Raw genomic sequence first — 144,179 nt, forward strand, 5'->3', positions numbered from 1 at the left:
GGTTTCATGATTTTCGGTTTGGTTAATGGATTTCTTTGCTTCAACTTCAGGTGCGTGCATGATAATTTCAAAGAGTGGGGAGATGGACAAATGCTATTTGATTTATCCATCTTTTCAAAGGCGTTATGAAGTTCATCTCAGGTTTGGTTAAGCTTATTTTTCACACTCTTGGTTGAAGGTGGCTGTGATCGTTCCCCTCCCCCACCCTTGAGAAAAATGGGGTGATTTTTCACTGACAAATTCTTCCACCTCAGAGGTTTTCTAGAAGGGTTAGAAATGAGGATGGAGGCAGGAGACAAGCCCTAATTGCCACATGGAAGAGTCACTGGTTTAGAATTTTGGTCTTAACCGTGGATTATTTAAGCTAACTCCTGGATGTGTTACAAACATTAAGATAATGGTTGCAGAGGGCTTGGAAGTGTCTATTCAGTGTTAGCTACTGTTGTTCTCAGTGTGTCACATGAGCTTTTCGGGCATATTTGAGGACAGGTGCCAAGGCTTATGGGAGAGTATATGTGTGGTTGACATTTTGGCCCAGTCAACTTTTCAGGATGTCAACTGAGGAAGGTGTGGAGGGCCCTAGGGCTGGCTGGCTTGGTGGAAGGTCTTGTACTGGGGACCTGAGAGCCCTCCCCCTGCCACAGTAGGGAATCACCTTGTCACAGAAGCTGGGGAACACCACTACCACTTAGGTCTCTGGGATAACTAGCTGGAAACTCAGACTCTGTCAATGGAGGTTTTTGTTTTTAAGATTCTATTCATTTAGTTGATGGAGAAAGAGAACACAAGCAGGGGGAGTGGCAGGCAGAGGGAGAGGGAGAAACAGTCTCCCCACTGAGCAGGGAGCCCAATGTGGGACTTGATCCCATGACCCTAGGATCATGACCTGACCCGAAGGCTGATGCTTAACCAACTGAGCCACCCAGGCGTCCCTCAATGGAGGTATTTTTATAGTGTTGTGTCTACCTGGCTTTTCACATGACTTACATTCTGCTTTTGCAGCTTTGATGACTCATGAAGCATTTTGTTCTTCCTTCAAGCATGTAGAAGTACAATCACAGAGCATTTCAAATCTGATTGCCATAATTAACTTTTTGAGTTGCATTTGATATAAAAAATTATAACCTCTTAGTTCGCAATAGTGTAAGAAGCACAAGATATTCTATACACCCATCACCCATCTTCCCCCAGGGATATCTACAGAACCCTATTACGTTGTTGAACCCAGGAGACTGATGTCGGCACGATGCTATTCCAGTTGATTTATAAGCTTCATTCACTTATTAAATCCTTAATTGATTTAATTGGGGGCATTATCTAGAAGCACCTACCACAAAGTTTGGAAATCCTGGCCCAAGAAGTTATCATTTGTTTCTATGAAAACAACCAGAAATACTTTAGAAATTTCCATGATGACATCACTTTGTTGTGAGGGCACCATCGTGTTTCCTCATCATGGCTATGCTTTCTTGAGAACCATCTGTATGGGCAAGAAGCATGTCCACAATACCTTTTTGGAGGGCATTTTATTCTCTATCTGTTGGAGCAAAGGCACTCACACCCCTGTTGGAGCCCAGGAAAACCATGTCGTGCTGACTCTGTTGCCATGCAAAATAATAAAAGCTGTGGGGTTGTTAGTGGACCCTCATACCTAAAGGACCTGTGGATAGTGAAAGAAATTCCAACTCCTTGCTTAGCGTTCCAGAAGAAATTGCTGTGGACATGAATATTGATGACAATAATTTATGGACTGAGGAGGAGTGACCTTAGTTTTGCCCAAAAGGAAGAGAAAGGAAGTTTAGATGGAGGTGCGTGGGTGGATGAAGAGAGGACAAAATCTGGTCCGCTCAAAGAAGAGCAGCATCACCAAGGACAGAGATGAAGGTATGGGACACAAAGGGGGTAATCATAAAAGGGCCATTTTGAACATGGCCCGTTGGTACTTCCCATGCGTTGACCTTCAGCTGGCACAACCACCTGAGAAGGTAAGTAGCAGTGCTCCTGTTTCCTACAGGAGGACATTGAGTCCTGGATATGACATGGGAGATGGTCAGAGAAGACGGGGTTTTGAATAGGGGGTATGGCTAGTTGTTCTACAGACATCTTGCCACTGTCCCTCTCTCCCTCTGCTCTGAACAGTCACTCCCTTTCCAAGTGTTGTCTGTTTCACCTTCAAAACAGGCCTCCCATTCATCCACGTCTTTCCATCCCCTTGTCATCACTCCAGGCTACCATCCTGTCTCCACTGTACCCTCTCACTTCTTCTTTGCCTCCTGCCTTGTCCATTCTTTCAACAAAAGCCAGAGAAACCTCAAAGAAGCACATGCTCACTGAAGCAAAGTTTTACTACACTCAAGTTTCAGTACACCCTCCAAAGGCTTCCTTAAGGTTATCATTGTGGCTCACCTCCCCAGTGCAGTCTAGTCCCCATCACCCTCTCCAGGAGTATCTCTTTGACCCTCCGTAGTCATGGTGCCTCCGCCACGTTGACCTTCCTTCATTTCCTCGACTACACCCTGTCTTTCCTCCCCAGGGTTCACTTGTGTTGTTTCCTCTGCTCAAAACACTTTCCCTTCCACTTTGCACCTGTGAAATTACTTCCGTCATGAGCTGAATGTGTCCCTCCCCCAAACCCATATGTTAAAACCCTACCCTCCAAGGTGATGGTATTTGATGAGAATTTGATGAGGTCACGAGGAGAGAACATGCTTGCTCTCCTGCTCTTTGCCTCGTGACGACACAACTGGAAGTTGGCAGCCTCTAACCCAGAAGAAGATCTTCACCAGGATATGACCCTGCTGGCACCCTGATCTTGGACTTCCAGCTTCCAGAACTGTGAGGAATAAATTTCAGTTGCTTATAAACCACCCAGCATATGCTGTTCTGTTACAGCAGGTCAAACAGACCAAGACAAGGTCTCGCTTTAAGTGTCCCTTCTCTACCTCTCCAAATTAAAGTAGGTCTCCTGGATTCATTTAGAGCAGTCTATTTTTCTTCAGGATACTTTTCACAATATATAATTATGTGTTCGTTTGATGATTTATCTCACATCTCTGTCTCCTATTAGATCGTAAACTCTGTATTGTCAGGAACTTGTTCTTATGGTTCCCTCCTGTATTTCCAGGGCCCCACACAGTCCTTAACATGGAAATCAGTGCTCAGTAAATACTTACTGAATGAGTAAATGAATAAATGAATGAGTGAATGAATAAACAAGCACATATAAGATTGCTAACAATTCTGACTTTGGGGATTTTCATGTCAGTGTTCATTTACGTTCTCTTTTTCAAAATTTTATTTATTTATTTATGTATTTGAGGGAGGAAGACAGAATTTGAGCAGAGGGAGGGGCAGAGGGAGAGCAAATCTCAAGCAGACTCCCCACTGAGCGCAGTCCATATACACAATGGAATATTACTCAGCCATCAGCAAGGATAATACCCAACTTTTGCATCAGCATGGATGGGACTGGAGGAGATTATACTGAGTGAAATAAGTCAAGCAGGGAGAGTCAATTATCATATGGTTTCACTTACTTGTGGACATAAGGAATAATATGGAGGACATTAGCAGAAGGAAAGGAAAAGTGAATTGAGACAAATCAGAGCGGGAGACAAACCATGAGGTACTGTGGACTCTGAGAAACAAACTGAGGGTTTTAGAGGGGAGGCGTGTAGGGGGATGGGTGAGCCTGGTGCTGGGTATTAAAGAGGGCATGTATTGCGTGGAGCACTGGGTGTGGTGCCTTGACAGTGAACCTTGGAACACTGGATCAGGAACTAGGGATGTATTTTATGGTGATGAGCACAATGCAATGATAATAAAAGAAGAAATACAATCAGTGAGGGAGGCAGGGTGAGAGTAGTGCACACGAAGCTACGTTATCGGAAAGGGAGAGCTTGAATTATTCTTTATTCTCATTTACTTTCTTAAAGAGCAGTAAGTTTAAAGATATACTTCCAACTAGAAGGTTTAAGAGTTTGAAGCAATAGTTTGAAATCTGTGACATGTACCACATAGTGAATGGATCCCATGCAACCCAGAAGTCCCTGAGCCCTGAGAAGGCATTGCTTCTGAGTTTGCCACAGTGCACTTGACCACAAAGACACTGCCTGATCTACCAGCCACAACTAGCAATCGAGTAGTGAGCCGCGGTGTCAATCTTAAAAGCATAGGATATTCTTAGATGCTTATTTTTGTAATTGGTTTTATTATGGAGTTGCTAAAACGGGCTCAACCATATGTCTCTCCGTCGAGAAAAATCTGAGCACTGATTGCATGTAACAAAACACTTGCAGAGGCATTGGAAGACCACTCGTGTGACTTTGGAAGCAAAGCGCTGGTGTATTTTGCAACTTGAAAGAGAAGTCTTGGCTTGGAGCAATACATGAGAAGTACAATCAAGCAAACAGATAAAAAATTGTTTGTCCTTTCATCCAAGGTCAGCTTAGAATCACCGTGAAAGGTGCAGGTAATAATAGAAAACCTGGTGCAGCCTGGAGCTGTAGAAATGGTTGAAATTATTTTGGGTCAAGAAGAGGCAGCCAAGTTGAAAAAGGTGCCCTTACTGAGTGACACCATCAAATGGGTTCAAACGATGTGCTGGAGCAGTCGGTGGAGAGACCCGAAGGCAGCCGGCCCTTTACATTTTGATGAAAGCGGAAACGTCAGTGACTTGGCCATTTTACTATTTTAAAATAATGAAGTCTACGGAGCTGGGCTAATTTGCCCAATGTTGCATGGCATAGCAGCCGAGAAAGGAATTTTCAGTAAGATATCATTGTTCTCCATTTTCAGCAAGTATCAATATTCACCATGTGGTTCCAGAAATTCACTGCGTCTGTGTTCCTGAAGTACGCTGCCCTGGAGAGAGACAGGACAGAAGAACCCGAAAATGTGATGTCCGTGCACCTTGACCGAGGCTGAATTTCCATAAAGATCGGTACCGCGATGTCTGCCCTAATCTGGTAGAGGATTTTTCGTTTGTCTTCCCCGATGGCAAGAAATTCATTCATCGTACCGATTTTTTTTTTTTTTAAGATTTTATGTAGTTATTTTGAAAAGACTTTATGTCGTTTATTTAAAAAGCGACAGACGGCACAAGGGTGAGGGACGGAGACAGAGAATCGCGAGCAGACTCCTTAGTGAGCGTGGAGCCTGACGCAGGGTTTGACCCCAGGGCTCTGGGATTGTGACCTGAGCTGAAACCAAGAGTCAGATGCTTAACCAACTGCACCACCCAGGCACCCTTCATCAGACCAATTAAACAACATCATTGATGATGTTCACATACAGGCAGTAAACATTTCAGCGGTACCCAGAGTGTTCAGTGGAAATAAAATCACTGTCCTCAGGGTCAGCCACAGCCCTGGTGTTTTGTGGCTCCTTCCAGCGATTTTCCACTCTTTCTGTGCTTGCGTGCCTGCGCAGAAACACATTTCCTTGTTTATTAACACGATGGTAACCCATTGTGTTCTCTCTTTAAAAAGCTGAGGTGAGGGGGCACCTGGATGGCTCAGTGGGTTAAGCCTCTGCCTTCGGCTCAGGTCATGATCCCAGGGTCCTGGGATGGAGCCCCTCATTGATGGGGCTCTCTGCTTGATAGGGAGCCTGCTTCCTCCTCTCTCTCTGCCTTCCTCTTTGCCTTCCTCTTTGATCTCTGCCTGTCAAATAAATAAATCTTAAAAAAAAAAACTGAGGTGAAATTCACATAACAAAGTTAACCATTTGGAAATGGACATTTCAGGGGCTCGTGGGTGGCTCACTCGGTTAGGGGCCTGACTCCTGGTTTTGCTCAGGCTGTGATCTCAGGGTCCTGGTATCGAGCCCTACAGTCGTCCCTGTGCTCAGTGCAGAGTCTGTTTGGGATTCCCCACCTTGGTCTCTCCCCCTGCCCCTCCCACTGCCCGCCCTTTCATGCACATTCTCTCTCTAAAATAAAAATCTTTTAAAAAATATTTAATATGTAAAATTCATTGGCATTTAGTACCTTTGCATTGTTGGGCAACCGTTACCTCTATCTAGTACCAAACACTGTGCTCTTTTTTGTACTGTGTTTTTTTATTTGACATATGAGGACTGTTCCATGCTGAGAAATATAGGCTTATTTCTTTCATCTTTATTGTATGGGTGACTCTTACATCACACCCAGGAATGAGTTGCTTAGATGCTCCTTTAAAAGGGGGCTCGTGGGGGCACTGAGCTGGCTTAGTCAGTGAAGCCTGTGATTCTTGATCTCGGGGTTGTGAATTCAAGCCTCATGTTGGGTGTAGAGGCTACTTTAAAAAAAATTTTTTTTAAAGATTTTATTTATTTATTTGACAGACAGAAATCACAAGTAGGCAGAGAGGCAGGCAGAGAGAGAATTGGGGGGAGCAGGCTCCCTGCTGAGCAGAGAGCCCGATGTGGGGCTCCATCCCAGGACCTTGGGATCATGACCTGAGCCGAAGGCAGAGGCTTAACCCACTGAGCCACCCAGGCGCCCCTAAAAAAAAAAAAAAATCTTTAAAAAATATAAAAGGGCTTGCTGTGAGCGAGTGGAAGGCGAGCAGCTTTCTTAGGGTTCCCTCTCACCTGGTGAGTTGGGGTCATGTTCTTTGCAAGGCAGACCCCAGCCCGTGGCTGGGCAAGAGATGGTGGTACTAGGGATACCAAAATGGGCCTGGCTATTTCCCTAACAACTGTTCTTTGCTTCACTCTGGGTCAGTGGAGACTTCATTAGCCCTAAATTGTGCTCTCATGGCACCCCCCAATTTTTTTTCATCTTTTTTTTTTTCTTCACAGATGTTACTCCCCAATAATACAATTTGCACTCTGTCTCGACATCTGCTTTTCAGAGAACCCAGCCAACATCCCCACATACTGCATCTCACGGATCCAGTCTTCTCTTGAATGATGCTCAGGTTGCCCTCAGTCTTGCTGTGGGAGGTGGGCTGGGCACACGTCTTGGCACAGATGTCTTTCCATGCGGGTGCAAGAACATTCTGAGAGGAGCTTCGCAGAGGTTGAATGGTGGATCAGTTTAAATTTTGCATTTACACTTTATTTGCTTGTCTTCTAGGTTTAAAAAATTTTTTTTTTTTTTACTTGAGAGAGAGAGAGAGAGAGAGAGAGAAGGAGCAGGAGAATTGTCAGAGGGAGAAGGAGAAGCAGACTCCCTGCTGAGTGGGGAGTCCAACTCGGGGCTCGGCTCGGTCCTGGGACTCTGGGATCATGACCTGAGCCCAAGGCAGATGCTTAACTGACTGAGCCACCCAGGTTCCCCTCTTGTTTTGTAGTTTTACCTTGCTTTTCTTTTTATTATGATGAGGTCGAACATATCTTCAACTACTTAAAAACTATGGCACGAGACACCTGGGTGGCTCAGTGGGTTAAGCCTCTGCCTTCGGCTCAGGTCATGATCCCAGGGTCCTGGGATTGAGCCCCACAGTGGGCTCTCTGCTCAGCAGGGAGCCTGCTTCCCCAACCTTCTCTCTGCCTGCCTCTCTTCCTCCTTGGGATCTAGGTTAAGTGCCTGACTCCTGGTTTTGGCTCAGATAAATAAATAAATAAATAAAATCTTAAAAAAAGAAAAAAAAAACCCCAATGGCAAGCAAATGAATACATTGTTTCCTGTTAGAAGAAGGGGAGCGTTGGGGCCCCTGTGTGGCTCGGTCACTAGAGCATGTGACTCTTGATCTCTGGGTTGTGAGTTTGAGTCCCATGTTGGATGTAGAGATTACTAAAAAATACACTTAAAAAAATAAAATAAGTAGACTGTAAACAATTTGCATTGCAATTTAAAGATAAAATATAATACTTCAAAGAAAATCCCCTGCTTGTGGGAAGGCTACTTTATGCTAAATCCAGACATTCTTGGCTACAAATTCTCTTTCCTGTGTAGTTCAGGAAACTCTGATAGGAGTGAAAAGTCCCACATGTCGGTGTAAGGGAGATTTTCTTAAAGTGTCCATCTCGACACTTCCACTCCACATCCCAAATATATGAAATTTCCAGAATATTGAATCTATTTAGGTTAAGACATTATGTTTTAATTTAAAATGTATACTGAGTTCAAGAATTCTGTTGTGTGAGTTGCCGTGAGTTGATTAGAATATTTCTGTTCCTACCATTCGTTAAAGAGTCAGCCTCGGCGACACAAGGTGCTATGCTTGCCATGACTGTGTGTCCTGCTTTCCTGGATGAGTCTTAGGAGGACTCAGTGCTGAAAGCTAAGCTCTCCTTTCTAATGTGAAAGCTATGAGGGATAAGGAAGGACAAGTGGGAATTCTCTGAGTCGGCGGACAGATGCTAGGTCGGGGGACACGGAGGAACACTGTAAGATTCCGAACTCTGCTCACAGACCAAGGCTGGTGCGGTTGACGTTCCAAATCCATTTTCCTGTCCCGATTCCCCGAGGACAGGGAGACTTGGTGAGGTATGTTGGTTAGACTATAGGCTGGCTGCTTTAACAAAGAAATCCTAAAATACAGTGCCTCAGAAACATGATAAAATCTTCTTGCTTTCCTGTGTTCCAGTCCGAGTTTGGCCCAAGGTTCGGTAGGCAGCTTGGTTCCGTGAACTCAACCCGAGTCTTGGGTTCCTTCTGTCTTATTGGTTTGTTATCCCATAGAATTTCACCTTTATTCTTGTGGCTGGAGTTTACTTACCAGCTTGTGCCAGCTGGTAGGGAGGGGGAAAGTGAGTTGAGGACCAACAATTTCCATTAAAAAAAAAAAAAGACTTTATTTATGTATTTGATAGAGAGAGAGAGAGAGAGACATCGCCCCAGAGAGAGCATGGGTGGGGGGCGGGGCAGAGGAAGAGGGAGAAGCAGACTCCGCACTGAGCAGGGAGCCTGACATGAGGCTCAGTCCCGGGATCATGACCTGAGCCGAAGGCAGATGATGCTTACTTAGTCAACTGAGACACCCAGGCATCCCAGACCAGCAATTTCCTTGTCAGAGAAGTGGTGAGGATACGGATGCACTCCCACTTCCTTGGTGAGAATTTAGTCCCATGGCCCCGTCTACTTGCTGAGAAGTGAGAGTCCAGTAGGACGGCCATATGCCCTGTTAAAACCCCGAGGAGAGGACGAAAGAAGGAGGCGGGGATAGGGGCTGAAGGATCATTAACTGCGTCTGCTCCATGGGTTCGGAGCCTGGAAGAATCATGGTCCAGGAAAGGCAGTAATAATTCCGCATCTGGAATCAGTCGCGTCTGTTCCAAGCATTCAGAACCGGTGTCAGGAAGAACCAAAACAGTGGAGGAGAGGGAGGCGTCACTTTCTTCTTTGAGCCTTCAAACAGTCTTCTTTCCTTTAAGAATCTGGTATCCAGGGGCACGCGGCGGGCCAAGCATTGCCTGGGTGCTGGGTAGGGAGAGGTCCTCCCCGAGCTTCCAGGAGGCTGGAGGAAGTAGGTATTAACCAAAGACCTTACAGTTAGATATAGAATTGCAAATTCTGATACATTCCTTGAAGGAAAAGGCATGCTATGAGAAAGTATGAGATAGGCATCGAATTTATGTTACAGATTGAGTGAGGTCTTGGAGGAAGTCTTGTTTAAACTGAGACTAAAGGCGCCTGGGTGGCTCAGTGGGTTAAGCCTCTGCCTTCTCCTCGGGTCATGGTCTCAGGGTCCTGGGATCGAGTCCCACATCGGGCTCTCTGCTCAGCAAGGAGCCTGCCTCCCCCCCCTCTCTCTGCCTGCCTCTCTGCCTACTTGTGATCTCTGTCTGTCCAATAAATAAATAGAATCTTTAAAAAAAAATAAACTGAGACTAACAAATGGGTGTGTTTTCCAATCTCTCTCTTGATGTCTGGCCCCTCTCCTCCCTGGGAGAGTGAATAAAGTCTGTCCTGTTTATTGTTCTAAAAAATAAAAAAGGATGTGTTGGGTGGAGTGGGCTGGCAGGGGAGGGAGGGAAAGAGTGGTGTAGGTCGGGGGGTTAGAATGACGAATGAGAGGGAGAGAAATGAAATATGTGGCTGGAGAGAGCTCTCTCTCTCTAGGAAAGTTCTCTTGTAGCCTCATGGGCCACGGGTAGCAGTTAGCTCCTGCTGCCTATCAAACTCCTTTAAAATGGCAGTTAATTTATTGGTTCACGATCCAGCAGGTTGTGGCGGTTTAGGCTGGACTCAGCTGGGTGGTTCTGGGATCTAGGCTGAGCTCTCTCGCATCTGTAGTCAGCTATGCAGCGGCAGGTGCCTCTGCTTCTGGCGGGAGGTTGGCTGCTGGCTGGGGAGCCTTGGCTGTCCTCCACTCGGTCTCTCCCCTCCATCACGCAAGCTCGGGCAGGCCTTTGTCACCTGATGACAAGGTTCCAAGGGAAAGTGGAAGCCTGCATGACCTCTTGGCTTATTCAGAACTGGCACCCCAGCATTTCTGCCACGTCTTACTGGTCAAAGAAAGTCGTTCGAGTCAGCCCACGGGGTGAGGAAATGGACCCCAGCTCACGCTAGGAGAAGCTACAAAGTCATATTGCAAAGACTGAAGGATAAGGTGTGGGGGGAGGGTGAACCACGGAGGGCATTTTTGCCACCAAGTAAGGAATTTGTGGGATTGGAAGGCACAGGAGAATTTTAAGCAGCAACCAGCAATAATAGGGCCCATGACCATGGTGATTCGTGTTGTCCTGTGCTGCAAACTTTGGAGAGTTTCTGCCTTAACATCTTGCTTGTGATCCCTTTGGTTGCAAGGTCTGCGGTATCCTTTCCCGGGGCTGGGTAGAGCCCATCTGCCAGCTCAGCTCCTAGGGCTGGAAACAAGTACTGAAAGCTTTATGTTTTCAGCACCTCCAGGCTTCTGAGCGAGGTGCTGTGGAGGGTGTTTGTACGGATGGCTTAGCTTGTTTGGAGCTGTGAAACTAATACCCTCCCCACAAGCTGAGCTGCGAAGAATCCCAGACTCGTCTAAATTCTAATTTGTTTGTTGGGCCTCGAGGGGGTCTGGAAAGCCTGTTCCAGCTTCTCTCTCTTACAACACACAAGCATGTTTGCCCAAACAGGCATCTCTCTTCTGAGCATCTTTTATGGAAATACAGTAGTCCCCTCTTCTGTGGGGGGTTCATGTTCCAAGACCCCCCCCCCAGTGGATGTCTGAACCCGCAGATCGTACCAAACACCATATAGACGACGTTTCTTCCTATTGTTACATACCAATGATAAAGTTTAACTTATAAATCGGGCACAGTAAGAGATTGGCAAAAATATATAATGATAAATAGAACAATTATAACAAAACACTGTAATACAAGTTATGTGAATGTGTTCTCTCTTAAAATACCTTACTGTACTATACCCACCCTTCTTCTTGTGGTAATGCAAGATGACAAAATGCCTGTGTGATGGGATGAAGTGAGGTGGAAGAAGTGGGCGTTGCAGGGGTGCCGGGGTGGCTCCGTCGGTTAAGCGTCTGCCTTCAGCTCAGGTCGTGATCCCAGGGTCCTGGGATGGAGCCCCACATCGGGTTCCCTGCTTCTCCCTCTCTTCCTCTGCCTGCTCCTCCCCCTACTTGGGCTCTCTCTTTCTGTCAAATAAAAAATCTTTAAAACAAAGAGAAATAGGCACCATGACCTAGGGTTAGGCTGTATTCACCAGAAGATTCATCAGAAGGAAGATCGTCTGCTTCTGGACCACGGGTACCTGAAACCACAGGTAAGGGGAGACGAAGACATTCTGCCAAGTGAGGTGTGCCGGCGGTCAGGATATTGTCTCTCAACTAACCCAGACTTCTAGACTCTGTGATGCCGGGGTCGGAGAGCTGCGAACCACATTTCTCCTTTACCAGCTGGATGCTCCCTGAATAGGGAGGCTGGAAGGAAGGAGGAGGAAGAAGCGATGCCTTCCTCTTACCTGCGTGCTCTTCTGGGTACCATCTCTCCAGCAGTACCGGGGCAGGGGCAGATGGTTACGCCAGCAGTGCTCTTCTAGGTTCCAATAAGCCCGTACTGTTCCCTCTGTTCCTTCAGTAACTGCTTCATACAGTTACTATTTCTGCGTTAACTCAAGTGTTCCCTTTTTGCATTTTTAGTTCTCCCATACTGACTAAAACATTCCAAGATAAACTTGTGCAGTTTCTGTTGTCCTGCCCCGAATCTTGACTGTTACATATGGTATGTCAGATTATTTTAAATGGTACCAAGTTGAACGTCTGAAAAATACTTGAATGGGGATTTAGCATAATGTATATTATGAAAAGAGATACATAACTAACACACCAAACTCATTAGCTCTTTGATGTTATTGCTTAAGATTAAAAAAAAAAATAATAAGGGGCGCCTGGGTGGCTCAGTGGGTTAAAGCCTTTGCCTTCGGTCCTGAGATGGAGCATCGGGCTCTCAGCTCGGCAAGGAGCCTGCTTCCTCCTCTCTCTCTGCCTGCCTCTCTGCCTACTTGTGATCTCTCTCTGTCAAATAAATAAATAAAATCTTTAAACAAAAATAAATTAAGAATGAGCTGACTTAAAGAACAATGTTAAGGGATTCCTGGGTGGCTCAGTCGGTTAAGCCGCTGCCTTGGGCTCAGATCATGATCCCAGGGTCATGGGATCGAGTTCTGCATCGGGCTCCTTGCTCAGCGGGGAGCCCGCTTCTCTCCCCACCTCTGCCTGCCACTCTGCTCTCTTGTGTGCGCTCTCTCTCTTCCTGACAAATAAATAAATAAATAAAATCTTTAAAGAAAAAAAAAAAGAACAATGTCAAGCAAATCATAGAACAAACGGTACATAGCCAAGATGGTTAAAGTGGTTGTGAAAGTTTGAAAGCATGAAGTAAGGCATGTTCATCTTGCCCATTACTCTAATAAAATAGTTCTTTAAGCAGAAAAATTACCTTGATTTCCAAAGACGAATCAAGAACCAAAGCCGTGAAGTCAGATTTCCTGCATTTCCTTACATTCCCAAGTCTAAGTGTGATGTTACCAGGATTGAGGGTTCCAAAGGCAGCAGCCAAACCTGGCCTTTCCACAGCACCAGAAGTCTAGCCAAAGGTAGACTTTTTGTTGGATTTGGAGGATGAGGCTTACATGTTCAGATCAACCAACAACTAAGAACGTGGACCGCCATTTTGAAAGAGTTTCCTTTGGTTACACAGAAGCAGAGCTGCACAAAAAAGATCAGTAGAGTTGCTAAACTTTGGGGCTCAGATCCCTGTGTTTTATAATCATTGAGTTGCTGGACTCCAAATCCCTTTTCTGGTGGCATTCTGAAGGTCAGCTGCCAGACATGAGAAGACTGTGTAGCAAGGTCAGCAGAGGGAGGACCACTCAAATATCTTACCTGTAGCTAACAAGGAAAACCTGTAATGACATCCTGTTCTGAGAAATCTAATGCCACCTTCTCTTGCTTTAGTGACAAGGACTTGAGGTAGTTATTTTTGTTCCAAGCAACCCCAGATGGGGAGAGATTCAACCCACACAGTCGGGAGAGGGGGACTAATCATTCAAGTAAGAGACTTCTCCAAGAGTTACAGAGATGGCCAGGCCTAATGAGGTTAGCCCAGTGGGAACTGTGCATCTGAAATACGACTTTTGGATTATGTGAAAATGAGTAGAGAAGAAGTACAGTAGAGACTTGGTGTGAGACAGGTGTCTCTGGAAACACTTTAGCAGAGGCAAACTTGGGGACACGTTCCTCCATGACTGACATTTAGTGCCATGGGCTTTAATTTTATTTCACATCTGAGAGAAAAGTTGACACAGGTGAACTACGGACAGAAAGGAAGGGGATATGAAGAACTATTTCATTTATACCTGAATGTGACAGCAAAAACTTTTCAATTTAGACATTCAGTCCTACACAGACTTCTTAATCTTCAGAGAGATTCTGATGTGCTAAAATTTTCTGGTTGAATGTTTTCCTTTAGGAAACAATCCTTTAGGAACAGAGGTCCAGAGTTGGAGGCAAAAGCAATTCAGAACCACAATTTTTCTGAGATATCTAACAGTTCCACTTGGAATGATCAATATGATACACAAAAAATGGTTCCTTGGTTTCTGCCCTGATTTTAATCTTTTTGGAATTATTTCTACACAGTGTCTTAAAAAGGACCAGGCTTGCTATTTATTGATAGATTTTCCTGAGTATCTCAGTGCCAAAACTTTTTCTAAAAGCATTATTTTCTTAATCACTAAAGTTTTCCAAGTGCCCCTGGATAAAACACATCAGGGCAACTTTCTTGTTCTGCATTACCTTTGACTTGTTCCTTTCCTCTTCCTTATATCTAATTAGCTCTCAAATCCCATATACTAGGTCCATTCACTCAAAAAATGTTTCATTTGCTCAAAACCTGTTTATTGAATCTCCAGTGTGTGCCACTTTCTCTCTCAATCAGGGAGGATTTATCCTCTGTGTTTTCATTCAGTGTTCTTGATTAACAGTTCTTAGCATCCTGTGACATGAGAGATCTGCCAGTGGCCCAAAAGGTTTCTGACGTTTTTAGCATCAAGGATATTACTTAGATGAACACATTGTCTCTCTTATATCCAAGCATAAATCTGAGAGCTGTCAGGTCTACATATATCCATCAATTAAAATAGGGAAATAAAACCCACACTAATTTCCATCTATTAAACACATAATATGCCAGGTACTATTGTGGTCACATAGCAAAGATGACATGGACACTCCCCCTTCCCCAGTTTAGTCCAGATGTCAAGAATGATGATGCCACACACATACGAAGAGGGTAGGAAGAGTTTTAATTCTTACATAATGAGGTTTTCTAGGGAGATCAGGGAAGACTCTTAAGCAGGTCCAAAAATGGCTTGACAGGGCAGGGAGAGGAGACTGGCTGAGCATTTATGGGGTAGGGTTGGGGCGAGGGGTGTTATGTGAGGGCTAGGCTTGCAACCTCCAGCTGGCTCCAAAGAGAGAGCATCTAGATTCCTTATCAGCTTGCTTAGATGTGGGGCAGAAGGGGAAGAGGGAGGGGCAGGTTTGTACGATGTCAGCAGTCAAACATCAGAAATGAAGGCAGACTTTTTATTATAATTCACCCTTGATGTTTGACTAATGACTGAAATGTGCTATGTTTCATTTAATTGACTTTGAGCTTATTTAATTAAACACTAATAGTTCTCTATGAGCCTGTATCTTGAGATCAGTAGGGGAGATGAAACTTTCACTGAATGAATCATGAAAGAGCCCAGCATTGTGTATTTTGAGAATTGAAATGAGTGCTTCGGTCAAAACTTCAAAGGAGATAACACATGTCTTTGTGAGGCCTTGTACTGTGGCTTTAGTTTGTATGGAGACATGTGTGACCTTGATTTCTATTTTGGGGATCTGTGAGGCAAGAGATTTATGGAGTTCTTTACCCCAAAGGGGGCAACCTTGGATGAGGTTGGCAAGACCAATGGCCAGACCATTGACGATGGTCTATGAGTCTATAAAAGTATACGGATGGGGCTCATTGTGAGTCAGGGCATTCAGTGCTAAGATAACTTTCTGAAATTCAGTGAATTGTGCTGACCCTTGGGTTCCATCCTTTTTTAGGGATGTCCTCATTAGGGGTGAAAAGTGCCATCACATTGGTTGTGGTTATGATCTTACTTGCCGTGGTTATGTGCGATAGCAGGGCTGTTGCGGTACCCCATGGATAGCCAGGTAAAGCTGTGTTGTGTCCCTTTGATGGTGAAGACAAATTGTGAATGAGAAGCTGTTAAAATAAGCACTGAATAGGAGAGATTTAGCAAAATCTATGACTGCAAAGTATTTACCAGTTGCTAATTAGATGAAGTCAGTAATTTACATAATACTGGATATGGGGGGGGGGCTCAGTGGGTGGGACGGTGACACTTAAGATTCCAGTATCCATGGTGAGGTACCATTCATTCCTTCCAAGATTTAGGAACTGGCCAACCTGTGCTATCAAATGGAGCAAAAATGGGGATCATCTTTCCCTTCTTTAAATACATCTTGGATAACATGTTTCCATCTAAAATGCCCTGTTTTGATTTATACTGGGTCTTATTAAATATTTTAACCAGGGGCAGGAAGGTCTACGGGGCTCCATTTTTTTTTTTTTTTAAAGCTGATTGTAAGTGGCGGCAGGGGTTTAAATGAATTTTAATTTATTACACTTTGAATCAGAGTGTCCATGCCCACTCTGGGATATTTTAGGGCAATGGGCACTTTGACTGTGGGAGATTTAGGCAAGGCGATATTTCTGACAGTGAAGCAGAAGCACATGTTTTTGTTCTTGTATTTTATGTTCAGTGACTCCCATAAGATTATAGGGAGGATGGGGCGCCTGGGTGGCTCGTGGGTTAAAGCCTCTGCCTTCAGGTCAGGTCGTGATCCCAGAGTGCTGGGATGGAGTCCCGCATCGGGCTCTCTGCTCACTGGGGAGCCTGCTTCCTCCTCTCTCTCTGCCTACCTCTCTGCCTACTTGTGATCTCTGTCTGTCAAATAAATAAATAAAATCTCAAAAAAAAAAAAAAAGATTATAGGGAGGAGGACCATGTTTAAGTTTAGTGGGTTCCTCTGAGTCTCAGTATTGACTAAGGCCTCCAATTGGTGTATCTCAGTAGATATTAAAGTTAATTCAGAACCTCTGCTGTAAGGTTGCAAAAGCCAATCTACTTCCTTTTACCTTTTTATTCTAGAAATTCTTTTAGTAAATTTGGATTTCCAATTGGGTCAAATCTCTGTTTCAGTTTTGTTCCCTTCTCTTTCTAAGTGGTACTACAACAATCATCATCATCATCATCATCATCATCATCATCAACATCCCCTGGGGTGGTTTCTATACTTTGGGGAGTGAGTCATCTCTGTCCTGCTCATGTTTAGCAACTTCTTCCTCCAGAGACCCTCAAATTAGTATCATCAGGATTCAGGGCCTCCCTCCATAGTGATAATTGCTTTTTGGAGTTTTAGGACCCATAGCTTAAGTAGTATTTAAATAAACCCTTTGTGCCATAGGGCCGCTATGAGTGTTTTTTCTGTAACCGTGAGGACAAAACTTGTTATGATAGGGGCATAGGCAGCAGCAAATGCATTTTGAGGATCCAAGCACTTTTAAGGGCATAAAATCAGGATATTCTTCCACACGAGTGACACCCCCCCGCCCCCCCACGGACATGTGTAGTGTGTAGAGTATCAGTTTATCCCCTGTGCCCTCCAGGGGACTAAAGCCTGGTGCTTTACACACAATGGTCACAGGGTTAAGAGTCATTCCCCCAAACCTAGAGGCAGTCATGGCTGATGCTGGAATGGAGACATAATTCAGTCTGTAATATCCACATGTTGGTCAGGATAAGACACGTATCCCAGGGCTACTTTCAGGAGGGCCCCAATCCCATACTTCTGTTCCTAAATGCCAATATTACTGACTTAGGTTGGTTATGTATAACAGAGCCTTGAAGAACTCAGCAGATGTGGCACAAAGCTATTCAGCTCGAAGTGCAAGCTAGCCAGCAGGCAGCAGCAAGTCGAAGAAGATCCTGGCCGGCAGCAGCTCATAATGCATGCTTTCCAGGGGGCAGCTAAGCCCACTTTGCAAGCCAAAGCAAGAGAAGAAAGACCCTCGCTGGTGGGGGGCATTGCCTAGACATCCTGCTAACAGTGCCACTTCTTGTGGTCACCCAAAGCAGTGGGATGGACTCCATCAATCAGAATTTGGTTCACACACACACAAGAGGGTATGACAAGGTTTATTTCTCAAATCACAAGGCTTTCCAGGGTTAAGAGGGCAAGTTTCCCAGGTAGGTTCAAACTGTCTGGAGAGAGCAAACCATGGAGGCTGTCTTGGCTTTTATGGTGGTTAGGGGGTAGGGCTGGGGTGAGGGCTCCCACACCCCCACTCACCCACCAGGCTTCTGTGGTGTGACATCTCGCTGTCACCAAAAGAAGGAACACCCAGGCTTGCTTATCAGCTCGCTGAGATGTGAGTCCAAAGCAGAAGTGGTGGTGGGGGGTGCTGGGGGGGGAGGGTGGAGCTTGAAATCTGTCAAGGTCAAAATGAAGAATGGAATCAGGCTCTTTAGTGCAGATATGTTATCTCCTTTAATTTCCATTTTACAGATGAGGTAAGGGCTTTATACAGTTAAATAGGCCACGTAGCTATTAAAGAATTAAAATAGACAGTGGGTCTGGAAGTCAAACCCAGGCCCATCTGACTTCCCAAACTGTTCACTTGGCCACTGTGCTACACTCCCTCCCCAGAGGAGCGTGAAGCGCCCTACCACTCACAATCAGAGCATCTCAAATGTCACAAAGGGAGTATCAGTCGTCGCTGGAGGGCTCTATCTGTAAATAAGGAGTTGGACAATGTTAGAGTATAAAAATAGTGGTAAGGGTGGGAAATACAGGCCACTTGGGGCTTGAAATATATGTTAACTCCGTCCTTTGGTGTGGTTGCTCAGGACAGCTCACGACAGGGGTGCCTGGGTGGCTCAGTTGGTTAAGCATCTGCCTCTGGTTCAAGTCCTGATCCCAGGACCCTGGGGTCGAGCCCCACACCACCAGGCTCCCTGCTCAGCGTGGAGCCTGCTTCTCCATCTGCCCCTCCTTCCACTCGTGCTCTCTCTTTCAAATACATAAGATCTTTTAAAAAAAATTTAAAAAAAGAACAGCTCACAACAATTCCATTCGATTATCTGTACAAGCAGCGAGAGGCCAGTCAGTACTAACTGTTGAGTTTCTTAACCTCAGAAGGGGAGAGGGGAGAGACAGATTCAGGGCCTTTGAAGAGTGGCAACTGCTCTGTGAATCAGGTACACACATACATGCACGCATGACGCTTTTCTTCCATTTTTCTTTCTGTTATTTGAAATAGAAGTCATCTTGGGGAAAAAAAAAATAAAAGTTGTGGTCAAATGAAGGTGTTGTTTCAAGATTTTATTTATTTATTTGTCAGAGAGAGAGGGAGAGAGAGCGAGCACAGGCGGACAGAATGGCAGGCAGAGGCAGAGGGAGAAGGAGGCTCCCCGCCGAGCAAGGAGCTGGATGTGGGACTCGATCCCAGGATGCTGGGATCATGACCTGAGCTGAAGGCAGCTGCCCAACCAACTGAGCCACCCAGGCGTCCCAGAAGGTGTTGTTTCATTCCAAACAATTGCACTGTGGAATGTGATGGTGGCCCAGTAAGGTAATACACTAAGTTTACGGTTGTCAATGTCAATACCTAGATTAATTTCTCTGATAGAAATGAAAGAGGGTTGGGGCGCCTGGGTGGCTCAGTGGGTTAAAGACTCTGCCTTCAGCATGGGTCATGGGATTGAGGCCCGCATTGGGCTCCCTGCTCAGCGGGGAGCCTGCTTCCCCCTCTCTCTCTGCCTACTTGTGTTCTCTTGTCTGTCAAATAAACAAATAAAATCTTAAAAAAAAAAAAAAAGTTCACATTGCCATAATGCTTAAGGAATCGTAAGCTTAGCCCATCTGGGATGTATCACTTAATAAAAGCATGAAGCAAGTTTTGTATCCCTTGACTTTAGCTTCATTACTGAACCTAATGGGTCACTAAAGCCATAATGGTTCTTGGAATGAGAATTACTTGTCAGTGGGTGCATGGAACAAAGCCAAAAGAGCACCTTCCTTTTCAGCATTCCCATAAAGTATCTTACAGTGTAGGTATGTTTCCTGAGAAGAAGGTTAGATTTGAAAAGGAGGAAACTTCCCCTGAACTTGCCTTTGTCCCCGCCCCCCAAAGCCAGATGTGGGACTTTTCTCTAACTCTGCCTCTCACATTGCCAAACAACAGAATAGCTGTGCAATAGGGCATGTTTTGGGAAAAACCTGTGCCCTCGCAGTAATCAAGCTGGTTTATGATTTGGAGCAGAGACACCAATAAAACAGTGTCTCTATCAAAGAACCTCATCTGCTCTAAGAGACAGACATTTCTTCCTGATATTTGAAAGCAGGAATGCAGCTACTGCTTTGCCTCAGCCTGCAATGGCACAAAAATGCTTTACACTCTTCAGTGTGGAGCTACTTCCCTTCATCCTTTATGTGCCCTTTGGTGTCATCAGAAGAAACATCCTCTTTTGGTGGGTCCCTTTGGAGACATTAATGGCTGAAAAGTTGGTTTGTTTTTTTTTTTTCCAGGCATAACTTTAACGGGAAAAAAACCCTGGGCATGGAAGGGAGCATCTGTGATTCTCGACAACACATGGCTTCCTTCCTTTGGTGGAGACGTTGCATGCTTCATTACTATCTACGTTGGCATCAAAGCCTCGGCCAAAATCTTGAAAGGAGTCTTGTCTAGTGTCGGAAAAGCTGGTCTTTTCAGGAGTTTTTGTCCCAAGGTGCACGCATAGTATTACGTTTATCTTGTTTAAACACAAGTGTGTTGCCTTTCCAGAAAACAATTCCCCACCTCTTGTTTGAGTATTGAACAGAATTTTCACCTTTTTTAGGGAATAAAAAGCCCTCTTGCAGAACAGTGTGGCAGCAAATTCTTTCACTGCTGGACTTAACCTGGAGGGCCTTGCCAAGTGAATGAAGCAGATATTTCCACTCAAGTTCCTTCAGTTTCTGTTAGGGATGCTGCAGAAAAACTGTGAGCTCTTTCAGCCTCTCCAAAGTGTACAAGATGGAAAAGAAGGTGCTTCTGCAGACTGGAGTTGAGAATGATAAGCCTTATTCATTTCTTGGTGTGTTAAATTCTGAACACACTTAGGAATGCTGAGGAACTAAATACGTTCCGGTACCAATTCCAGTGTGGGCGGGGTATTCTCATACCAGCAAGCAATTCTCTGACACAGCTGGGTGTCCTATAATCCAACTGAATTCAGACATCAGGTACCTGGAGATAGCATTAGATCCCACAGGTTAAGGCTCAGTCCTACAAGACTGTCTCCTCATTACTTCAGATGTCCATTACTTGTACTTCTGACCAAATGGCTAAAAATCAGAGATTTCCAAGAGCTCCTCTTCAGCTTCGAATGATTTGCTAAAGTGGCTCACAGAACTCAGAGAAATATTTTGCTTACTAGATCACCACTTTATTATAAAAGGATGTAATGGGGCGCCTGGGTGGTTCAGTGGGTTAAAGCCTCTGCCTTCGGCTCAGGTCATGATCCCAGGGTCCTGGGATTGAGCCCCACATCGGGTTCTCTGCTCCATGCAGAGCCTGCTTCCTCCTCTCTCTCTGCCTGCCTCTCCGCCTACTTGTGATCTCTGTCAAATAAATAAAAGTAGGCGGAGAGGCAGGCAGAGAGAGAGGAGGAAGCAGGCTCTCCGCCGAGCAAAGAGCCCGATGCGGGGCTCCATCCCAGGACCCTGGGATCATGACCTGAGCCGAAGGCAGAGGCTTTAACCCACTGAGGCACCCAGGCACCCCCAAATAAATAAAATCTTTAAAAAAAATGTAACTCGGGAACAGCCAGATGGAAGGGTTGTGTAGGGCAAAGTCTGAGGAAAGGGGGGGAGCTTCTGTACCCTCTCCGAGCTTGGCACCTCCACGTGTGCACTAACCCAGAAGCTCTCTGAATCCAGTCCTCCTGAGTTTTTATGGCGGCTTCATTAGAATAGTGCAATTGATTAAATCATTGACTGTAGGTGACTGATTCAACCTCCAGCCCCTCGCTCCTTTCCGGAGCTGGAGGTTGGATTGGAACTTTCCCCAACTCTACTTTTTAAAAATTTAACTTAATTTTTTTTTTTTTATTTAGGAAAGGGGGAAGGGGCAAAGATTTCTATTTATTCATTTGAGAGAAAGAGAGAGCACGAAGAGGGGGAGAAGCAGAGGGAGAGGGAGAAGCAGGCTTCCTGCTGATCTGGGAGCTGTACCTGGGGCTCGATCTGAGGACCACGATGAGATCATGACCTGAGCCGAAGGCAAACACGCAACCATCTGAGCCACCTAGGTGTCTCAGAGATAGAGAATCTTAAGCAGGTTCCATGGCCAACAGGTGGCCTACCCCGGCTACCACGGGCTGCCAAGGGGCTGCTGTGGCCTGATCTCGTGAGATCATGACCTGATCCCAAATCAAGAGGCATATATTTAACTAACGAGCCACCCAAGGTGTCCCTGAAGGTTTCAATCCTCTAATCACAGGGTTGGTTCTCCTGGCAGCCAGCCCGCATCCTTCTGTGTGGGTCCAAAAGGTACCTGGTTCACATAACAAAAGACACCTTGATGGCTCTCATCACTTAGGAAATTCCCAGGGTTTTACGAGCTCTGCGCCAGGAGTGGGACAAGATCAAATATATATTCCTTATTATGAGTCATAATATCACAGGAACTCATTTGAGGGTGAGAAAATTACCAACAGGAAACCTCATTTAGAATGGAGCTGGAGGCAGGGGGAGCGCTCACACGCCACCACTCCTGGTCAACCGCAGACCCAGAAGGAAGAGACCAAGAACCTCGCCCCAGGGAAGGAAGGAGGGCTTGCTTTCTGCCCTGGCAACAGCCCAGCCAATGAGAGACTCTCACAATCCAACCAATGGGAAGCCATTATACTCAGAACGCCCCAGTTTGCGCCAATGGATTCTTTGTTTATAAGAGCCCCGCTAATCCCGCCCCTTTCCTCTAGTTAAAAAGAAACCGCCACCACCAAAAAAAAAAAAAAAAAAGCCTCTCCTCTGTTTTGAGGAGTTTTAGGAATAACAAGTAGGATAAGTTTGTTTTTGTGGGCGAAACACCCGGCCGGTTGATTTTTTAAGGGTCCTGTTGCCTGGTGACCGGAGGTGGGATCCAGAGAAGACCCCCCCCCCCCCAGACAGCTCTGAGGCGGGCTGAGGAAGCGGGTGCGGGCGCCCGCAGAGCCGGCAGAGGGGGGACCCCGGGGCCCGAGGGTGAGTGTTCTCCGGCGTCCGGAGCTCTGCTCTCTTCGTGTCCGAGCTCGACAGGCTGTGTGGGTTGGTTGGTTTTCGGGTGAGAGCGAGCGGCGTGGGAGAGAGTCGGAAGCCCAACAAGCAGGCTCTAGGCCCGGCGGGAGCCGCCCTCGGGGTTCGGGTCTCCCGTCGCCGAGACCGTGACCTGACCGGACATCCGGAGTGGGCGCCTGCGGGCCACCTTGGCAAGGCCCAGTTGGTTAAGCGAGTGACTTCAGCTCAGGTTATCCTCGGTCCTGGGATCGAGTCCGGCGCGCGGCTCCCGGGTCAGCGTGGAACGGGCCCCTTCCTCTGCCTGCCCCTCTCCCTGTGCACCTGCTCTCGTGCTCTGACAAAATCGAAAAACAAACAAACAAACAAACAAAAAAAAGAAAGAAAAAAAAAAGAAAAAAACTGGCGCTTAAGCAGTTGAGCCCCCCAGGTGCCCCTCTGCAGCTTTTATTTAAGTCTTTGCCCTTCCCCAGTGTACTTGGTTGGCTTTGGGTCCTGTTCCTTTTTTGGGACCGGATTGTGCCCTTTGGAATTGTGCTGGCCTTTGGTCTGATCCCTCTGGAACCCGAGTGTCCTTGTTGAGGAATGTCCCCTCTTTGCTCTAAGAAATGGGATCCTAGTCCTCGAAATGCTTGAAGATCACCTCCTGCTGGGATGGCGCTGGTGTTTCTAAAAACTGGGGTCCCTCCTCGTGCACATTTCTGAGGAATACGACTCACTTAACCAAAAGTAGTTTTAGTCCATCCATGGCCATTCTGGGGGGGAACTTCCGAGCTCACCTAACTTGTTTTACTTATTTTTTTTTTTTTTTAAGATTTTATTTCTTTATTTGACAGACAGAGATCACAAGGAGGCAGAGAGACAGGCAGAGAGAGAGAGAGAGGAGGAAGCAGGCTCCCTGCTGACCAGAGAGCCCGATGCGGGGCTCCATCCCAGGACCCTGAGATCATGACCTGAGCCGAAGGCAGCGGCTTAATCCACTGAGCCGCCCAGGCGCCCCATTTTACTCAAAATTAAATGAGAAAGCCGGGGCTCCTAAAACAAAACCAAACAAACTGAAGGAGATACCTATTGTAAATTGTACCTCGAGGCTTCCAGATGTTTTCGGGATTCTGTTTGCCTCTTTGCAGGATAGTATTTCTAAATTAACTGAGGCAAACAAATAATTGAAAGAAGTCAAAATGTCTCTTTTTTTCTCTTCGTCTCCTCCTGGGTTTCCTCCCACTTGGCAGCCACCTGCTCTCAGGCCGTGCCTCCTGTGCCATTTCCCTCTATTCTCTGCTAGACTTCCCTTTCCTTGAAACCTCCCCCTGCTCCCTCTTCTCCTGAACCTATTAAAACCTCCTCTTTAAAGTTGAGTCTTCGGAGAAGACATTTAAATACTGAAAGAGTGTTTACAAAGTTCTTTACTTTTTTTTTTTTTTTAAGATTTTTTTATTTATTTGACAGAGATCACAAGTAGGCAGAGAGAGAGAGGGGGAAGCAGGCTCCCTGCTGAGCAGAGAGCCCGATGTGGGACTCGATCCCAGGACCTTGAGATCATGACCTGAGCCGAAGGCAGAGGCTTTAACCCACTGAGCCACCCAGGCACCCCGCTCTTTTTCCTTTAGATGTTGAATCTATCAGGGTAGTATTTAATTCTGTGTTTATTCGTGGGCTGAGGTGATTTCTTCTTTACTCTGTTTGGAACAGCCTGCTTCTGGAAGGAATCAGACCAAAGGACCAGGATGGAATGGGAAATTTCGGGCAGTTCAGATTTAGTTAATTTGGCAAACCTGCTTGCTCATACCCTAGATGAGTCCACTAAAAGACTGCGAAAATCCTCAAATTTTTCAACTCCAGCAGGTGAGGGCCCCTAAACAAAACCAAAACCCTTCTAGTTTCTCTTGTTACTGCAAAGAGCCAGGGCACTGGCACAAGATGTTACATATTTGAGCATCCCAGGCACCTTCTGCCCTCTGCTCAGTCTTTCCCGTGTCCCCTCCGTTCCCAATGGTGGGCTCCAAGGAACTTCCCGGTCCTATTCCTTGTTGTGGAGAGAACATTTAGAATGACTCTGCCTGTGTCCCTGGTTAGGCTGGAGCTACCCTCTCAGTGCCCAACCCCATTGTCATAAAGCAGCTCCTGCCTCAGGATACTAAGACAGTTCAAATACTGGGGGTCTCTGGTAAACCTCAACAGGTTCCTGTCTCTGAACCTATTCCCTTTAGTCTAGGTCCTTTGAGAGAGAGGCACCCTTTTCTCCTTAGTTCTCAGGTCCTATTCATTTATTAGGCCAAGACTTCTTAGAAAAGTCTCTTGTCATAATTTCTTCCTCTCAAAAGAGGAAAACTAATTTTGGAATTTAACCGTAGTAACCAAAATAGCCAACCAGGGGAATTAAATGGCCCTTTGACATCTTTTCTTGCTTCCATCTCTGATGTTGCCCTGTAGCTGAGTCTGGGGACCCTGATCATTGATTCCTGTTGGATCAGCTGCCATCTTCTTTCTGGGCAGAATCTACTATGCAGCGCCCAGCGGGATTCAGGCAGATCCCTCAAAACCTCTTCTCAGAATGAATCAATAGTCTGTAAGGAAGTCCTCCAAGACAGTGAGCCAATATCGATTACAAATCTCAAGGTCTCATTATCCCCCGCACTAGTAGTCCCTGTAAACACCCCATTTTACCTGTGAGAAAATCCAGTGGCTGAAGATGGAGGTTTGTCCTCGACCTACTAGTAATAAACATTTTATCCCTTGACACCCTGTTTTCCTAACCCCTATATGTTGCTGACATCCAGTCCCACCGAAAGCAAATTTTTCATTGCAGATGATATGTGCAGTGCATTTTTAGTATTCCTGTTGATAAGGATAGCCAATATCTTTTTGCTTTCACTTGGTAGGAACAGAAATGCACCTGGACAGTAATGCCTGGGGGGTTTCACAGAGTCTTTACTTCTCACAAACATTTAAAAGCTGATTTGGTTGATAGAAAGTTTTCTGCAGGGTCTACTTTGTTAAAATATGCAGATGATTTGCTTCTCTGCTCCCCCTCTGAATCCTCTTCACAGGAAACATTATTCACCTATTGCAACTTTTGGCCTTAAAGGGACACAAAGTTTCCAAAGAAAAATTGCAGTTTACTCAAACTCAGGTTCTATACTTAGGGCATTTGATCTTGAAACAACCACTACACTTCCACAAAGATGAAACCCTTCATGACTGCTTAACTCCTGACAGATTACCTTTTCACTCCCTGTGGAAATTCACAGGAAACTCCTCAAACCAAAGCAGATTTTTCATGGTATACTGATGGTTCTTATTTAAATGGTGAAGATGGTAAATATGCTGAGTATGTTTTTGCATCTCTTTGAAGTCATTGAGATGGCAGCTTCATCTTTTGAGACTTCAGCCCTTACTCCGGCATGTACTTTAGCCAAGAAGACCCTAAGTATTTATACCAATAGCTGGTATGCTTTTGGGGTAGTTCATACTTTGGAATATTATGGAAGCAACAAGGTTTCCTTTCCTCCAAGTGGTATAAAATTTGAAATGGCTCCTAAGGGGACACCTGGGTGGCTTAGTCAGTTAAACATCCAATTCTTTTTTTTTTTTTTTTAAGATTTTATTTATTTATTTGACAGAGATCACAAGTAGGCAGAGAGGCGGGGGAGGGGGGAGCAGGCTCCTGCTGAGCAGAGAGCCCGAAGTTGGGTTTGATCCCAGGACCTTGAGATCATGACCTGAACCGAAGGCAGAGGCTTAACCCACTGAGCCACCCAGGCGCCCCGCAGACGTCCAATTCTTGATTCCATAATAGGAATCAATGATCAGGTCATAATCTCGGGGTCCTGAGATTGAGCCCTGTGTAGGGTTCCACGATGAGCATAGACCCTGCCTGGTTGAGATTCTCTCTTCCACTCTCTCTGCCCCTCCACTCCTGCTTGTGCTTTTGCTTGGTCTCTCAAAAAAAAAAAAAAAAAAAAAAAAGGGCTCTTGTGTCTAAAATTTATTAGATGCCATACTTTTGCAGGTTCCTGGGTATTCCAGACTCCAGTCCCTGGAGGCAGAGTAAACCACCTTCCTGATATTTCTGCCTATAACATTTCTGCCAAGGAAATGTGTAGCCAAACCTCTGTCATGCTCCAAAGGGATGTTCTTTCAGATGATAATTTGGAAAGACTGACTAGAGATACCCAACTATTGTCCCTAGAGAGGGAAAAACAGTATTGGAAATCTAATAATCATTGGCTCAATAAAAAGAGAGAACTCTGGTTTGGACCAAGTAACCATCCATTCCTGTAAGAAATTCTAAAATTCCCATTATTCACCACTCTGTGTGCATTAAACCATTGGTCTACTGACAGAATGCTAGCATTTTGGAACCAGGGTTGGTGGGGAAATATTAATAAGGCTTCAGAAAGTGCCTGCCTTACTTTCCCCACCTGTCCCAAGTATAATCCGGGGAAACCTGTTCGTATAGATTTCATATAGCTTCCCTGTCTCATGGATGTAAATATGTTTTAGTCATAGTTTGCACGATTTCTTAGTGGACCAAAGCTTTCTCTTGTAGATAGGCCAATTTGTCTGTAGCCAAAATTCCATTAGAAAAGATTATCCCTACCCGAGGAACTTCTGAACTTCATAGGGACCGGAGAACCCATTCTGTTGGTCAGGTGTTTCAACAGGTCTGTGCTGTTTTGGCTGGTTTTACAATACTTCCATTGTGCACACCATCCTCTATCCTCAGGGTTACTCAAACACACTGATGGCTCCGTGAGATTCAACTGGCAAAATGTGTAGAGACCCACCAGATATTTTGGGTGAAAGCACTGTAACCGATCCTTCTAATCTCAGATCCACCCCATTTGGAACTCACTCTCACCCTTTGAGATAGTCACAGGGCGACCGATGTACTTGGCCCCTCTCTCCTTTGACACAGCTGATGAAAGGACTTATGTTTCAGTATCGTAAAGGCCTTATTGCTTCTATTAAAATAGCCATACTTTGGTGGAGCAATTTTTCATCGTGTGCTTCCAGGAGACAGTGACCTTAGGCATTCCTTCTTGCTACCGAGAGATTTCATCTATTAGAAAAGACCCCCCCCCCCCGATTTTAGCCTTGATGAAAAGCCCTTATCAGGAACTGCTTTGTGTCACCAAACTGGAGGGAACAAACTCTTGGAGTCACATGAAATATCTAAAGAGAGCACCCACCCCTGACTGGACCCGCATACCTTCTGGTGACCTGAAAGTTAAGGTTTCCCAGAATTGAGGCAGGCGATGTGTGACAGCTTTTCCAAGATGTCAGAAGAGACCTATGTATCTTTTCTCACTGGTGTTTCCTTTCTTTTGTGGAAAGATAATGCCCTTGTCTGCATTTCCCAAGCTCTGGTGAAAGGGAGAAACCTCCTTTTTTTTTTTTTTTTTTTATTGCAGTCTTTAGGGAATAGCCTCATCTTGAAACCAGGACAAATTCTTCTTTCACATGTTTTTCCTGAAGGGTTAGAAGGTTCCAGAATCCACAAAAGTCATCCGAATTATTCACCAACTTGGCATTCTCATCCACAGTCATGATTTTTGAATTTATAACTTTACAGACTATTATGAATAATACTTGGTATAAATAGTTCTTTTGGGGTAACAGTGCTATTTAAAGATGTCTTCGAAGTTGTACTGTTTCGTAGAAAGTTCATCAGCGATTGCTTCCTGTTTAAACTTGCACTGCATCTTCCCAGATGCACCCGGTCTATTCTTTCTTTCAGGGTGCTCCCGAGGTGGCCACTCTTCTCTTACGGCCGCTCTTGGCGGAGACCTCTGGGAGGCATACACGAGTCCAGATTTGCCTCCATAGGGAGAACCGTTCTTCCTGAGGTTGGAATAAGTCCTGATTAGTAGTTTGGTTGCCTACTTTCAGACCAGAGTCCTGATTTAGAACCATCTTACAATTTGGAATGGTCATGTTACTTTTTCTGTTGTATAATTTTTTGAAGTTTTGTATTTTGTTGCCTTTCAAACTTAAAAAAAATGATGTACCCAATAAGGTGATGCTAGCTCAACACCTCGAAATGATCTCCAAGGCTTACCGGTCTTGGATGACAGATGGGAAGGGCCTGAGAGTTTCTCCCTCCTAAGCTTCCTCAGTACTCAGACATGGCCTTATGTAGTTTCCAACTGCTGTTGCATGCTCCCTCCAATGTAGGACGTGAGAACCAGGAAAGGTCCTCCTCGGTGCTGAGGGACAAAACCACTGAACGTGGAAAATGTGACTCTTGGTCAGCAGTGCTTTTCAGAGTTCTCCATCAAAGAGAGGGGAGGCTGTGAAAATTAATAAAAGGAAACTGTTTAGGATGGAGGCGGGAGGCTGGCAGGGGGAGCGGTCATGGCCAGCACCCGTCAGCTGCAAAGCCAACGGAGGAGTCCTGGCTTACAGGGGCTCCTACCTTAGCCGCTGCCTGCTACCCGACTACTCCAGCAGGAGGAAGCAAGGCTTTCCTCCTCCCCTGGCAACAGCCCAGACAAAAAGAAGCGACTCCACTTCAAACTCCCAGTTTACTCCAATGGACTTTTAGTTCACAACAGCCTCCCCTAAATCCCCCTTTCCCCTTTAAAAGAACACTTCTTTTCTTTGTTCTCCAGACTTGCCTGCGGTTTTGTCAGTGCTTGTCCTAAATTGCAATTCTCTGCTATTCCCAGATAAACCCATTTTTGCTGGTAAAAGAACTGGCCATTTTATTTTTAAGGTTAACAGGAGTTACTCAGACCATCTTCAAAAAAATTTCTTTTTAAAGATTTTATCTATTTATTTGACAGACAGAGATCACAAGTAGGCAGAGAGGCAGGCAGAGAGAGAGGAGGAAGCAGGCTCCCAGCTGAGCAGAGAGCCCGATGCAGGGCTCGATCCCAGGACCCTGAGATCATGATTCATAAGGACTTCTCTCATCTACCTAGCCTCATTAACTTAAGGATGAGAGAAAAAAAATTGATGTAAATTGAATGTTAAAAATATTTTGGAGAATTTGGTATTTATTGACACAACCCGACTCTAAGTTAGCCAAGTGAGTAATAGGATTATTAATTTTTTTGTTTCCTGTGTGTTTCTGGGGTTCAGGGTTTTTGTCTATGCAGGTACCATTTAAATGAAAAAAACATTTTTTAAAAGATTATTTATTTGTCAGAGAGAGAGAGCACACAAGCAGGGGGAGCAGCAGGCAGAGGGAGAAGCAGGCTTCCCGCTGAGCAAGGAGCCCAATGTGGGACTTCATCCCTGGACCCTGGGATCATGACCTGAACTGAAGGCAGATGCTTAACCGACAGGTCTCCCTTAAATGAAAACTTGAAGACAATTTGATTTTCATGCCAAAGACCATTCCACAATTACAACTTTTATTCAGGCCAAGAAATTGCAGAAATCTCATTAAAATGAGATTTTGAGAAGAATTGAAAATTTTTTTTTGTTTTATTTTAGATCTATTCCCTCTACCACTCAAATAGACCTTGAATCTTAACGTGTTATAAAAAATGAGGCCAAGGCTTTTTTTTTTTTTTAAAGATTGCTTTTAATTTTTCTTCATGTGTAGGAAATACATTTCCAACATAGAAAAAGAATGTAAATGCAAAAGTTTTGGTGTATGTATTTCTGTGCAATTTTCTGGGAGGAGGGGCCTAGATTTTTCAGCTTTTTCAAGGAGTCTGTGGTGCTCATAACAGAAAGAACTGGAAGCATATGGCCAGGTTGGGTGCTGTGACCTCTTCGCCACCTGGTTCTGATGACGCCCAGTCTCTGGTTGGTTAGGCTCCGAGGTTCTCAGTGTGCCTCTGCACCTCAGCCAGCTACGCTTTTAATCCAGAAAACTCAGGAGGGTTCATCAGCCCTGTCCCTGGTCCTTAAATCAGTCCTTGGTTCTTAAATCAGTCAGTACAGCAGCGAAGTTCTACATGAATCTCCCGAAGGTAAACAGATTTCTATTTAAATGTTATTGTGCTCATTAGCATCAGCTGTTTTCATTATAAATGTGCTGAGATGTTCTTTTCTAATCTGGTTTATAAGTTATGCTTACTACTTTGAGATGTTGAAAAAATATATATATATTTTTTCTCAATCCTGTGAGGAGACTTTGCTGCCTTTTTTTTTTTTTTTAAGATTTTTTATTTATTTGACAGACAGAGATCACAAGAAGGCAGAGAGGCAGGCAGAGAAAGGAAGAAGCAGGCTCCCTGCTGAGCAGAGAGCCCGATGTGGGGCTCAATCCCAGGACCCTGGGATCATGACCTGAGCCAAAGGCAAAGGCTTTAATCCACTGAGCCACCCAGGCACCTGACTTTGCTGCCTTTCTAAGTGGCCCCTCTGGCTGTGTGTCCTCGGAGCTCCTGCTCTTAGAAATTCTGCTTCCTTTTCCGCCCCGAGGATTTCTTCTATGAGTCTGTTATTGGCATAGTCTTCCTCCTTCCCACACTGCTGTGTGGCTGTCCTTCAAGATCCGGTACTCACACTTTCCTTTTTCCTTTCTGCATTTGTTCCTGCAGAGTAGCCTGCCTTCAGCTTCTACCGGCCATCCTGGCATCTCCGGCCGAGGCCTCTGCTTTGTGCCCTGCAGCCTGGCTTCCTGAGGCCTGGTAAGTTCTTGTAGCTGGTCTGTGCTTTATTTCAGTAGTACTGTATTGACTTGATGGCTGCCTTCCATGTATGGCAAGAGGTACTGGTTTCCACTCACATTAGTTATAGGAAGTTTCCTATTTAAAAATACACTTAAATGATGGGGTGCCTGGGTGGCTCAGTGGGTTAAGCCTCTGCCTTCGGCTTGGGTCATGGTCCCAGGGTCCTGGGATCGAGCTCTCTGCCCGGTGGGGAGCCTGCATCCTCCTCTCCCTCTGCCTGCCTCTCCGCCTACTTGAGATCTCTCTCTCTGTCAAATATATAAATAAAGTCTTAAAAAAAATGCACTTAAGTGAAAAGCGAGAAATTGATGGAAAACAGGAACTGACAGACTTTTTCTGTAAAGGGCCAGATAGTGAATATCTTCAGTCTTGGGGGTCACATGGTGTGGGTCCCATGGGTCCCTACTGCAGACTACTTGATTCTGTTGTTGTAGCTTGAAAGCAGCTACAGATGCTAGTACACGAAGGGATGTGGTCGAATTAGGCCTGCAGTTAGTTGGCCCTTGAGTGAAAGGAACTTACTGTTAAAATAAGAATTCAGGGAGTAAGTAGAGGAGAAATCGTAGAGCCAGGGTGTAAATGCCTTAGGATTGAGAGACTTTGTTCAGTATGTGTTCTTGGTCATGACTCTGTATATTGGGGATGCTCCAAAAACACTCACCCTCTGTCGTGAAGGAGCTTAGGCTATATGGAGAGACCAACAAAGAACAGATGATTATATTAGGCTATAGGGATGCCCTGAGATGTGCCACCGGGTCAGGGGATGTGTGCATGTGGGAGAAGGAGAGGCTGTGTTGGTTCCGAACAAACTGCCTCTTTCCCCACCTTCTCTAGATTATTCACCTGTATGTTATTATATACTTCTTGCTAGCTTTTGCCCATTTTACAGATAAGGAAACTGAGTTTCAGAGGGGTTAATGAATTGTCAGAGATCACAGAGCTGGTAAGGGAGGGGTTGGGATTTGAACCATGTAGTCTGGCTCCAAGATCGATGTGCTTAGCCACAGTGCTCCCATGCCTCAGTAACCTTGAGTGAGGAACTGGTTCTTCCACCAGAGTGATTCAGTATAGCAGAAACCAGCCTAATCTTTGGCATGGTGTCAACCTATGCAAATGCCCTGGACATCCTTCCTGTCACAGTACCCCTGCAAAGGTGGCTCAAAGAGTACATGGGCGAAGCTGGGCTCTTCACCTGCTCCAGAGGTAGCCTGAGGACTTGCTTACCAACCACAAGCTCTAGGTTTCTGTGGAAGTGGGAGGCCCCCAATCTGTTTGTCAAATCTGATACTTGACGTGTTGAGGGACGCTTGCCTGCTTATGGGACAAGACGACCACAATAATAATAATAATTGGTAATAACAATAATGCTGCACTGCTCTATGACTCACTAGGTGTTAGACACTCTCCTAAGCATTTTGCATGTATAATTAATTAATCCTCATACCAACCCTTTGAGGAGGTGTATGAGTTCCCTGTGGCTGCTGTAACAAGTGGCCACAAACTGGTGGCTTAAAAATAACAGACATTTATTTTCTCTTAGTTCTGGAGGCTAGAAGTCTAAAATCGAGCAGTTGGCTAGGCTGTGCTCCCTCTGAAGCCTCTCAGGGAGAATCCTTCCCTGCCTCTTTCCACGTCCGGTGACTGCCCTTGCTCCCCACCTTGGAGCTGTATCACTCCCATTTCTGCCCCTACCATCACGTGGCATAATTTTTCATGTGTTTTCTGTGGCTCCAAATCTGTCTCCTCACAGGGACACTGGTCACCCCACTGAGATGCTACCCTAATCCAGGAGGCTTAATTTGATTCTATCTGCCAAGATCCTATTTCCAAATAAAGTCACAGGTATTGGGGGTCAGGACTCTCAACTTTTTGGAAGGCACAATTCGACCCATAACAGGGAGGTACTATTTCTTTTTTCTAAAGATTTTACTTATTTGAGAGAATGTGAGAGGGAGCATGGGAGGGAGGAGGGTCAGAGGGAGAAGCAGACTCCCCAGTGAGCAGGGGGCCCGACGCCATGGGGCTCGATCCCAGGACCTTGGGACCATGACCTGAGCAGAAGGTAGATTCCTCACCGTCAGAGCCACAGGGGCGCCCGGGTGGGTACTGTTATTATTTACATTTCACAAATGAGGATCCATGGCCCTGAGAAGTTAAGAATCTGCCCAAGCCAGACAGCTTTGTTAGCCGAGCCTGGATTTGAACTCGGGTGTTCTGAGAGTCTCTGCCCTCACTGTGTTAACAACGGCTTTGGCTGCAGAGCTGCGTGGCCCCGCACTTCGGTCGCGCCACACCCTCCCATAGCATCTGGTGACAACGAACACGCACTGAACTAGCTGAACAGGAATGTCTGAAGCCCCGTGGCTGTGTCGGGGCGGCTCCCAGGAGCCTGAGGAGAGGTGAGCAGCTTGGCTGTGCACGGGGGTTCTCGTTTATCTCAACGGGAATCAGGTTCCTGGAGCGGCTGGGTGGGCACATGACCAACTCCTGCTGCCACCCGGGTAATTGGTTTTCTGTGTTCATTTCAATAATGAAACATATTAAAGGAGGCTGGAGATGCGAGGGAGATACTAGCATTGTGGAAGGAACAAAGAGGTTTTAATGTGTTGAGTTGGGTTCTGGGGAAGATGAGGGGCGCGATAATCGAGTATTAAAACAGACGAGATTATGCAGTGGCCCTGGCACCATCCATCACCGCCCTCATCCTGGGCGGGTGGCGGAACAGAGTCTGCCGAGATCCCAGCATTATCTCCGCAGTTTATTTACATCTCAAATCAGGTTGCACTGACAGCAGCTACAGAAATTCCAGGGAAGGGATGTAACTACATGATCTATTTCCTACAGAAAGTGCAAACACAATACAGACTCTCTGGTTAAATATATCACCCCAGAAATGATGCGACCGCTGAATGCTTGTCTGTACTTTACACTGCTTGTCGCCGCGAGACCATTACATACCCTCTGAGACTCTTCTGTACTCCGCCTTTCTGTCTGCTCCTGCACAGTCTCCTCGCGCCCCCCCCCAAAATGTTGGTGTTCCCCAGGGTCTGACTTCCACATTAGTGCCTTCTCTCCGTATTTGCCGGGACAACCTCATTTTCTTCATGGCTTTCACTGCTGGCTGGATGTGTACTGGGGACTTCCAGACTGGACCTTGGAGATGCCCAACAGTTGTTTTTCCCATCATCAGTTATTTAAAATCTTTTTTGGGCAGGTACTACATTTTCACAGTTAAAATCCAGACAGTATGGAGAATCTGCCAAAATTCTCCCTCCCTTCTTTGCCTTGTATGTGCCTAGTTCCTGTCTTCATAGGGAAGCAATGTGGTTTCTGAGTACTCCTAGAGGTTCTTTACATATATATAAAAAAATACAAATATAAATGCTAGTTTTTCCTCATTTTCTCATCAGATGTATCCTATTACACATGTATTCTGCATTTTTCTTTTTCCACTTTTGATCTTTCCATGACAGTATTTAGAGAAGTTCATTCTTTTTTCTTACCTTTTTAAAATTTACAGTTGTACAGTGTCCGCTTCTCTGGCTGTCCCGTAATTTATTTAACCAGTCTTCTACTGGTGGACATTTGAGTTGTTTCTAGTCACTGGCTGTGGTGGTTAATTTTACATGTCAGTTTGTCTGGGCCACAAGGTGTCAAACATTTGGTTAAACATTATTTCTGGGTGTGTCTGTGAGGGATTTGCTGGATGAGATTAATACTTGATTTGGTAGACTGAGTAACATTGTTCTCCCGGGTGTGGTGGGCCTCATCCAATCAGTTGAAGGCCTGAGGAAACTAAAAGGATGGATAAGAAAGAATTCTCTCTGCCTGTCTTTGAGATGAGACGTTGGTCTTCTCTTGCATTTGAACTCAGACTCCGACTGCAATTATACCATTGGCTCTCCTGGGTCTGGACTTCTCAGCCTTTATAATTGCGTAAGCCAATTCCTTACAATTTCTCTCAATAGATTGTTTTAGATAGATAAATATGGGAAGATACAGACATAATATAGACATAAATCCCAAAGGCGATCTGGATATATTATATGGTTTTCTCAACGTATGCCTTTCTAGCACCTCTTGACAGGTAGGAGGATTCCCAAGAGAGAGAGGCAGGCAGGCAGTGTCAGTGAGGGGTGGAGGGGTTGCTGAAGACTTCCTACCCAGGCAGGACAGCAGCACTGCCTTGGAGAAGGGAACATTCTTTCCAGGAGAAGGAAGAGAGAGGGTTAGGGAAGGAAGAATCCCTGGCTGGCTTTCTGATGTTAAGAACCATCATGATCTTGATTATTTCTTTTGGATTCTGGGAGGAGGAACCTGTGTGTCTTGTTATTATAGAGCACAAGTCCTGACCCACTGTTACAGACTGAATTGTGTCTCCTTAAAATTCACGTGTTGAAGGCCTGACCCCCAATGTGACTGTAGGTAGCGCCTTTAGGGAGGTAGCTAGGATTACATGACATCATAAGGATGGATCTGTGATCTAGTAGGACTGATATCCTTGTAAGAAGAGGAAAAGACACCAGAGTGCTCTTTTTGCCTCCATGTACACAGAGGAAAAACATGGGAAGACACAGACTGAGGGCAGCAGCCTACAAGCCAGGAAGAGAGCCCTCACCAGAAACCACCCTTGGCACCTTGATCTTGGACTTCTAGCTTCCAGAACCATTAGAAAATAAATGCTTATTATTCAGTCCACCCAGTCTATGGTATTTTGTTATGAAGCCCAAGCAGACTAATATACGGTGTTATTTTTAGTTAACTTTAATTAAATAAGGAAGAGATACTTGATTCTCTTTGTTAAAAAAAAAATTAAAGAGTTTTTAATCAACACCTCCTGTCTTGGTTCTTTCAACCAGTAGTTGGCAAACTACAGCCTGCAGTCCCAATCTGGCTCTCTCTCTGTTTTTGAAATAAAGTTTTATTGGAACACAGCTTATTCATTTATATATTGTCTGTGGCTGTGTTTGCCATATGCGATTAGGCACAACAGAGACCTTAAGGCCTGAAAAACCTAAAACATGGACTGTCTGGCTTTTTATAGAAGATGATCACTGACTACTGCTCTAGACCATGTCCGCAAGTAAGCACTGGTAACAGGTGTGAATTATTTCAACTTAGCACGGTGTTACCTGGGCTGTGTGTGTTACAGTAACAGTGTCCTATCCTTCTGGGAGTCTTGGATTTGTCCCTGTGGGTAGAAAGATCTACTTCACAGTTTTAGCTGCTGCCTGATATTCTTAAGTATGAACATACTTGTTTATTCTATGATTTTATTAATGGACATTTTTGTTGTTTCTTTTTTTTTTGCACAAAAACTGTACTATAACAAATATCCTTAGGCACATGTGTAAGTGATTGTAAATGATGTCAAGACTAGAATTAGTGGGCCATGAGGCAGATACATTTTAAAATTTGGTCCTACTTTTTTTTCTTTTTTTTTTTAAAGATTTATTTATTTGAGAGACGGGATGGGGTAGGGGCAGAGGGAGAGAATCTCTCAAGTGAACTCCCTCCTGAGCACGGAGCCCAATGTGGTGCTTGATCTCCAGACCCTGAGATCATGACTGGAGCTGAAATTATGAGTTGGATGTTTTACCCGCTGAGCTACCCAGGCACCCCACCCCTGGTCTTACTTTTTCAGAGATGATGCATTTATGCGATTCGGGGGGCAGGGGAAGATCTACAAGGTCTGCATTGCAGAATCTCACCCCCAGCTCTTTTCTAATCTGTTCTGCAACCCCCTCAACGCTTACAGATATTAGTTTCTTATATGTCCTTTTAGGGTTTCTTTATCAGTAAAGCAAAGAAGAATAGATATTCCTATTTTGTCTTCTCTCTTACACAAAAGGTAGCATCCTATCTTTTTTTAATCTCACGATTTTTTCACTTGACAGTATTTTCTGGAGATCTTCCCCTAACTGTAAATCTTCTATAAGTTTATGGGGTATATGCCCATGCCTTTTGACAGGGTATTTAGTATGTGTTGTACTTCTTTATGTGTATGTACCATATTTAACTAGTCCCTTATAGAGGAGCACTTTTGCTCCTTTTGCTGCTATACAAACAAGATAAGCACATTTTAAATTTCAATAGCTAGGGCCATGTTACCCCTCAGAGGGGCTGTGTGGTTGGCACGCCTTTTTTTTTTTAATTAAATTTTTAAAAATTTTTTATAAACATGTAATGTATTTTTATCCCCAGGGGTACAGGTCTGTGAATCGCCAGGTTTACACACTTCACAGCACTCACCATAGCACACACCCTCCCCAATGTCCATAACCCCACCCCCCTCTCCTGACCCCCCCTCCCCCCAGCAGCCCTCAGTTTGTTCTGTGAGATTAAGAGTCACTTCTGGTTTGTGGTCGGCACGCATTTTTAAGGAGCTAGAATAGCAGATAGTTGCTTGCTGTGTGTGCTCCAGCAAGTTCAAACTCTTGTCGGCCCCCAGAGCCCGACATGTTTTGTCATATGTCCTTGCTACTCTCTTCACGGTGACCTCCCTTTCTGCACTTTGTCTCGCTGACTCTTAAGATCTTGCTCGGAGTTGTGCCTTGAAAATCTGGGAGGCTGTCCCCAGCCCCTATAGGTAGCGTTGATTTATTTCCTCTCTGACCACAGAAGCTTGCCCACATTCTATTTTTGCACCTCTCACATTGTTAATTTTATTTCTTTACCAGTCATGTCTCCCTTTTCGTTGTGGACTATGTGAAGTGAGACCATATTTTTAGTCCTCTTTGTACTCCTAAAACCCAAGACAATGCCTGTTGTGGAATGGCTGTGCAGTAAATGTTGGCTGGATGAGTAACTTAACAAATGATCACTAACAGCAGAGATGAACCCACCAAATTGAATTTGGACAATGAATCCATGGGTGTGTTTATCCACCAGTCTGCCAGTCGTGCAGATCAGCTTATATGCATGTACTGATGGAATTTCCATGTAATTTGCATGCTGGAGGGGGAGGCTGCCAATTCGCAGAGGATTCTTCTAGGCATTTGTCATTCATTAGAGAACATAAGCTTGCATTGGTGTTTATGCAGCACAATGTCAGCCAATTAGAGGAGATTGTAGCTTTGGAAACAAACATCTGCTTGATGCTGGGTAAATAATATTTAGAGTCTGGTGTTTTGTGACTGTCTATATGATTAATTTGAATCCCATATAATTTAGTATTAGACCATGTGGGACTCACAGAGATCATGCCCATAACCCAGGTTATGGCCGCAAAAACTGTACCTGGCATTTCCTACCATGGCTGCAGGTACCAAGAGATGCTTTCTGGTTGAGGTGACAGCAGGAGCTAGAAGTAAGTGTCTCTTCAGTGGTAGCCACCTAAATAAAGAATAATAGAGATCGTCACCTGTCTCCAAGTTCGATCCTGGGTAACCGCTCTGGAGACAACTCATGGAGTACTGGGAGAACGAGACTGTATTCTGTCGGCCTTTGATAATGGTTCTCCTTTTTCCAGGGTGAAGGAGGTTTAAAAAATGTGGTAAGGAAAGTACCATTGATCAAGTTCCTTTTCAATGGCAGGTTCTTTTCTAGGTGCTTTTCTCACCTTTTTCCCATTTGTAGCTCACAGCACTCTGGGGTCAGAATTTTCAGTTACTATTTTATAAATAAGCAGATTGGGTCAGAGGGACTTGTCCTGGCCTTTCAGCGAGTAGGCAGTTGTGTTGGGAGTGAAAGCTGATCTGCCAAGCCTCCCAGGAACAGCCCCCACCCCCCCAGCGTTCTGAGAGGATGTGGCCAATGGTATTTGGCAGAGCCATTGGCTGTGACATAGCTTTGATTCTCTGCAGATAGTGCTGGGTGGATTGGCTTGAACTACGTCTCCCTTGCTTCCAAATAAAATAATTAACTGCTTTGGTATCTTTGTTCATGGTGTTCTTAAGAACATCCCCCCAGTGCTTTGTGTGGTGAGTTGATGGACCTGTCGAATAGCCCGCTCCTGGTGGACACGCGCATGTAGAAAATGATGGCCAAGTGGCCAAGAGGGCAGGACCTTTGCTAAGCTGAAAGTGCTGCCTACCGTTTTGCATAACCATCATCAGAGTTTAAAAAAAAAAAAAAGGCCACTGGGTTTCAACGGAATCATCTATGGAACTTTAAAAAAAAAATATGCATGTCTGGTCACCACCCACAGATATTCTGATTCCATGGTTATTTTAAACAAGCTTTCCATGCTATTCTGGTGCCCGGCCAGATTTTGGAATCTACAACTTAGTCTATGGATCATTTGAGTCATGAGAACTTGAATAAGGATTGCTTGCTTTGGGTACATCTTTTCTTGATCATATCAAACCGGTCTTTCCCGCTCCCTTTCCCTCCGTCCCTCCATGCTTCCCTCCCTGCCCTCCCCTCTCTTCCTTTCTCTCTCTCTCCAACATTTTTCGCTAGCAGTTAGAAATTCTTAAAAGCTTTTTGCCACAAAACCATCTGCTGGAGAAATCTCCCACTAGGTTCCAAATGCCAGACTGTTCTCAGTAGCAATTTTCCTTATTATTTTGGGGAAAAGAATGAATTACATTTCTTCCCTATGAAAGAAAATACTTTAAAAATAAAAATGTTCATTATGAACCCGTAGCAGTTGCTTCTATTTTTGAAAGAAATCGTTTTATTAGACACGTGTTCTGTGAGTTTACATCAGTTTTCCCTCCTGGGCTTGATTTTTGCCTCAAGGTTTGAATGTATGGACGAGGACAGTACGGGGATGCTGTGTCGGGCTGTGGCAACTCCAAAGGGAGACCAGTTTGGTGCAAAGGATTGCAGGATGTCTGTTGACTTCCTGATGCCCACACACTTGATGCAGGCAGGTCCTACAATGCTACAGGCCTAGCTTGAAGGTTTATATGGGTTGTCGCATTGCATAGTCCTCTCCCAGTTCAAAACCTTTCTCCATATCCATGAAAAGTATTTTATGGCAAGTAACAGGAGTGTTCTTAAGGGACTTGGAGAGCATAAGCCTGAAAATGCTTCCTTTGCCTTCATTGGGAGATGGTTTTCCTAAAGAGTGTCATTGGATGATCTGCTAAGCCTTTGGAAATTTGTTTACTATGGCAGATGGCTAGCTATCCACCAAGAGCTCACGATCCCCTTTTGACAGCATGGACTTGCTTGTGGGACCAGGGACCACAAGACACAGCTTCCCTTGCATCAACATTTGGTCATCGTTTAGCCTTTAACCAAGGGAACATGAGCAGAAGTGACATGTGTCACTTCTGGGTCAAAGTCTTTGAAGAAGTGGGTCCTCGAGTGTAGGTAATCCCAAAGCCCTGGGGGAAAGTGGAATTATAAGACAGAAGGAGCCTGGGCTCCTGGGTCACTGCATGGAAGAAAGTTGCCCACTGAGCAGAAATGCTCACTGGACTTTGATGTGAGTGAGAAATCAGGACGCGTTATGCCAAATCGCTGGAATTTGGAGATTTGCTTATTGCACCTGCATGGATTACCTTCATTAACCGTACACTGGCTCATCAGCCAGTCACCGAATAATCTTTATCGGACTTAAGGCGCTTTGACCTCCTGAGACAGGGACGCTGATAAAAGCAGTGGGACTCCTAATGTCCAGCATGGAACATACCGGATAGGTAAGGAACCTCTGTCCTGTAACAACTGTTCTGAGCGAAAACAGTGATATTTGTTAGCAGATAATGGGATGAGTAGGAAAGGATATTGAAGATAAGAGAGGGTTGCAAAGGCAACACCCGTTGGCACAGGCTGACAAATGATTTCTGCTCCTTCCCGAGGGGGATCATGTCCCACCCCAGTCATGTTGAAGCCTCTGACGACAGGCTCTGTGTCCTCTACCACCCTAACCCTGCAGGGACAGTTTTGGCAGTAACCAGGGAAGAGGATCACTTCGCAAATAACACGTTTCAGTATCAATAACAATAAATATCCTTGAAAATCTCCGCAAGCCAGGCAGTAGGCTAGGTAGAGCGAGGACAAAAAAACCCCTGCCAAATTGTATGTCTTCAAGGTGCTTACGAAGCAGTCAGGGTGACAGAGTATAATCATAAGAAATATTAAGGAGCAGAGGCCAAATATAGCATGAATGGGGAAAAGGGAGCTGACACAGGTCTTCAGGGGAGAGCAGCCCCACTTGGGCTGTGACATAGCATCAGGCAGAGTCCTGGCTGCGACTCTCATTTTGGCAGCTGCATCTGGATGAAGTGCGAATAGGAAGAAACAAAGTCTCTGTAGGACAGTTTGTTTTAAAAAATTCCAAAGTAGGGGCGCCTGGGTGGCTCAGTGGGTTAAGGCCTCTGCCTTCGGCTCAGGTCATGATCCCAGGGTCCAGGGATTGAGCCCTGCATCCGGGCTCTCTGCTCAGCAGGGAGCCTGCTTCCTCCTCTCTTCTCTGCCTGCCTCTCTGCCTGCTTGTGATCTCTGTCTGTCAAATAAATAAGTAAAATATTTATTAAAAAATTCCAAAGTAATTTTTAGCCTCTGGGGAAGCCTATAAAAGTGAGTCCTTTAGGTGGAAGTCATTTGACATGTGAGTGGTGAGCACAGTAGAAACTGCAGACCAGTGTTCTAAAATTCTTCCAGCATCACAATCATTTTGCAGTTCTGATTGGAGTCAATACCATGCTTTAAAGAAAAATAAAAATTTTTAAAACAAATATTTAAAAAATTAACAGTCAGATTGGACACTGGCCTTGGAGGGGACCTGGCAGCTCCCAGCTGTACTTGGTGTTAACCCTTCACCTGCTGGAGCATGCAGAAGGTTCTTTGAGGGCAGGGTGTTGGGAGAGTGGCCTTTCCCAACCAATCAGAAGTATTTTAGCAACCCACAATGCTGCACTTGTGTATACTGGCCAAGCAGTGACCTAGTACAGAATCATAAGACAAACGCATTACAGGGAAAATGGAACCTTACTATGATTCACCTCTCAAAGAGGACTGTGGCTAACAGTTCAGGATATATCCTCCCAGACTTTGAATTTTCTCTGCAAACATAAACAAGACCTTACTATGCATTCTGTACCACAAATTTTCCATTTCTCCTCTCTCAAAGCAGAGTGCATTGTGAACATTATGTGATGTGGGCACACAAAGAATTACCTTATGCTCTTGCATTTCCTTTTATCTCCTAATTAGAAGTTGTGCACCTAAATCAATACCATTACTGGCGCGTTTTTATGCACTACCAAGCTGCATCCTTCCACTCACACAGCATTTTAAACATACATTGTTCTTTGGTGTCGCTGCAAACTCTGTCATAAAGAGCCCATTCCTGCAGCTGCTCTTCTTCCCATGACCTTCCCTGGTTGCTTTTTCCAGTCTCTAGCTCCATGTCCTGCAGGACTCACCCTGGTCTTAATTTCCTAAGCAAACTTTAGGTTTTAGAAGGATCCACTCTACGTTATTAATTTCTTAGTCTCTCTCTTCATGCTTTCCCTGGTTTAGTTGTCCTCTACCCCATGTCAGATGCTGAGAAGATCCTCCTTGGTCTCCAGACCCTACTTTTCCTTAGGCTTGTCTCATGGCATCTCACATCCGGAGTCAGATGGTGGAAGACTTTAAATTCAGGGTTATGTTTTTTGGGTTCTAAGACTTAAATGGGGGGAACAGATGAACTGACAGACAGAAAGTAGTGTTTGAGGTCAGTGGTGTGTAAGGGGCAGAATAAAAAGCAAGATGCACGGTGGAATGACTTGAGCAGAACTTTGTGGGGAGAGCAGTGAGAGATCTGTCCAAGGTGCTGCTTGATATATTTGCAACAGCAGCAGCATGAACTAGGCAGGACTCACAGGATGGAGTGGAAGTTTTTCTTTCTCGGCTATGCCACCTTTACCTGAGAAGAGTCAGAACAAATAACCAAGCAGTATAGGAGGCTGGCTAGATTTTCTTTCTGGACATAGATATTCTCCTGAATGTCTTGTGCTTCTCTCCAATTTAGAATGTCTGGAAATGAATTCCTCACCCTTACCAAACTTACCCCTCTTCTGCCTTTTCCCCATACCACAAATGGTGCCATCATTCCTAAAAGGTAGAATCAGCCTCAGTTCTACCTTTTATCTCTCACCCACCTTATACAGTGTCACCATGTTTTGTTGAGTCTTCCAAAAACAGACCTAGACCCCACCCTCTTCATTATCACTGCCACCCTTATGGCCTCTGGCACCATCCTCTCTCACCTGGACCACTGCTTTGGTGCGCTGGCCTGGACGGCTCTCCTCATTCTCTTGTTTCCTTCCATCAATCTCCTCAGAGCCATGACAATGATCTTTTAACAATATAAATCTCATCAAGGCATTCATTTGCTTGAACCCTTTAATAGCTCCCCACTGCCTTCAGGAGATAAAAAGAACTCCTTACAGTGTTCAGTCTTTGTAAGATCTGGTGTCTTATGTTTATTTTATATCTCTCCCCCATGGCACTGTAGTTCTTTCTTTTCTTCAACTGTTGTGCTCTGTCCAGACTTAGGACCTTTCCTCACACTTTTCTCTCTGGAATGATTCACCAGTCCCTGCCTTCGCCGAGCTAACGCCTGCTTCATTTCTTAGCTCAAAGATCACTAATTCCAGGGTACCCCATGTTGGCTTAGATCCACCAATTACATGTTCCTGTAATACCCTGCCAGTGAACATATTCAAAATTTGTTTCCCTTCTAGATTTTTTTCCGTCAGGGAAGAGCCTGCATCTCTATAACCACATTCAACACTTAGAAGTTGCTTAGTAAACATTGAACAAATAACCAGGAGTCCAAGGACCCAGATTGGATGAGAACTGAGCTAAATGTCCTCAGATCTGGGTTCCTCATTGTCCACAGGCTGAAGTGACCTGAGAGGCAAGGGTTACAAGTCTTCAGCAGCTGCGTGTTGGAAAGACCAGCAGATGTTCTGACTGCTTCTAGATGTTGTTGGCGGGCTGTGTCAGAGGGGGCTGCCAGCCAGGCCTTGCCATGTCAGGAGACCTTGGGGGAAGGAGCAGATCTCAAGCTATAGCAGATGGTAAGTGCTGTCTTTAGTCTTTAACATTTAAGGAAAAGAACTGGGAATAGACACTCGGCTCAGTGGCAGTTATGATGCATTTAAATCAGCTTTGCACATCATTTACAGAAATGCATATGCCTCCAAAATTCTTAATTGCCCTTAGATTGTGTAGGAGCTTCCTCCTGTCCATCTCTCTGTTCTCAAAGCCTAGTACAGAGCCAGCCCTCTGTGCACTGGGTGGGCTGCTTGCTGAAGGCAGGCACATCCTAAGACCTAGTGGCATTTGACTGGCCTTGGGTAACTGATCATCTTCTCTGGGAGAGTCACACTCCCTATGTAGGACACTATGTCTTTTGCTTCTTTATATCTCCCCCAATTTACTCAGTTATTCTACCCAAGCCAGTATTGGGCTGGGTGGGAAGACGCCACTTGGCTTTATTGTAGTTTCCTGGAGAACAACGACTTCTGAACAAGGGAAGTAGGGCTTGGGTACGTATTTCCGTTGATTTCTACTTGAAAATGGGAACATAAGTACCTGCTCCATAAAATTGTTAGAGAGATTAAGTAAAATCACATATGTGAAAGGACCCAGCCTGTGCCTGACATACAGAAAGGTAGATTTGAAGATAGCATGGTGAATATGTCACGGGCCTCGCAGTCACTGGGCCCCGGGTTTAAATCTCGGCTTTGTTACTTATGAGTGTTGTGAAATTGATGACTTGTGTAACTTCTGTGAGCCTCACTGTCGTGGAGGAAATGGCACTAAACCACAGGATCTAATTCACAGAGTGGATGGAAGGATTAAATGCAGTCATGCACAGAAAATGCTTGGCCAGGGGCGCCTGGGTGGCTCAGTGGGTTAAAGCATCTGTCTTCGGCTCAGGTCATGATCTCAGGGTCCTGGGATCGAGCCCTGCATCGGGCTTTCTGCTCGGCAGGGATCCTGTTTCCCCATCTCTCTGCCTGCCTCTCTCCCTACTTGTGAGATCTCTGCCAAATAAATAAATCTTAAAAAAAAAAAAAAGAAAAAAGAAAATGCTTGGCTACAGAGTGAGTGCTTAATAAAAAGATAATACTCTTTAACATCATCATTATTATTGGACAGGGGATGGGAAAGGGGGTGTCCTGGCTGTTTGCAATCCTTCTGGGAAAATTTGGGGTCGGAGGTCTGGATTGATAACTGTCATCCTTCCAGTTATTCAAGCTAAAAGTTTAGAATGGTCCTTGAATCCTTTGTTTTTCTCAGTCCCCATAACCAGCGTATCAGGTATTCCTGTGGGCTTTCCCTTTAAAGCAGAAGCTGGCTAACTCTCTGCCCTCTCAGTTGCTACTACTCTGGTCTGACCGCTGTCCTCTCGCTCCTGGACACCGCTGCTGCCTCCGAGCTGGTCTCCTGGCTTTTTTCCAGCGGTCTTCTCAACACAGCAGCCAGAAGAATCCTGGTAAAAACACATGGTCTGCCCATGTCTCTTTGCCGAAAACCTTCCAGTGGCTCCCCATCGCCCCTAGACTAAGAACCAGAGGCATTCCAGGGACTCAGGCTCCACAGCGCTGTGACCTCCTCCTCCTGTCTTCAGTCATTCTGTGCCAGCCACATTCGTTCCTTTGCCGTTTCTTTTTAAAAATTTTATACTTTAGTTTTTAATTTTTTAACTTAATACCTTTAATTTTTAAAATTTTATACTTCAATTTTTTATTGTAAGTGAACTCTATGCCCAGCATGGGGCTTGAACTCATGACCCTGAGATCTACTGACTGAGCCAGCCAGGCGCTCTTATTTGTTGTTTCTTGAACACACCAGGCATACTCCTCTATTTTGGGCATTTTGCATGGGCTATTCCTTCTTCCTATAATGCTCAGAAAAAAATTAAATGTTTGCTAAAGAATGAACCAAAAGGAGGTGCCTGAGTGGCTCAGTCAGTTAAGTGTCCAACTCTTAGTTTTAGCTCACATCATAATCTCAGGATTGTGAGATCGAGCCCTGCTTTGGGCTCTGCGCTGAGTGTGGAGCCTGCTTGAGATCTCGCTCTACCTATCCCCACTCCCACCTGTTTGTGAGCGCTCTTTCTCTTTAAAAAAAAAAGAAAAAAAGAACCAAAGGGAAGGAACTTCAAAGATCTAGAGTCAGCTTATACAGGAGAAATCATAAGGCCTACAGAGTATTTAAACATTTAAAAAGATTTGCTACCCACTCAAAAATACGGTTTCATTTTCCAGATTACAGTCCAAATTTAAAAATTCTCATGAAGACTAAAATGACCTGGTAACATTGGATCCACAGTCCCTAATAGAAAGCGTGGGGAGAATGGAGACATTTTCACCCCCTTTGGACTAGGCAGATCTTTCCAGTTTGCTGTGATCTAGCCCAACATACTGCCTTCACTTGGGTTACCTTCTGGTCCCTGGAGGCATCTGGGTTTGCTCCTTGTATTTTTCTGCCAGCGGCTAGAGTGTACACTGCCATCTCTGAGCAGGCGTCCTGCTCCTGTGGGCCTGGTCTCCCATCTTCCTGGGCTCTCTCTCCATGTTTTAAGTAATTAGGTACTGGGGTGACAGACCATGGAAGATCAGTCCTCAGTCACTCCTGAACACACAAAAATATTCGTGAATACATGAGATGAAAATGTTTCTCTGCTGGGAACATTGGTCAGAGGGTTGATGTTTCTGTAGCATTGGTAATTGGATTTCTACAATGAGAGATTCAGTCATTTGGGGTTTGTCTGATGCGTTGTGGGCTGGGATGGCGGCTCGTGGCAGGGATTCAGGGTGGCCCCATCGTCAGGGGGCTGAGCTGCCATCTGACCAACAGGCGAGAGAGAGGAGGGAGGGCTGAGGAGGTCACTGGGAGCTCTTATGGTCCAAACTTCTTATCGGTGAGCTGCACGAAGAACACCATCTCTCAGATTTATCCACAATTTTAATGAATGTCCTATTTGAGATAATGACCCATATCTGGACTTGCACAAAGCCCTGAAAATACTCCTACGAACTGTGTTTTATCTCAAGTACTGCAGTGTGCAGCATCCAACATTACCATTGATATTATCTTTTGAGAACTCTTTCCCAGGTTCTTTATTAAGGTTTAATTAAATTTTATGTGTTATCAATTAGGATTAATCTGCATTTAGTCTGAATTAGAAGGAGCCAATTATAAATAACACCACTTCTCATTTATTCCTGAATGCAAAATGAAGGTTTTTAAACTTCTCGGGGAAAAAAAACAAAAAAAACCAAAAACCCCCCCAACAACCCCTCTGAACCAAATGTGCACTTTAAAGAGTTTTATGCCCAGGAGGCGGAAAGTTCTATTAAAATAAAGTAAAAGAATTCTTGTAGAAAGGTATTATAGACAGAAAATGGGGGATAGTGAGGGAACCAAATTGTGAATAAAGCATACTTCCAGGAGGAGCTTTAAGAAACTTGCATTTTCTGTTTTTATACATTTAGAAAGTGTAGATCTTCTTTGAGTTAAGATGGGGATATGTCCCTTTAAACCCATTGTAAGTTGAAAATATCATAATTCAAAAGTGCATTTAACACCTAACCTACTGGACACCTTAGCTTAACCTAGTCTGCCTAAAAATGTGCTCAGGACACTTACAACATTAGCTGACAGTTAAGAAAAGTCATCAAGATAAAAAGCTTCTGCACAGTGAAGGAAACAGTCAAAACTAAAAGGCAGCCTGCAGAATGGGAGAAGATATTTTTAAATGACATCTCTGATAAAGGGTTGGTATCTAAAATCTATAAAGAATTTATCAAACTCAACACCTAAAAAACAAATAATGCAGTTAAGAAATGGACAGGAGACATGAAGAGACTTTTTTCCAGAGAAGACCTACAGATGGCCAACAGACACATGAAAAGATGTTCAACATCACTCATCGTCAGGGAAATACAAATCAAAACCCCAATGAGATATCACCTCACACCTGTCTGTATGGCAAAAATTAACAACACAGGAGACAACAGATGTTGGTAGGAATTCAGAGAAAGGGAAACCCTCTCACACTGTTGGAGGGAAGGCATATGGGTGCAGCCATTCTGGAAAACAATATGGAGGTTCCTCAGAAAGTTCAAAATAGAATTACCTTATGACTTAGCAATTGCACTGTTAGGTATTAACCCAAAGGACACAAAAATACTGATTTGAAGGGGTACACGCACCCCAGTGTTTATAACAGCATTATCAATGATAGCCAGTTATGGAAAGAGCCCAGACATCCATTGACTGGTGAATGAATAAAGAAGACAGGGTACATTGGGGCACCTGGGTGGCTCAGTGGGTTAAAGCCTCTGCCTTTGGCTCAGGTCATGATCCTAGGGTCCCGGGATCGAGCCCTACATTGGGCTCTCTGCTCGGCATCAAGCCTGCTTCCCTTCCTCTCTCTCTGCCTGCCTCTCTGCCTACTTGTGATCTCTGTCTGTCAAATAAATCAATAAAATCTTTTTAAAAAAGGAAGACATGGTATATATACCCAATGGAATATTACTCAGCCATCAAAAGGATGAAATCTTGCCATTTGCAACAATGTGGATGGAGCTAGAGCATATTATGCTTAGTGAAATAAGTCAAAGACAAATACCATATGGTTTCACTCACGTGGAATTTAAGAAACAAAACATGAAATAGGGGAAAGGAAAAAAAAAGAGGAAGACAAGCCATATTAATGATAGAGAACAAACTGAGGGTTGCTCGAGGAGGGGTGGATGGGAGATGGGCTAAACAGGTGGTAGGCAGTAAGGAGGGCACTGGCGATGAACACTGGGTGTTACATTTAAGTCACGAATCACTAAATGCTATTCCTGAACCATCCAGTGCACTATTACACTATATGTTTACTAACTAGAATTTAAAAACTTGAAACATTAAAAAAGAATCAGCGGACACAAAGTCTGTTTTATAGTAAAGTGTCATCTCACGTATTGGCTGAACACTATACTGAGAGTGAAAAACAGAGTGGTTGTACGGGTGGTTTGCTGACCCTCATGGTTGTGTGGTTGAATGGGAGCTGTGGCTGCTGCTGCCCAGCATGATGGAAGGAGGTCCTGTTGTTGCATGTTGCTAGCTCGGGTAAAAGCAAAATTCAAAATTCCAAGAAAGGTTTTTATTGAGTGAGTATTGCTTTGGCACCATTGTAAAATTGAAAAATTGTTAAGTTGAACCATTAATAATTCAGAAACTGTCTGTATGTGGATGGGTAGTACAGATATTGCAACCTATTTTTTTGTTACACACAGGCATTTTGCTATAGCTCTAGAAGTTTTCCAGGTGGCATGCGATCTAAAAGAGAAATCTGTTTGCCCACATCTAACCATGGAGTTCTTAAAAAACCCATCTCCATGGAGGGGACGAAGGACCTGCACAGGCAGAATGATTCTACTTGGTGGGAACATACCAAAAGTTTTTCCTTCTTAAAAAAAAAAAAATTTTTTTTCCTTCTGAAATTTTGGCTGATTGTTGGTAGTCTAAGCATCATTGGCTGTGAGGACAGCCATGGCATGAGACATACAGTCATCTGTGGGTAGTTGAGGCAGAGACTTTCAGGTTTAAAGTGTTAACCTGGGGCAGTTGCAGAGAGAGAAACAGAGAGCTCTATAGTTTCTGACACATCTGTTTCGAGAAGAGGCCACATTGTATCACGCTCTGTTGTGCTCAGTGAGACCAGTTCTGACCAGTTCAGCTATTTCCAGTTCTTTTCCTTCTGGGCACAAGTAGGCTTTACTCTTCTCCTTCCCCAACCCTGAGCTTGGCTAGCGGCCTGAGATTTGTGTGGTTAATGACATGCAAGAAGTGAGGGGTGTCAGTTGCCTGCGGAAGCGTTAAGAGGTAGCATGCCATGTTTTCCCTATCACAGCAATTGTGGAGACATGGGTCAGATGGAGGGGGAGGAGCCGAGGAAGAGAGAGAGAGAGAGAATGAATCTCAAGCAGGGTCCACACTCAGCACAGAGCCTGATGCAGGGCTCAACCCCATGACCCTGAGATCATGACCTGAGCCAGAATCAAGAGTGGGAAGCTTCACTGACTAAGCCACCCAGGTGCACCTTCTCTAAGCTTTGATTTCTTTACGTTTTGGTACCTGCCTTATTGGGTTGTTAATTGAAAAAAGTAATTCACAAAAATTGCTTCACTCGTTATCTGGCACACAGCAGGTACTTAATGAAAGCACTTGATGGTCTTATTGCTGTAGTTGGGGATGCCTCTGTGTTGTGTCTAAATGACCCTATCTGTGATACCACGATAGTATGTTCATTGTTTCTGTGAACTGTTAGCAGTTCAGTATCTGGCCCTCCATCCTAATCAGGAGTCCCACAGCAGGCTCGCTTGATTCCCCTCTGTTGGAGTTTCCAGAATAGACAAAGCCTTCTAACACATAGTTGTAATTACTTTCGCCTCTTCATTACAACACTATCTAGTATCTCATATAGTTTAAGGAAGTTTAGCCTATGATAACAGCCCATTTGGGGAACCTCTGTGTTTTCAATGAGCAGTTGGAGACCTACCCTGCATAGGCCTTCTGACTCCTCTGTGGACTCCAGCACTCCTTTTACACAAATACCCAGCCATTCCAAAAGTAACTTGTGACTTGTTTACCTTGGGCCTCTGCACATTTGTCAGCTTGGGTCTCATTTTAGCATGTCCTGCCTGTATATAGGTGTAAACCAAGTGACTTGTGGACTTGAATTCTTTCGGTGACCGATAAACAGGTATACACTGGAGGAACTCTTCCCATGGCTTGGTGTGCTGTTGTGCTACAAATCCCTTAGAGGCTGTCACATAGGAGGAAACCTTGGGGACATTCAGGAACAGTGATGAGGCCAGTTCAAATATTATCTGGACCAGAATTTAGCATATTCAGTTCTCTCGGATGGTAAGGTCTTGTTCCAGAATCGTAGTGCGGGATTCCATTGTGTGCAGACACTCTAGCTGGGAATGTTTTTGTTGCAAATGACAAAAACCCAGCACAAACCCCAAAGAAAATGTGTTGGCTATCTTAATTGGGAACTGCTATGGCTAAACCCTTCCAGCTTCAATATGGCAGTATCTGGGTATTCATTTTATTTATTTATTTATTTATTTGACAGACAGAGATCTCAAGTAGGCAGAGAGATAGGCAGAGAGAGAGAGGAGGAGGAAGCAGGCTCCTTGCTGAGCAGAGAGCCCAATGCTGGGCTCAATCCCAGGACCCTGGGACCATGACCTGAGCCCAAGGCAAAAAGGCTTTAACCCACTGAGCCACCCAGGCACCCCTGGGTACTCATTTAAAAAAAAAAAGATTTTTATTTATTTATTTGACAGAGAGAGCATACAAGCAGGGGGAATAGCAGAGGGAGAGGGAGAAACTGGCTGTCTGCTGATCAGGGAACCTGAGGCAGGGCCCGATGATCTGAGCCAAAGGCAGACGCTTCAGGCGCCCTTGTATCTGGCATTCAGATGATGTCATTAGTTCTTTCTCTCTCCCCAACTCTGACTTACTTTTTCTCTGTATTGATTTTCCTTTTCTTCACTCTTTCACATGGCGGCAGTGACAGCACCAGCACCTCTGGGCTTCCATTGCTCTTGTACCAATGATTTCAACAGAAAAGATTAGACTGTGCTGCTTTTTGGACAGTTCTAGCAAAAGTACTGGGGAGAGCCCCAGAGTTAATTTTTCTACTGTACTGCAAACCGAAAAGATTTTAAAAATCCAATAAAGAAGTAGGCAAAAGATAAGAGTAGGCAGCTTTCAGAGGAGGAAATGCAAATGGCCAATAAGCAAATTAAATTATGCTCATTCATAGGGGGAGGGGAATGTAAATAAAAAGCCAGTAAGATCATGTTAGAAATTCATTAGTTTGGCCAAAATGGAAATGATTCATAACCTACAGCTTCTGACTGTGTGGGGGAAATAGGGACTCTCTCAGACTTTGCTGGTGTGAGCGAGAATTGTTTTAACCATTCAAAATAATTTGTGATTTGTCTAACTAGACTATTGGTGAACAAAATTCTGGAAGTAGTCACTGAAATTCAAAATATACATACTCTTTGGGTAGACAAAAATACAGGTCAAAAGAGAAATGTTTGTTTATTACAGCATATTGGATACTTGCATAAATTTGGAAACAGTCCAGATGTACAAAAATAGGAAATTACTGAGTAAATATATTATTTCATACTCTGGGGTTTTATGCAGCTACCAGGGGAAAAACATGGAGCTATACCTATAATATCTTGTTAAGAAACAAATTTATGTAGGATGATCTCATTTTTGATGAAAAAGAAAATCTATCCGTGTAACTTAAAAAAAAAAAAAAAAGAAAGATTTATTTATTTATTTGACAGACAGAGATCACAAGTAGACAGAGAGGCAGGCAGGGAGAGAGAGGAGGAAGCAGGCTCCCCGCTGAGCAGAGAGCCTGATGCGGGGCTCGAGCCGAAGGCAGAGGCTTTAACCCACTGAGCCACCCGGGCACCCCTATTCGTGTAACTTTTTATAGATGCCTATTTGCATTAGCCCAGGAAAAACATGGGAAAATACCTATCATGTAGTTGACATTAGTTACTCTGAAGGGAAGAGTTCATGTGACTATATGTTGTTATACAGTTCGGGAGGGAAATTCAGCAAAGTACATTTTAAAAAGGACAGGGTATTATCTGTGTCCCGGAAACATGAGAACAGCAGATGGACTTTGGACTTCTGATGGAGTAGCATCTTAAATCTTCAGGTAGGTGTGACGGAGGTGGGGGGTATGAATCTGCAGCTCTTGTCAAGGGTCCGTTTCACAGGTAGTTGGTAAAAGCTTCCTCTGCCGGTGCTGGCTGTGGTGTTCGTGCCGCCATGCTCTGCCGCAAGGGGATGGTGTCCTCCACTGACCCTGTTGGTGATGGACCTTCCGTCTGAAGAATGAACCCCTTAGGTGCACATGGGGCGGGCATGTTCGGTTTCAGCAACTACGCTATCTTGTACGTGGAGAGAGGATGAGGTCAGGCCCTGGTTGTCAAAGTTGTTTGCCGTTCATGAGGTCTGAGTGGCCTCCTCTGGTTGTGCCACAGTCCTGTTGTGGGTTAAGGCTATCTGTGGGCCGTCTGTGGAATCTAACATGCAAACTGTGTGATGGGCTAAAGGGCGGAGGATTTCGACTCTCCTTATTTCCTTTTAATTTTGTTGTTATTCTTTGGACGTTTGGGATGTAACTAGGGAGTTGATGTTATTTTTCAGGGTTACCAGCTTCTATGTTTACGTCATGATCAGTCAGCACATCTATTAAGCAGATGTTTATGGAAAGTTGGCCACTGGGGAGGGCACATCACTGGCCTTCCTCTTGTACTTCGTGTTTTTCACATTCGTACTGAATGGCTGTAACTACGTGGAAGTAAAGTAAAAAAGAACAGTCTCCCAAGTAATTATTGAGTCAAAGGAAAAATAAAATATATAATCAAAGACCACTTAGAGAATAATGAGAATGTGACTCAGACATATGAAAACTTACAGGATATAGCCAAAGCCCTTAAATTGCTTTTTATTGTTGAAAATAAAAACGAATGAAGTTAGCTTTAAAATCAAGAACTATGAAAATTAGAAAAAAATTTTCAGGAAGTAAAAAATATATATATAAATCTTCTCAAGAACAAAGCAGAAATCCATGGATTCAAAAGCAGAAAAGCTCAAGATATAATAAATGCATCTAAGAAGTGGTTCTTGGAAGAAAACTAATAATGCAGATAAACCACTGGCATATTGACTGAAGGGAGGAAGAACAAAACAAATAAAATTATAGATGAGGAACTAAAAAAGACATGTGGGAGATTAAAACCCAAGATACTACCATGAGCAGATCTTTCTAAAGAAATGAAAAAAAATCCAGCAATGCCGATTTTTTGTGCCATCTCGACAACAGAAATGGGCTCATGAAAACGTAATGTATGAAAAGAAAAATAATCATACAAAAATTAAAAAGTTAAAGTGTTACTAAATGGTAGCTCTAAAGTAGCCTCCTCGAACAGAGATTTTTCTAATGTTGTTTTTTTCCCCCTATATTTTCCAGCAGCAGATTGTTCCTATACTTGACTAACGGTTCCAGATTATAGAAAAGCATGGAAAACTCTCTAATTCATTTTATCAGGGTGGAACAACCCTGAAATCCAATCTTGAAGAATATAGAGGGGGATGGGGAAGGAGAACAGAAGACCACGGCACTAGATGAAAAACGATAAATAAAATAATAGCAAACAGAATTCAATAATACATTAATAGAATCATTCACCATGACCAAGTAGGATTTAGCTTCAGAATGCAAAGACTTTGTTTTTCACATCAATTTTATTAAAAAAGAAATAAAAGAAAATCTCCTAGATTAGTTGAGGCACCTTTTCTGCAGCCCTCCGGGATTTCATTGTCCCGCACCTTCCCTTCTTCCGTCCCACACCCCTTGCAGAAACGACTATCGGGAAGTTGGTATTTAGCCCCCTAATCTACGTTTTGTATCCCTGCAATTTTCATATGTCCATAAATACTAAACTACATATTAGTTTGTATGTCCTTAACATTTCATAACTGGCTTTATTCTAAGTGGGTTCCTCTGGAACTTTTTTTTCCCCCTCTTGGTGTTATGTTCTCAAGATGTATCCAGGTTGACACAAGTAGATCTAGCTCATTCATTATATAAATGCACTATATTTTATTTATCCTTTATTATCTACATGTGGACATTTAGGTTGTTTCTCTTATTTTGGTGGTTATTATAAACAATGCTCCCACAAACATTGCAATTTTTTCCCCACATGCATGTGTGAATGACATTACAGTTTACTCTCCTGTCTGCTGGGTGTGACAGTTCTGTCTCCCACAGCCGTGCTAATTCTTGTGTGGGATGGGTTTATTTCTGTTTTAGTTTGTTTCCCTGATTTTTCCAGTGTTCAGTGATCAAGAGTGTTTCCTTTTCTCTGAGTTCTCTCTTTATATCTGTTGTCTGATTTATACTAGGTTAAGAAAATCCTTTTCCTGTTGATTTGTAGGATTTCTTTTTATATTCTGTTGATCCAGGACTATTTAATGACAAGGAATGTGTTAATATATTACACCAGAGAAGTAGGTTAAAAAAAATACCCTATATGATACGCCAATAGATACTAAAGAGGCCTTCAGTAGAACCCGAGATTACTTTTTATAAAAAGCTCTTTGAAATTTGAGGAACAGAAACATGATAAAATTATCTGTTTGGAACAAACAAGGTATCCATCAGTCTTACTGAGGAAATATGAAATGCGTTTTCATTAGAGATAATGATGCTTACTGTTAGGGGCTGAATTGTGTCCCCCCCACCCAGTTCCATATGGTGAGGTCCTGATCCCCAGAACCTCAGAATGGGGACTGTGTTTGGAGAGATCGTCTTTAGAGAGGTAATTCAGTGGACATGCAGTCACTGGATGGGGCCTCATCCAGTGCGACTCATGTCCTTGGGAGAAGAGGAAGCAAGGACACAGAAGGGCACAGGGTGATGTCCCTGTGGAGACACGGGCGAAGGCAGTCATCCGTAAGCCAGCAGATCCTTCTCTAATGGCTCTGGAAGAAACCAACCCTACTGCCACCTTGATCTTGGACTTCTAGCTTCCAGAATTATGAGAAAATAAATTTCAGGTTTTTGACCCACCCTGTCTATGGTATTTGTGATGGCAGCCCGAACAGACCAGTACACTCACCTTCACCGATACTGTGTAAGTGTGTTGTGAAATTTTTGATCAATGACCATATGGGATTACAGAGATAGAGGCACACCTGTGGGAAACACCAGTGTATCATTCATAAGTGACGTGTCATGAGAACTGGAACGTTATCAGTACGATGGTTCAGGAACATGATTGGATCTCAGACATTTAGGATGAATAACCAATAAGACAGCTATTACTAAATGTCTTATTGGCAATATCAACAAAAAATAATCAGACTGTAAGGGGAGGAAGTGCGTGACGAAAACTATAAAAATTTACTAAAGGGTGCCTGGGTGCCCAGTCAGTTAAGCAGCTGATTCTTGATTTAGGCTCAGGTCATGATCTCAGGGTCCTAAGATCGATCCCTGCATTGATTCTTCCTCTCTCTCTCTCTCACTCATGCACGCATGTGTGTGCGTGCTCTCTCTCTTAAAAAATAAATAAAAATAAACACGTCCTGGGCAGTGCAGGTGGTTTAGATAAATAGACGTGTCAGTTGCCTGAACAGGAGCCTAAAGAGTTTAGAGATTTAAATTCTTCCAGAATTAGCTTACAGATGAACACATGGAATTCCTGATTACTGCCTTAATAATAATAATAATTCTGTGGTCCAGTGAGGACAGCACAGGAAAGGATTCCTAACAAGAGACTCAAAACACCAGATACGGTAACGTATTACGAAGCTCTAACAATTCAAACAGGGTGGCGTGGCGCAGGAATTCCGAACTAGGGAGGTGGAACAATTCTTTGCCATGTCTCCCTTTAACAGTCACCAAAGATGGGACATGAAAAACAAATGATGCAAAGATTATCTTTTAAAAAATTGAAGAGGAGTGGAAGCTGGAGTGAAGGAACCAGGCAGGGCAAGTAAGGTCGGGAAGAAGGGTTGTGGGTGTAGCTGTCAGCCCGCGAGAGGGAAGACCGTGCCTTACCCTGACCCCGTCTTCCCTTTGCGTCTCTTCCTGCCGGCTTTGGGGAAGGGCTACAGGATGGTCATTCCCCCTCCCTCCGGCTGAGTAGACTCTCTAGGAGGGCCCCCCCGAACCCCCGAAGGAAAGGCCTCATGTAGTAGACATCATGCTTGGGGTGTTTCATAGAACTCACACAGGTCAGGACTTTATGGTTGGTTAGAACAGTAAATGGTCTCATAAATAACATTCATGCTTCTCTAAAACCATGCCTGCCGTGGTCCCCCAGTGAGTAGTCTGGCTCATTCTCTCGCATGTGGAACTCTTGGAGGCACCAGCGAGCCTGCTTGTAGTACTGCAGCCCTGACCGCACTCTCCTCTCAACACAGAGCAGGCTGAAGAGGAAGGTCGCCAGGGTCTTGCCAGGCTAGCTGTGGGAGTGGGAGGCATCTGGGAAGTGGAAGGATCCTGGGTCTCTCTCTCTCTCTCTCTTTTTTTTTTTTAAGATTTTATTTATTTATTTGACAGAGAGAGAGAGTTCACAAGTAGGCAGAGAGGCAGGCAGAGAGAGAGGAGGAAGCAGGCTTCCTGCTGAGCAGAGAGCCCGATGCAGAGCTCGATCCCAGGACCCTGAGACCATGACTGAGCCGAAGGCAGAGGCTTAACCCATTGAGCCATCCAGGCGCCCCAGGATCCTGGGTCTCTTATTCAGTGCTCTGGAATAGGCTCTAACTTGTGGAAGTGTCATGAAGGAGTGGGAGAATGTATTACGAGGTAACATTCTGGTGTCATGTATGATCTAGAACAGGAATTGGCAAACTTTTTCTGTAAAGGGTCACGTAAATATTTTTGGCTCTGTGGGCCACATGGTCTCTGTTGCAACTACCCAGCTCTGTCCTTGACTGCGAAAGCAGCCATACACAGTGGGTAAATAAATGGGTGTGGGTATGTTCCAATAAAACTTTATTTATAAAAACAAGTGGCAGATGGGATTTTTGCCCTCAGGCCAGAGTTCGCAGATCTGTGGTTTAGAACTTCATTTTATAGTCAGACTCATCTACCCTGCTTCCTTGTGTGATGTTGGTAAATTATTTTACTTCTTGAGATTCAGTTTCCTCCTATCTAAGAAGGGGGTACCAAGAGGTCTGAAGGATTGTTGTATATAGTGAGTAATCAAGAAATGTGAGCTTTATTGTTGGTTTGTTGTTAGCATCATTATGACTATTGTTTCTTGTGAGGAACAGGAGTGTCTCAGGAAGGTCACCCCATAACAAGCACCATCCCTTCATCCTGGCTTAAAAAAAAAAATCAGGGACGCCTGGGTGGCTCAGTTCGTTAAGCATCTGTCGTGATCTCTGGGTCTTGGGATTGAGCCCTGCACTGGGCTCCTTGGTCACCAAGGAAGTCTGCCCCCCCCCCCCCGCACTCAATCTCTCTCTAAAATAAATAAAATCTTGGAAAAAAAAAATCAGAACACTGATGCTACTTAACACTGCTGTCAGCTGGCATGAGTCTTTAACATTTCCAAGATGCTGTAACATCTGTTGGCAGGTCTTTGGATATACTTTACATCAAGTCTGAATTCCTGAAGGATCTGTGCTTATTTTTGTAACTTAAAATTGGAAGTTGACCTGGAGGTTTTCATGAAACTCAGACAGGTCAGGACTTTGCGGTTGTTTAGGAGAACAAGTCACTGTCCCCATAAATCACAGCTGGCCTCCCAGGGGTCCACAGCACAGCCAGACCATCCTGCACTTTGGCTCAATTTCTTTCTCACTGGGCAGTCATTTGTTGCTGGACATTTAGGAAGGAACACACATTTTCCTTCGACTCCTCTCTGCTCTGCTGGAACATCCCCAAGTCCCCGCTCTGGGACTACTTCTGTGGCGATACCATTTTGTCACTGTCAGGAGCCCACATGCGGTCCCTGAAAAGCTCTTACTTGATGGCAGGGCCCCTGGCATGAAGACGTCCAAATTATTTGATTTGATTTTTTTCCGAGCCAGTAAATCAGTGTCTGGAATATATCTTGCAGCCTTCTCTCTGCATCCGCACTTGCCCACTGCCCTGATGCGTATGGTCGCCACCTCACTCTGTGGTGACTGGACGGCTTCCCGGTCTCTGTGCCCCTCCTGCCGGTCCTCATGCAGCCCCCCACCCGTTTGTCCATGCGGCAGCCGCAGCGATACTGGAAAAATGCTGATTAGATTATATCGGGATTTCAGTGGCTTCCCACTTAGAATCTTAGAATAAAATCCAGACTTCTTACAGTGGTCTGTTAAGGCCCCACAGGATCTGGGCCCTGTTTATCTCTCACTTTGTCACAGGGGCTGACTTACTAAGTAGCAGCCACGCATTTCTTCTGGTCACCCTCACTTTTCTTTTCTTTTCTTTTCCTTTCTTTCTTTCTTTCTTTCTTTCTTTCTTTCTTTCTTTCTTCCTCCCTTTCTTTCTTTCTTTTTTAAGATTTTATTTATTTATTTGACAGAGACACAGCAAGAGAGGGAACACAAGTAGGGGAAGTGGGAGAGGGAGAAGCAGCCTTTCCACCGAGCAGGGAGCCAGATGCGGGGCTTGATCCCAGGACCTGGGGTCATGACCTGAGCCAAAGACCCAGGTGCCCCCATCCTCATATTTCCTAATAACACTAAAAGGCCCCCGGCCCCAGAATTTTGTATACAACTGTTCCCGTGTGATGATGCTCATATGCTTTCCCTCTGGCTGCTGTAACAAACGACCACAAACTTTGTGGCCTAAAATAACACACATTTCGGTTCACCTGGGTGGGTCAGTCAGCTAAGCATCTGCCTTTGGCTTGGGTCATGCTCCCAGGGTCCAAGCTCAGCAGGGAAGCTACTTCTCTCTGCCCCTTCCCTTCCCCCTTTTTGTGCGCTCTCTTTCTCTCTCTCAACAAAAAACCAAAACCTTCCCTAAACAACAACAACAGCAGCAAACCCCACACATTTTTTTATCTAATAGTTCTGGAGGTCACAAGTCCCAGGTCGGTCTCCGTGGGCTGAAATCAAGTTGTATTCCTTCTGTAGGCTCTAGAGAGAGAATCCATGTCTTTGCCTTTTCCAGAAGTGCGGGCTGCCTGGATCCCATGGCTCCTGGCCGCATCACTCAGACCTCTGTTTCCCTTGCTCCCCTTTTCCCTTATGAGGACTCTTGCGAAGAGAGTGGGCCCCGTGGACTAATCAGGATAACTGCCCTACTTCACTGTTCTGCGCTCGGTCATGTCTGTAAAGTGCCTTCTGCCCTGGACGATAACAGGTTCATAGGCTCCGGGGATCAGGACGTGGACATCTTCGGGGGGGTCAGTGTTCTTCCGGACATAGCTGACTCTCTAGTGTTGAATTTAATGGACCTCCTCAGGCCTTTCAGCCAGTCCCATCTACGTAGGTTTCCCCTGATCTTTCCTCTCATAACACCATGTGACTTTGTCTTATAGCAGATTCCTTGATAAATGTGCCCCATTATGAAACCTCTTTTGATTGTGTGTGCACAGACCTTAACAGCCTGCAGCTCCTCCCCCTAAGGTCCTCGAGCCGGTCAGGTCCTTTGTCCCTATCTCCCCGCCCGCAGGCTCGGTCCTGCCCTTGGGCTGGCCTGAGCTGAAATCCTGGAGAAGGAGCAGGTAGAGACGATCTCGGCTCACCCTCAGGACAGTCTTGCCAGTAGGTTTCCACGTCCAGTGTGATTGGAAGGCGAGGGGCACAGCCTCCGGCTCCTTTTTAGTGGGGCACTGGGTCATGTCTGTGAAAATTGGAAAGTGGAGGGGTTTAGTGCTCTCTCTTCATAGACATGACTCTTGCCAGTTAGAGAATTACTGGCAGGACCTGTCCTCGTCTGAACTAGCAAATGGTCTGGCTGGAGTGCTTTCTTGCATTAATATTGACGATGTTAATCACAGCTCATCGAGAAACTTCTCCAGAAGTAAGCTCTTGGTTTTAGTTGGGCTCCCTAGAAGCAGCCTGTGATGATGCTTTGTGTAACGTGATTTATAAGAGTTCACAGGGGCACTGGTAGAGAAGTGGGATGGGGACTGGATGAGGCAAGAGGGTGGTATCATCAAGCCCAGTCCCATGGGTGGCCAGCATGGCTCAGTCCTGCAGGGGAGCTCCAGGGGCAGTACAGGTCACGCCTGATAGTTGTCCCACAGAGACAAGAGAGCTGGTAAGGTTATACACCTGTACCTGTCAACTAGCTGGTTAAAGGTTAAAGGAAATGGAATTACCTAGCCACTTCAGGCTCTTGGCATACCCAGGCAAGGTGAGAGCAGTCCTCTGACAAGGAGATACAGGTGCTGGCTGAGTGAAGGCACATCTGGTGCTTCACACCTGTGCTTGTGTGCAGACAGTGATGAAGCGACCTGAGTGTGTTTGGGCAGAGCCCTGGAAGCCCAGCGATGTTCTTCTGCTCTAAATGTGGACCTGTCAGTTCATTCAGTATGTACTCTGTGCCAGGCTCTGGGGATGCAGGTGACAAAGGACCTAGGCCCAGGCCTCATGAAGTTTAAAATTGAGTAGGGGAGACAGACAGTAAGTTTTAAAAAGCCCACAACAATGAGGAATTACAGTTGTGTGTAGTGCTGTGGATGAGAAGGCCTGTGGCCACCAGAGTAGACCCTGGTGTAGTGGATGGGTGGGCATGCGAGGCCAAGCTCTTGAGCCAAGAGCTGAAGGTTGACTACAGTAGAACCGGGCAATAAAAGGGAGAAAGGAACGTTGTAAGCCAAGGGAGCATATGCAAGGGTCCTGAGGCAGGAATCAGCAGGAGGACGTAAAAGAAGGCTGGTGTGGCTGGAGTTCCAAGAGCAGGGGGGAGTGGTAAGAGACCAGCCTGCGGCTTGCTGAGGGATGATTTTTTTCCTGCTTGCCACCTCATCTTTCTGGTGCTGTCCTGTGTCTTTCAGACCCAGATCTGTGGGCCATTCTACAGTATGTTCCTTGGAAGCCAAGGGGAAATGGGGACACAGAGAGGATGTTAGGTGGGCAAGTCTGTTTGCAGCTGTTCATCTTTTCCCCACTGTAGCTTATAGCTGAAATTAATACATAAATTTACAGCCGCAAGTCAGTTGTGATAAATAATCCCAGAAGTGTTCTGATTATTTACATTTTTATGGAATCTTGCCTGAACAAACCCAGAGAGCTCACTAGGCACTTGAAGAATTATGTCTTGTTCAAAACCAATTTAATAGCAATGGAAAATAAAGCCATCTGTGGGAACTTGTGGAGTAGAGTAGTAATTCTCTGCCAGATGAGCAATATACAAAAAGCACCAAATGAACCCGAGCACACCAGAAGAGTAACAACTGCGACTTAAATGAAGCGTCCGAGGACATCAGGCCTCCGCGTGTCTCTTGCTTACATGTCATTCGGATGAGCATTCTGGTCACGTTGCGATGTGAGCAGAGTCCTCACGATGGCTCCGTCCGCGGTGGTGCTGACTGGAGGCAGGCGGCACAGCAGGGAAGAAAGTTCACTTGATGGAGGGGTTAGCAGCTTGGGTTTGGGGCCAAAGAGCTGAGGTTCGCATCTGGGTTCTGTCACTTACTAGCTGTGTGACACTGGGCACCTCACTGTTTCTCACTGTCCTAGTGTGTAAAATGAGGTGATACGCGTGTGTTCTTCTCGCCAAACCCAGCTAATAGCAGTGGTTTCCCTTCTTCCTTCCTTTTCTTTTTCTTCCTTCCTTCATAGTTTATCACATATTTAAAAGCTTTATTGAGGCGCAATTTCCATGCATTAAAATTCACCCATTTTAAATGTACAGTTCAATGAATTTTTAGCAAATTTATATAATTGTGCAGTTACCTCCACAGTCCAGTTTTAGAATACTTCCGTCACTTCCCACGGTCCCCTCATTCCCATTTATGGTTGATGCCTACTCCCAGTGCCAGCTGCAGGCGGCCACCAATGTGTTTCTGTCTCTACAGTTTGTCTTTTCTAGAAATTTCCTGTACATCAAATCGAACAATAGGTAGCCTTCTGTGGCTGGCTTCTTTCACGTAGCCTAGTGTTTCTGAGATCTGTTTTGCTGCAAGTATCTAGAGTTCCCTTTTATTGTCGGCACGGATACAAACCCTGTTCTACCCACTCACCAACTGATAGATACTCGGATTGTCCAGTTTGGGGCTGTTACGAATTGCTCTACACAGTTGCATACGTGTCTTTGTGTGGACATATATTTTCACTTTTCTTGAGTAGGTATTTAGGAGAGAAATTGCTGGGTTGTACACTAAGTGATTTTTAAGGAAATGACCAGCTCATTTCCAAAGTGGTTGGACCATTTTACATTCCCACAAGGATTGTAGCTATTCTCTGTCCTAACCCTTGATTTACCCATCTTTTTTATTTAGTCCTTCTGAGTATCTTGTGGCATCTCATTGTGGTTTCATTTTGCATTGCTGTGATGGCTAATGGTGGGTTCCCCTTGTCACACACTTACTACTCATTCGTGTATTTTCTTTGGGCAAGTGTTCATTCAGACATTTTGTCCATTAAAAAACTGAGTTGTCTGTCTCCTTATTATGGAGTCTGTGGCTTCTCTTTTCATTTTATGTAGCAAAAGTTTGAAATTTGGTTGAAGTCCCAATTTGTCAACATTTTCTTTGATGGATTGTACTTTTAATGTCAATACTAAGAAATGTTTGTGTAAACCAAGGTCATAAAAGTTTTCCTGTTCTGTTTTCTCCTAGAAGTTTTATCTCTTATACTTGGATCATGCTTCATTTCTGTTGATTTTTTGCATGTGGTGTGAGTTAAGGGTCTAGGTTCATTTTTTCCCCCCCTAGGTTCATTTGTGACATAAGGATATCCAATTGTGTTTGCACCAGTTGTTGGAAGAATACTCTTTCATCATTGAACTACCTTAGACCCTTGTTGAAAATCATTTATTTACATGTGAGTCAAATTCTAGACTCTCTTACTTTGCCTTTGAGGAATAACCTTCCTCCCACTTACTGCAGGCTCATGGAACAGTAACCAGAGACCCTATCCTCTCCTAGACTTGGAGTGGGCGCAGGAGCCAAGCTGGAATGCTCTGATGCTTTCTTCCTAGGATTCGAATCCTGAGCAGTGAGACAAGGTGACAGATGATGGAAGAAGTTTTTTTTTTTTAAGATTGATTTTATTTATTTATTTGACACAGAGAGAGAGATAGAGAGATAGATAGATCACAAGTAGGCAGAGAGGCAGACAGAGAGAGAAGGGGAAGCAGGTTCCCTGCTGAGCAGAGAACCTGATGCGGGGCTTGATTGCAGGACCCTGAGATCATGACCTGAGCTGAAGGCAGAGGCTTAACCCACTAAGCCACCCAGGCACCCCTGGAATAAGTTTTTATTTAATTACAGAGGCATTCTCCTAACCAGACTCACTCTGCAAGATGGTAGTGGTGGTGCTGGTGGAGAGGTACTAGGTCAGGTAGCAGTGGTGTAAGACGGCAGAACCACGTGCAAGGTTTGGCAGTGGCACAGAGAAAGAAGTATCCAACTCTGCCCCGGGAAGTGCCATGAAAACCTCAGAAGAAATACCGAGGCTGGGTCTTGGCGGGATGCCTAGGAACTCATCAGGGAAGTGGAATGGGTGAAGGCAAGAGAGGAAGAGGACATGCAAAGTGGAAATGGTATGTACAAAGCCTTGGCATGTGTAGGGAAGTGTGAAATTCATTTTGGTTGAACTGAGGGCGGGACTGGAATGGGTGAAAGAAGATGATCTTGGAGAGGTATTTTGGAAGACCCTGTAGATCAGGGCAGGGAGTCGCTGAGGAGAATATGTCCTGGGGGGAGGCTGTCAGACAGGCATTTGAAAAGCAGCTGGGATGATCCCACAAGGTGGGGTCTTCTTCAACAGTGTATTAGCACGCCAGGCTGCCCTAACCAAATCCCACCCACCGGGTGGCTAAAGGACAGACACGGACCCTCACAGTTCTGGAGGCTGGCAGGCCAAGATCAGGGTGCTGGCAGGTTTGGTTTCTCCAGAGCTCTGTCTGGAGAGCTCTGTCTCCTTGGGTTGCAGATGGTCGCTGTGTCATCACGTGGCCTTTTCTCTGTGTGTGTGCATCCCATGTGTCTCCTCCTTATAAGGACACCAGTCATATTGCATTAGGGCCCCACCCTTATGACTTCATTTAATCTCAGTTACATATTGAGTGTGAAAGCTTCAACATAGGAATTTTGGGGACACACAATTCAATCCATGTAACTAGCATTTTATGAAATACGTATTATCTCCTGGGCCCTGTGCTAGGTCGTTTCCATACAGTCTTTCATTTTGTCCCCATACCAGCTCTGTAACCTTGGACAACTAGGTTAATGTCTCTGTGCCTCAGTTTCCTCACCTGCAAAACAGGGATAATAATAGTCTCTGCTTCATGATGTTGTTACGAGTATTAAATGAATCAATATATGTAAAGCATTTAGAACAATGTCTGGTACAGGGTGTTTGTTAAATGTATACATAAGTCCTTTCTAGGATGAAGGCAGAATTCATATCCTTATTTAACAGATGAGAAAACTGAGACCTTGAAGGAAGAAACACCTTGCCCAAGGCCAGCTGGCAGAAACACTTGAATTCAGTGCTGTCATAACCACAGCATATCTCAGATCTCTGAAAGGGGCTCAGGGGGTCCCTGACTTGTGGCAGTTTCTTCCATGTTTCTCAAAGGAAGAGAGCCTTATCGGTTTCATGTTTGGGGTGCAGGGCCCGTCACAAAGCAGTCACTGGCTGCTAGACTGGCACCAGGCCTGGTACTCCGATCTGCCCCAGTCTGCTACCTCAAGTGATGGGTGGGAGCGTTTCTAGGTGCCAAAGCAGGAACAGTGCACAGAGGTATCTGTAGTTTGTGCCTTTTGGAAAAAGGGCAGAAATTTTAGTGGGCTGAAGCAGAGGGGGTCTGGTGAGGATGAGGAGGGAGGGGGTGTCCTGAGCCAGAGTTTGGTGAGATTCGTACATCTGCCTGCCCTTTGACTGTAAGCCACAGGGACACACTGGAAATAGTTAAGCAGGATCACTTCATCAGTATCAACTCACAAACATGGATACTGGCCAATTTAGTCAATAAAACTAAACAATTAAAATGGAAACAAAAGTCAAATAACCATATGTTTAGAAAGAGCTGCTTCAAAGATCTAGGTAAAAGGAACAAACAAAACTCTTCAAGGCACTTCTACCATTTTTCCTTCTCTGGGGGATCCCCTCCAGACTGGGTCCGGGGAGAGCGAATCTGATTGGTCTAGTCTGCTCACATGACCAGCATCTAGGCGGGGAGAGTCTTTTGATTGACAGTCCTACCATTGTGTCTCCTACGGGAGGGGAGGATCCCTCAGTAAAAGTAGGGGCTGTAACCTGGAGTTGGGGGTGGGGTTGTTAAGAACATAGGAGAAGCGGGAAGTAGATGTCTGCTAACCAAGGAAGCAGACGGAGAATCAAACCAGAAAAGGGTGCTTTTGTTAATTACAGCTAACTCCACGGTTCCGTGTGTGGTGCAGCTGAAAAACCTGCTCCGGGCCTAATTTTAGTTTGTGACCTCAGGGATAGATACAGGTCTTTTTCATAGTTACAGTCTAATGGTAGGCAACTAGATACATTTCTGCCCACATAGAAACAGTGTTTTTTTTTTTTTTAAGGTTTTGTTTATTTATGTGACAGACAGAGATCACAAGTAGGCAGAGAGGCAGGCAGAGAGAGAGGAGGAAGCAGGTTCCCTGCTGAGCAGAGATGGGGATTTGGGTCTAGATCCCAGGACCCTGGGATCATGACCCAAGCTGAAGGCAGAGGCTTTAATCCACTGAGCCACCCAGGCACCCCCAAAACAGTATGTTTTATGAAGAAATTTATTTACTAATTTTTTTGAGTAGGTAATACTCTAGCATAGTCCTATGGTGCAAAAATCAGAATGATATAAAAGGTACATGTGAAAGTCTCATTCCCACTCTCAGGCCTACAGAAGAGCACTTACTAGTTTCCTGGGTGCCCTTCTGGTGTTTTTCTGGACATCTGGGTGACTCAGTTGGTTGGGCATCTGCCTTCCGCTCTGGTAGTGATCACAGAGTCCAGGGATAGAGCCCCTGCTCGGTGGGGGGCCTGCGTCTCCCTCTCCTTCTGTTGTGCACTTTCTCTCTCAAATAAATAAAATCTTAATAAAAAATAAAATTCTGCTTTGAGTACACATGAAAATGTATAGGAAGGACTTGCTCTGGGTTTCCTTTATGGAAGGTGTTGGGGTCTCCGAGGAGGCCCGGGGAACCTGGATGTCTATTTTATCCGCCCAGCTCCAGCTCTGGGAGTCTCGCAGGACCCTTTCTGCAGGTCTTTTGTGGGGTTCTGAGCTCCCCAGAGTGCTCAGTGCTCTACTTCATTTCCCTGGGAGGGTCCAAGGCTTCCAGGCCTGGGAATGCACATCCCAATTCAGTGGACTACTCCAGCTTTTTGGGACTGGGGAATCCAGGAGTTCAGGCTAGTTTTCAGATTCCTCCAGGTTTCCTAGAGGAGGGGTCCAGAATCTCCAGCCGGGAGAATTGGCCACTTGTTTTCTAAATAAAGTTTTATTGGAACACAGCCACACCCGTTTGTTTACCTGTTGTCCTGGCTGCTATTCCTTTACAGCAGCAGAGCAGGTAACAGAGACTTTCAAAGCCGGATATGTTTTCTGTCTGTCTTTTCACAGAAGAACTTTGCCAGCCCTGCTCTAGGGACTCCTCAGGGTTAGAGAATCTTTGATGGCCTGAGGCGGTCGTTAGTTCAGAGAAGGGGCAGCTCAGGCACGAAGTCGGAGAGTCATCCTCATCCCCTCCTTTGCCTCAGCTGACCCCCCCCCCCCACAGTCACTTCACCAGCGCTTGTTGAGTTTTCCTCCCAAACATCCTGGACTCTGTCCGTGTCGTTCCCTCTCTGGCAGCTTCGTGGCTTCATCTCCCTCCCAGACCACCACTGTCTCCCGCCCACCTTCTGCTTCCATCCACTCTTCACAGACAAGCCTCAGTGGTCTTTGCAAAATGTGTATCTGATCAGGTCACCTTCCTGCTTAAAATCCTTTGGTGGCCTTCTGTTTTTCTTAGAATTGGGGCTCAACTCCACAGTCTGGCCTCTGCGTGCCTGCCCAGAGCCCTCTCAGGCCATGCTTCCCGCTTCTGTCTGCACTCCGGCCACACAGCGGGTGCTGGGCTCCCTCCAAACCAGGGCTTTTGCACATACTACTTCCCAGGCCCGAATGTCCCCCACCTTTCCTGCTTTTCCAGTGGACTCCTTCCCGTCCTCAGGTGTTACCTTGACCATAGCTTCCTCAGAGAACGAACTCTCGACCTCTCTCACCAGGTAAATCCCCTTTTTATAGGCTTCTGTCCCCAACCCCAGCATCTTGTCTCAGCTGCAGTTCTGCATTTATTTGTGATGGTTTTCTCTTTGTCTGCCTTTTCCGTGAGTGTGGGAACCCATATCTGGTTTTGTTGACTGTGGTGTCCTCGGTGCCTAGCACTGTACGGAGCCCATAGTAGACCATCAGCAGATGCGTATCTACCAAACAGCGGATGACTCATACTCCATCCCAGCCCCCGCTGGGTGATGGGAGAGAATCTGCTGTGCAGCTTGTTGGGGTTTTAGGTGCCAGTGTCTCAACTTATCCCCGGAGAACCACATTTCACAGAGTGAGTTGGCAGAGCCAACCTTAGGCTGGTGTTGATTGAATGCCACTTTGAGACAGCGGCTGCTGAATTCCTGCCAGGTGGTGTCTTCAGCCCCAGACAACATGCTTTTCTCCAGACTGTGTCCCCGAGATCAGTCGTACCGGGAGGGTTGCTTGTCACATTCGCTTCCAGCTTCTCGGTGCCTGGTCCCCAAGAGCCCAGCCAGTGAAGATGCTAATGAGGGAAGACAGACAGGTGTCTTTGCACCCCCTGCCCCCATCTGTTAAGTATTCCAAAGGATCCAGACACAGAATTTTATTTGTTTTTCTGGACCTAAGCTGCCCCTTGACATAGCCAGTGATTGCTTTTTTTAAAACCATGAAGGGGAGCTAGGTCCTTTCATCCACTGATAAGGTGCTAGGTGACAGAGAGATCAGCATCCCCACACATAAATCTGCAACTAATCCTTGGGAATCAATATTTTTCATTAAGAACCTGTGAGAGTTGGGCCATTATGGGGAAAATCTGTTTAGGTTGACACCTTGATGAAGTTATTCAGTTCAGGGGCTTAAGTCATTGAAAGGTAATAAAGAGCACAGAGCAATCTCGGGGCTGGTTAGGGGAGAAAACGATGGGAGTATTGAGTTTCAGTTCAGTGAAAAATGACCTCTTGATTTATTGGGGAGTGACGGGGTGCTGGCCTCTTGGGCAGGCCGGGCCAGACAGGCAGCATGGCAGCTTCTCACTCACCGCCTCGTACCCACCTGCTGGAGCTGTCTGCCAGTAAGAGGCGGGAAGTGTGTTAGAGGTCTTGGGATATTTTCAACATTTTCCAAGTCCCGACCCTCATAATAATCTTTCGCATGTTGGACTCCTTCCTGTAGGTCGTGTGAGATGCGGCATCAGAGTGTCCTAAAAAGAGTTTTAACAGTGAGATGGGATTTGCACTTGTCCGGCTTGCCTTCATAACGCGCTGTATCTGGAAGGACCCAGCACATCACCAGAAAGAACCAGGCTTTTTGGAGCCAGTCACGGGTGTAGTCAGAATCCAGAGGAGGGCGTCCCAAATGGGGGGCCCCTTTGTCCATAGAGAATCACCTTCGAAAAGTCTCTTGGACGTACATGTTCTTAGTTTCTTGTCCTCTTTCATCTTTTTTTCTTTCCTTCTTTTCTTCCTCATCCCTCTCTCCCTTCCCTCTGCTCTGTGCATTCATGAAGGATGTTACGTTCCCCGTGTTGTCTGAAAACTGTCCTTGGCCATTTTCTTGTAAACTCAAAAAGACCCGCCAGCATCAGAGTGTTTTCGGTTGGATGAAATACGGTATTCTGATTTAATGCAGTTGAAAGATGTCCTTTCTGGGGGTGAGGGTAAGGAAGTAATAAAGAGATGAGGGGGACAGAGCACCTCATTCCACTGGAAAGGCAGGCGGGCAGCTGGGTGGGGTGTGTACGGGGAGGGTGCAGTGGAGGTACGGAGTTTGGCGAGGGACAGCTAAGGCGGCCGCAGCAGGGATAGTAAGAAGGTAGATTCGCAGACTGGTTAAGTCAGACCCATAGGAGCTGCTGACGGTTCGGATTTGGGAGGCGAGGAAGCGAGCTGGCCGATGCCGCAGCGGGGCTGGAGCTCAGCGGAGAACGCGGGGCTGTGAGTTCTCGGTGATGAAGAGGTAGTGGAAGTCCAAGACCTGGACAGGATCATCGAGAGAAAGGATGCAAGGAAGGAGAAGATAAAAGAGTTAAGAACGGAGGGACAGGTCAGGGGCCTGAGGAGCACTCCAAGAGGGAGAAGGGAAACCTGAGGGAGTGGAACCGCAGAAGCCGAGGGTGAAGCAGGAGGGAGGGGACGACGGTGCCACCCCCTCCACAGAAAAGCCAAGAGCACAGGTCAGAATGCCCCTTGGACTTCGCAGTACAGCGTCCTCTCTGACCACACTTGGACCAGCGTCGGTGCCACGCTGGGAGCTAGAGAGCAGCGGATTGGGGAGTGCGTGGGCCTCAACTCCTGGGCTTCTTTCACACTGTTCTGTAGAGCGGTGCTCCCAGACACAGGGTCCTCTCCTGGCACCATGTGAATGCCCTCCCCCCCCCCGCCAGGCCTGCGTGGAAGTGAAGCTTCTTAGTCTAGACCCGAGGCTTGGCTCTGGGAGGAGGGCAGGGCTGGTTGCTGTAGAGGAGTGCGCTTTCATTGTTTTAGTTTTGAGAAGATGGGAGCCACTGTTTTGGCACCGAGGAGGAAAACTAGAAGAGAGAGGCTCTCTCTCTTCAGAACAGAGGGCAGAAAATAAATTAAGGGGTGGGATTTAGAAAGAGATGTGGAAGCTAGCCTTGTGTGGGAGTCAGGAGGACAGTAGGTCAGTGCCCCGCCGAGCCCTAGCTCTGAAATGGAGCTGGTTCCTCGGTGCAACTTACTGCTTAGATTTTGTGAGAGTCGGCCTGGCCTGGGGCAACAGTCCCGGGCTTGGTGTTTTTCTAGACTGCCGTTGGGCTTGTGTACCTGAGCTGTCCGTCTGCGCTCATTCCCTGATCTTAGAGTCTAATGCTTCATTCATTCATTTAGTGACGGGTCCATTCAGCAAACAGCACCTGCTATGTTCAGACACTGTAGTAAGCTCCAGTGGGTGCAAGACTGAATACAACCCAATTCTTGCCCCCACAGAGCTTAGAGTCCTGTGGCAGGAACAGACAAGCAAGCAGACAGAGTGCCATGTGATCGTGACTTTCATCTTGATGAAGTGCTATTCCAACCTCCCCTGGGGTAAGAAAGAAGGGGTGTGGTGGTGGGGAGGCTTGTTTATATCCAGCTCTGTGTTGCTCTGCCACATGTTGGAGTTAGTTGTGTCTCCACCTGACTAGTCTATTGTGGACATTAGAATCTGTGCAGTTTTGGTCCTTGTATCCTCTGTGCTGTGCATAGAGCCTGGTATTGGGAAGATGTTGAACAGATACAAGTGCTTGGTGAATCCTTCCTGTGGGCTCTAAACCCTGATGGTTATATCTTTGCCTAGTGTATCTCAACCTTTTAAATTCTGGGTTCCCCTTTCATGATTCATCATTCTCCATCTCCCAAATTCTCACTTAAAAAGATTTAGTTTTGGTGTGCCTAGGTAGCACAGTGGGTTGGGTGTCCAACTTTTGGTTTCAGCTGGGGTTGTGATCTCTGTGTCATGGGGTGAGTTGGGAACCATGCTGAGTTGGGAGTCTGCTGGGGTTTCTCCCTCTCCCTCTACCCCTCCCCACTGCATACTCTTTCTCTCTCTAAAATAAATGAATCAATCTTTTAAAAATATAATAAAGGGATACCTGGGTGGCTTAGTTGGTTGAGTGTTACCTTTAGCTCAGTCATGATCCCAGGGTCCTAGAATTGAGTTCCACATTGGGCTCCCTGCAGGGAGTCTGTTTCTTCTTTTCCCTCTGCCCCTCCCCCTGCTTGTGCTTGCTCTTTCTCTCTCAAAAAAAAAAATAATAATTTTAAAAATGATTAGTCTCTTAAAACCATTTGTGTTTATTAATAGCCATTAATCCATTTAGTCATTTAAAAATTAGGCATTCTATAAAATAATAAATCGCAATATGAAATAGCAATAACGTTTAAAAAAAAAAACAGCCTTTACTTAACCAGTCTGTTGGGGCAGTTGTCCGCCTGTCGTGTTACTGTAGCTGAGTGTCCACATTTCATTAGGGATTTGTTGTGGGTTCCCTTTCCTCCCCCTCCAGGTGGCAGCATGGAGTAGTGGTTAAGCCCTTGGATTTTGGAATCAGATTTCTGGGCCTACTTCTGGGTACTGCCACTTAACCAACCGTGTGACCTTGGGTGAGTTACTGTGCCTCAGTTTCCCCATGTATATAGGGAAATGTACTAACTACCCATCTCAGAGAGTTTTTCCAAGGACTTTCACAAAGCATCTAGGATAGATAGAATCCTCGTGTGTCTTCCATCAGGTGATGTCTGTGCTTCGACAGTCTGGTGACTTCTGCATAGACCCCAGGCAGCCTCTGGTCATCCCACACCCTCTGCGGGGAGGGAGGAGCGACAGCTTTCCGTGTTGCTCCCTATGGCTTCCAAAGGCGGCGGCATTTCTGAGCGAGCAGGAACGCTGGCCCGCTGCTCCCTGCTTCTGTATGTATTGATTAGCATCACAGGGGTGGGGATGGGGGTACTGTTCTAGAAACACTCACTTTGATTCCTCAAATAAATCCCCCCCCCCCCCCCGGTCCTACTAGGAAACTAATTGGGAGTTGATTCTGATGAATAAATGTGCTGCTGCCGCCGGAGGAATTGACCGCGCCGGCAGATGGCTGGAGCATGAGAAACACTCTGTCGTGGCCTTCTAAGGGGCCCATCAATAATAGATCGGCTCCAGCCCTCGGAGAGGGAAGCATTTCTGCTGCAGGTATGAATTATGGATGCCGTTTAGGGTAATGCGGATCTATCTCAAAGGTTCCGCTCAGTTTATGTGCTAGTAAAAGCCGGCAATTTGCTTGTGTTCCAGCTATAATTTGCGCTACATTAAGGGACCCTCCTTTCCATAATGGATGTGCGGTTTGAGCGCAGGCGCAGTCGGGCCTCGAGGGCAAGGCCCAGCCCGCCGGACGTGGAGCGCTGCCAGGTGAGGCTTCTGCAGCCAATCGCGGGGCCTGGGAGCCCGAGAGCTGTGCTGCCGAGGCAGGCGGCGGCCTCAGGTCCTGCCCGAGGTCCTGGGGAAGAAGCTGCGCGCAAACCCGGAGCCCTTCTGCAGTCTCTGATCAAATGCACTGGCTATGTTTCCTCTGATCAAATGCGCTGGCTATGTTTCCTGAGAGAAGCACAGAAGAAAACCTGGGCTGACATGCTCGCCAGAAAGATAACAACACTTTTGCAAGAGAAGCCGTAGGCGAGATGGTTAGGAGCTTTTCTTGCAAAAGTGCTTTTGATGCCAGTGATATGTTGGTGTGTCCCTGCGTATCTCTTCCCAACTCTGAGGCCCATGACCTCACATTTGTGTCCTGAAGTTGGCCGTTGTGAAATCAGACGTTCCCCCAAGAGCTGTTTCTTAATCTTAAGAGCACACTACCGTTACCTCATGAGGTTGTTGGGAGGATTAAACAGTGAACATGTTTATAAGTTGCTTAGAACAGGGCCTGACACATAGTAAGCACCATAGGCAAATTTGCTATTATTTTTTCATAGGTTTCTGCACATTTTTCTGGCAAAGATTAGGTGGTCACTGTGACCGAGTGGAGCCCTCTGGGGAACCATGAGTCTTTCTTTATTCCCAGATCCCCACCGTCCAACAGCCTGAGGAAAAACCTGATTTTACTCTAGGGGCGAGACAAACACAGGCTTTTTTTTTTTCCCCCCCTTTCTTTCTTTTTTCTTTTTTAAAAAAGATTTATCTATTAGAGAGAGAGTGGGAGAGAGCTTATTTATTTGAGAGAGAGAGTAGGGGAGAGGGGCAGTGGGAGAGGGAGAGCGAGAATCTCAGACATACTCCATGCTGAGTACAGAGCCAGATGCGGGGCTCGATCCCACCACCCTGAGATCATGACCCAAGCAGAAACCAAGAGTCCGAAGCTTAACCAACTGCGCCATCCAGGCACCTCCAAACTCAGGGTTTTGAGCAGAATTAGGTTTAGGTGTACATGTTCTCTTTGGCTTTTCAAAACACTTTCCTTCCGTGTTGGCAAAGATTCTAGTAGGTTGCCCTTGTTTCGGTGTGACATGGAATTCTGGCTCTGTGTCTATTAACTCGAGTGAGTTACTTCACCTCAGCAACTCTACTTAGAAAAGAGAGTAGTAATTGCTACCTCATGGTTTCGGGGCTATGAGAGCCAGTGGAGTCTTTGTAGTCGGATTGCCTGGGTTCATATCCTACCTCTAGCACTTGCTGGCCCTGAGACCTTGGCAAAAAACCCTCCATTTATTTAAGTTTTTGTTTTCTTATCTGCAAAACTGGGGCAGTAATACTTCTTAGTTGTTGTGAGATTAAATGAAATCGTGAACTTAAGGAGTTTGGTGCATTACCTGGATGTAAAGGTGTATAATAAAGACTGATGGTGACCATAGCTACTGCCTGGTTTTCAGAGATCTTTACCCTCAAGCAGTGCTGGGAGGTTGTCTCTGAAGAGCAGGCACTGTGGGTAGGAGCCTGGGAAGCCCCCTGGCTGGGGGCTGGGGGCAGGTGTCACGGGTCCCTGGTAACCCTTCCCCCTCCTCCGTGAGGCAGAGAGGATGAGACCGCCGCACGCTCGGTGGGAAGCCGACCACGGATGTGACTTGGGGCTTTCCAGGACCCCAGAAAAGAAGGGGGACCTGGAAGTGATGGAGCGAAGGGCCTAACCTGGGACATTAGCTTAAGGATAACCCTGTTTTCTTGGGGTAGGGTGGGTTTCAGCTGGATTGTATTTGATTTAGATAAATAAACAATACTACTTTGACCTTTCTGTTTTGTTTTTTTTTTTAAGATTTTATTTATTTATTTGACAGAGAGAGATCACAAGTAGGCAGAGAGGCAGGCAGAGAGAGAGAGGAGGAAGCAGGCTCCCTGCTGAGCGGAGAGTCCGATGCGGGACTTGATCCCAGCACCCTGAGATCATGACCTGAGCCGAAGGCAGCGGCCTAACCCACTAAGCCACCCAGGCGCCCCTGACCTTTCTGTTTGAGAGCAGTTTGTAGTTGTGACTGGTGTAAGGTGCTTGGCTCATAAAAGAGGCTCAGCAAACAGTTGTTCCCTCTCTTTTCCTGTTTGTATTTTATCACGTTTAATCTCAGCCGCTCAGCAGTTTACAGGTGGAGACCTAAGACTCTAGAGCCAGGCAGACCCTGTCATAAATCCTTGATCCGCCACTTACTTGGCATTGTGAACCTTGAGTAAGTTACTTCACCTCCCTGCACCTCAGTTACGCCATCTCTACAATGGGCATTAAAAATAGTGTTTGTGAAAATAAAGTGACTCTTAGCCCAGTGCCTCAAACATGACGAGTACTAACTACATAAGTGGTGGTGGTTATTACTGTGCTTCATGAGTCAAGTAGGGAAAATGAAATTGCATTAAACAAAGGGAGACCCTGGGGGCACAGAGAAGCCAGAAGTCTTCCTTCCTCTGAGATCCGGAAGGACTCAGAAAACCAACACTTAGCTTTCTTGCAATCCAAGCGAGGAAGGAACATTTTGTTCCCAGTACCTCTCAGAGCCAGGATTCTACCAGCCCGAGTGTCCCATGTTCCCCAAAGCTTTCCAAAACTATAAATATAGATGGAACTTTCTGAGAAATTTGCTGGATCAGAGCTTTCGTCTAAGCAGACAACTTCAGTTGGCCTTGGCTGCCTTTCCTGATTGTCTTGTTCCATGAATCCATTGTTTCAGTTCACTCTGTGGTTTCTGCTGGAATCTTCCAGAACCACTTTAAGCTTAAAGAGGAGAGGAGGATGGGACGCCAGCCTGGCATAGCACAGTGGAAAGACTCAGTCTGATTTACTACAGTTGCCAGTGAACCTGGTAAGGCTGTTGTTTTTAAAATTTGAATGGTACATGTACTTATTTAGTTATTTTTAGAGCCGGTTTCTGATTATAAAAGCATTGTGGGGCAATTATGGAAAAATTTGGAAGTTGAAGATCCAATTTTTTTTTTTAAGGTAAGCAGTTTAATAAAGATCCAATTCCCCAAATCCCACTGGATTTTGAAAAGAATTAACACCTTATAGAATTTATAGTTTTTTTCAATTAATCAATAAATCAGTTAACCAGAAGAGTCTTTACTGAATGCCTTTTTTATGTGTGTGCTAAAGTTGGTGTTGGGAATATGGTGAGGTAAGAAAATGAAAAGCTCTGAAGGGTTGTATAGTCCCAGAGGGAATCCAATCCAATGACGGTGTAATTAGTGATCAAAGATTTGGTCCTTACGGTGGCAGGGGTTGGGACAGACAATAAATGCAATGTGAGCAGGGAGACAAGCCCCAAGGCGATAGGAAAGCTTGTCCAAAAATCCAGTGGGGAAATGTCCTGTTTCTTAAGCTACAAGTGAAGGAAAGATGGCTCCCTTTCTCTCTCCTTCCACCCAGTACCATCCGTCATCCGTCCGTCCATCCATCCATCTGCTCACCTATCCATTCATTTATCCGTCCATCCACTCACCCACCCCTCCATCCACTTACAATTTTTTATTATACTTAGGGGCGCCTGGGTGGCTCAGTTGGTTAAGCATCTGCCTTCAGCTCAGGTCATGATTCCAGGGTCCTGGCTGGGATCAGAGCCCAACATCAGGGCTTCCTGCTCAGCAGGGAGTCTGCTTCTCCTTCTGCCCCTCCCCCTGCTCATGCTCTCTCACTTACTTTCCTCTTAAATAAATAAAACCTTAAAAAAATTAGAAGAAAAATTTTGTCATACTTACACAGCCGTTCTGAGGAGTAATTGATACACAGTAGATTACACATATTTAATGTGTGTAGTTTGGTAAGTTTTGACGTATGGATACACCAGGGAAACCATCACCACGAACAAAATAATGAACATGTCCGTCACCCTCAAAAGTTTCCTGTGCACCCTCGGAAGGCCTTCCCACCCACCTTCCCAGACAGCTCCTGATCTGCCTTCTGTCTGTGTGCAGTGCATTTCCTACAGTTTTATCAAAATGAAATAATGTGCTTTGGGTTTTGGTCTGGTTTCTTTTACTTAGCATGATTATTTTGAGATTTTTCCATGTCGTAGCATGTATCAATATTGCATTCCTTCTTTTTTTTTTTTTTGTTTTTAAAGACTTTATTTATTTATTTGACAGAGATCACAGGTAGGCAGAGAGGCAGGCAGAGAGAGAGAAGGAAGCAGGCTCCCCACTGAGCAGAGAGCCTGATGCGGGGCTTGAACCCAGGACCCCGAGATCATGATCTGAGCCCAAGGCAGAGGCTTTAACCCACTGAGCTACTCAGGCGCCCCTGCATTCCTTCTTATTGCTGAGTAGTATTCCATTTTAAGGACACAACAGTATACACAGTTTATAATTCACTTCTTGATGGATATTTAAGGTTGTTTTTTTTTTTTTTTTTTTAAGCTTTGGCCTATTAAAAAATAAAGTTCCTGTGAAGATGTATACATATTTTTTATGGACGTATCTTTTTATTTGTTCTTGGGTACATACCTAAGAGTAGAATAGGTGGTTCATATGGCAGGCACATTTTTACCTAAATAGGTAAGAAACTGACAAACTGTTTTCAAAAGCACTATTTTACATTCCTACCAGCAGTCTGTGAGGCTTCTGTTTTGTCCACATCTTCACCAGCATTTGGTATGGTCAGTCTTTTAAATTTTAGCTATTCTAGTAGGAATACTTGGTATGTGACTTTAATTTACATTTCTCTAAAGACTGAAGATTGAGTCTTTTTCCGTGTGCTAATTTACCACTCATACATCTTCTTTGGTGATGTGTCCAAATATTTTGAGTATTTTTTTTTATCAGTTTGTTGACTTATTGAGTTTTCAGAGTTCTTGATATATTGGGGACGTAAGTGTTTTATCAGCTGTTTGATTGATCAGATATATGATCCTCTCAGCCTGCAGCCTGTATTTCATTCTTTTACCAGTGTCTTTTGAAGGGCAGACGTTTTTACATTTGATCAAGTCCAACTTAACCATTTGTCCTTTTATGGATTATGCTTTTGATGATGAATCTGAAAAAACCCCAGGTCAGGGTTACACGAAAATATTCTCCTTTGTTACAAGGTTTTAAAGTTTTAAGTCTTATATTTAAAGTTATGATACATTTTGAGTTAATTTTAATATATGATGTGAAGTATGGATAGAAGTTTATCTTCCTTTTTGCATACGAGCACCTAATTTTTCCAGTACCATGTGTCAAGGCATTATCGTTTCTCCATTGAATTGTCCATCTGCCTTTGTTACAAATCCGTTGACCATACACATGTGGGTCTATCTGTGGACTTTTATTGTTCCATTGATCTACTGATTTATCTTTCTGTCTTTATGTCATTGCCACACTGTCTTGATTACTAAAGCTTTATAAGTCTTTACTTCATTCTTCTCCCCCCTCCCACCAAAGGTAATTTGGCTCTTCTGGGTCCTTTGCATTACCTTATACATTTTGTTTTATTTATTTTTTAAAAGATTTATTTATTTTAGAGAGAGGGTATGAGTGGGAGGTGCAGAAGGAGAGAATGAGAATCAGAAGCAAACTCTACACAGAGCCTGACATGGGGCTCAATCTCACAACCCTGAGATCATGACCGGAGCTGAAACCAAGAGTCAGACACCTAACTGTGCTCTGCCATCCAGGTGCCCCCCTAATATACATTCTAGAGCCAGTTTGTCAATTTCTACCAAAAAAAAAAAAAAAAAAAAGCCTGTTGGGGTTTTCCATTTGGATCGCACAGGTTCTATAGATCAAGTGGGGAGACTATGTTGTCTTAACAATATTGAATCTTTATGAACATAGTGTATCCCTCCATTTCTTCAGGTTTTTCTGAAACTTCTTTTAGCAGTGTTTATAATTTTCAATGTATGAGCATTTCACAGATTTTGTCAGATTTATCTCTACATATGTCCTATTTTTATGTTATTGCGAATGTATCATTTTATTAATTTCAGTTCATGACTGTCTTGCTGTTATATAGACATCTAACTTAGTTTTGTGTATTGACATATCCTGCAAATTTGCTTAACTCACTTACTGGTTACAACTAGCTTTCTTGTTGATCACAGCAGATTTTTTTGCTTGATGATAATGCCATTGGCAAATAAAGATGCTTTTATGTCTTCCATTTCTGGGTGCCTTCCTTTTTAAAAAAATTTTATTTTTATTTATCTGTTTGTTTATTTGATTGCACTGGTTAGAAACTTTAGTATACGTTGAATAAAAGTGGCAAGAGAGGACGTCCTGTCCTTGTCTTCTTCCTTATCCCAGGGGAGAAGCTTTCATTCTTTCATTGCGATGTTAGGTTATTTGGATGCTCTTTGTCATGTTGAAGAAGATCCTCTAGTCCTACATTGTGGAGAGAGCTTTTGTTATGAATGAGTAAAAAAATTCCAACGTTTGTTTTGGAATTTCACAAATGAGATTTTTTTGCATCTATAGAGATGTCTCTTCTTTTTTTAGTTTGCTGCTATGGTGAATTACTTGATTTAGTTTTTTTTTCTTTTTTAAATATTTTATTTACTTATTTGACAGACAGAGATCACAAGTAGGCAGAGAGGCAGGCAGAGAGAGGGGGGAAGCAGGCTCCCTGCTGAGCAGAGATCCTGAAGCGGGGTTCCATCCCAGGACCCTGAGATCATGACCTGAGCTGAAGGCAGAGGCTTAACCCACTGAGCCACTCAGGTGCCCCTTGATTTAGTTTTGAATGTAAACCAAACTTATACTCCTGGGGCAAGATTTACTGTCAAAATTATTATCCTTTTTTTTTTTTTTTAAAGATTTTATTTATTTATTTGACCGAGAGAGAAATCACAAGTAGGCAGAGCAGCAGGCAGAGAGAGAGGAGGAAGCAGGCTCCCCACCAAGCAGAGAGCCTGATGTGGGGCTCAGTTCCAGGACCCCGGATTCATGACCTGAGCTGAAGTCAGAGGTTTAACCCACTGAGCTGCCCAGGTGCCCCTATTATCCTTTTTATGTACTGTTTATGTCAACTTGCCTGTGTTTAATTTAGCAATTTTGCATGTATAATCAGGGATGTTGGTCTGCAGTTTTTTGGTAATACCTTTGTTTGGGTAGTGGGGTAATGTTGGTCTTATAGAATCAGATGGGAAGTATTTCTTCTTTTTTTACTTTTTAGAAGGGTTTATATAGAACTGGTATTATGTCTTCCTTAGGCGATTGATAGAATTCATCAGCAAAGCCATCTACATATCCATATTTTGTCCAGGTAGCATACCTGGGTTCCAGGATCAGACTGCCTTGCTTTGAGTCCTAGTTCTAAAACTTAGCAGTAGGTGAACTTGGGCAAGTCTCCAGACACCTGTCTGCAAAGTGGAGGAATAACAATGCAATGGTTCTTACATCATAAGATTGATGTGAGGAGGGGCTCCTGGATGGCTCAGTCGGTTAAGTGTCCGACTCTTGATTTCATTCAGCTCTGGTCATGCTCTCAGTGTTGTGAGATTGAGCCCTGTGTAAGGCTTCCCGCTGTGGGGAATCTGCTGGAGATTTTCTCCCTCTGCCCCTCCCCGTGCTCTGTCTCTCCTTCTCTCTCTCAAATAAATAAATAAATCTTTAAAAAAAATTTGTTGTGAGGATTAAATAAGATGATATACATATTCAGTAAATTTTATGTTATTGTTATTGCCATATACCAAAGTCTCCTGGACAAGAGTGAGCTGCACAGTAGGATAGAAAAGGACCTAGAAGGAGGGTGTGGGCTATTTTTTTTTTTTCTTTGTAGATACTGCCTTACTCACACAAGCCTTTCTGTCCTTACTCCCTAGGGTCATTGAAAAGAAAACTGGGCCCACCATTTAATGTCTGACCAAAGTAACTTCTCCTAGGTTGGTTTTCTGCATCTGTAAAAATGGGATATTAATAATATCAAGTCTTTGTTGGCCACTTACCATATGCCAGACGCTGTCCTGAGCACAGTCTGTGTTTACATTCACCCTTTTACATCTCAGGAGGTGGGTACTATTACCACCCTCAGTTTTCCTGTTGGAAAACTGAATGAAGCAGAGAAAGGTTAGTACCTTGGCCAAAGCTGCACAGCTAGTAAGTGGAAGATTGGGATATGAACCTAGGCCGTCTTGGCTCCACAGCTCACTTTCTTGCCCCGTACACTTATAATTTGTTTTTGTAGGGGTTTGGGGGTAGGTGGTGTGAGGTAGGGGTTGAGATTAGCTGAGATAACCCAGGGCACACACAAGATGTCAGTAAGTGCTACTTTATTTTCCACTAGTTCTACAAAACTCTAGAAAGAATAATTTTTCAATATACCTGTATTTTATTTTCGCTCAGCTACTGTTCCTAGCAAAGCCCAGATCCAGGGCTGACTCCTATTAGAAGAGGCTCTCTTTTAGCAGATAGGACATGTTCCAATCCCAGAAGAAGTCTGGCTCTGGATCCTAGAGGTCAAGGCCAATGCCCCCTGGCCCCTGGCACTCAAAGTGTGGTCCTTGGACCAGCAACATCCAATCCATATCACCTGGGAGCTTGTTAGACATGCACAATCTTAGGCTCCTCAACAGATCTACTGAGTTAGAATTTGTATTTTAACAAGACCCCAGGTGATTCACATGCACATTAAAGGGTAAGAATCACTGCTTTAAATCAATACTTTTTTCTACTTGATCCTTTCAAGTGGTCGCTCAGTTGATGAGGTGATGGGAGTTCACCAACACATCCTGCTGACAGCTGTGATGTTTATGCTCAGTACACATGTGCCTTCCAGAGAAAGAGATGCAGAGTCAAAGGTCTTCCACAGGCCAGGTGGGAACTGTGGCAAGCTGGGGCGCATGCGCTCTGTTTTAAAGGGGCTAGCTGCTGTCTCGCTCCTGACCGGTGTTGTTAAATGGGAATGCGAGCTCAGTTTGCAGATCTTCTTCTATTTTTTATTTATTTTTATTTTTTTAAGATTTATTTATTTGAGAGAGAGAGAGCAGGAAGGAGAGAGAGCAAGAACAAGAGAGTGTGAGCATGACTTGGGGGAGGCACAGAGGGAGAGGAAGAGAGAATCCCAAGCCCACTTCCTGCAGGACACACAGCCAGTGCACGGCTCGATCTCAGGACCGTGGGATTGCACCCTGAGCTGGAACTAAGTCAGCACTTGACTCTGCCACCCAGGCGCCTCAGATCTTTTGCTGTTCTAATCACAGTGGGATATCTGTATATTTTTCTGAGATCCCTTATCTGTAGACCATTAACAACTAACTGGAAGTAGTAACATAACCTTGTGGGTCAGACAGGCATGTGTGCAGGCCATGTTCCTCATGGGTTGTCAGTTTGTGACCTCTGACCTAAAAATGACTTCAGAGTAGCCCAAGTTCTTGAATAAATCAAGTGTGTATTGTGCATGATTGTCTTTGGGATGTTTGGGAGTTTCTGCACACAAGGCATTCCATTGTTTGTTTGTTTGTTTGTTTTTCTTCAGATTTTATTTATTTATGAGACAGAAGTCAAGAGAGCGAGCTTGAGCAGTGGGAAGGGCAGAGGGAGAAGCAGACCCCCTGCTGAGCAGGGATCCGGACTCAGGCCTGATCCGATCCTGGGATCATGACCTGAGCCAAAGGCAGACGCTTAACCGACAAGTGACCAGGTGCCTCTTTCGTTGGTTCTGATGCCAGCCACACGCAGCCACAATTGAGATGCTCTTCTGTCTCCTGCACTTTGGCATGTATCTGCCTGGCTCTGAATAGTGTCACTGTCACTAGTATTGAAGGGCGCCTGGGTGGCTCAGTCCGTGAAATGTCTGCCTTCAGTTCAGGTCCTGATCCCAGGGTCCTGGGATGGAGCCCCGCATCTGGTTGTTTACTCAGCAGGGAGCCTGCTTCTGTCCCCCCTTCCCCCCCAGCTCATGTTCTCTCTCTCTCTCAAATACATGAATTAAAAAACCTTAAAAAAAAAAGATGATTGAATGTACCAGAGGTACGTAGGTAAGAGACTGAACATAGAACGAATAGAATAAGCAACAGAAACAGAAGGAAAATGGGGATGGTTGGCTGGCTTAGTTGTAGAGCTTATGACTCTTGATCTCAGAGTTGTAAGTTCAAGCCCCGTGTAGGCCTTGGAGCCTAGTTGAAAGAGAGAGAGAAGGAAAATGGCTGTTGAGACGCCCAGGCCTCTGAATCTCCCCCTCTCCATCAAGGTACGCCTTTTTAGACATTTTTTCCTTCCTCATGATCCATTTGCTTGATCTTTGCCCTCATCTGACCCTCACTCCCACATCCTGCCCTCTCCTCCAGGTCTAGTGGGATCTTCCTTTTTTGCTTACATCTGGTCCCTTTCCACACCAGACTGTTTTAACCCTTGCCAGAATGCTCCCAGCCATCCGTTTGTTCCTCTCCTACCCCGTTGTTCAGTGGTTGAGTGCTGCAGGGAGGACTGGCCTGACAGTGTGGGTGGTTTAGGCTCATTACAAGTTCGTCTCCGCTGGCTTCCACTGACCCCTTACTGCCTCCTGATCATCTTGTGGTTGTTTGTTTTGTTTTTCAAAACTATGAGAAGTAGTCTACTTAAATACACATGACTTGTTTTTCTGCCTTTACCTCCTGCTTCCTGCCCTTTCTCAGCTGATGGTCTCATCGTGTATTTTACAGTAGTAGTAATGCTCAGCGGTTACCACTTACCCTGGGTTGGTTGCCATGGAAGCCCCTGAAATGAATGATCTCAGTTACCACAACTCCTACGAAGTTGGTGTCACCTCTATTTTACCAATAAGAAAAATTGACCCCAGAGAGGTGGGATTCAAATCCATGTCATCTGAGCCCCTGCCTGAAGCTGTTACTCACTTTGATGGAAAAAGTAGCTTAGATGCTTTGGTCTGCCTACTCCCTATCTCTGCTTAGCCAGCAGACTGCACAAAGCTTCCGCTCAACCCCTGCTCCTCTCCCAACTTGTTTTCCCCCAGAGACCTGGAGGCCACACTGCTGAATGTTCTTCCTGCTTGACCCTTCTTTGGCGCTCCACACTGCTGGCTACCGTAGTCCCTTTGGAGCTCATCCCTGACTTATGTGGTTCTGCACACTCCTGGCCTCTCTCCCACAGCTGCTCAAGCTTCATACCAACTCCGTGTCCTCATCACATCCCCTAAATGTTGGCTCTTTCTGAAGCTCTGTCCTGGCCCTCCTTGTAGGCTGCACAGTCTTCCTAGCCGACCTCCTGTACTGTCATGGCTCCAACTGTCAGCTCTCCAGGAATGATTTGTCAATTCATGTTTTAGTCCTGACTTTTTTTTTTTTTTAAGATTTTTATTTACTTATTTTAAAAAGAAAGAGAGGGACCAGGGGGAAGGGCAGAGGGAAAAGGAGAGAGAAAATCTTAAGCAGATTTCATACTCAGCTTGAGGCTCACCTTGGGGCTTGGCCTCACCACCTTGAGATCATGACCTGAGCTGAAACCAAGAGTGAGATGCTTAACCAGTTGAACCATCCAGGTGCTGCCCCTAGTCCTTACATTTTATTTGAAGCTTCTGATCCGTATTTCTCACCACTTGGGTGTTCTGGAGGTATTTCGAAATCAGCTTGACTGAACTCAATGTCAGCTTTTCCATACTACCTGCTTTGCCCTTTGCTACATAGCCTGATGGTGTAACCGTCCTCCAATCTGGTCTTTAGTTACCAGATTCTATTGACTTATCCCAAGTATTACTAATAATAGTTCTGCTGAAAAGTTCCCTGTCCCACCTCAGTTCCTTATTATTATTAACTGGACTGATTCGATAATTTTGCAGAAAGTCCCTGCCTTCAGTATCTCCACAGCTTCTCATCTTCACAAAAATAGACCCATTTAAAAGAAGATGTGGTCTATATATGTAATGGAATACTGTGCAGCTATCAAAAAGCAAACAGTCTTGCTGTTTGCAATGACTTGGATGGAACTAGAAGGTATTATGCTGAGTGAAATAAGTCGATCAGAGAAAGAAAATTATCATATGATCTCTCTGATAATGAGGAATTCGAGAGGCAAGGCAGGGGCCTGTGGGAGGTAGGGAGGGAAAAAATGAAGCAATATGGGATCGGGAGGGAGACCAACCATAAGAGACTCTTAATCTCATGAAACAAGCTGAGGGTTGCTGGAGGGTGGGAGGTAGGGAGAGGGGGGCGGGGTTATGGATATTGGGGAGGGTATGTGCTATGGTGAGTGCTGTGAGCCTCATGTAAGCCTGATGATTCACAGACCTGTACCCCTGGGGCAAATAATTCATTATATGTTAATTAAAAAATAGACCCATTTATGCTATTTTCCAGTTTAACTTTTTTTCTACTCTGTACTTAATAAATACCCAATTTATTGGACTAGCATTCTGGGATCTTCTCATATTGCCCAAACCTTCTTTTCATTTTAAAAAAAATTATTTAAATTCAGGGCAGTTAACATATACATATACTGCATTACTAGTTTCAGGGGTAGAATTTAGTGATTCATATCACTAGATGCATATAACACCCAATGCTCATTACATCAAGTACCCTCTTTTATGCCCATCCCCCAGTTATCCCCTCTTCACATCCCCGCCCCTCTAGCAACACTCAGTTTGTTCCCTAGAGTTCAGTGTATATGCACACACACACACACACCCCACATCTTCTTTATCATTCATTTATCTGTCAATAGACGTCTGGCTTCTTTCCATATTTTGGGTATTGAGGACATTACTGTTATAAATATTGGGGTCCCAGTGGCCCTTCGAATCACTGTGTTTGTATCTTTCGGGTAAGTACTTAGTAGTGCAGTTGCTGGGTCATAGGGTAGTTCTGTTATTAACCTTTTGAGGAACCTCCATACTGTTTTCCAGACTGGCTGCACCAGCTTGCATTCCCACCAACAGTGTAGGAGGGTTCCGCTTTCTCTACATCCTCTCCAACATCTGTCATCTCCTGACTTGTTAATTTTAGCCATTCTGACTGGTGTGAGGTGGTATCTCACTGTAGTTTTGATTTGTATTTCCCTGATGCCGGGAGATGTGGAGCATTTTTTCATGTGTCTGTTGGCCATTTGTATGTCTTCTTTGAAGAAGCGTCTGTTCATGTCTTCTGCCCATTTCTTGACTGGATTATTTGTTTTTTTGGAGTGTTCTTTATAGATTTTGGATACTAGCCCATTATCTGATAAGACATTTGTGAATATCTTCTCCTATTCCGTAGGTTGCCTTTTAGTTTTGTTGGCCTTTTTCTTTGCTGTGCAAAAGCTTTTTATCTTGAAGTTCTAATAGTTCATTTTTGCTTTTGTTTCCCTTGCCTTTGGAGATGTGTCTTGGAAGAAGGTGCTACGGCTAGGTCGAAGAGGTTACTGCCTGTGTTCCCCTGTAGGATTTTGATGGATTCCTGTCTCACATTGAGTCTTTAATCCATTTTGAGTTTATTTTTGTGTGTAAGGTGTAAGGAAATGGCCCAGTTCCTTTCTTCTGTATATGGTTGTCCAATTTTCCCAACCCCATTTGTTGAAGAGACTCTTTTTTCTGTTGGATATTCTTTCCAGCTTTGTTCAGGATTGGTTGACCATAGAGTTGAGGGTCCATTTCTGGGTTATCTGTTCTGTTCCATTGATCTACGTGTCTGTTTTTGTGCCAGTGGCATACTGTCTTGGTGATTGCAGGTTTGTAATACAGCTTGAAATCGGGCATTGTGATGCCCCAAGCCTTGATTTTCTTTTTCAACCTTCCTTTGGCTACTTGGGGTCTTTTGTGGTTCCATACAAATTTTAGGATTGTTTGTTGCAGTTCTGTGAAAAATGCTAGTGGTATTTTGATAGGGATTGCATTGAATGTGTAGATTGCATTGGGTAGCATCAACATTTTAACAATATTTGTTCTTTCAATCCATGAGCATGGAATGTTTTCAATTCTTTTTGTCTTCCTTAATTTCTTTCATAAGTGTTCTATAGTTCTCAGAGTGCAGATCCCAGTACCTCTTTGGTTAGGTTTATTCCTAGGTATTTACAGTTTTGGGTGTAGTTGTAAGTGGGATGAATGCCTTGATTTCTCTGTCTTCTGCCTCATTGTTAGCATATAGAAATGTGACAGACTTCTTGCATTGATTTTTATATCCTGTAACTTTGCTGAGTTCCTGTATTAGTTCTAGCAGTTTTTTTGGTGGAGTCTTTTGGGTTTTCTACATGGAGAATCATGTCGTTTGCAGAGAGTGAAAGTTTGACTTCTTCTTTGCGGATTTGGATGCCTTTAATTTCTTTTTATTGTCTGATTGCTGAGGCTAGGAATTCTAGTACTCTGTTGAAGAATCCAAACCCACTTTTCTAAGTTCATTATTAAAAGTAATATTTGGTAATTATTAGTTTAGTAAAAAGCTCTTGATTTTTGTAGATTTATCTTATAACCATGTGACATATGAAATTTCCCCTTTAACTGGCTGATATAGTGGGTTACAGTGAAGATACTGTGATCTTAAGCCATCGTTGTGTTCCTAACATAGGCTTTGTTATTCTTTTGATGAACTGATCGATTTGATTTTCTAATAATTTATGTAAAATTGTGTATCTGTATTTATAAATGAATTTATGCATTGCTTTCATCTTTTATTTTTATTTTTTTTAAAGATTTTATTTATTTATTTGACAGAGAGAAATCACAAGTAGATGGAGAGGCAGGCAGAGAGAGAGAGGAAAGCAGGCTCTCTGCTGAGCAGAGAGCCCGATGCGGGACTCGATCCCAGGACTCTGAGATCATGACCTGAGCCGAAGGCAGCGGCTTAACCCACAGAGCCACCCAGGCACCCCTGCTTTCATCTTTTAAAGTTTTCTCAACTGACTTAAATAATGTGATAATGATTTCATCAAACTAATAATATTGAATATGCACACATGTGGGCCTGTTAGGCTTTTTATTTCTTCTTTTTTAATTTTTAAAAATTTTCTTATTTTTTATCTGAGAGAGAGAGAGAGAGAAAGACTCTTTTTTTTTTTTTAAAAGATTGTATTTATTTATTTGACAGACAGAGATCACAAGTAGGCAGAGAGGCAGGCAGAGAGAGAGGAGGAAGCAGACTCCCTGCTGAGCAGAGCCCGATGCGGGGCTCGATCCCAGAACCCTGGGATCATGACCTGAGCTGAAGGCAGAGGCTTTAACCCACTGAGCCACCCACTGAGCCACCCAGGTGCCCCCCAGAGAGAAAGACTCTTAAGCAGGCTGTGTGCCCAGTGCAGAGCTGATGCAGGGTTCGATCTCATGACCCTGAGATCATGATCCAAGCTGAAATCAAGAGCTGGACACTTAACCAACTGAGCCTCTCAGGCTCCCCTCTAGGCTTTTTATATGTATACATTCATTTGATCTTCACAACACTTTCTGAAAATCCAGTTTCAGAGTTTGTGCTGCTTATGGTTCAGTGGGCCCTTTCATGTTGAAGACAGAGGCCTGAACTCAGGCTTGGGAAATTTTCTTCTGCAATGTTTGATTGTTGCCTCTGCTCATTTCTGTCTTCTCTCCGCTCTGAAACTAGATGGATTCCAGAATCCCAGAGCTTCCGCTTATCAAGTGTGTGTATCTGTTACTCTCATGGTACCTCGTTTGTTCTCATGCACACCATGCGGGGGTAATAATGAGCTCTGGCCTATGGGGTAGTTGTGAGGATTATAACGTTACATCTGGTTTAGCTCCTTGCAAAATAGTCACTAAACATCAGCTGTTATTATTTGCATTAGCATTATGGTTGTATTTTTAAAAAAGATTTTATTTATTTTTTGACACAGAGACAGAGATCACAAGTAGGCAGAGAGGTAGATGGAGAGAGAGAGGGATGCAGGCTCCCTGCCAAGCAGGGGGCCTGATGCGGGGCTCGATCCCAGGACCCTGAGATCATGACCTGAGCCGAAGGCAGAGCCTTAACCACCTGAGCCATCCAGGCGCCCCATAGTTGTATTTTTGATTTTCCTTTTCCCTTCCATACTGGGGAGTCCAGATGACAGTAGCTTAGATGGTGGCCAAGGGGAGTTGGCTGGTGGCTGCTGTGGAGGTTCTGTGCCCCTCCTGGTAGAGGGTTCTATTGGCTACTCAGGCTTCTCCCTGCAGCTCCAGCCCAGAGACACACAGAGGGTGTGTTTACATACCAGGAGTTGTGCTGTCCTACTTAATCCCTGCCACTTCCTGGGGCCCTGGACTAGACAAACAGATCTGTTCTCCAAGGCCCATGCAGTTATTTCTTTAAGTGACTATCCTGTAAATCACATTTCAAAATACCTATTTCAAATACCAGATAGCTATAAATAAAAGATTCCCTCAAACCATAGACTCTTCCTTGTAATGAATATCAATCTCTTGAGCTCAGGTTCAGTAAAAAAAAGTAAAAATAAAAAAAAAAATCCATAGTTATAGATTCAGGTTAGCCTTTCCTATGGTTTTAATAACAATTGTCCAAACACCAATAAATGAAAGCATACACCCTTCCCAGTGCAAAGAGACCAGTCTCTTTTGTTTCAGAATCTAATTTTCTCCCTGGTGGGTTTTTCTGCACCAAGTCTAACGATAAGTCTGCCTTTCTCTCTTTTAAATATCCCTGACTTGGACAGCTAGTAGGTAGTGCAGCTGCTGGCAGCCCGAACATGCAGAATCATTTCTTCATTCTATCTATCATTCATTCATTCATTCATTCATTCACTTAGACCAGTGACAACAGCATGAACCACTGTGGAGTGCCCACTGTGTCTGGCCTAGGACGGGGAGTACAAGACGACTGAGCCCAGAGCTCTTGGCTCACCTGGAGTTAGGGATGACTTTCCCTCCGGCCTTCTTGTTCCCGTCTCTGCCCTCTGGGGCAACATTCACCTTCAGTGAGGTCCTCCAAGCACCGAGTTACCTAGTTCCTTCCTCCCAAGACCTTTGCATGGAGCATTTCTCTGCTCGGGAAGCTCTTTCCTTTGTCCTGCCCCTCCAGGCCTCTTCCTCAGGAAGGCATTCCCAAGACTCTAGGACCTGACACTTCCCACCTTTCACACGCTGTGCTTCTCCTTCCTGGCACCCAGCTCAAGTAGAATTTAAGAAAGGTAAGTAACTATGGTTTACTGTCTCTTCCCCTCCTCGAACTCAAGTCCCGTGTGAACACTGGCCATTCTGACTTTTTTGCCACTGTACCCCACCCGCCCCCCACACCCCTGGTTTAGCACAGAGCACACTATTGGTACTCAGTAAATATTGGGCAAGGAAGGAACAAAGTCATGTTCTTGACCTTGTGGTGTTTACAGTCCTGGGAGTATGGTAATTGCCCGCTGAGTGGCCATGGAAACTCCACCTGCCTCTCTACCTCCGTTTCCCCCTCTGTGCAAGAGAGAAAACAATAGTACTGTCGCAGAGTTGTGAGAATGTAATGAAATAATACAGTAAAGCTCTTAGAAAGTGTCTCATGCACAGTAAGTGCAGTGCCTAAAAAGTCGCGGCGATGATGACAGTGAGACAAATGCGTCATGTTCTGTGGCTGCTCTGAGTTGATGTCGAACTAGGCCTGGAAGGATTCACTATCAGCTAAGTGATGCTGGAGGACAACACGAGGCGAGTGATCAGGGAAAGCGGCTCTGAGGAGGCGATGGTTGGGCTCAGCCCACGGGGGCAAGAAGGAAGGAGCCAGGAATGGGTCTCCCAGGCCGAGAGAGCAAAAGGAGTGGTGGCCCTAGGAGGAAACCGCCTGGGTTTGCTCATGGACCAGCCGGGAGGCCCTTACAGCCAGACCCTGCCGGGCCAGCGGGCAGGCGGGTGGTAGGAGAGGTGGTCAGAACATGCAGAGCCCTTTAAATCTCGGCGAGGAGTTTGGATCTTATTTGGAGGTGGTGGAGAGTTTTAAGAAGGGCATGATGTGATTGGAATTAAAAGGTGTCACCCTGTGGAAAACAGTATGGAGGGTCCTCAAAAAGCTGAGAATAGAACTGTCATATGATCCAGCCTATAGTATGGGTGTTTCTTGATCTGAAGAAAGGAAAATCATTGTCTTGAGAAGATTCCCGTGCCCCCATATTCATTGCAGCATTATTTATAATAGCCAAGGCATGGCAATGACCTAGGAGTACAGCAGAAGTCGAATGGACAACATGATTGTGTGTGTGTGTGTGTGTGTGTGTGTATGTACACACCCACAAAGGAATATTACTTGGCTATGAAAAGGAAGGAAATCGTGCCATTTGTGACAATGTGGATGGACCCTGAATGCATTATGCTAAGTGAAACTAGTCAGAGAAAGACATATACCCTGTAATCTCATACGTAGAACCTAAAACACCAAAGCGAAAAGGAAAAGGAAAACAGAAAAACGGACTCATGGATACAGAGGCAGGAGTAGTAGTGGGCAAAAGGTACAAACTTCCAGTCATACGAATAAGTAAGATGAATAAGTTTTGGGGACATATAACTGTAGTTAACAATACTGTATTGTTTATTTGAAAGTTCCTAAGAGAGTAGATTATAAAATTTCTCATCACAAGACAAATTTATAACTACATGTGGTAATATATGTTAACTAAACTTACTGTGGTAATCATTTGCGATATATACATATATCAAATCATTAAGTTTTACCCCTAAAACGAATGCAGTGTTATGTGTTGAATGAATGAGTCCACTGGTCACTGGATGGAGAATGAGCTGTCGGGATAAGATTGGAAATGTGAACAGACTATGCCAGGCAGAGAAGAAGGGCATTTCAGAGCGAGGAAAGCCCATAGGACCTGAGTCAGGAATGCGTGTTGTCTAGGGGAACAGAGAAATGTCCGGGTGTCCGGAACCTAGTGTGCTTGGAGTAAGATGCATTTGCAAATGTAATTTGCTTCCAGACTTTCAAGTCCCAAAGGATATTCCATAGTTTTTGGACTTACCATGGAGAAAAGATTCTAGAAGGTTATTTAAGAAGGGGATTGATAGAAAGTATCATTCGGATGAGGTCCAACCAGAACAACATAAACTTTTCTAGATAATTCAAGGAAAACAAGTCATCTAATACAGGGAAGAGCTGAGGATCCAACCGCGGATGAGACGGCACCTCACAGGTCACCAGCCGCAGACGCCAGCTGCTCTCTTCAGGCTGGCGGTACCTGGGGGGGAGGTGGTGTTACCAGAATCCAGAAGCTGGGACCATGCAGTAGGCTGGAGCCCCACGGTGGGGGCTGTCCCGCCAAGCTCAGGCCAGGGAGAGACGCAGAAGCTGCCATTCACTGCCCGAGGCTGACTTCTGTCTTCCACACCCCAGACACCCCACCAGTGCGTCCCGCTGGCCAGACCTGACCAGCACTGAGCGGGCAGGGAAGCCTGGGAAGCACAGCGGGGAGGAGAAGGGCCAGAGCCGATCTCGGGCCGACAGGACATGGCTGCCCGCCGGACCGGCCCCGTTTTCTAGGGAGACTGCAGTTTTCAGCTGTGTCCGGGAGGTGCTGGCTGGCATGAGGGAGGCCAATTAGGAAATTACCGCAAGCCTCTAAGGGATCCGAGATGAGAATCTGAACTGGGCAGAGGCGGAGGAGATGGGCAGGGAGAGTTCCGAGGACATGGCCCCTTGAATGTGGGGGAGAGGGGCAGTAGCGGGGGTGATGTTTGAGGTTTCTCATCTGAGCAGCTGTGCAGTCCAGGCAGCGAGCAGGAGGATGGAGCGTGAGGAGCTCCACTGCAGCGTCTCGAATCTGAGATTCCTGCAGGTCCCCCACAGGAGACCTTGTGTTCCCCCCTCAGAACCTTGATTTCATCGGTTTAACAATAGTGAGTAATAATAGCGTTTCTTGATGCTTCCTGCGTGCCAGGTGTGGCTCTAAGCACTTCACATGTAATAACTAATGTAATCCTGATGGTGCCCTTGTGAGGTAGGTGGTGCTGCCCTCATTTTACTGAGGAAGAAACTGAGGCACAGAAAGGTAACGCCTGATGGAGCTCAGCTAGCTTGTAGGGGCTGTAGCGGAAATCCGGGTGGCCTCGCTTCAGCCCACCTCAGCCTCCCAGAGCCGCTTGGAGGATCAGGGTAATACAGCCCAGGGGTCTGGCAGAAAGCCCTCATGTTCTGGTTTAATATTACTGTTGGAAATATGGTAGCTTTTGTGAGAATTATCAGCCCACATTACCTTTAGGAGAATGAGAGATACAGGGGCATCTGGGTAGCTCAGTCCATTAAGCGTCTGATCTCAGCTCCTGTCTTAATCACAGCGTCATGAGTTAGGCTCTGAGCTGGGTGTGGAGTCTGCTTGAAAAGAAGGAGAAGAGAGATACCAGTGAGGCCACTGGAAGAGGAAGGAGGAGGCGTGGGAGGTGAAATAACATTTGAGGTTTGATAGACTTGAATTCAAATCTGGCCTCTTAACCTTGACATCTCGTGGCCTGGAACAAGAGAACTTAAATTTCCTTCTTGTTGGCTTGTTGGTTTGTAAAACGGGCTCAGTAATGCCCCCTCTGGGTGTTGGGAGAACAAGGCGAGGCTAAGGACATGCAGTGCCTCGCGTGGAACCCGGCACACAGGTGCTCAGGAGCTGTTCGGTCTCTTCCTGGGGACTCTCTTGGCTCAACCCCTCTAACCCTTGGTCCTTGGCTCACTGGGGATTTCTTTTTGTGAGCACCTTTTTCTCTCACCCCTGGTTCCTCCTCATCAAAGGTGTTAGAACACCTCCAAAGCTCCAGCTCTGAAAGTTAGCCAGCCCACGACCTCAAGGCCCGGGGCTTTCCACTGGTGTCCAGCAGGGCCATAAGCACACTCTCCAAAGTGGGCAGTGTACTGGGAGCCATGCTGAGAACATGGGCACAGCAGTGTGTTCACAGAGGGCATGGGTTTGGCATTCTGAGGACATTCTGAGTCTACTCAAGGCAAAGGAAGATCGCTTGGGGATAGGATCAACACCGGCATAATGTCTGTAAGAGTTGTAAGCATCTTTTTTTTTTTTTTTTTTTTTTTTAGATTTTATTTATTTATTTGAGAGAGAAGGAGTGAGAGAGAGCATGAGAGAGGAGAAGGTCAGAGGGAGAAGCAGACTCCCCAAGGAGCTGGGAGCCCGATGCGGGACTCGATCCTGGAAGTCCGGGATCATGACCTGAGCTGAAGGCAGTCGCTCAACCAAGTGAGCCCACCCAGGTGCCCGAGTTGTAAGCATCTTAAAGATGGATATTCTCTTCATAAAACGTCATATCATTACTTTCAGTAGTGGTCATGGGTAGGGGCACCTGGGTGACTCAGATGGGTTAGCATCTGCCTTTCACTCAAGTCATGATCCCAGGGTCCTGGGATTGAGTCCCGGGTCGGGCTCCCCGCTCTGCAGGGAGTCTGCCCCTCACCCTGCTCCTGTGCTCTCTCAAATAAAAAAAAATTAAAAAGAAAATGAATTTGGGCATCGGTAAATGAATCAAATTGCTCTTACCTTCATTTATTTGTTCACCAAGAAGTGACTGAGTACCTACTATGTGCTGTGCATGGTAAAAAGTGCTGGAGGTACAGCACTGAACAGAAATCCTGTTGGAGTTCACCTTCTGGCTGGGATGTACGAACAAATCAACCGATAAGCAAGCACACCAGGGACATAAGGCAGCTTAACTTGATGAGAAACGTTGGATGGAAAACAAGAGACAGACACACCAGTGTGCTGGAGACAGTGTTCAGGGAGTCCCCTCTAGGAAGCATCCGAGGTGAGACCTGCAGGTAGGTGTCGCCTCTATTCCGGGTACACGGATCACGATTGGAATTCTTCAGGCGTGGAGGGGACAGTTTGGGTTGAGACTTCATTTACATTTCAAGAGTGCTCAGAAACCTTTGGAAGCAATTTTCTCTGCTGACTTTGGAGAATTAATTAGTTAATACCTGCGTGACCCTCGAATATCTGGGAGGAACGGAAACATATGATTATTATTTTCCCCATTGAGGCTTTCTAAATGGAGGTCTGAGTACCTGGGATTCTTGCCCGAAGGAGGCTGGAAGAGAAATGCCCCGCAGTCCTCCACTAAAGAAACCTTCCTTTCTCTTGCCCTGCTGGGAAATCTGACTTCCATTTTCATAAGGCCAAAGAGGGACTTGGAAACAGGGCCAGTTCTGACTCTGTAATTAAGTTCAAAGAAAGTCTTTTGCCTTCGCTGCCTATAAAAAGATTAAAAAGTAACTTTTGTTTAGGTAATACCTTCCTCTAGAGAGCTCAGTCCACTGAGCAGCAAGTTTGGTCATTTCACCCTGCTTGTGAGGTAGGCAGAAATCTATGCTTTCAGTTTTGTTTTTTAAACATGCAAAAACTTAACACCAGAGTTTCTCCAGAAACCTTGGGGAATCCTGCTGTCAAGAGACCGTACCTTTTACTCCACCCCAGAACCTTCTCCTTGACTCTGTTTGCTTCCTTTTGAGAATTTGGATTTTTGTTGATAATTTTCATCCAGTTAATCTCTCCCTCTGCTTTTTCCTGAGAATAGCTAATGCCGATTGTGCCCTTGCCCCCAAGGCAGGCACTTGGCATGCATCATGTCATTCAGTTGAAAATTTACAGAGGTGGGAGCTACTGGTCTCACGGAGGTCACAGATGAGGATACTGAGGCTCACGGGAGCCAAGGAACTTCCGGAGATCCCAGTGCTCGTAAGCGACTGGACACCCTGGCACACACACCAGACACGTGCCACTACTGCCCCTGTTGAGTTCAAGTCCTGAGATAACTTGGATGTCTTTGAGATTCTTTGTGCAGTACCACATTCAGGGCACCGAAGGCAGACCCTATATTTATTTATTTTTTGGGCGACAGTACCGTTTTCTTTCTTCTTTTTTTTGCGTGTGAAGCAGTGTGGGTGGGAGGTGGGCGGGTGCAGAGTGGAGAGAAATGCCTTTTATGGATCGTCTGCTAAACCTCGTGAAGCCGTAGCCGCGTCTCGGTGCCAGACAAATGCGCCTGCTGACTTAATGACTCTGAAGGATGACAAGGCTTAAAAAATCGACTGTCACTGCAGAGCTTGGAACGGATTGAAATAGAGCGCTTGAGTCATCTGTTAGAGATGCCACCATGGGCCCATGTCATGCAATGCCCAGTTAGCGCCACGAGCACGTTAAAAATCAGACCCAACTTTGCTTCGATTCTGATGCCTAAGGGCCCTTGTCCTGTGTGAGGGGACTGCGGGATGGACACTGTTGCTTGGCAGACATCCCATTTCTGGTGGCCGCTGGTCGTGGAAGGGTGCAGCTGAGTTAGGGACAGGCTTCTAGCTCAGTGATTAGTAACGCAGTGAGATTCTCAACAGAGCTCCCGGCAAGAGTGACAAGAGAGCTTCTCATTTGCCTGCAGTGTTCCTGCCACCCAGCTTCAGTGACCAGATACACCTTGGCCTGCCCCACAGCCAGGCGCCTCCAGCTGTGTTCCCAGAGTACGCCCGCAACCCCGGCCTGTCTCCAGCCCAGACGTCACACCACACCTTGTCTGGAACTCATCCTCACCTCCACCGTATGGAAATTATTCAGAGCATGGGGTTGAGAATCAGAGGAACCGTAAGTGGAAGGCCCCCACCGTTTCAGACACGCATATGACAGACCCACATAAACGGAGGGATGCCTGCCTGCAACCAATCAGGATGTCCGTGGGAGCTGGCATAACTCAGAGAAGCACCTCAAGCATTATTGTGTACGGGGTGCAGTGGGCATCTTGCTTAGCAAGGTGGAGGTGGGTGTGCAGATCCGATGGCAGAGAAGGCCGGAGGATGGAGACACTGCTGTCTGTGACGGAGCAGACCAACTGGCTCAGAAGCCTGTTCGCCTGGTCCACCACCAGCTGTGTGACCTTGGACAAGTTACTCAACCCCTCTGTGCTTGAGTCGTGCCGGCTTGAAAATGAACACTAACAGCTTCTAACTAGTGGGTTGTCATAGAGATTAGATCATCAGGGGTACAAGTGTCGGGTACTGTGTTAGTGCTCAGTGAATTTTAGCTGAAAAACAAAGCCAAAAAAAAAGGGATCCTGGATCTAATTTTTGACTCAGGAAGATGGAGAAGATTGGAATAAGCAGAGGCTCATCATCCAGCAGGATGGTAACTAAGTAGAAATCCTGTGAGGACCTTTGGCCTGGGGGAACAGTAACTACATCTTACTTAGAAGTATCATCGGGACACCTGGATGGCTCAGTCTGTCAGGCTGCTGCCTTTGGCTCAGGTCATGATCCTGGTCATGGGTCCTGGGATCCAGGGTCCTGGGATCCAGCGTCCTGGGATCGAGCCCTGAATTGGGCTTCTTGCTCAGCGGGGAACCTGCTTCTCTCTCTGCTCTGATTGCCAGTCTGCCTGCTTGCTCTCTCTCTCTCTGACAAATAAATAAATAATTTTTTTAAAAAAAGAAATATCATGAAGTATCATTAGTGCCCCAATGAGTAGTATTGAAAAGAATGAAAACCTATAATACCGGAAGAGGGAAGTGTATTAGTATAGATGATATGTATGTAAACAGTATGTTGTTTATACAGGAATGGTATAAATATATTTGGTCTTTGTCCCTGGTTCCTGGCACAGAGTTCCTGAAACTCTTAGTATTCTCTGAATGATAGGAGTGCCTTTTCTTACTTAAAAATGAGCCCTTGGGGGCACCTGGGTGGCTCAGTCGGCTAAGCCTCTGACTCTTGATTTTGGCTCAGGTCACGCTCTCGGGGGTGTGAGATCGAGCCCTGTGTTGGGGGAAATCTCGAGGGTTCTCTCTCCCTCTCCTCTCCACTTTGGCTCACATACTGTCTGTCTCTCTCTTTCTCTCTTTCAAAGAAGAGCCCTTTTAACAACCTGAGTTAATGCTAATGAGGTCACTAGGGTGGAAGCCCTAGATACAACCTCAGGATGGCGCTGTTCATCAGAAAGACGCAAGTGATGAGGTTAGAACTTTCAGCTGCATCCTCCGGCCTTCTAGGAGTGTGTGTGCTGGGAGTGGGAGGGGGTGCTTCTGGAGATTCAGCTCTATAAAACATTTTGAAGAACCAGATTTGAAGAGTTTCGGGTGGGTGAACCCTAAACCTCATGGGGACAGAAACTCCTGTGCTTGGGTCCTTTCTGGTCTGTCCCCGTGCTTGGGTCCTTTCTGGACTTTGTCTTATGTGCCTTCATTTGCAACTTTTATAATATCCTTTACAATAAGTGGGTGGTAGTAACTAAGGTGTTTCCCTGGCTGTTTGCCATGATGGCAGATTATCAAACCTGAGGAGGGGTTGCGGGAACCCCTGGTTTGTGGTCAATTTGGACGGATGTGATTGGCATGCATCTGGGGCAGTCTTGTGGGACTCAGCCCTGTACCTGTGGGGTCTGCGCTCACTCTGGGAGGTTAGTTTCAGAGTTGAATTAAATTGTAGGACACTCCTTTGGTGTCCACGGAAAACTGGAAAATTGGGAGGAGTGGACCCCCCCCCCCTCCATTTTGTGTCAGAAGTGTTGTTGAGTGGGGAAATCCTTTTTCTTTTGACAGGTTTTTGTAAAGGTCTGATGACTTGGTTAAATCAGCTGAGGAATGTTCTCTCATATGGGTAGAAATGGGTTGGGTTTGAGAGGACACGTCTTGATTGGAAAGATAGTTGAGGAGTCACATGAGATAAGAAGAAGGAATTCTAGAGTGTGTTTCAGGATATAAAATGGGGTGAACCAAGAGTACAGCTGGGGTTCAGCACTTGGAGCAGAGGCCCAGGTCGTGGGCATTGTGGACACTACTCCCAGTGGCCTGGACCCCATGGCAATAAGCAGGGAAGAAAAGGTTAACTCTGGGCCTCACCTGAAGCAAGGTTGGAGAGAGGCTTAGGTAGGGAACAAAGAGTGGGATTGCACTCACAGGAGCCAGTGCCATGAATCCCAGGGACATTCTGAGTTTGTGTTTGGGGAATGGCTAGGGCGTTGCACCACCCAGACCACTGCTTCTCTTGCAGGTGTGATTGTAACTGGCCCCGTGGAGACCAGGGCTCTACCCCCTGTTCTGCTGGTTGTCGTTATTGTAAGGTTGGAAAGCACTGAAGGAAGCATGAAGGTGCCCGCCGTCACATCCAATGGGGGAAGTTCACGGTCAGCGCAAGTTGCTTTGAGAAGTATCTCATCCAACCAAAATCCCTGAACGTTGCTTCTGTGTGGCAAGAGCTCACCAGAACACTTAACCTGCAGTCTAGGAAGTGAGGGCTGGAAGCTGGAACCTCATGGAGTCATTTGCAGACTGGAGGACAAAGCAGACGGCCATCCTCTGTAGAGCACCTTGGAGAGCAGCTTCGCTGGGGTCAGGTGTTGAACCCGACAGTCCACTGAACACACCCCCCCACCCACCCCACACATATGCAGTTAGATGTTTCAATCAGGATATTTTTAAATCAAGTATGTTTAGCGTTTCATTGAAACTTCCTGAGGTCCTTCTGGAGGGAGGCAGTTCCTCTTTACAGACCATTCATAATCCTGGTGCTCTCTCGGATGTGTAAGTAAGTGCAGGGGCAAGAAGCAATAATCCTTGCGGATATCGATAAAGCCTGGATTAAAAGCAAAGGTGGAAGCCACCTTAAACAGTGAAGCTGGGATGAAGGAACCGTGGAGGAGAGTCTAGGTTGGATCTTGACGGGAACTGTGGTTGGTCAGGTCCCACTGAGTGCCAGGCATTGTCTGAGCCCTTAATGTGTGTCAGTCCTCCTAACAGCCCAGTGACGGGCTATAATGTTGTCCTCGTTGTATCAGTGACTAAACTGAGGCATCAGAGCCAGTAAATGGTAGAGTCAGAATTGAAAATAAGCCTGGGCAACGGAGTGTGACATCGTGGTCCTCACGGTGTCCTTCCCGGGGACTGAAATCAGAGCTGCGGGTATAAATCATCCGTACTTTGTTGTTTCTAGTTATTCCTCCATTCGGAGTGAAAAGTACATGGTTCCCATTCCTTGGTGGGGGCTGTATAATTCTAAATCAGTCTTTTTGTGGTCTTCATAAAGTCCTGAGCTGAGAACTCCCTCCAGGTATCATAAATGGTGAAAATGTTGGCTGGGTGGACCTTTCCTCCTACGGCAGTGGGAACTCTGTTGCGTAGGCCATCCATCTACATAGCCTGCACGTGTGCCGAGACGTCCAGGGACAGCAGATTAATGTATCCGAAGCTGGACTGACACTCCATGTCTGAGTCTGTCTTTCATCCTTTTGGTCACCCAGGCTACGAACCTGGGATCCTTGATTTCTTCCTTCTCTTTCATTCCCCAACCTTATGTCCAGAGGGCCATCCAGTTATCAGGTGCAAGTTCTTCAGTGATCTCCAGTCATGGCCATGACTCCATCCCTACTGCCACCTTCCAGCTACGGGCCCTCACAGACTGTTTTGGGATGATGCCAACAGCCTTTTTCCGACCGATGACCCTGCTTGTTTCATCATTTTTTGTTTAAAGTCTTCTTTTTTTATGATTATTGTTATTTTAAATATTTATTCATTTATTTTAGAGAGAGGGGGTTGTTCCAGCAGGGGGAGAAGCAGAGGAAGAGGGAGAATCCAAGCAGATTCCCCACCGAGCGTGGAGCCTGAGGCAGGGCATGAACACAGGACCTGAGATCATGACCTAAGCTGAAACCAAGAGTTGAACACGTAACTGACTGAGCCACCCACGTGCCTCAATTACTTTTTTAGTTTTCTTTTTTCCTCTATAAATTGTTTTGATTTCTCTTATATTTGTGAAGAGCTAGAAGGCATACACCTTGGTTTTAAATTTCTTAGTAGCTGTCTTCGAGATTTGAAAAGATGTCCTTGAATTAAACCATCAGAGTCAGTTCTGGAACTGCAATCTCAGAAGGAATTCTCCTTTTTTATGGAGGATGAGGAATTTCATTTTTTTAATAAGATTTTATTTATTTATTAGAGAGATTGAGATCACAAGCAGGCAGAGAGACAGGCGGGGGCGGGGGATGGTGGCGGGAAGCAGGCTCCCCGCAGAGTGGAGAGCCCGATGCAGGACTCGATCCCAGGACCCTGAGATCATGACCTGAGCCGAAAGTAGCGGCTTAACCCACTGAGCCACACAGGTGCCCCTGAGAAATTTCATTTTTGATCTTTTTCCTGCCCCAGACTTTGTGAATTTAACCCCATCACTTTTTTAATTATAGAAAGACAACTTTGGCGGTGGTGACGGAGGGGGCATCAATGTTGTAGCCGTACCAAGACTGCAGTTCAGAGCTACCACTTCTATTCCACTGGCTACCACGGACACCACACAGCTGGCCACTGCTTCCCCACTTGTGAGTATTTGAGTGCTGTTGCATTTTTTCCAGCATGAGTACGTATTTTATGCAGCACGAGGCTTTGTATGTTTGAGAAAAGCTTGGGGTGCCTGGGTGGCTCAGGGGATTAAGCTCAGTGGGGAGTCTGCTTCTGTCTTCCCTCTGCCGCTCTCCCTAGCTCGTTCTCTCTCTCTCAAATAAATAAGTAAAATCTTTAAAAAAGGGGAGGAAAATCTTTCTGGTGACTTCTTCTCAGATTGCATCTTGCCTGGATATAGGATTCTTTGGTCATGACTTTCGTGCTTTGTAACTAAGGCTTCAGTGTTTTCTGCTGTTTCGTGTTCTGGAGTCCATGTTGGCACCAACACGATGCTTCCCCTAGATACTCACAGGAATTTAAAGCTCAGTCTCCACTTTTAAACTCTTAATCGTTTATTTGGATCCCCAATTTTTGTTCCATTATTCTACAGTATGTCCGCTTCTACTACCTTTTTTTTTTTTTTTAAGATTTTATTTATTTATTTGACAGACAGAGATCACAAGTAGGCAGAGAGGCAGGCGGAGAGAGAGGGAGAAGCAGGCTCCCCGCTGAGCAGAGAGCCCAATGCGGGGCTGGATCCCAGGACGCTGGGATCGTGACCTGAGCCGAAGGCAGAGACTTTAGCACACTCAGGCACCCCCACCTTTTTATTTTTTGGTTTGCTTTCTCTTGTGATTTTTGTCACGTTCCCATTTCCTCCGAGTTTAGTGGGAGAGGAAGCGCATTTTCTCAAGTTTTTCTTCCACTCTGCCGACTCTGCCCTCCGTGTGGCCTTGTCTCCTACGAGCTGCCTCTGAAGTGGCCTAACTTGATTATTTTAATTGTTTTTCATCTTTAGATAAGACGTCCTAATCCAAAATTAATTTCTTGTGGCGACCACTTGTCCCCATTCCGTAGATCAGAAAGACTTCTTGGATCTTGTGGAAATCACGGATCATATATCTTAACAGTGTTTCCCTCTTCTTATTTGGTAGGAAATGAATTTCCCCTGACCTTACAGAGAGGTTCCCCTCCTTTAACTGTTCACTATTTTTGTATGCCTCATGCTGCTTCTCATCTTTGCCCAGATTTTTGAAGAGGGATCCCCAGGAAGAGACAAGGAAACCCCGGAAGACTGCTAGTCAGTGATCAATGTTAGGGACCCAGAAGCTCGTGTGGGGTGGGTGCAGGGCTAGGTCAGGAATAATGGAAGGAACAGTGTCTCTGAGTGCGACGGAAGGGGCTTTGTCATAGGCACCAGAAGCAAACCCAGATCTCTCTATGGCACATCTAGGGTCCAGGCGTACAATGTGTATGCGTTATACAATGTGTACAGCACAGTCTTTAAGGGAAGACAGAAACTTTTCCACCAATATAAAAAGATCTCACAGATCTGTAGGTGGAGGGCTTTACTCTATCAATCACTAGTTGAGAATTGGCTTGGCTAAGGAGTTCGGAGTTTGGGTTTTTAAATCCAATCGCCCATCTCTGCCTCAGCTCGGGAGGCTGGGTTCTAAGCTTGATCTTCACTTAAATTCTACTTTGAAAATAGGTTCAGTTACACTGTTTTCGGTGAAAGTGCTACAGACATTTTCTTTGCTCTCATGGGATCTTTAATCCATTGGGTCATCATCAGGTGTTAACCTAATGATGAATAAACACAAAGAAAGGCTCATTACAAACTCAGTGTAATGGAGTGGGGAGGGAGGTCAGGGCATGCTTCCTGGAAGAGGTGGCATTGAGCTGTATAGGCTGAATAGGCTCCAAGCAGGCCAGAGTGGGTGGTGGAAGAGCTTGCCAGGCAGAGGGAGTGCAAAGGCTTTGGGTGGGAGGAAGCCTAAGCTGTTTGAGGAATCAGAATACAAATAAAAATATGGCGCTTGGGGGAAGGGGAGGAGAGAGGAGGTGAGGGTGGGTATGGTGAGAGGTACCAGATGAGGTCAGAAGGATTGCCTGGGTCCCAGTTACGGGCCCAGGCTTCATCTGTAGAGCTGGGGAGCCCCGGAGAGATGTGTAGGGAGGGTGGCAGCTCTGGAAGCAGAGACTGTTCAGGCTGCGGGAAGGGGTGGTGGGCGGGGTGGGAGGGGGAGTAGGTTCAAGAACATCCACCAAGACCTGGGAGGTGAGCAGTCCCACTTCATGTGAGCCCCGGAGGGTGTGTTTGCTTTTGAAGGAGCCAGGGTGTTTTGTTTCTTTTGCTGTTTTCCTTGTGTGAAAACCAGCTACTTGTGTGAGGTGTGTGTGTGGGGTCTGAGGGAGGAAAATACATTGCTTGCTTGGGTGTGTTGATCCTTCCTTCTTCACAGGGTGTGGGAGGGTGACCTCCCCTGGCCCACTCCCTGCGTGAAGCCCTTCAGGTTGGTCTTAGCCCAAGGGAGCCTGTCCTGCAGGCTCTTGAGGGCAGAAGCATCTGGGAAGGGGTCAGGAGCCGGGTTTCAGCCTGCCGGTGCCTGGAGCCCACACCCCTCTGACTCAGGGACAAAGGGTGGCTGTGGCGTTCCTACCAGCTTGTCCCTGTGACTTCCCAACACCCCACCGTCCCGAGGAGGTATCAGACCTCAAAGAGCTCCTTTCACCTGGTCCTGTCTACACTGTACTGGGCAGAAACTTCTTGAAGCACCTGGCAGGACAACCGCTCCCCATCTGTACCCCCTGTTAGCCACCGGTGAGTGGAGGCGGTAGAAAGCCACGCTCACATCCTCGAGAATTGTGGACATAGACGTAATTTATTTTGAATCCTACCACTAAAGAGCCTCTCCTAAAAGGCAAACCAGCTCACCCTGCTCAAAACAAGAAATAAGAATGCTTGCTCTTTTCCTTCACTGGAAAGGTTTTTTGTTTTTTGTTTTTTGTTTTTTTAAATGGGTGGTACCCTTTCCGGAGGAATATGCCAGACCTCGTGTGGATTCGCAGTTCTTTTGTGAGCGGGCTCATTATGAGTCAGATCTCTTCTTTATCAGTGGCTGCTCAGGTCACAAAGGGTTAATGGAAAATGGCCTTGTCCCCCTGCAGGGGAACCCTGCCTCAGAGGGAAGACTAATTGTACCAGCTCTGGGAGATCTCTGAGCTCATTCTGAGGTAGATCAGAGATGAGTTTTGAAAATGTACTCGTTGCTGGGTGGCTTTTGTGGGAGAAGCGAGGGGAGGGGAATGGTGTTCCCTCAGGACTAATTGGTTGTTTGTGTGCAATGAGAAAAGCGGCTCTTGGAATCTATTCTCTTGTAAGGTTTTTATTTTTTATTTTGTAGCCAAGACTTGTTATCACTAGAAAATTCAATAAATAAATGGACTCTGCAAATCAATAAAATAATTAGTAGGGTATTTCTGGGTGAAAAGAATTTTTTAAATTGAAGTGAATATGACTGACTACCAGGGTCAGGGAGGTGACAGAGGGAGGCCAGCCAGGTCAGGGAAGTGATAGGTAGAGGTGGGGCTGAGGAGAATTGGAAAGCAAGCTCTCCTCAGCAGCCCCCCTGCCCCCAACTAAGGGATGCTTCCCCACACCTCAGCTGAGGGCTGACGGTTGCCATGTGGGAATGTGGGCTCAGTGTTGCCTCCTCTTCTGTTTTTTTCGAAAGAAGCTGAACATCTGGATTTTTACATGGAATTAGTTGGCAGCTAAATTCAAAATACTTCTCTGCAAGGTTGCACATGACATAGATGGTGTAGCTCACCTGCTTACGACCTTGGGTCTGGATTGTGAAGAAATTCTTTTATTTCAATGATTTACATTTACTTGCGGCCCTGATGAAAAGAGGGAAGATTAAATGTTGGGTCTCACAACCTTTGGGCCTTTGCTTCTCTTATTGGAAGGAGGAGGCTGATATTTTCAGAACTCTGCTCATAAAGGACTCTATTTTCAAAGTGGAGAAACATAATCCATATTTAACCCATTGGCCCAGCAGAGAATGATCACCAGGGAAACCGTCAAGGGAGCCATCAGGGCCAACAGTTCTAGCCAATGATTTCTCAGCCCCACATGGAGTCCATTGGAAGCCACCATGTAAAGTTGTATAGGTTGTGTACTGTTCAACTGGAGAGGGTCTTACTCACAGTGTAGACAGCCCCTGGGCAGTGTTATCACATGAGCCGTGTCAGAGACCACATGTCAAATATTCTAGAGTGGACAGTGCCATACATGTTTGGGCGAGTGCTTAGTGTACTTGAGCTAGGTAGACTTAACTTTCCACTTGACTGTGAGCTTCTGAGAGGATGGATTTTGCCTTCTAGTTCCAGTAATTAGTATAGGGCTTGGCACAGAGTAGACAAAACTCCCCCCACCCAGCCCCATGTCAAATATCCAGGAAACCACTGGAAGTGTACTATGGAGACTAGGAGAAAAGATGCATTTAGAGATTGAGATTTATGGATCATTGGCGACTTCTCAAAGTCACTGAAATAACTAAGGTTGCTGGGGACCGTGGGGGACAGGGACCTGGGCTGACAGAAGAAAGGAAAACGAATTCATGAAAAAGAGTGAGGATGAATGGTCACAGGCGTGGAATCAAGAGAAATACCACAAAAAGCAAGGACCCACCATTGTGTCCCCATCCTCAGCGCATAATGAATATTCTCAATAGATATTTGGTAAATAACCGAATGAATGAAGTAGTGAGCAAGGGGCACTGTCAAGTCCTACAGAGAAATCACACAGAGCAAAGACTGAAGAGAGTCCTTTGGGTTGAAAAGAGGCAATTAGACAGTTATTAATGATGTTGGGAGACCAGTAGCTGTCTCAGGGGAGCTGTCCCTTCCTCCAGGAAGCTTTCCATGACCATCCCATAAACACCCCCTCCTGATGGTCCTCTTCTTGCCATAACACCTCACACTCCATCTTCAACATCGGAGCATGGGCTTGTTACCCAGCATTATATCTTTGTTCTTGAAACTCTAACTTGATTCCTTTGACACCAACCTGGTGTCAAAGGTAGGGTGTGAATAAAAATTTTTCTTTAAATAGTGATAACTAAGGAAATAGAGAAAACTAACTTTTTGTATAAAATAGTAGGTGCCGGATTAAAAAACGCGTGAACGTAAATGGACGTCGAGCGGAGGGAGAAGCACAGTGTTCTGGGGGCATCGCTCCGGTTTCACCAGGATATTCACGGGCAGATCACTAGCATTTGGCAGGGCTGAGGGAACCAGGAATCCACGCCGGAGTTCTTGAGATGCAGCTTCAAACAAAGGAGCATTTTTGTCCTGCCCGTTTCAGCCCTGAGAACTAGCAGTGAGAGCTCTTGAGGTTAAGAGCGACAAGAGAGGTTCGGTAAGGCTGGCTCTCGATGAAAGTGGAGGGTAGACTTCCAGCATCTTCCAGCCCTGCATAGAGATGTTTACCAAACCTGGAGACATGTGCACGGCACACTGCTAAAGGAAAAGCGGCTACCAAATGACAAGGGCAATGTTTATTTCCAAGACGAATGTATTTTTCTTTCCCATTCTAAAAAACAAAACAAAACCCCAGAAAACAAACCTGAGTTTTTCTTAGAAATTAACAGATATATAAGAAATCAGAGACATTCACTTAAACTGGTTACCTGGTGACGACTGACTTTTATGTTTGAGACTTTTCATTTTTCCTGTGGTTTCTGAATTGAGAATTACTACGTGAGCAATAGAAAACCACAATAGAATTCCCACGTGAACATTCCCCGTGTGAAGTTTTTGAATAACATGCTTAATGACAAAATGATGAGGAGGGTATTTGTGAAGTGACAAAAGTAGATTGCACAGCGAGTTACACAGAGCACTGAGCGATGTCAGGTGGCCAGTGTGGGTTTATGTGGCTCTGTGCATCTGTGCCCGGGAAAGTGGTGGTTATCTCTGTCTCCTGGCAAGCCCTGAGGTGACTCTTGTATTTGTCTTTTCTGTGTTTCCTGTTGTAATGTTGTAATACCTATAATTAATGTCACAGCACAATTTAAAAAATTTATAAAAATCTCCATTACAATATCTACATGTTACCTTATTTTTTTTTAAAGATTTTATTTATTTATTTGACAGAGAGAGATCACAAGTAGGCAGAGAGGCAGGCATAGAGAGAGAGAGGAGGAAGCAAGCTCCCTGCTGAGCAGAGAGCCCGATGCGGGCTCGATCCCAGGACCCTGAGATCATGACCTGAGCTGAAGGCAGCAGCTTAACCCACTGAGCCACCCAGGCACCCTACATGTTACCTTATAATTAAAATTATTAATAAACGTGAGTGCAGGGTGTCTGGGTGGCTCAGTCAGTTGAGTGTCAGACTCTTGGTTTTGGCTCAGGATGTGATCTTAGGGTTGTAAGATTAAGCCCTGCATTGGGCTTCGTGCTCATCAGGGAGTCTGCATGGGATTCTCTTTCTCCCTCTCCCTCTGTCCCTGTCCAGCTTGCACATGCACTTTCTCTCTCTCTCTCTTTAAAATAAATGAATAAATTAATAATCTTTTTTAAGAAAAAAGATTTTATTTATTTATTTGACAGACAGAGATCACAAGTAGGCAGAGGAGCAGGCATGGGGCAGGGGAAGCAGGCCCCCTGCCAAGCAGGGAGCCTGATGCAGAGCTTGACCCCAGGACCCTGGGATCATGACCTGAGCTGAAGGCAGAAGCTTTAACCCACTGAGCCACCCAGGTGCCCCTAAATTGAAAATCTTTAAAAAAAAATAGGGGTGCCAGGGTTGCACAGTCAGTTGAGTGCCTGACTCTTGGTTTTGGCTCAAGTCATGATATCAGGGTCATTAGATCAAGTCCCTCATTGGGCTCTGCATGCAGTGGGGAGTCTTCTTGGGTTTCTGTCTCTCCTTCTGCCCTTCCCTGCTCTGTCCCTCTCTGTCTCTCTCAAATAAATAAATAAATAAATAAATGTTAAAATCAGATAAACATGAATACCCATAAGGATGTCAGAAAAAACATACAACAGGCCAGGAAACATGTCTGTACATCCTATAAGATTTTACAACTTGAAAATCTTCATATTTTTTTGTTTCCTATTCTCATGCGGAATTAAAGTAAAATCCTTTTTAAAAAGATTTTATTTTAGAGAGAGCACAAGTGAAGGGAGGGACAGAGTGGGAGAGGGAGAGAATCTCAAGTACTCTGTGCTGAACAGAGCCTGACTGGGTCTCGATCTCAGGACCCTGAGATCATGACCTGAGCTGAACCCAAGGATGGATGTTTAACCAGCTGAGCCACCCAGGTGCCCCGACAGTATAACCCTTTAAAAAAAAAGAAAAGAGGAATGAAGAAGCACCGCTTTGGTCATGTTGGGCTCCTCCCCGCCTGCTTAAAACCCTTCCACTGCTCTTGTGTTATTTTTAAAATTTTTAAAAAAGATATTTATTTAAGAGAGCAAGTGAGAGAGAGCACAAGCCGGGGAAGGGGCAGAGGGAGAGAAAGCAGGTGACTCCCCGAGTGTGGAGTTCGACATGGGGCTCGAGGAGGGGCTCGGTCCCAGGACGCTGAGATCACGACCTGAGCGGAAGTCTGCCATGAAGTCTGCCGCTCAACCCACTGAGTCACCCAGATGCCCCTCCCTGTTACTTTAGAACAAAGTCCAGCCCCCCTTGCCAGGAAGCTGACTGGCCAGGCCTTCGATGAGCTGGCTCTGGGTAGCTCTGTGTCTTCTGCTGTCCCCTGCTCCCTCGTGCCCGTGCCACTGCAGTCCACTGACTCCATCCCCAGCCCTCCTGGACTCCTGCACGTGCCGTCATGTCCGCTGGGACACACTCCTTCTTCCATCACCCCCTGTCCTGTCAAACTGCTACACAGAGTTGAGGTACCAGTACAAACCCCACTTCCTTTCAGCTCTCTCTGCTCCCCCGTTTGGTCATCCTTCCTTACGTTGTCCCGTCACACTGCTCGACTTCTTTTCAAGCACCCAAAACACTGTTGTCATTTCTTTTATGATGTCTCTTCCTATTAGTTTGTGTCTCTGGCACTGGGCCCACTAGGGCATTCCTGATGGAAGCAGAGATGTCCCATGAAGATGTCTGCTGTGTGGGAGTGAGAGCGCTCGCCTGCTGGGGGACCACAGGGAGGGGAGCTCAGAGCTTCCCACTCATTCCCGGCCTTCAGAGATGGAGTATGTCCGTGGCAGTCCCCAAGATTCCCAAGGCTCTTAAGCCTGATAGAAGAAGAGCTTAGGGAACCAGCCAACACAGGGGGCAGTGGCAGTGGCAGTAGGTCTAGCAGTAGAAAGACATATCCCTGATCAGGTCATGTTCAAGTTAGTCCTTGAAAGGGGAGATCACTTGGAGGATGAACCGGCACAGAGTCACAGTGGCGAGGAAGTGCTGTCCAGAGTGCTGAATACTCAGAGTGAGGAGGTGGGCAGGAGGAGGGCGCCAAGGGGGGACAGGGCTTGCAGGGAGTGACATAGGAAAGAGCGACTAGGTCCAGATTACAAAAACCACTTATTCCATGCCTTGGACTTCAGGCAACGTGGAGCCAGCCAAGATTGATTTGGTTTTGCATGGATATTTCATAAGCAGCTTAATAATTGGAAACCGTGCCAATTAGCTCTCCGTGATGGCCTCCATGTTATAGCTGTCAGACGCAGGTGCCGCGGTCTATGTCAGAGAAACCCCAAACATGTAAACAGCTCACTTGATCTGAAATACTAAGTTCTTTCATTCAAAATGTTGTGGGAAACAAAAACAAACAGTGTTCACAGGCAGTGTCATTGGGGAGCTAAAACATTTCTGTTTTGCTGAAGCTCTTTAAAAAATTTATAGCAAGATCAACATTATAATGCCAATACAGGGAATTTTTTAAACCCAAACAAAGAAAGAAATGTAACCACCGGTTGAACACAAGAGGATATAATAAGTCTTGTGCTGAAGAATGCTAGCTTGGAAGAGCACACGCTCGCTTTAACAACAGAGCAGGAGACAAAGAAACAGCACAAAATAGCTTTCAATGGAAAACAGTATTCTTGCCCTGCAGCTTCCCGCTTGAAATCCTGATTCTCAGAAGCAACCAATCTTAACCCTTTTAAACTGTTTCTTCTGGCGGTCACCTCCATATTACAGCTAAACAAACAATGCAAAAACAGCTGTGCTCCTTATGAACATGCGCGCTCCCTGCTGACTGCCAGCTACGGTGGACAGGAATTTGACTCACTTGCTACATCTCTCTCACACCTTCCTGCTATAATTCTTTTATGTACTTACCTTGGCAATTTGGGGAACAAGTTTAGGCCAAAATACTAAACCTGAGGCCCATGACAGCCCTGGAAGGGAGGGCAGGTAGCCGAGGGCAGGGCAGTGGCAGGTGAGAAAGGACAAAGCTTATTGTATCTGCCTTCTGATGGGTCTCCTGTCTCGGCTCTCACTTCTCTGCAAAAGGAGCCTTTTCAGATGTAGGTGGTTAGACGTGACTCCTCTGCTCGATGGCCTTCAGTGGCTCCACACTTCACTCAGAGCCGAAGCCAACTCTCTGCCCCATGTGGGCCCAGCTTCAGCCCCCGGTCCCTTGCCCCCATGCTCACCCTCCACACGGGCCTTGACGTTCCTCAGTCAAGCCAAGCACACCTGGGAGCCTGTGCACGTTGATCCTCCGTCTGGAATCTTCTTCCCCAGCAATCTGCCTGGCTCGTTCCCTTTCCTTAGCTCCTTCAGAGGGAGCGCTAGTCGGTATGTGAAATGGTAGGGGCCGAGGCCATGTTTGTGAGGAGTCCTGGGACGGAGAGAGGACAAGGGTGTGCTAGGAAGAGGCTGGACAGAGAGAGAGGCTTTTAACACTCAGATGGCCCCAGGCACGAGTTCTGAGGCTGGCAGTCCAGGACAGAGAGAAGAGTTAATGTGGAGCCAGTGTCCCTGAGGAGGGAGAGAGCGCAGGATCAAAAGCATGAACAGATGAAACAAAATTAATTAACAAGTTCATGCCTGGAAGCCATCGTTTCTCTCTGAAATGGAGGGCAGGGTCGATTCTAAGAGGACCCAGCTAACTTAAGGGCCAAGAGGAGGTGGTAATGTGGGTCCGAAGCACACCAGCTGCTGAGGGGAGCAAGAGAGGGAGGGGTTAGGCCTTGCCCTGTGCGCTGAGGGCCAAACACAGCTGGAGACCCTACGTGTGAAATGCCCCCCATACGTGCTGGCATGGGGGAGTCCCCACCCCCAGCAGTGCGCCACAGTCCTTGTGTTGTGGTGATTAAAAAAAAAAAAAAAAACAAGAATAACTGACAGTTAGTGGGGGATGATCATTTCTCCCGTTTTTCAGCTGAGGAAACTGAAGCACAGAGGTGACACAGCCAGTTAGTGGTTACATTGGTCAGCGTTCTCCTGAAAAACAGAACCAGTAGGATCTCTCTTTCTCTCTCGCTCTGTCCCTCTTCTTCCCGTCTCTCCGCTCTCTCTCCCTCATCTCCCTCTCCTCTCCAGAGGGAAAAGGTCAAAGAAGTGGAGATACAACATATAATGAAGACACTTGTCTTCCAGATGAAGCAGGAGAGGATGGAGCCCTGTCTGAGAGAGACAGAGATTGGTTTATTGCAATGAATAGCTGACTGACATGATTACAGAGGCTGACAAGTCCCTATCATCAGTCAGTAAGCTGGGGAGCTGGTAAAGGTGATGCTGCTGGCAGGCAGGATACCCAGAAAGAGCCAATGTTTCAGAGTCTGAAGAGAGGAGAGAACCAATATCCCAGCTCCTGGTCAGGCAGGCAGGAGGAATTCCATCTGTAGTCAGCCCTTTTGTTCTGTCCAGCCCTTCAACTGATTGGATGAGGCCCACCAACCTTAGGGAGGACAGTCTACTCATTCAGATGTTAATCTCATCCATAAATACCCTTGCCAAATATCCCACTCAGAGTAATGCTTGACCAAATGTGTGGGCATTTTGAGGCCCAGTCAAGTTGATGCATATACTTAACCTTCAGAGTGGTGGAGCCTGAGCCAGGCAGTCTCTGCCCACCCTGAGCTCCTACTGGAGTCCAAAGTTGAAAGTTTGCTGAAATAACAAGCTGAGATAGTGAGGAATGCTTGATGTAATGCCCCAAGGAAAATATAAGCTGAGACATACTAGTACTTATGGTATTATTAATAATAATAAATGTTTTAGAAATGAAGCTAGGACCAGGAGGTACTATTCTCCATGGATATATTACTTAGGCTCAGCTGTTGCAACAAAAGGGACCTAAAAATACAGAGGCTTTCTTTCTCACTAGCTGTCTACAGGTTGGAAGGGTGGTTTTGTCAACACTCACATGTGGTTTCCGTCCATGGTCCAAGTTGGACTTCTGATTGTTACCACCTCCCAGTCAGTGGGAGGAGGGAAGGCACAGGGCACTCATGCCTGTCCTTTCTGGGATCGACCATGGTAGCTGCTAGCCCTGTGCGGCCGTCGAGCACCTGAGCTGTGACTAGTGAAACTGAGGAAGTGAGTTTTGTATTTAATTTTATTTAGTTTAAACTTAAATTAAAAAATCTGTTTGAGATTTCCTCTCCCTCTGCCCCACCCACTTGTATTTTCTCTCTCAGATAAATAAATGTTTAAAAATACGCCTTCTAGAAAATTTGAAATTATGTATGCGGCTCACATGTTATTTCTACTGGACAACACTGGTCTAGACTCTTGGAAAACGTAAACATCATGTAAGTGCACATCCCATTGGCCACAACTGGGTCACAAAATAATAATCTCCTGGTTTACTATAGAAGAGAAACTTACACCTCTTTCCAATAACTGTACGGACACTGTTGCTAAGTGGCACCTTAAATTTGATAGTGGATTACATATATATCGTATGATCTGTATAAGAACCGGTACCCAGCATGATGCCTGGGTTATTGTAGATCCTCCACAAACATTTATTTAAAAAATAAATGAATAAATAATATGATGACAGTTCACAGTAAATACCGCCGTGAATAGAAACACTAGCTAATGGAGAAATTGAGAGTGGTGGGGGCAGGGTGCATTGCAGATTTGAGTGACCAGGGGAGCATCTGTGAAGAGGTGACATCTGTCCAGAGACCTGAGTCAAATGGATAAGCTGGACTTGGAAGTGTTTGATGTAAGAGCATTACAGGCAAAAGGAATAGCAAGTGCAAAGGCCCTGAAGACAGGAAGTGTTAGTGGTGCTGGAAATGACAGCAAGAAGGCAGTGGGGCTGGAGACCACTGATGAAGGACAGAGTCAGAGCAGCAGGCAGAAGCCAGAGAGTTTAGATTTCATCCTCAGGGGGATTAAGGCCACCAGAACCGCCTTCCTCTTAGAAGCTGTTTAAGGTCATCACTGCACCTTTTGTAAGCCCTGCCTCCTGGAAGAGGCAGGCAAGTGTGCACAACATCATGAATATGGGCCCCGGCGGGGCAAATGCCAAGCTTCCTCTGACTTTTGCTAAAGGGCTTTCAGAAATTGGTTTACTTAGCTGTGTTTAGCAGCCCCACACTTTTCTCTTTGGCTCAGCGAAGAGGGAGCAAAGCGCTGTTTTGGGCTTCCTTCCAGACTTGGAATTAGTTTGTTTTCTATCTTTTATCACAAACATCCTGCTGCCCTTTGCCAGTATTCCTGGTAATAGAACCTTTTTGTTTTGTTATATTTTAATCTGCTTAGTGCATGTGGCTTGTCTATCTGGCCCCACAAATCACTGGTTATCATCACAGTCAATGGTCTGTGTCCAGCCAATTTCACAGATAAACACCTCTCTCCTGGTCACAGTCCCTGACGTGGGGAAGTCTGATTTACAAAGTCAATAAAAATGCATTCAGGGAATTACTGGGCCTGCTGGCTTAATAGATGAGATTAAAATCTCCAAGTTTAGGACAATAAGAAGTCATTTAACACACGTAAGGTGGCAAGTGGGTTATGGAAATGTCTGCTGGCCAGGGTCAGGCACCGCTGGAAGGGGATTTATTGGAAGACCAAAAAAAAAACTAATAGATTAATTGCCTTCAGTGCCTTCCCCTACCCACCACCACCACATGACCCAGAGGAGCAGATATCATAGTGCATTTCGTTGGTCACTTTGGAGAGCGGACAACTTTTCATAGTAGAAAATCATCTAGGACAAAAAAAGCAGGACATTTTCTAAGGATTTATTTTTAATATATTGAAAGTTTTTCTCGTTAGCGAGTAAGTGTTTATTTTAGATGTTGTGTGTTGGTTTACCTAGAAAGCAGGACCTGCCAGAGGGAGAGAAATCAGGCTGTGATACAATCACAACCAAGGTCCCAGCTGATCCTGTGGGGGCTCGAGAGCTGGGATTAAGAGACCAGGCCTTTGCATGCTGGCATGGACCAGTCGTTGGATGCCGATGTCCACTGGACGTGCCGGTGTGACCGTGGGCGAGGGTACTCCTTCAGTTGAGGATAAGTTCTAGAAAGTGTCTAGAAGCTGGGGGCGGGAGTGGTTTGGTGCTGGAGCAGAGAGCAGAGGTGAGGGGGCACCACAGTATCCACTACAGTACACATTTTAGAAGGAACAGGAATAAGAAAGTAAAAAATTACCCCAGATCCCACCCCCACACCCTGAGCAAAGGATTAACTTCTTGGTATGTATCTTCTCAGTCTTTAAATCATACTGATATACATTTGTATATGAACTGTGTATTGTGTGTGTGTCTATACACATACACCCACATACACACCCACATATGGCTGTGCAGAAATGAGTCATACTATTTTATATCTTGCCTTTCTCTGAATATAGCATAAACATTTTCCTCTGTGTTTATATAGATTAAAATAGACACATCTATCCTTTCAGCAATTTCGTATCAAAGAATTTTCATTAAGGAAGTAATCTGAGGTGTAGCTACAAGATGTTTATTACAGCGTTATTTATAATGACTAGAAGACTCAATAACCTAATGTCCAAAAATGTGTCTGATTAAATACGGTAGGGGATAGCTCTACCACGGCCATTGTAATCAGAAATCTATTTTAATGATGTGAGCAACTGCCCCCAACAGATGGTTAAGTATTTAAAAAAAAACACTGAGGATACAAAACATCAGTATCTGGTGGGGGTAAAAAGAGGTTATGTACATTGGAAATAATAGAATATCCGCTAAAACGTTAACAGTGGTTATATCTGAACGATGGAATCCTAGGAATCGTCGTTTCCCAGAATGTGGTGTTATATAATTAGGAAAGAATGTAAAAAATATTTTTGGTTTGTCCCCAAATATTTTTAATACTACTCTAAACATGAAAACAGTAATTAGTGTATATGGCCAAATAGCCGATAAAACAAAATGGTATACAATGCAAAATTAGCTCGCTTCCATTCCAGAAACCTCCCCTTCCCACTTCTCTCCCTGAGGAGCAACCGCTATGGGCAGTTTCTTTTTTGAATCCTTGTTGGAATGTTCTGTGTGATATGAAGACACACACATGTGCACATGCATTATTGAGAACATACAACCCTCTCATCATCCTCCCAACTTAATATATGTCGGGAGGACTTTCTAAATCACAACATGAAGGTAAGCTTCATTCTTTTGGTGGCCGAGTGGTGTTTTCGGACCCTCCCTGCAGAGGGAGGTGGGTGAGAGCAGTCACTAAGTCCTAACATGACAGCAGGTGTAGGAGAGGGGTTTGCTGGGCGAACGAGCTTACCCGAGACATGAGAGAGGGCTCCATGCCCTCTCGCCTCCTCTGCAGGGTGTGCCTCTTCACTATTTTCTGTTTCTTCTCCTTCATTGGCCCTTTCCCTATGGCCTCGAATGCAGGAGCATCTCACACTTAGAGGAAGGAAACCAGGGAGTGAGGGGTGGGGGCACCGAGGCGCGGAGGAAGGAAGGAAAATGACATCCAGAATCTCTCTCAGCTTCCCTTCTGCGCTGTCCTTCCTGGACAACTGACGGCTGTGTGCCGGGTGTTCTCTAGGATAGTCTGGTAATGGAGAATTCAAGCATTTCTGCTGTCCCTGAGTCACATTCTGGTAGGAGGAGGTAGACAGGAGACAAATACATCAGGTGTCCGTAAGCGTCGTGGGCCCGCCTCTCTGCAGACTGTGTTCCTTCTCCAGCCCCCTGGAGGCCGTCTGTTTGCCTCTGAGGGCGCAGGTGGGCCATCCCTGCTCTGGCCTGCAGGGTGGGCCGGCAGCAGCGGTGTCCTCCCCGTCTTCCGCCGGACCCGCCTCTTCCTGTCACCCTACTGTCCTGTCAGTTTCCACAGGACTAGCGCTGGCATAAATAATAGCTACTCTTAAAACACACCAAGTTCCACATGCCTGGGACTATAAGTATTTTACACATAGGAACATTCACAAACCTTTTGGGGTCGGTACTGTCATTACCTCCATTTGACAGAGGAGCAAACTGAGAACCACAGAGAAGAGGACAAGTCAGAATTTGAAACCAAAGTGAGTTGTCTCAGGTGTGCTTATGTTAACTGGGACACTATCAGTACGTGTCCCTGGACAGTCTTGCTCTCTCTCTTCTTTCTTTTTTTTAATTAACATATAATATATTACTTGTTTCAGGGGTATATGTCTGTGATTCATCAGTCTTAACACAATTCACAGAGCTCACCATAGTACATACTCTCCCCAATGTCCATCACCCAGCCACCCTATCCACCCCCCACTCCAGCCATCCTCAGTTTGTTTCCTGAGATTGAGTCCCTTATGGTTCATCTCTCTCTCTCTCTGGTTTTGTCTTGTTTCATTTTTCCTCTCTTCCCCCATGATCCGCTGCCTTGTTTCTCAAATTCCTCATATCAGGGAGATCATATGATAATTGTCTTTCTCTGATTGACTTATTTCACTCAGCATAATACCCTCTAGTTCCATCCAGGTCATTGCAAATGGCAAGATTTCTTTAATGGTTTCATAGTATTCCACTGTGTATATATACCACATCTTCTTTATCCATTCATCTGTTGATGGACATCTAGGCTTTTTCCGTAGCTTGGCTATTGTGGACATTGCTGCTATAAACATTGGGGAGCAGCTGCCCCTTCAGATCACAGCATTTGTATGTTTGGGGTAAATACCCAGTAGTGCGACTGCTGGGTCGTAGGGTAGCTCTATTTTCAGCTTTTTGAGGAACCTCCATGCTGTTTTCCAGAGTGGTTACACCAGTTTGCCTTCCCACCAACAGCGTAGGAGGGTTCCTCTTTCTCTGCATCCTCGCAAACACCTGTCGTTGACTGACTTCCTAATTTTTTGCTCTTTCTTCTTAAAAGTTGGCAATCTTGGGGAACTCCGTGGCTCAGTCAAACAGCTGACTCTTGATTTTAGCTCAGCTCATTATCTTGGTTGGGCTCATGGCATTGAGCCTCACATCAGTCTCGGCACTCAACATGGAGTCTGCTTTTCCCTCTCTTTCTCCTCCACCACCCCCTCTCCCTCAAATAAATAAAAGTTTCTTTAAAAAAAAGTTGGGAATCTTGGGGCACCTGGTTGGCTCAGCTGGTGGAGTGTCCAGCTTTTGATCTCAGGATTGTGAGTTCTAGCCCTCTGTTGGGTGTGTAGTCTTCTTAAAAAAAAGTAAGTTGGGAATCTTGCTTTTTGGATAAATATTCCCAGGATCATTGATTTCTCACTCCCTGGCTCCTCATTTTTTTGCAACTGTTAAATTGATTATCAATTAAGTTAATTAGCGTCCATTCCAAGCACCTCCTCTTTCCAGAAATTTCCTGGGCATTAGCAGCACAGGGATTCAGAGGGATCAGTCTTCTAGTGAATCCTGAGGTGCTGATGTACACAGGTGGCCACAGTAGGCTGCAGATTGGGTTATACAGCGTGTAGATAGCAGATAACATTTACTGAGCACTAACAGTGCATTAGCCATGATGTTGGACACTTTACAGGCTTTGCTGTGCACGAGTCTCAGAAGAATCGCGAGATTTAGGTTTAGCGAGGGAAGGTCAGTCCTCTGCCCAGGAGAGTGTCACCAGAGGTAGGATGCTCAGTTAAATGTAAATTTTCAGACAAGCATGTCCCATACTTATTCCAAAACAATTATTCATTGTTTATCTGGAATTCAAATTTAGCTGTGTGCTATGTATTTTTATTTGGTCGATCTGACATCCCAAGCTCAAGGTTATCCAAGTGGGATTTGGGCCCAAATCTGTCTGACTTTAGAGATGGATCAGGTATTGTAACCGAACACAAGGTCAACGGGCAATGAGCTCTCAAATGCTGCTCAAAGTCAGATTTTCTTCAGAACCTCCTGGCCTTTGAGGGCCTTTTAGGGTCAGTGTACGAGAATGTCTCAGGCCCGCAGAGAAGTTCGCGGTGTGTGTGTGCATATGCGTGTGCCCGACTGTGCCTGCGCCTCCAGAGATGGAGGGAGGAGGGAGTCTTGCCACCTTTGCCCTCCAGGTGCAAGAAGACAGTCGCTAAGCAGCGAAATGAGTGGCTCATATCTGGGCTGCTCCTTCCGGAGGGAAATCAATGATTTAGTTAAAGCCTCACATGCCCTGCGCTGCGGATTGGGGCCATCCCGGCGGAGCTGCTCTGCAGAGCCTTTTTATAAACCAGCAACAATTTACACTCCAAATGAAGTCCTAATAAACTGCCGCTGCAGCTCTGCCAGGAGGAGGCCGGGTAAACACTTCCTTTTAATAAAACACATGCACTCTGGCCTCAGCAGGGCCCACAGAGCTGTGCGGGGAGCATCCGGGCCTTGCATCCGGGCCCAGGGGGGTGGGGGAGGGCTGCACAGCGCCTTGGCGTGGGGGCTCTATCTGCTCTTACTCACCCGGGTCTGTGCTCCTGGTCTGTGGATTCTCAGGGTGGCAGGAGCCTCAGATTTCAGCTGGGACAGTTGCACACTGGGTGATGGACTTCTGGCGTTCCCCAGAGATGAGCCCGGGTTTCCTCACTGCTGTCCAGGGGACGGTGGCCTGGAGACGGGCTGCAGGAATCCTGTTCCTCCTCCTTGCTGTGTGACCTTGGATCCATTTACTAACCTCTCTGTGACTCACCTTATCATTTATAGAATGGGAATAATGGTGTCCACCGTTCAGAGCTGTGGCTCAGAGCCTGGCTTAGAGTAAGTGCTGCGTTTTTATCATTCAGATGACATTGTGTATAGTGGCAGTGCCGTTCTCAGCACATAATAAATGCTTAGTGAGTGGCATAATATTTATACTATTATATTTAGGATGATATAAGTATTAATAAACTATGTCAGAAAGACCTGTATAACTTTGAGACAAAATGACGTTGCTCTAAACTCTGCGTGTTGCCCTAACTCCATCCTCTTAAACCAAAACGGAACGAATTGAATCCTGACAACCCTTGAGTATTTCCCTGCTCCTAAATGTACCCCAAACACTGTTTCCTTCCCGTGGGCATGCACCAGGTCCTTCAGCGACTCATCCAGACTCATCCAGACTCATCCAGACAGCCGGCTTTTCCTGTCTTTTCCTATCGAGGCTCATGTTTCAAATGGGGACTGCAATGCTTATCTTCCAGGAGGGAATAAGTTAGTGTGTCTTAAAGCTCCTAGCATGGCTGTTGGACATGGTAGCCACTGTGGCCTCATATCCCGCACCTGAGAGCAGAGCGTCAAGTGTCCCACTTCCCAGGAGCCAGCCTCACCGGCAACTCTGAGCACAGGCCTTGGAGTCAGGGCACTTGGGTTTACATCGGGCTCCATCAAAGCTGTGTGACCTTGGACCAGTGACTTAACCTCTCCCCGCCTCACTCACCTCATCTGTAAAATGGGAATAACAGCACTGTGTGCTTGTGCTGATTAACTCAGGTGATCCAGGTGAAGCACCTACATCAGTGCCTGGTATGTAACGGGCACTCAGTCAGGCTGCTCAGGCTCCACGCGAGCCACACAGAACCCCAGGCATTGTCAGGGACAGGCACTGTTCCTTCACTCTTTCTTTGAGCCTTGCATTAGCCCCCCATCGCTGGCCAGACCTCCCATTATTGGCTGTTCCCAAGCATCTGGTGTTCTCCACTCCACACAAGCGACCACTAAACGTGGACGATCTCCTCTTGTCCTCTACCAGCTGTTACTTCCCTTGCACTCATGCGCAGGCCTTCACATTAATCCCTGTTCAGTTCCAGCCTGCCGGCTTCGTGCTGTGATTCCATTCATCGGGGAGCTTCTGGGGGCTCCGTCTGTCACCCGGCGTGGGCCAGCGCTCCTCATGTGCTGGCTTGTGGACCAGGAGGACGTTACAGAGCCAGGAGGAAGAGCCAGTTTGTAGGGTTGGTAGTGTAATGTTGCTCCCACCTACCCAGAAGTCATGCCCCATTTTTGGCAACCGTGCTTCAGTGTCCCCTTAGGGCACTATCCCTCTGCCACCACACCGTAGTTTTGGTGGGGATGTCAATCAAGGTGCTGGAGGAGGGTACAGGGCAGGGCGGGGCCAATCAGATTCTCTCTCAGCAACCTAACTGTTGAGAATGGCACAGAGGAAGCTTCCCACTCAAGAAGAAGAAAAAGAAGAAAGAAAAAAAGAAGAAGAAAAAAGCTGGTTCACCCGAGAGCAGCAGCTTGAAGCGACCGTGTGCAGATCGTATCCCGGGGATCCTTAGTGCTGCCTTTCCCTGTCCTGTCAGGAGTTCTGCAGCTTTGCCTTTGATCATATTTATCAGATATTTATTGCCATAAGAATGCTCTGTGACAAACTGTGACAAATCGTGTCTTCCCCAAATTCATAGGTTCAAATCCTAAGCCCCAGAACCTCAGAATGTGACCGTATTAAGAGACAGGGCCTTTCAGGGGTTGAGTAAGTTAAAATGAGATCATTAGAGTGGATCCTCCTCCAGCCTGAATGGTGTCCTCAGAAGAGGAAATTTGGGCACACAGAGAATCAGTCCCCATGCACACGTCCACGGAAAAGACCATGTGGGGACACAGCCATCCGTGGTCATGTACAAGCCAAGGAGAGAGGCCTCAGAAGAAGCCACACTGGCTGACACCTTGATTTTGGACTTCTATCCTCCAGAATTGTGAGAAAATACATTTCTGTTGTATAAGCCACCCAGTCTGTGGTATTTTGTTACTGTAGCCCTAGCAGGCTAGTTGACAAGCCATCCCAAAGTTCAGTGACTTAGAACGCCAAGCATTTCTTGAGCTTGTGAATCTGTGGTTCACATAGTTGGTCTCCCGGTCTCTCTTAGGTTCCCTCTTGAATGTGCAGGTGGCTGAAGGTCCACAAAACAATGGGCGGTTCTGGATGGATGCTTATGTGTCTGTGGGGTCAGCTGGGAACTGAGTGAGTTCCAGGGTGACCTCAGTGGGACAAATGGGGTGACTCAATTATATCCAACATGTCTTATCCTTCTACAAGTTAGCAGGGCACGTTCTCAAGGTAAAAACAGAGGGACGAGAGAGAGAGTGGGAAGTGGCCATGTTTTTTCAAGCCTCTCCTGGTGTCACAGCTGCTGATGTCTAGTTGGTCATAGCAAGTTACAGGGGTGGGAGGAGGTACAAAGTCACATTACAAAGAGTGTGGACACAGGGAGCAGTGAAGAATCAGAGCTATTACATGCCGTGTCAAAGGCATGCCGTGAACTAGTTCAGAGCCTCCTGATAAGTTGGTATTACCCCTCAGAGTTGGATTTTGGTGTTTGGGATCAAAGAACTCTCAGTGAGGCCGAGCTAGAAGGTAGAATGAACGTGTATCTACATTCGAGTCTTGGAAGCCAACGGGAGAGAATGGTTCAGAATGGAAGCCATGGCCAGTAGTGCCAAAGGTTGGCTGAGTCAAGTGATAGAAGGATTAAGAAAGGCCGATTGCATTTACGAGCCAGTAGGTTATCTGTCACCTTAGTAAGAACTGTTGCTGTGGAGAAGTGGGGACAGAAGCCAGATCAGAGTGGGTGAAAGGTGAGGAGGGAATACTGTAAACGTAGACAGCTTTTTGAAGGATCTTGTGGGGGATGTGAAGCCTGGCGGAGGATGTGGGCTTAGGAGAAGATTTTTAAATTTGCTTTTACAGAGGAGGAGAAACATGAGAAGTGAGCCAGTAAGGTCCGAAGCTGAATTCTAAGCCAGGGAGTGAAGGGTGAGTTAGCCCAGCCTCCACGGGGACAGGCCATTTCCTTTTGCGGGGTCCAGGGACTCCCGTCACTCCCGTTGGCTTTTACCTCTTTGTGTGGGCCTCTAGCAGCTTGTCTGATGTCCCCAGAGGCATGGCCTGTCCGTACCAGAGATTTCCTGTCTGCGTCGTAGGCACCATGTGAACGTTGTCCCCCCCGCCCCTCCACAGCACCCCAGGAGAAGGCCCTGGGGGTGGGCTCTGGGATACTGAGGGAGCAGTGGTGCTCCGGAGGGGGTCCTGCCACTTCCAGCTTGAGACTGCCCTCCTCATCCCTCTAGCTGCGACAGTCGTCGGTGACACCCCAGTTCCATGGAAATGCTAGTAAATTCAGAAAATCAGAAAAAGAAAACTTCCCTCTCACAGAACTAAATCATATCTGGGGCACACACAGCCCGTCTGGAAGGGGAAGTGGAATGATAGCCAGTTCCAGGGAAAAGAATTGTGGGAGGAAGAATAACACCCTAATTGGAGTCCCTTGAGAGAGTCCCGGGGGCCAGATCACATGGAATTAATAGGGACTTCTCCGGTTCTACCACTTACTTGCTGTGTGACCTTTCATGGGTGAATTAGCCTCTCTGTGTTTCATCCTCATGGGACTGTGAGAATTAAATACAATTCCATTTGTAAAGTAGCACGATGCCTACAGAGTAAATCCCTCTCTCTCCTTAAATTGTCTCTCGGCTCCAAATCCAACCCTCTCTACTGAGCTTTGTGGTGCTGGGACCAGGACTTGGCTACTGCGTTTCTGTGGTGTCAGCTGCTCCAAGTTAGGCTCTCTGCATAGGGGGCCCTAGAGGGAGATGGAGAGGCTGGAAGAGGATGGTCAGACTGACTTCTTCCGGCGCCCTTGCGCATTTCCTTAACCACACTTCTCTGCCTGGGGTCCCATCGGGAGCTTTTTCACAGAACCAATCTGATGGGAGAATCCATCACCAGCGGGCCAGCATCCCCCTCGCCGAGGACTGGGTTCCAGAACCAGTAGGCCTTCCTCTGGGCTGCTGAGCTTTAACCATTCCAGCGTTTTCCCTGTTGCCCCAGCTGGGGGTGGTGGTAGCTGCTTCCGGCAGGGGCTGTCTCTGTAATACCTCGGAGTTCTCTTTTCCCTGGTTTCCCACTTTATACCTCTTTAACATTCTTTATCCTAAATCCTCCACCACCCCTCCCCCCACCGCCAACCCCTCTCCAGTCACTGATATGACTTCTGTCTTCTGACCGGACCCTGACCGATAAACCCACTTGCAGAGACCCTCGTCGGAAGTGCTACCGTGGGATTCATGCCACTGTCCTGAGTTGTTTTTTTCCTGGCACCCCCTGTCAATAGGAGTTCTCCCATTGTGCAGATGGCCAACCCTGGCTGTGGCTGAGGCACTGGGACCTTCGTAAAAACATCTTTTGGGGGGTGCGCCTGGGTGGTTCAGTGGGTTAAAGCCTCTGCCTTCGGCTCAGGTCATGATCTCAGGGTCCTGGGATCAAGCCCCGCATCGGGCTCTCTGCTCGGCGGGGAGCCTGCTTCCTTCTCTCTCTGCCTGCATCTCTGCCTACTTGTGATCTCTGTCTATCAAATAAATAAATAAAATCTTCAAAAAAAAAATCTTTTGGGGGACCCCACCTCTAGAGAATCTGACTCACCCAGGAAGCCTGAGGTGAGAATCTGGAATCCATATATTTTTTAAAGGTTTTATTTATTTATTAGAGCAGCGTGAGAGCATACAGTGAGTGGGGGAAGGGGAGAGGCAGGGGGAGAGGGAGAAGAAGACCCCTGCTGAGCAGGGAGCCTGATGTGGGGCTCAGTCCTAGGACCCTGGGATCATGACCTAAGCCCAAGGCAGGTGCTTAACTGACTGAGCCACCCAGGTGCCCCTGGAATCCATATTTTTATTTAAGATTTTATTTATTTGAGAGAGAGAGAGAGAGACTATGAGCCGGGAAGGGGCAGAGGAAGAAGCAGGCTCCCTGCTGAGTGAGGAGCCAGGTGCGGGGCTCCATCCCAGGACCCTGGGGTCATGACCTGAGCGAAAGGCAGACGCTTAAACAACTGAGCCACCCAGGTGCCCTGGAATTCTTATTTTTAATAATTGCTCCTGGTTTAGGAAATCACTTTTCTGTAGTCAGGACCAGTTTTTTCCATCTTTGCTCCCAGGACCTTGACCCTTTGCAGGCCTCCACTCAAGCTTGTTGAATGAGGGGACAGATGTTGTGTTTGCAGTATTTGGTAGCCATCTCCTCTCTGCATGATCAAGGACCAAGGTGAATTGTAAATTATTTTGTTTTTCCTTTAGGTGGAAAAATGTGTAATGGTGACCAATAGAAGAGAAAGTACACTCAGTCTGGGTTGCTTCCCAGGTAAGATCATGGACAGATCCAAGCCTATAGTGTATTAAAAATAAAGGTAGCAGATATTTTGAGAAGGTATCCTATAAAATAATGAGTCATGTTTTCAGGAAGTACTGAGGTCATCTCTTCAGATGGTAGGCTAGGCTGAACTTCTTCTTAGTTAGCTGATGTGAATAATTTGTGAAGTTTTAAATAATTCTGGTGCAAAAGGTCTTCTCTTTTCTCTTTTTTCCCCCAGAGTTTTATTTCACCTGAGGTAGTGGATCAAATGAAAGTAGATTACAAGTCCCTTCATCAGTAAAAACTAATTTGGAGACAGCGCTGGAAAGCTCATTAACGGCGTGGGGCTGGGAAGGCTAGGATGGACTTTGACTAGTTAACGTCTCATAGAAGGGAGGAAAGCCATGACGGGTTAAGCATTAACCAATATATAAGACTTATCCCCAAGTAAAACAGATAATGCTCATCCATCATTTGTTCTAACCATATGAAACTATATCTGTAGGAAAAATGGCTGTTCGGTGCTGGGTCAGTGTTACCATCCTCTAGAGGGGTGGTTCTTGCAGATAGAACCCCCTGCCTTTCAGGCTCCTCTGAAGCTTGGTCCGTCCTGGATCAAGGAATAATTATGCTAATTATAGGTCCCTAGATAGTGTGGAGGCAGAAATTCTCAGGAGCTAGAAAGTTTCTCTTTAGCGACCTTGATGGGAGGAAAGACACATGTGAAAGCCCATTCACTGCCCCGTCTGTTGGGCCACTGACCCAACTGGGAGGAATCAGTTCCTTACTGTAGTGCGTACATCTAGGAGTGCAGAGGTTGACACTGTGCATCAACTGTGAGTCCCTTGGCTGGCCCATTTCTCAAATATTTTTTCTTTGCTGTCAGGGAAGAAACTTGACAGGGAATTCGATTTCTAAAATACAGTCCTTTGCAGATAAACTTGGCTCATCGAAGTCTCCTTATAAAACCTTGTTCGCCCTACATCAAGAGGGAGGCCTCTTGGCCATTGGAAGGGAACAGCTGGAAAGCTACAGTAAGTGGGAGGAAGTTTAGGACTGTGGGAGTGGGGTTGCTGCTTGAGGGGCACCACTGGAGTTGGGGAAGGCGCATTCTTCTGAATGGAGCTAATTCCACGTGGCGAACCAAGTCCATGTGTGGGAGGGTCCTTTGGCCTTTCCGACCTGGCTGCTTGTCTAAAGAGAAAGCTCAGGGCAAAGCCGGTGAAGAGGAGGCCGTGGCTCTAGACTTGTCTCAGCATGCAGATTGCCTACGTTTGATAAAGTGAACATGCCCATGTGTCTGCCTTTCCGAGAGACGCACGTTGGAGTGGCGGTGGAAAACAGTGCTGTCGCAGAAGCTGGTGAGCTGAGCATTGCCGAGTATTTACTTAGAACAAATAAAGCAATGATGTCCGATGCAAACCAAGCCAAACCAGAGACGTGAACAGTGTGACGCTATGGCCGCAGGGGTTCCCATGTCATGCCTGCGTGGGGTGGCCTCCCTGCCTGGCTTGGGAGTGACAGCCCACGGGTCCTCAATGTCCTGGCTCTGCCCTGACCCTCCCTACATGCCATGTTCATTTCCACCAGCTCACACAATCTGGGGACCAAACTGCAGGAGGAGTTGCCATGGTACCTTAGAAGGAACACAGATCAATTTAAGAAAAGCACATTACCTGGGGGTCGTGAGCGATAAGAAAATAATAAGGTTATACGTGTAATTGGGCATCTTGACTAGCGGATGCTGGTGAAGAAAACTCCCAGTCTCTCCTTAACCACGCCCTCCGTCCGCCATGCTGCCATCTAAGTCCATTCACACCCACAGAGGAGGAGGACATGGGGGTTTGGTGGGGAAGGAGGTCCGAGAAAGGAAGAGGATGGAGGGAAGAGAAATCTCCATTCTGAAGTCGGGCTGCGTCGAGGAGCTGACAGAGCTGTGGAAATGACATTTTGAGAATGGGGTGGGGTGGAGAGACCCCTTCAAGCATCTCTGTAGATGCCAGATACGGACACGTGAGAGCCACACGGGGGAAGGGGGATGGCAGATCCCCAAGGTGGCTGCCACTGGTGGTCTGCTGCATGAGGTCATGGCGGGTCGGGCACCCCACTGCTGACCCCCGAGAGAAAGGACCCGGGAAGGAAGTCCTGCTGCCATAAGCATGGTGTCCATGAGCCCCCGACACTCGTACTTTAAATACTCATGGCCTAAACTTTTGATGACCGGAAGAGACCAGGGCAGAGCATATTACTCTGTGCAGGACACAGCGGGTGGCTTGTGACCATCCCCCCCACCCCACCCTAGTCCTAGCCGGGGCTCAGCTGGTTCAGTAGTCTCTGTGAAAGAAAACTGAGCGCCATGATCAATAGCAAGGTCAGAGTTCCCGTGAGGCCAGGTTCAGTTGCTTAATACCAGCTTGGGGTTTGGTTTTTGTAGGGCCCAGGCACCTGAATCCTGCTTGTAGGGTCCGGGCATATCCTGACACAGACCAGACGGTTACCAAGCATCTGTGTGGTGGACACCTCCTTCCTGGACTTCCCTAGATGGCCTTTTCTGTCCACAGAAGTGGCTCTTTGCAACCATGTTCCCTCCCATTGATCCTCACCCTCTACCAGCAATAGCTGATAGGTGCAGGGGTGGACATGTGACCTGAGCTAGCCCAATCAGCTTCTTTCTCTGGGAGTTTGGAATTTTCTATGGATAGAGGTCAAAGGGCACACTCAATTCAGGGTAATGCTCTAAAGCAGCACTTCTCACACTTGCACATCAGTGAACCAGGGTCTTGTGCAGGGTCTAAAGCAGATTCTGGCTAGATAGGTCTGGGGCAGGGCCTGAGCTTCTGTATTTTTAGCAAGTACCAAATGTTGCCTATGCTGCTGGCTTAGACCAGTTGTGAGAAGCAAGGACCTAAATAGCATACTCTTTTTTTGTAACAGAAATTTCTTGATCATATACCCCAGTGGGTAATTGCACAAATACCATACTGTTATGTATATCATAAAGCAGACAAAATAGGAAAAAATTAAAGTGAGATGATACTAAATAGGAACAGGAATTTGGATGTTTTCTTCCTGAATCTCACGGGATAGGCTTGTCACTCCCAAGGGTGTGCACATACCACCATTTTGGGGGTCACTGCTCCAGAGGGAAGGTACGCACACCCACTGCTAGAAGCCCCCAAATCATCCTGCTCCTTGTCCTTGCCAAGGACTGGATACCCAAAACTTCTGTCAACTCCCTGATATCCCAGTAGTTTTCCAGTGACTTCTCTCATGTGTTTCTGTTACCTACAGCCAGAGGAGCTGCAGTGGACTCAGTGTTTATGTTCCTTCCCACCCCTAAGCCCCTCCCCACCCAGATTCAAATGATTGAATCTCCCACAGCATTGGGAGATCAGGGTCAAGTCTAAGAGGAGAGGCAAGACACTTGAGAAATGGAATCAGCGAGCAAGTGGGCTGTGGTGCATGACGTTGGTCAAGGCCAGTGGTTTAGGGTCGGGGCCCTTGACAATGTGGGAAGTCTGAGGCCTCTTTACATACTTTGTGCTGTTCACAGAAGAAGAAGCCACAGCAGCAGCCAGCAAGGGAATTTGCCTCTGTTCTACAGGACACCGATTAGTGATGATCCTAGTGCCAGCCCACCTCTTTTAAGCCCTCATAGTCAGGGAGGAGATATGGGAAGACCCACACTCAAATAGAATCTTCTGGAAGGGTGCCTGGTAGGAAGGTATACCAATTTGGCACTAATCCCATAGGAGGCATGTGCGTGCGTGCGCGCGCACGCGCGCACACACACACACACACACACACACACACACACACAATTCTGGAAAGCTACTGCTTCCTAGCATCCCATCTCCTTGACTTAACACATGATGGGGACTTGTCTTCCTGGGAGAGGATCCTAACCTGCAGGTCAGGTAAATCTGTGCTCCCATTGGATATCGTAACTATGACTATTCCCAGGGCCCTCCCAGGCCTGTCCTACCCTCAACTTTTAAGAGTTGAGGATTGTGAGTCTGCATCTTGATTCGTCTGGATGGTAATATTGGTATTCTAGCATCCCACATGATTCTGGAGACCAAGGAACTAGCCAGGGATTCTCAACACGGGCTGCCCAGTGAGATTACCAAGAGAGCTAAAAACAAACAACACAAAACACCGCCACCAACAAAAAGTGATGCCTGGCCCTCAAACCGGACCAATAAATCCAAATCTTTCTGTGTGGGGCTCAGGGCTTTTGTTTGGAACCTTCCTAGGGGATTCTGCTGGGCAGTCTGTCTGGAGAACCACTGTTCTCTGGCAGTAGTTCCCTAGCTTCCCTTCTGGTGTGAGTCGCCTGGGGCGCTTGTCAAGTGTACAGCTTTCTAGGCCCTTCCCCTAGAGATTCTGATACCTGTGTGTCACGTCTCAGCCCAGGAACTTGTCTAACAAGTAAATAGCTTGACCTTACCTCCCAGAGTGGGATCCACATAATCCTTTTTGTTCTCCCTATGGGAAGGCGTTCCCTTCATTCTAGTCTTCTTTCTCTTCTCCTTGTTTCCAACTCTGGACAACAACCCTCAGTTGGAAGAAGCAGGCACAGTTTTGGACACGTGTTTTGGAGTCTGGGTACTGAGTTCTGAGTACCCAGTCTTCACAGAAGTCTTTCTTCCTGTAGCTTTCTCTTCGACTCTTGGCTGTGGTGGCCCTCTTCTGCACCAGGGCTGCATTCCCTGGAGCTGTGGGGGCAGGGGCTCCTGACCTGGAGACGTCCCAGGTGTGGAGTTTTAGGAGGCAAGGTGACATGCAGGAACTCCTGCCCCATGCTGGGGGGATCCCCCCAAATGCTCTTTGTCTAGCCCTTCTGGTTTGTACACTTTGTCTGTTCTTGAGGCCATCAGGTGAAGGCTCTGGGCTGAACACATTCTCAGTAACCAGAGCATCTGAGAGACTGCTGATGTTTCTTCAGACCAGAGACCCTGTTGAGGTTCCTTTTGCCGTCATGTGCATTATCTCTTGACTTCATCTCCGTTGAGATTTTCAGTATAGGGGATACATCAACGGCTGCTCCACTGTCCCAAATGGGCAAAAGACACAAACAGTCAAATTATACAAGACAAAGCAGAAGTAACCAATAAATAGCCAATAATAATAATGTTGAATGCAAATAAAATTATAATAAAAGGTCAAGTTTTTACTTGGTCTGGCGAAGATGGAAGAGTAGTAACTGTTGTTATTGTTGACGAGGTTGTTGTGGGGCAGGCGTTCACTTAGTGGGGACTGTGAGTCGGTCCAACAGCTGTAGGAGACAATCTGGCAGTAGCTTTCCAAATTTAAAATAGACCTATCATTGAGAAAAAGATTCCAGTTCTAGTAATTTACTTTGTAGAGCTAGTCACAAACGTATATGGTATCTTCATGTGGGACCTTAGTCAATATCTATGCGTACCTGTATCCGTGTGTGCGTCTGTTCTGTCTGGATGTAGAAGCGGATACGGATACTGCAGCACTTTACTGAAACACTGGGAAGTAGCCTAGGTGTCCAGCAGTAGGGGAGCAGTGAAATCCTCTGGTCCATCCAGATGCTCTGCAGCTGTTCATGGGAAGGAGGTGCAGTCCACGCGCACTGCTGAGGGAAGACCACTGTACCGCTAACTAAAGAAAGCAAGGCTTGTATTCTGTAGCATGAGGAACACCCGGCTTGCTTCTAACTTAGCCTCTGTTCTGAGGTTACAAGAAATAAAGAGGAGAAATGAAGGCTTGACTCTCATTCCCATCACTTTGGAGCTGTATAATTTTGGACAAGTAACATAACTTCTTTGAACCTCAGTTTCTTTATATCTAAAGTGGAAGTCGGAAGAGCCACTGCATAGAATTCTCAGGCGGTTTAAAGGAGCTAGGATAGGGGCATCTGGGTAGCTCAGTCATTAAGCCTCTGCCTTCGGCTCAGGTCGTGATCCCAGGGTCCTGGGATTGAGCCCCACATCGGGCTCCCTGCTCAGTAGGAGTCTGCGGCTCCCTCTCCCACTCCCTCTGCTTCTGTCCCCTTTCTCACTGTGTGTGTGTCTCTCTCTCTGTCAAATAAATAAATAAATAATCTTAAAAATAAAAGAGCTAGTATGTTAGGGGTGCCTGGGTAGCTCCGTCAGTTAAGCGTTTGACTCTTGATCTCAGCTCTGGTCTTGAGCTCAGGGTTGTGGGTTCGAGCCCTGCATTGGGCTCTAAGTTGGGTGTGTGCCTGTGTGTTAAGAAAAAAAAAAAAAGAGCTAGTGCGTGAAAACTCACTCTGTGTTAGTTCCCATTTCCCAAAAGGTAAAAAATAAGGTGACATAAATGAAGGTCTCTATATAACGTGAGACCAGATCAATTTTTTTTTTTTAAAGATTTTATTTATATCAGAGAGAGAGAGGGGAGAGAGCGAGCACAGGCAGACAGAATGGCAGGCAGAGGCAGAGGGAGAAGCAGGCTCCCCGCCGAGCAAGGAGCCTGATGTGGGACTCGATCCCAGCACGCTGGGATCATGACCTAAGCCGAAGGCAGCTGCCCAACCAACTGAGCCACCCAGGTGTCCCGACCAGATCAATTTTTAATCAGTCTTCATTTTCTCCTGTGAACTCTAACTTATCTAGAATTGGCCTTTTTTCTTGGAGTCCAGGTTCCAGGGAAGCCACAGCTCAGGGGAGGGAGAATGAGAAGCTGGGGAGTATTATATGCACTTGTTCTAGAATCCACGTAGCTCACCTTCACCTCATTCAGCCCTTACTCATTTCTCTCTCGTTCTGAGTTCTCGCTTGATGCCCTTAAGACAGAGTTAGCTAAAGCTGTATTTCAAAGCCAACAAATGCTAACTCGAGTTTGGAAGGTAACAAAAATGGGTGAAGTGGGCAGGGGATTCAGTATTAAGAAGCAGGAATGGCCTTGATTTCTACAAAGAAATCTGCTCATGCCCTGCTTCCCAACTACCAAGTAGGCCCATTTCTGAGCCCGATACGACCTGAGACACTGAGTTTGCAACCTTGATGTTAGCTCCTTCGCAGAGAGTCCTTGAGAAAAATGTGTGTGGGGGGGTGCCTGTCAGGGCCCATTCAGAAAAGAGATGGCACATTCAGATGGGTGCAGTTTGAGATTTTTTAAAAGAAAGAAACAGATTGCAAAAGTACGGGAAGTATGGGTGGGGAGCCTCAAGAGGAGTGCAGACCGGGGGGCTGGCAGGGGTGGGGCTGTCACCGTCCACAGCCTGCAGGGACCAGAGGAGGGAGAGCTGCGCAAGGCAAGACTCTTTGAGAGGTACCTTCCACTGAGGGACAGAGCAGCCCAAGCTTCTCTCGCAGAGAGGGAGCCGGAGGAAAACGTGTCCTGCCCTCCTGTTCCTGGCGCTGCCCCCTGACCAGAGCCATGCGGGAGCTGGAGGACATGGAAGCTCATGGATACAGTGCCAACAGCTCATCCTCTGGGGGAGAGAGGAGGGGTGTGGTGAGGGGTGATCTGGAGGGACAAATGGGGACATCTGGCATAGGCAGTGGAAGCGGCAGGTGCTGGAGGATTTCCGAGGCTTCTTTGGGTCAGGCTTCCGTTGGGTGCGGTCCAAACTCACCGAGTTGCCTTCTGCACTGTCAGGTCACTAGCCCACCGGCACTTTGACTAAGGAGGAAGAGAGCCCGGAGGAACACATTGCGGGCCACAGCCCAGAGCACTGCTGCCGGGGAACTTGGCTGGGGTGGGCAGCTCAGCCCCGGAGGGAGGGGGCATCCTCTGCTTAAGGGACAGAGAACTGGGAGTGCAGGAGGCTTGCTGGCTTGCTGACTCTGCCTTGTTGCTTGGTGTGTCCCGAGCACTTCCAGCAGTGCCTGGTGCACACAGGCTCCATCAGTACCTGCGGCGTGAATGAGCTACGTGGGCGAAGTGTAGCCGCCTGCTTGCGTTCTCAGGCTGGAAGCATCCGGCTGTCTCCTCAGCACCCAGGCCCCCCAGGACTATTGAGACGTCCTGCTCTTTTTAGGAACGGCTCTTAGAGGAACCCCCACATCAGAAGGGTCTGAGTGGGGGAAGCACATCCCAGGATCATTCTGGCTCAGAGAACTAAACCGAAAGCCTCTTCCCCAGCTGCCTCCTTCCCACCAGCTGGAAATAACTCTGGGAACAAGTGGCTTGTGTTGCTGCATATTTCTCACTTGGCAAATCAACAAGCAGTTGGATTAGAGGATTAGGCTCTAAATGAATGGCTAATAGCTTCCGCGAGGACATGACGCAGGTGGCAGGGAACATGCTGGACCGGAGGCTGTCCTGAGGCAGGTCCTCGGCCTTGGTCCCGGAGAAGCCCCGAGAAGGGGGAAGAGGTCGATCTCTTCCTCCTCTTCTTTAAGACCCAACTTGGCCGATACCTTCACTGCTGTCCTGTCCTGTGGATTGGTAAGTCAGAACAAAGGGCCACAGGCTTGTTCTCACTCAGTCAACTAATACCTGTTGACCACCGACCATGTGCCAGGCCCTGAGGACATGGCGCTGACACTGGTACTGGGAGTCTCTCTGAAGCACGTGGGGTTTGTTACAGTGCAGCCTCCGGGGCCACATGCCTAGATATTCTGACAGAGTGGGTCTGGAGTGGGGCCTAGGAATCGGTATTTTCAAAAACAAGCATCCTCGCTCAGTTGGTTAAGTGTCTGTCTTCGGCTCAGGTCATGATCCAGGGTCCTGGGATTGAGCCCTGCTTCGGGCTCCCTGCTCAGTGCAGAGCCTGCTTCTCTCTCTCCCTCCCTCCCTCCCCTTCCCCACCACTTGTGATTTCTCTCTCAAAGAAATGAAATATTTAAAATTTTTAAATTTAATTTAAAAAACAAAACAATAAATATCGTTAAAATTTTTTTAAATTTAAACAAAACAAAACAAAACAAAACAAGCATTCAAAGCAGTTCTTGTGCATTTGGTCCCAGCCGTATCTTGAGAACCAACTGGTCTACCAGGAATCTCACACGTTGAGAAGAGTTCCCCATCAGATGACTGGCACCCCACTTTTTCAGACGAGAATGCTACCTCAGCTTAAGGACGTTAGGTTCTCAAGGAGTCAGAAAAGGAGAATAATCTCACTTTGTCAGAATTATTCTTGAAATCACTTAAGAAGGTGCCATGTTGGAGGCCGTTGTACGATCTTTTAAAAAGACCAGCCCAGACAGTTTTCCTCCACTATGGGGAGACATCTCTGTTTCTTCAGTGGGCATCAAGTGAATGGCTGGCTTGAGGATTCAGCTGTTTAAAATGTACAAATCTTTCAATACTGCATACAGTGAGATCCTCTTTATCAGAAGCACACAAGGGATAGCAGATTCAAGGCCCCGTTTCGGTCCCGCTCTGGGCTGTGCACTTCCTGAATGGGGTGGCAGGAACGATCGCTTATACGGTTTAAGGTTACTGGTTCTTATTCTTAACTTTTTTAAAATCCAAGGTGTTAGATTTTCAGAAATTAAATGTGTGTGTGATACTACTCCATTGCACTAGGCAGACCACAAGAGGTGCCTGCCACTTGCGTTTCCCCATTTCGAGAAAGCTCAGAGCACTTCCAAGCCCATCACTATGTTTGGAGGAATTCTTCATGATTAGGCCCATATGCTTTGCACCATTATTGTGACCAGGTCATACCCTCCACAACCTTTAGGGGTGCTATCCACATAGACCATAGTGTGAATGGCACCCTGGAGTTGTGCAGTACACAACCTGTACAACCTGATGCAGTGGTCCTAGTTGTACCCAAAGGCAGTCGGGCAACTCCGAGAATCTGCTTCAGACCTTTGATTGGATGGGTGGGGAGTACACCTATTTTATTGTTTTTAAATAATGCAGCAGTGAAAAGCGAGACAAATGAAACACCCAAGAGAATATGAGTATCCGTATTTCCAATTACACTGAACATGCATTCTTCACCCACATGAGTGCCAATTTGTATTATTCCGAGTTCCACTGAAATTGGCCCAAGCCCCTGGGGTGCTTCTTGCCTAGTTCCACTTGTTACCCTGGGATAATTGGTTTAAAACTGATTACTGGGTCACTAATTATGGGGCCTATTGACAGTGTATTTCAGCTTAGGGAAGCAATTAAAAAGTTCACCCTAATTAATCAGGGGTAATTAACAGGTCTTAAATTTTGTCAAGAGATTAATTATCAAGAAATCCAGAACAAATCAATGTACATTCCAGTAGGATGAGAGAGGACTCAGTCACTGGAGCTGGGGGTTACTTGGGCCATTTATTCCTTCATTTATTCATTCAGACACAGATGTTTACTGAGCACCTACATGGTGCTGAACGTGGGGCCTGGGGACTCTAGTAGCTTTGTTGACCTAGTTTCCCGTTGGACAGAGTGCTCAGGCTTGCGACCAGGCACTTCTCTGGATAGTTGCAGAGAGCCTCTCTGAAGGCATGATACTAGTCGTATTTCTAGGTAATTGTGCTGCACGCTCATTATGTGCTACATGCAGCAGGAAGAGCTCACATGTTCTTTTTCATTAAGTGTTTATAGTGGCCCTATGCAGTAAATACTACTGGGTATCTGACAGGTAAGGAGACTGAGCCCCGGGTAGGCCAGGAAACTTGCCCAGCAACAACCAGGACGACACTTCGGTGCACCTCTCCCTGTGTCAGTGTTCTGGGAAAGGAGCAGGTGAACGAGGTCTGCCTTCCAAGGGTGGCTGCTAGGATAAGGGAGTGAGGTGCCAGGGGTCCGCAGCCAGACTGCCCGGGTCAGAATCTGGCTAGCCATAGGAGCGTGGGTAAATTTCACTCCACCTCTCTGTGACTCCCTTCTCCTCTGTAAAATGAGTGTGTAGTAGTACCTACCTCACCACAGTATTTTAAGATGATGGATGTAAAACGTTTTCAATATTTCCTGACACTAGGTAGGTGCTCAGTGTTAGCTGTTGATATTATTACTACTTCTAGGGGGCACCTGGGTGGCTCAGTTGATTAAGTGCTAGACTCCTGATCTCAGCTCAGGGCTTGATCTCAGGGTGGTGAGTTCAAGCCCCTCGTAAAGAAAACCATACATCATTTCTACCTTCTTCTGGAACCAGGAGTATATTGCCTTCACTGTTACTCTACTGGCTTGTATTTATTCTTTTACGGGGTTTCAGGAATGAATTTCTCTTCCATTTTGGAGTGTGCTGTGGACAGAGCTGTGTCTCCTCTCTGTATGTTGAAGCCCTACCTCCCAAAGCGATGGTGTTTGGAGGTGGGGTCTTTGAGAGGTTATTAGGTTTAGATGAGGTCATGAGGATGGGGGCCTCATGGTGGGATTAGAGCCCTTACAAGAGAGAAGGACGTAAAGAGAGCTTGCATTCCCCCTGCCCCAATACCTTCACTGCCCCTCTCCCCCGTAGGAGGATACAGTGAGGCAGTGACTGCCTCATTGTGTCCGGTCTGCAAGCCAGGAAGGGAGCTCCCACCAGAACCCCAGCCACGGGTGCACCCTGGTCTTTGACTTCCACCGCCAGAACTGTGAGAAATGTCTTTTCCTTAAAGCCATGCCTGTCTGTGGTATTTTGTTATGGTAGCCCAAGCTGACTAATACAGTGTTCACTGATTTTGTAGAATTGATTGACTGGGGCCTCTTGTGGGGGTTAAGTGCTGTGTAGCGAGTATCGGTCCTGTGTCTCTGATACAGACACGCTCCATTGCCTGTAAGTCAACATTGCTAGCAAGGAGGCTGGCGGCTCTGGAGGGGGGCGGGGTCCCATGATAAATCCGACAGTTGCATCTTTTCTAGGATCTGCATCTGATTTTTTCATAGATAAAGTTAGGGATGGAGGCATCAGGCCATGCCCCATGCAATGGTGATGTCCAGGGACCTGTACGGGTGAGAAACTGATGCCCAGACGGTCGTGGTGAGGATATGTGGGCTGCAGACAGAGTTCAGCTGTCACCCTGCCCTCGCCTCAGTCACTAGTCTGAGATGACAAAAATAAGAATGCATTTCCTTTCATGTGTAACTGATAGCCACAAGAAGTGTATTTGGTGTGGTGGTCAGGAGTGTGGGAGCTGGAGTCAGAGGGCCTGGGTTCAAATCTTGTCCCTGCCGCTGAGTAGCCAGCCTTCAGGCAGATCGCGTAACCTCCCTAATTGGGCTATTAGATGGGGATCGCAGAAGGTTGTCATGGGGATTCAGTGACTTCAAGTATGTGAAGTGACTAACTTAGTGCCTACACGCAGTGAGCACCCCCAAATGGTCAAACATAACAACTCCACACACCACTTGCCAGAATAAGGAGAAGGTTCTGTTTGTTCCTGGAGTTGCTTTCCCAACCCATTCCCAAGGGCCCTTAGGATCCTCTTCCTGCTGTTCTCTGCCTTCTGCATCAGGGAACAGAAGACATGCTTATGAACAGAGAAGGTCAGTAAACATGGACTGACCTTGAATTCTGTAGATCTGAACCTTTGGTGCTGGAAGGGAACAATTTCCCAGCTTCTCCTTCCTCTCTGGGCAGGTGCTTTGTATGAATATGGCTATTACATTGAATTGTTACATTGTTACAGTGTTGAGGTTTGGTGGGAGACAAAGCGCCTCCCTTTCTGTAGGAGCAGGGGGTCTAGTTATAAGGCTTTTCCGGTGCTGCTTGCTCAGCAAAGAGGTGTGTGTTGCAGACCAGAACGTGAAACTTGAGAAAGAGCTGGGAGCGATGCTCAGGGCTGGGCTCAGGCTCTCTAGTTAGGCACAGTGAGAATGTCTAGCAGGGAGCTCCTGGTGGGGGCATGGGACCTACCAAAAGGAGAGTCCAAGTTACACCAGCGATGGGAAAAGGCTTTCGAGTTCTGAAATCAAGGTCAGTGTGGCAGGATGATAAAATCTGCTTGGTTAGCTATGGTGTTTTTCTTTTCATTTTTCTCTGTGTTTCCTTCTCTTTTGTTCTCTCTTAGCATTCAACTATGTGAATGTCCCAGCTAGTTTAGCTCTGCTATAGGATAGGGTGGGAGTATTGAGGCTGGAGCAAAGTTTAAAGGGAAGCATGTTTCTTTTGATAGATGTATTAATTCATGCTTTCATCCATCCGTCCATCCATCCATCCATCCATGCATCCGTCCATTAACCTTGCATCCTTGCATTCTTCCATCCGTTTATCTGTCCTTTTATATATCCATCCATCCATCCATCCATCCATCCAAGAAATATTTATTTAGCACCTGCTGTGTGCCAGGCACTGTTCTATGCATTGGAGACACAGTAATGAATGAGAGCATTGCCCTCGAGAAGCTTACCCCCTAGTGACCAAAGCTAGGTACCAAACAAAGGAAAGCATAGAGTGTACCGGTTGCTGATTAGAGCTTTGGACAGCATAGATCAGGGGAGGCGCAAAGGGAGTGCCGGGAGGTGAGCAGTTTGGAAGGGAATCTGGGAAGATAAACCAGGGCTCTTCCTTCTGAAGAGGCTTTTAAAGAAAACGTGAGACCTCAGATCCTCCCAGGGCATTGCATTGCAGCAAATGAGGCAACTCAGGGCAAGCAGCTGCGCACTCATGGAGTCGTTGAGAAGGTGCGCATGTCCTTGAAGAGGGAGACAGTGGTTTTTGCCTGAGTAGCATCAGCTCTCCTTGTTCCTTTGACTGCATCCTGCATTTTCCCTGGGGAAGCCGCCCTTCCCCCTTTCTCAAGTTTCTTGGTTTAGGGGCTGATCTCCCTCAAATTACCTGGTGAACATGTGACCCAGGTCTGGCCAATCAGTTTGCTTTTCCTGATCATGTTGATTGGTTCTGACATAAACACCTGTGTGTGGTGCTAATGAGAGCCATGCCTGGGACTTTGCCTGGTGCCACTGGGGCGGAGACACCCTCTCTTTGGACGGTTATAAGGATGCAGTGTAATGAGATAGAATGTAATTCAAAAGTCTACCACCGGGGCACCTGGGTGGCTCAGTCGGTTAAGAGAGTATCTGCCTTTGGCTCAGGTCATGATTCCGGGGTCGCAGAATTGAGCCCTGCCTCGAGACTCCCCTGGAACCGGCATCAAGCCCCATGTCTGGCTCCCTGCTCAGTGAGGAGTCTGCTTCTCCCTCTCACCTTGCCCTGCCTGTGTGCTCACTCTCTCAAATAAATAAAATCTTAAAATAAATAAATAAATAAAAGTTTTTGCCATCCAGGGAAGAGTCTACCTGAGCATGGATTCAACACAGAAGAGACCTGAGAAGCAGAGAAATTCCTTAGGACTCAGCAGAGCCTAATCCACCAACCCCTAGATTACCAGCTTTGTGAACAAAGCATTTCTTCAAAACAAACAAACAAACAAACAAACAAAAACCCTTTAGTCATTTTGATTTGGGACTCCACCACATATAACCCAAGAATCCTGATGAACATGGTGCTCAGTGACTGTTTATTGAATGGATAAAAACATCAGAACTTTCTGGAAGGAAATTTAAGAAATCTGAATCCCATTCACTTTGTTTCTACCTTTTTTACATCAAGAAATTCAAGGTGACACCCAAAGTGACACGTACTGGCTGGGGTTTGTTTTTGTTTTTGTTTTTTAAGATTTTTATTTATTTATCTGAGAGAGAGAGAGCTCGCCCAGGCATACAAGTAGGGGGAGGGGCCAGACTCCCTGCTCACAGGGAGCCTGAGCTGGGGATCTGTCCTAGGACCCGGGGATTATGACCTCAGCAAAAGGCAGCTGCTTAACTGACCGAGCCTCCAGGCATCCCTGTACTGGCTCTTCTTACCTTTGCAGCTTTAAAAAAGAATTTGATGTACGTGTGTAGACATCAAGTATGGGAAGTAAGGCATGCCTTCGAAGTATGTTTAGATATTGATTTTAGCATGTTTCAAAGGAAATAACGTGTTCACTCTAGAGAATACAGAAAAGCACAAAAGAAAATAAAAATTATGTGGCTATTCATACGTGAATAACGTGGCCTACTAGTTGTTTTCCCCTGCATCCCTTGTAATCCGTGTTTATTTTTGTTAAAAATATATTTTGACTATTTCCCCATGCCAACAATTATTCTCCACTAACAACATATTTGACCACAATCCGGAAAGAATTTAGAGTTACAGAAAAGTACAAAGAACAACATAACAGACACCTACACTCCCACCGTGTACAATTAACAACTGTTAATATTTTGTTACATTTGCTCTCACCTTTTTTAAAGAAAAAAACATTACGTAGGTAGCCAACTTCTCCCAACAGTGTAGCCCTTACTTATTCTTCACCATGTTGAAAAGCACTATGAAGAATATCATTATTGAACTATAACTTCATATACATCCATCATCCTCTGAGGGTAAAGTCTTAGAAATAGTGGAACTGTAGGATCAATGAGTCTACTTCTATTTCTGCCTACCGTAAATAACAACGCCCCGTCCCTGCATCCCAGCCAGCACATAATTCCCATTCATTTGTAACAATTTCATTGGAGAAAGGTGACGTTTGGTTATTGTCTTAATTTGTACTTCTTCGATTCCTACTGATGTGAAACAGACTTTTGATGTGTTGCGGTGAGTTTGCAGTTTTTCTCTTGTGAGTGGCATTTTCAGGTGCTGCGTCCTTCCTCTGTTGGGGTATTCATCTTCTCTTCTGGAGTTGAAGGACCTGTTTCAATATTAAGGATATTTTCATATTTAACAGATGTATTTGGCTGTGTAGCATCTGCCCTTCAGTTTTTATTTACAGTGGTTTTTGACACAGGTAAGTTTTTACTTTTTCTTTCTGTTATAAAATTCATCAGCCTTTTGCTTTATGTTTTCTGCCTCTGTGTCATGCTTAGGAAGTCTTTCCCCATCGCAAATTCTAAAATTCATCTAAAATGTTTTCAGGTGGCTTTGTGGTTTCTCTTTTATATAAAACTTTAAAAACCACCTAGGATTCATTTTGGTGTATGATGTGAGGTAGGGATATTATGCCTTTTTCTAAATGGTTATCACATGTCTTAATATCATTTATTATAGAGTAAGCCCTCTGAGGAAGAATGTCCCTTTTACCACATGCTACACTTTGCCTTTTGTATATTTATATCAATTTCTGAAAATTGTATTCAGTTCCATTCATTTCTGTATCTTAGTTCCATTACAGCTCCATTAGTATTTTAATTATTGATTCTTTATAATATAGTTTCCTGTGTATTCTAACAAGTGTTCCTTCACATGGCCACAGCATTGTTTGCAGTTGGGCTATTACTTAACTCTCTAGTCTTGTTCTTTATTTTCTTTGTTGTTTACTTTTCAGGTGCACTGATTTTTCTTTTAGCCCTCTCTAATTCACCACATGCCTTTCTGTCCCAGGACCTTTGCATATGCTGTCCCCTCTGCCTGGGATGTTCTCTTTGCATTCCTGACCTCTCCTCTCACCTCTGATCCACACAATCCAGCTCATTCTTCAAGTCTCTACCCAAGTATTGCTTTCTCTGGGATACTTTCCTGAACTAACTCAGGATGCCTAGTAAATGCTTTCAAAACTTTGGTACCCATCAGATGCAGAGCCAGGAAGTGAGGGATTGACTTCTGCCTCTTTCCTTGGCATTCTGTTGGAAAGAGAATGGCTCTTGGTGAGCTGGCTAGATGGGGGTAGAGTCCGATTCTAATATGTGGTGTGCTGATTTCCCTTAAAACTGAGCCCAGACTTCTTGAAAATTCTGCCCTGTTTTCCTGAGGCCATGCTGGGACTGGTGTTTCAAAGGAAAAGCAGTGAGAGCCAGAATCAAAGGGGCTCCAATGGAAAGGGAAATCTAGGAGGATGCCTCCACAGGCTCTTGATCAGACATCTCTCTTAACCAGCGATCCTCCTCATACCAAACCAGAGAGACTCAGAGTTCCACACTACTGAATAACCACAGTCTAATAACAGCAGTAAGGCCACCCTTCGCTGAGCATTTACTTTGTAACACTGTGCCCACGTCTACCTGCCTTATCTCACTGATCCCTGCATCAGCTGTAGGAGGAAGAATTATCATTTGTCTCTGTTGAAGAGACTGAGGGGCACAGAGGTTAAGTAATTTGCCCAGGATCACGCTTGTAATTAGTGACAGAGCCGGGCTTTGAAGCAGGGTTGTCTGATGACAGAACTACAGGCCAAAGCAGCCGGCACCCTGCTTTTTTGATGTGGCACCTCCCTGCGCCTCTCTGAGGGGCCGTAGCCTCCAGCCTGAGCCCCCAGCGGCCATCAGCAGCTCTTGGAGACCCAGACCCTGCTGCTGTTCCAGCTCCCCATCCCCCATGATGGCTTCCCCTCCCGCCAGCCCCCGCTGCTCGGGTTCCAGCATGCCTCGGGCCGCGGCCAGCCTGAGTTAGGACATAACTCTGCCTGAAAATTCCCCTGTAAAGGGAAAGGGGCCAATCAAATGTGAGTTATTCTTATTGTAAGCTCCCCAAAGCCAGGGACCTTGTATGATTTATCTTGGTATAACCCACAGCACTGGGAACAGGGCCTGGCACATAGCACACAATAAATGTTTATGGAATTGACTGGAGTTTGCAGAGAGATGGGGGACCAGCACACACACGTGCACCCACCCACCCGCACATTATCCACACGCAAGTACACAGACATGATACCTCCACACACCCTCCACCCACTCTCCCCACCCACACAGACACACTTTCGGACACACACACACACACAACACACACACACTTTTCTCTTGCAGGTGTGAGTTTGTGTCTGTGATTTTTTTCCCCCATGGCATGTTTAGGTGTATAACCCCATCGCTCATTTTAATTACATTACTGTGGGCTCTCTTTGGCCTTAGGCTGTTTTTGAGACCAAATTAGAAAATTTAAGAACAGCCATCTTTCTTCCCCAAGAAACTTACATCAGCGATTGCTGTGGGGTGAGGAAAGGGGACACAGAGTGGGGGTGGGGGGCTGACGTCTCACAGGAGTCCCTTTTGTTCCGTTCGCATTTTTTCAAACCCTGTGCGTGTGCATTATGTTTTCAAAGCACCAAAATGGAGACGTTTAGAAAAGAATATAACAGCCTTGCTTAAAAACAACCACTGACTTATATAAAGGCTTTTGTAACTGGGTTAGTTAGAGATTAAAGTGGGGGCCTATTCTGGACGAGTTCGCAGGCCTCCAGGAATGCACTGCTGCCACCCCAAGAGGGGAGGGCCTGGGGTGCAGGCCATGCTCCAGGATGAGCCCAGGGGGATGCTACCTCTGAAGCGCTGTCCAAGAAGCCCCTCCGGGCCACACCGCACGTTCATTTAGTTCCTCTCTTTGGTGGGTCAGTGACAGATCTGCCGGGATTAGGCGCAGTAAGCTCTGAAATCTACTCAGTAAGATGAAAATCTGTCCCTTCGTTCTCCGGCTCCAGTGGAAATGATTACATCCGAGGAGTCGGACCGGGGCGCGGGGCTGGGGGCTGGCTGGAGTTCCAAGTTCCAGGTTCTGCGGCATCTTTTCCCGTGACTTTAGATCACTGGCCTCTGATCCCCAGCCTCTCAGGCAGCTGTTTGGAGGCTTGGAGTCAAACCCAGGGAGGGTTGGGGGCCTCCAAGGTGGACCGAGTAGTTACGACCAGCTAATGAGAGAGCCTGGGCTTTCTTCTGAGTCCAGGATATTCCTGGAGGGATTAATTTTTATCAAATGACTTCTTAATGAGAGTCCGCTTACCTCCAAATTTGGAGACTTTAAAGCTCCTGAATTTTAAAGCTAATCAGCAAGCTGGATGGCTTTGAATGTGAGGAGTTCACATTCGAGCTTCACAGTCAGAAGCTCGAACAAGAGGAGCACGAGTTAGTAAAAAGCCAGGAGCTAGCAAAGTGGAAAATGTCAGCTTGCAGTTCAGCAAATGGCCTTGCTAGGTGTCCCTGCGAGAGGCTTAGAGGGGTCAGGTCCGGGGCTAAAATTGGGGTCTTGGGGCTGGCCCTGACTTGCAGATGTGTTTTGTTTAATCCACAAATAATTTTAAATTTGGGGAAATTTCACGTACAGATGTGGTGTGGGGGTTTCTGTGTAAAATGACAAACTGGCAGGAGCAGGCCTGCGTTCCTACACAGTGAGGATCCCCTTGGGCTGCATAGTGCTTGCCATTTTGCAGAGGGCTGTGAGGGCTCATTAGCCACAGTCCCCATCTTTCCCTGTTACCCTTTCAGCTGTATATATTGTGTTATCTGCCTGGTTTTAGTGGGTATTTGGGTTTGAGCTTCCTGCCCCAGATGGAACACATTCATTCTTAGAAAGAGCCACCGAACGGAACATTTTACAAATTTGGGGATCATTTGGTAGTCAGGTGAGGCCGCGACCATTCCATTGGGCTCAGTTGGGAGAGTTCTTTCATTGTAACCCACACTACTTTGCTGATTTAGGTGCCCCTGTGGCTCAACTTCAGGGACCTGATATTTCTTTCTTGTGCCCAGTCTTGTTTGTAGACAGACACTAAGATGGTCCCAAATTATCCCTGCCTCCTAATACTTGTGCCATTGTGCAATCTCTGCTTGAATGTAGGCAGAACCTATGACTTACCAACAGAATACAGCAAAGGTGACAGGATGTCACTCCCGTGATCACATTATATAAGACTCTAGTTTCTGTTTTGCTAACAGACTGTCCTCCCTTCCTGTCTCTGATGAAGCCAGTGGCCATGCTGGTGTGGGAGGTGGAGTGGTGTAGACCAAGTGCAAGGATCCGAGAGCAACTGCTGGCC

General features: G+C 46.0%; 3 long non-coding RNA genes across 4 annotated transcripts; 2 read left to right on the forward strand and 1 right to left on the reverse strand.

The window, feature by feature from the left end:
• Positions 1-17,622: 17,622 nt before the first annotated feature.
• LOC309854986 lies at positions 17,623-22,265 on the reverse strand. Of its 2 annotated transcripts, XR_014306528.1 has the most exons (4): positions 22,190-22,265; positions 18,171-18,227; positions 17,787-17,925; positions 17,623-17,698 (listed from the first exon to the last, which is right to left on the reverse strand). It is a non-coding gene; the product is annotated as an uncharacterized lncRNA (long non-coding RNA). The 2 variants fall into 2 exon arrangements; XR_014306529.1 differs by having other exon boundaries at positions 17,646-17,925.
• A 208-nt stretch (positions 22,266-22,473) lies between these two features.
• Positions 22,474-106,511, forward strand: LOC309854969. The gene is made up of 5 exons (XR_014306507.1): positions 22,474-22,721; positions 31,256-31,345; positions 96,394-96,593; positions 101,175-101,306; positions 106,313-106,511. It is a non-coding gene; the product is annotated as an uncharacterized lncRNA (long non-coding RNA).
• On the forward strand, positions 72,585-73,157 carry LOC309854989. Its single transcript, XR_014306533.1, has 3 exons — positions 72,585-72,673; positions 72,778-72,947; positions 73,047-73,157. It is a non-coding gene; the product is annotated as an uncharacterized lncRNA (long non-coding RNA).
• Positions 106,512-144,179: the final 37,668 nt, after the last annotated feature.

The sequence above is a fragment of the Mustela nivalis genome (assembly GCF_964662115.1).
Source record: "Mustela nivalis genome assembly, chromosome: 19".
Lineage (NCBI taxonomy): Eukaryota > Metazoa > Chordata > Mammalia > Carnivora > Mustelidae > Mustela > Mustela nivalis.